Source organism: Rhinolophus sinicus, linkage group LG02, assembly GCF_036562045.2.
Source record: "Rhinolophus sinicus isolate RSC01 linkage group LG02, ASM3656204v1, whole genome shotgun sequence".
Classification (NCBI taxonomy): Eukaryota; Metazoa; Chordata; class Mammalia; order Chiroptera; family Rhinolophidae; genus Rhinolophus; species Rhinolophus sinicus.
In genome coordinates, this window is record NC_133752.1 from 199993893 (window position 1) to 200115788 (window position 121896).

General features: G+C 53.9%; 2 protein-coding genes and 1 long non-coding RNA gene across 9 annotated transcripts; 2 read left to right on the plus strand and 1 right to left on the minus strand.

Moving 5' to 3' along the window:
• Nucleotides 1–33114: 33114 nt before the first annotated feature.
• BRD1 (bromodomain containing 1) lies at nucleotides 33115–81734 on the minus strand. 4 transcript variants are annotated; one of them, XR_012494203.1, is made up of 14 exons: nucleotides 81594–81734; nucleotides 77336–78716; nucleotides 64637–64793; nucleotides 57012–57143; nucleotides 56565–56693; nucleotides 56077–56389; nucleotides 54260–54520; nucleotides 45842–46149; nucleotides 45655–45759; nucleotides 36872–37007; nucleotides 36410–36537; nucleotides 35406–35515; nucleotides 35042–35196; nucleotides 33115–34238 (listed from the first exon to the last, which is right to left on the minus strand). XR_012494203.1 is itself a non-coding variant. In XM_074326604.1 (13 exons), the coding sequence occupies exons 2-13, from the start codon at nucleotides 78700–78702 to the stop codon at nucleotides 34055–34057; spliced, it is 3177 nt and encodes a 1058-aa protein (XP_074182705.1). In that variant the 5' UTR covers nucleotides 78703–78716; nucleotides 81594–81734; the 3' UTR covers nucleotides 33115–34054. The 4 variants fall into 4 exon arrangements, 3 of the variants coding, with proteins under 3 accessions (XP_074182705.1, XP_074182704.1, XP_074182706.1); XM_074326604.1 differs by lacking the exon at nucleotides 45842–46149; XM_074326603.1 differs by having other exon boundaries at nucleotides 45655–46149.
• Nucleotides 81735–81998: 264 nt separating this feature from the next.
• LOC141570211 (uncharacterized) lies at nucleotides 81999–86479 on the plus strand. The gene is made up of 2 exons (XR_012494204.1): nucleotides 81999–82094; nucleotides 83187–86479. It is a non-coding gene; the product is annotated as an uncharacterized LOC141570211 (long non-coding RNA).
• Nucleotides 86480–95625: 9146 nt separating this feature from the next.
• Nucleotides 95626–119646, plus strand: ZBED4 (zinc finger BED-type containing 4). Of its 4 annotated transcripts, none has more exons than XM_019712327.2 (4): nucleotides 95626–95785; nucleotides 98467–98542; nucleotides 112042–112182; nucleotides 114529–119646. In XM_019712327.2, exon 4 carries the CDS (start codon nucleotides 114860–114862, stop codon nucleotides 118385–118387), a length of 3528 nt encoding a protein of 1175 aa, XP_019567886.2. In that variant the 5' UTR covers nucleotides 95626–95785; nucleotides 98467–98542; nucleotides 112042–112182; nucleotides 114529–114859; the 3' UTR covers nucleotides 118388–119646. The 4 variants fall into 4 exon arrangements, with proteins under 4 accessions (XP_019567886.2, XP_019567885.2, XP_074182709.1 ...); XM_074326608.1 differs by lacking the exon at nucleotides 95626–95785 and adding an exon at nucleotides 97276–97954; XM_019712326.2 differs by lacking the exon at nucleotides 112042–112182.
• Nucleotides 119647–121896: the final 2250 nt, after the last annotated feature.

Sequence of the window (121896 nt, forward strand, 5' to 3'; positions counted from 1 at the left end):
CAGCCTGGTTCAGGAGGAAGAAGCGCCTGGGGCCACACTCTCAGGGCTGGGCTGTCTGCCCCCCACAGCCAGCCCATCTTGCTGGGAGCCAGGTGCCATCTCCTTTCCCAGTGACCCCAGAAAAGCATTCGCGACCTCTGCCCTCATCCCACCAAAGCCAGTTTCTGAGGACCCTTCCTCAGCTATCCTCTCTCGGGGACCCTCCCTCCCGCAGGACCCCCCGAGCCCGGCCTGAGGGTGGAGGGAGCCTACACACAGGTGCGATCTAGTCTCGTTTGTTCACCCTCTCGCTCCCAAGAAAGAAAATCTGAATACCTTGGCAGCAATAGGCTGGTCTCTAGGTAACTTTCAGGAGGACATCTCGCCAACAAGCACAACTAAAGGAGAAACTGGTTTCCGGGCCCATAGCGCTAACAGAATGACCAGCACTCACAGAGGAAAGCAGGCACTGTTGAGAAGCCAGAGGGACGGCGGCTTGAACTGCAGGGGGAGGCCGAGGAGGGCGGAGGTGGGAGGGCACTCGGCCTGTCCAGCCACTCAGGGCTGTGTCACTATGGCCGTGGCCTCCACTCCTGGCCCTCTCTACTTGGCTCGGGGAGGACCCAGGCAGGCTGCCTGCTCACTGCAAGTCCTCATCTCAAAAGACACAGGCTTTCCTTCGCCCCAGCTGAGACCTCAGGCCATGGTCAGGTCAAGGCCAGCACAGCAGAGACCTCACTCTGGGCAACGGTGTCAGGAATCAGGGGTCACAACCCCAGCCCCACAGAGCAGGTTGGCCCCTCTGACCACTGGGGTTGGAGCAACCACTCTGGTCCCGCCCTTTTCTAGCCAGCCCTGAGCTCTGGACAGAGGTGCCCCCAGGGGACTGACGCCAACGTCCTCAGGGTCCAGTGACACCCTATGAACTGCCCAGAGGGATGGGACCTCCCAGGCCACCCAGAGCCCGGTCGGCCATCTGGGCTTGTAGTCTGTGCCCTGGGGCACTGGGGAGCCCACAACTGAATTTGAAGGAGAACACGCGTGACCCAGACACTTAGCGTCTGCCAGCCGGTCTGGCACTGCCCATGTCCACTCAGGATGTTCACGGTGTGACCAGGGCCTCCATGCCGGCTGGGGGCCTGGCCTGGTCCCCTGCTGTCCCTGGGCCTCAGGAGGACCCGCCCAGCCCAAGGCTCCGGCTCACCCCACACCGCCCACACTGTCCACAGCGGCCCGAGGCACCTGACGGCTGCCCTCTATTTTGTCGTCATAGGTAAACTGTCGTCAGATAAATCACCACCACCGGTAAGTCAAGAAATGCAGCCCTCTTATGAGTCATTGCGTCAGCACTGACGTGACAACCACGGCACCACGTTACCCGCTGGCTCACTATGTTGCTACGTGGCGATGTCGTGACTCCGGGCGCCGCACGGCCAGCCCCTCCCTCATGTGATTTTTCCTGCTTATGCACCAGGATAATTTCCTGCTAAATAACCACGATTTTTCCTGCTTATGCACTGCGGAGAACTGGATGTCTATTTCGTGTATAACTAGACACAATTTGTAACACACATAATAACTACTTACAGAAATACCGAATGTTTCAAAGGACTCCCCCGGAGACAAGGCTGGGAGCCGTGAGGCGCCGGAGCCTTTACTTACTTGTTTAAACCAGCGACACCTGGTAAGGAGTCATGGGCGCCTTGGAGAGCAGGTGGCCAGTGGATGCAGGTGTGAGGATGCAACGTGCTACCTGGGGCCGCCAGGAAAGGGTGAGCCAGAGGACAGGCTCCCACCTGGTCTTCCAGTGATGATGGAAGGGGGCCACGCAGGCCAATGCCTGCCGTCTGCCCGACGTCCTCCGTCCTGCTCCTCTCTGTCCAGAGCTCCCAGAGCTGCTGTCCCAACTCCAGGCCATCCTGGAAGGGCAGAGGAGGAGCCCCCACCCGCTCGGGGAAGGTGGCATCTGGTCATCCTTCACCGTGTCCCTTGCGCTGGAGAGGAGAGCTTGGCCTGCTGGGGGCAGAACAGATGCTCAATAAATGGGGGACTCTGTCCAGTGACCCCACACTAATGGGCCTCCTTTCACCCTCAACACTGTCCCGCTGGCCAATAAGTTACAAGCTCATCCTATCGGTGAATCGTAAATGCTGTTGGATCTGACTGAGTGGCCATTCCTACCACTAAGGAAAAGGCATCTGTGGGCTGAAGTGACTTGTGGCACCCCCGCCACCAGCACCGCCTCCTGGGCCCACGACAAGGCAGCATGTGGCACAGGAGACAAGCAGCAGCGTTTACACCAACAGCTGTGTTTCCACAGGAGGCTGTGGGCGGCCCTGCCATGGGGACCACACATCCTCATCAGTTCACTCTAGTTATGTCACTTGTCACATATGCTACTTTTCTATCTCCACGCAACTCTACACAAACAGCCAAACGGATGTGAGACTGCTCACCGCGGGGACCCAGCTGAACCCCTCTGCACCATCGCGGTCGGCCGAGGGGAGGGGGTCTGGGCTCCCAAGGGCCCTGGGTGGGGGCGGGCACTCTGACAGCTATCCAGGGTGACCTGTGATGCACCCTCACCACCCACTGCACTAGGCCCTGGTCTCAGGCCTCTTCCTCCTCCTGGCCCCCCAAGTAGCCCACACTGTGGCCAGACGGCCCCTCTCCTGCACCCGCCCACGTGAGCTGCTCTTGGTGTTCTTTTTTTTTTAATTAAAATTTATTGGGGTGTGTCGTGCCAGGAGTCCGGCGGGGGTCTCTGCTCCCGCTCCCCACACAAGAACGCAGGATATGGTGAGGCCAAAAAGGAACACCCACGGAGCCATAGGTAGGGGAGTCATACCACTATATTCTCTATGGCGGCACTATACTCTCACTGGAGGCTGGATCCACACTGTCCGCAAACCGCCATCCATGCTTGCCAGCCCAGCCGCCATCTTCTTGCTAGCCCCCATTCTTTGTCCCTTTTTCCTCTCTCCTAGCGTAGCCACAGCAGTTATATTAGTGGCCAGTGGCTCACTGGTTACAGCTGACGGCCAACTAGCCACAGCTGATGGCCATGCAATCACAGTTGATGGCCATTTACTACCTGAGCCAGGCACCTGTCTATGTGAGGCCGAGAGCCTGGAAACTACTTTCTGGGGCTCTGCCCCCACAGGGTGACAGTTGTTAGCAAAGTTACATAAATTTCAGGTGTACAATTCTGTAATACATCCTCTATAAATCACATTGTGTGTTCACCACACAGAGTCAATTCTCCCTCCATGACTATATATTTGATCCCCTTTACCCTCATCTACCACCTCCCCCGCTTACCTGCTGGTAACCACTAAACTATTGTCTGTGTCTGTGAGTTTTTTGTTTCTCATTTGCTTGTCTTATTCTTTTGTTGTTTTCAGTTATATATACCACATATCAGTGAAATTATATGGTTCTCTACTTTTTCTGTCTGATTTCGCTTAGCATTATAATCTCAAGATCCATCCATGTTGTCACGAATGGTCCTATTTCATCTTTTCTTACAGCCGAATAGTACTCCATTGTGTATATATACCACAACTTGTTTATTCATCTAGTGAAGGACATTTTGGTTGTTTCCAAGTCTCGGCCACCGTAAATAAAGCTGCAGTGACCATTGGAGCACACTTGTCTTTATGGATAAATGTTTTCAGATTTTTGGGGTAGATACCCAGGACAGGGATTGCTGGGTCATATGGTAATTGTATTGGTAATTTTTTGAGGAACCTCCACACTGCCTTCCACAGCGACTGCACCAGTCTGCATTCCCACTCTTAGTGTTCTTTTGTCAGAGGTAGGACAGGTACTACAGGCCGGCACGCCCACCCCCGCACTCCCATGTGTGCCCCACACTGCCAGTGGGGAGGTGGCCTGACCCTGTGGGCACTGCCCGGCACAGATGGCCCGGCTCACTCACAGCCAGGCCCCAGCACCAGCAGGGACTTGTCACACAGCCTCTCCCGTCCCGAGGGGCAGCTGGCAGGCCACCGTGCTCTGTGGGGCCCACACATGGCCCAGAACAGGCTACTAACATATCCTGCTAAGAGCCCAGCCTGGAGGGCACCTGTTCTGCCAAACCAAGTGCCCAGGAACCCGTCAGCCTGGGAGAGAGACTGACCACTGGCCTCGCGCCCCTGGCCCTCCACCCCGGGAGGCATTGTGGCCGATACAGTGCCCGCCTTGGCCCGGCCCTCCCTGCACAGCAGCCAGGACACCCTCTGGACGGCATGACGCCCGGAGATGTAGCCCAGGCCTGAGTGTGGCCACGTCCTCAGCTCCCCCCACTCACTCGCCTCGATTTTCTCTCCCCGGCCGTGCACAGCACCCCTGCCTGTTCCTAGTGGGCTCTCAGGAAAATAATCAGCAAGAACAGTAGCTCCCTGCCCAGCCGGGCCCTCCACACCGTGTCCGAGCCCCAGCTGAAGGGGGTGCAGGAAAGACCAGCAGGCCCTCACCCATGGTGGAGACAGGACAGAGAGGAGGTGCGGCCATGGGGGCAGCAGGTGGCCTGGAGTCATCCTGACACAGCTCCTGACCCTGGGGCTTGCCCAGGCCCGGAGAGCAGGAGGACTCCCCGAGAACCCTGACTACGGATCTGCTAACACCCCATCCACGGCCTCCCTCCCGGGGGTACAGCACTTACGTCTCCCTGGGCTGCGTGATTCTCTCTGTGGTCAGGTTGGCCTGAGCTTTCACCTCCAACACCAGCCTGGGGCTGGGGTTGCTAAGGGCAACCAGAGGGGCAGCCCTTCCTGGGCCTCTGTCCTGGGTGCAGGTGCAGACCCTTAGCTCAGCGTGAGGGTGGGATGCTGGGGCCAGAGCCCTGGGGCGTGGGTGGAGCCGGGAGGCCTTGGGGCAGAGGAGGGGGAGGACACGCTCCTTTCCCTAAGGGCCGCTGCAGCCCAGGCACCTACGGCGACAGCACAGATACAGGCACATCAAGGGTGTCTGGGCTTCATGGCTTCATTCCCTTCTGAGGATTTCCACCCTCAGTTTCTTGTCTCTGTTGTGCTTTCTTTGGGGTATGTCCAGAATTTTTTAAGTCAATCAGTCTAAGAACACCTCTATCTTAATTTTAAGCAGCATGCAGATTCCAACCTGCTAATTTGACCCCGAGGACATTTGGGAAGGTCAGAATGTTCAGGCAGGCGGTCCAGCGGGCAGTGACCCCATGTCTGCTCCTGCCCTCTAGCTGAGGGCGGCCTGGAAGCAGGGGGCTGGATGGATGGCGGCCGCAGGGCAGTTCTACCCACTGTGTCATCTCAAGGCTCTCATGGACAAGTGACTCGAGAACGATAAAGCTGGAGTTGGAGTGGGGGGAAATACCCCAGATAAACATTGGACCTCGAGGAGGGAAGTTGTTCTCAGCTTAGAAACAGCAAAAGAAAGACCCAGAGCGACAGAAAAGAGAAACCCATCAACCAAACGTGGTGCAACAGTCGCCCTCCCACCACACAAGGCTGGGTGGTGACGCCACACCCGGCCACTCCCGGCAGCTTCCTGGACATGCTGCTGGGGTGGACCCGGTGGGATGCCCCCCCACCTGCCAAGAGTCGGAGGGGCTCCTGGGCACCGTTCCTGGGAATGTAGTTTGACAACATAAATCAAACGCGTTTATAGGCCCATTAATCCACTTTTTAAATAAATAATTCAAACTACAGGGGGCAACCCTTGGGCTCAAAGGTACAAACTGCAGTATTATTTGTGAAATGAAAATTCAGAAACGACTTCAGCGCTCCGCACCGAGGAAATACGTAAATTACTGCATATACATGGACTGGACGCTATTAGCGTGGACGTGCTCATGACCGAATGTTCAACTTAAAATTACAGAATGTCTTTAGAATACAATCAAGTCTGTGTTGTTAAAAATGTTCACCAAGGAAAATATCAGCATGAAAGAGACCAAATTATAACAGAAGTCATGTTTGGTTGATGGCACTAAGCGTGACTTTAAAACTCCTTTCCAATTTTAAGTATTTTCCTAACTCTAAAATAAGCACACATCACTCATATACTATAATAATGTATTACACATATTTTTAACTGAGGCCCGAAAAATCATGTAGATTGATAAGCATAAGAATGAGGGCTTTTCCTTATTCGGGCAGTTTTGAAACGTCACACAGAGATGCCACCTGCTCTTCCAACCTGTGCTCTGGGCACTAGTGTCCTCCAATCTTCAACCCATGAAATCAAATTCCCTCGCAGCGAGTATAAATTACGGGACGTGACAGTCCCCCACTGGCCTGGGGGCAGAATTTTCCGTTGCATCTGTAAAGGTCCGGGCTCCCTGTGGCTGTCGCCAAGACACTCTGGGAGGAGCAAGAGCTTCGATGACGTTTGCACCCCCAGCGAATGGATCTCTGCCTGCTCAGAATGGGAGGTACCCCGGGCCGGCAATCTGTGACACCCTCATGTCAGAAGTAGGTGTCAGCTCTCATTACTCGGAGGATAAATCCCACTTATGGGGCCCTGCATAGCCCGCGACCCTGACACCCCATTTCAGACTCAGCCGGCCTTGCTGCCTCAGCCTCCAGGCTCTGAGACGTCCCCCAGCGATGCTGTCAGGTTCACGTTGGGTAGGAGGACACGGACACATACAGCGGCCAGAGATGTGGGGCCTTGGGGGACAGAATGCCCTTTGCTGGGAAAAGTCGTGGAAGCCACAGCTGAGGACTCACGCACCATGAGCATCTGCGTTCATGCCTAGAAGTGGTTCGTTTTCAGAGGATTCTGGTGGCACACAGTGTGACCACAGGGCCATAAAATAAGGACCACACACAGGCAGGGGCGGGTGCACACCGGTCGCTGTGTTGGGATTCGGACTTTGTGGGCAGAACAAAGTCAAAGAGGCGGCTGTGTGCGCGCGAAGGTCAGGGCCGGCCTACGGGTGAGGCCGCTGCCCCTGTGCCCTGCGACTTCAGCGAGGGGGCCTGTTGGGCACTTCCTGCCGTAGTCACACAACCCTCCCCCACATTTCCCAGCGATTCAGTCCAACCAGAGCCCACTGCCCCCAGCACCCAGGGAGGGACTCGAAAACAGTACCAAAATCCAACCACCAGCCTCGTAGCCATCCACCCGGTCAGGGAGGCGGGGCCTGAGCGGTCCCTGGTGCTCCCTACACTGGGGACCCAGGGCCCTGGGAACCCGGCCTCCCCGTCCTGCCTCACCAGCACTTCTGCTGTCCCCTCCAAGCGGCTCTGAAGCCACCCATCCGAGTCTGGCGACAGGCGATTGTTCGAATGATGCTCGCACGCCCTGGAGGAGCCTCAAGGCGGGAAGGGACGTTGGTACTGGGAGCAGGGCGTCTAGGCAGGCGGCTCGGGCACCGGAGACCAGGACCCACGGGCGGGGAGGGGCTCTGGCAGAGGCTGCGTGGGTGCTGGCTGGTCTCCCCTTCCCCAGGAGGCGGAGTCAGGGAGCAGGCGGCGTGACACCGTGGAGGGTGGACCCAAAGCTTGGCCCTGCTGTGGGGCAAACGACTTCATGGCCTGAGACTCAGCATCTGCCGCCACGAAACAGGAACAGGGACGCCTTCGTCCCGACGTGGTCTTTTGTTTAGCCAACGACTCCTCTTAATTTCACGAGTAGGAATCACGTACAGATGAAGAAACAAGCTCAGATCGTTGAAGGAACACCTAGGCCTTTCCCACGTGTCTTTAATCAAATAAGTGACGGATTTGGAGCAGAAGGTTTCCGTCTCAGCCCAGGGCTCCCTCGGTCCCCGAAGCACCAGCGCGCTCTCGGGCACGCGCTCGTGGGCTGAGCCGGTCGGTTAATCAATGGCTGTTTCAAATATGACTCACACACATCCCCACACACTTTCCTTTGTGGCCCTAACGCATCTGGAAACGTCATTACCACTGGACGCGACCACACGTGTGGATGACCTGCGAGTCTGGCCATTTGCCGTCCGGTGCCAGATCCACGTCCCCGAGGAGCGGCCCAGCCCCAGGCAGACTTGGGTGTTGAGGGCTGAAGAGGTTCCTGTTCCCATGAGACCCTTAGGCTTCCGGCTGGAGGACCTGGAAGTGAGGGGCCCTGGTTTCAGATGGTCTGTGTGTCCAGCGCCCTTGTGACTGGGGGTGAGTCCTGCCCCTCTGAATGTCCCGTGCTTCGTGTACAGATGGTAACGAAGGCAGAAAGTGTTTTCAATGAATGAAAGTGAAAATACAACACATCGAAATTCAGGAATGCAGCTAGAGCTCTCCTTTAGAGGAGCGTGCATAGCACTGAACACTGACATTAGAAAGCATAAAACCCTTCGAAATCATGACCTCAGCTTTCACCCTAAGGAAGGAGAAAAAAAGACAAGCATGTTGAATTAAAAGTACACCGTGGGAAAGGATGAAGATCAGAGAGGAAATCGATGAAACAGAAAAAGGAAAAATAGAGGAAATCAATAAAATCCAGAGTTGGTTTTGCATTTGGCAGTGATTTCTCAGATATGACATCAAAAACATCCCCCTCTGTCCTCAGAGAACCTTCCGAGAAAAATACAGATCAGGAGATTCCCGTGGGCAACGCGCTCAGGGCCCTGCAGGCTGAGTTGCAGCCGGAGAGGACGAGCTGGGTCCCAGGAGGGGGCGGGGCTTCAGGGCACCTGCTGCGGACATCGCTCGCTCGGTGCTCCGCGAAGGGTGACCCACGCTGCTCCGTCAGCGGCTGCCCTCCCTCCCCGCTTGCTGGTGCTCACAGCCCTGGGCTGTGGACACAGAGACTGAGCACCCACAGAGGTCCCAGGGTGGTCAAGGACGAGGCAGGCTGGATCCACGTCACTTTACATTCCCAGGCGGTTCAGTAGTCCTCCATTTCAGATTTCTGGCCTTACCAAAGAATTCTATGTAAAGGGAAGGATTTACCAAGAGACATCAGCACACAGAACCCCAGAATGCCCAACACACTCTCCATCCGAGGGGCCGGGAGCAGAGGATGGATTTAACTGTGCCCGCCACGCCCATATAGTGTCCTCCAGCTGCGTGCCTCACCACGCTCCCAGTGTCAGGCCCCAGCTCTGCGCAGTGACAGGTCTGAACCTGCAGACAGGTCCCTGAGCTCTGTCACGTCTCGGGGACGAATCCCTGGGTCACCCTTGGCCCCTGGAAGATGTGTTTCACCCACTGCCCTTGTTTCTCTGCACTTCTCTTATTTTGAACTGCACGTGCCTCTGGTTAGAGAGACAGCAGAGAGAGGCCTGTGCTCCCAGCTGGGCATCCGGTGACACCTCCAGGTGCAATCCCTGCACTGCCCTCTGGCACCCTTTGTCCAGCGCCCGGGAGCCTGGCTTCAAGGGGGTGGGCCCTCATTCTGTGGACGGTCCCCAGGGGCATCCAGGCCCAGGGAAGAGGTGGCCACATGGAGCTTGGAGGCTGAAGGGGCCTTGCAGCCACATGTGACCAGAGCCAGGAAGATGGTGGGGCCTGGGAGGAGAAGAGACCCCACTTCTAGAGGGAGGGGCCCCATGTTGGCCACCTGCATGGACTCATGACCAGCCCCAGACAGACCAGGGCTCCTGGTGGACACCAGGGTGGGTGGCACATAATGTCACTGATGCCCAGATGCACGCACTGACATGGTCACATATACACATGTGCATTACACACAGGCACACGTATACACATGTTACACATACAGATACACACATGCGCATGCTGCCACATAAACATGCATACACACATACTGGAATTCACACACTGAGACACGTGTAAACAGATATACCAACATACAACACACATATGTGTAATATGATATGCACATATACACACATGCACCCACAAAGACACCAGTACACACATGAACATGACACATGTGCACATGTGTGTCCACACACGAGTTGGCAGCCCCCAGGACAGAGTCCCACACTCGCTGGCACCCCTGTACCCACAGAGCTGCTGCCCTCTGGCCATCAGACACCACCCACATCTTTTGCTTTTCTTAGCACTGCCAGGCACAGGAGGAATCCGAGCCCTCACAGAGCTGGGAGCTGGGAGCACCCCCACCCAGGCCCAGGCAGACCCGCCCTCACGTCCAGCTGTGTTTACATCCCGATTGCGCTCTGGGCACTGGGACTGCCAGCCTCTGTGTATCTCTTATGCCAAAGCATGTGCCTGCCCCTGGGAGCGGCCACCTCCTCCCGGTCAGGCCTGCTGGCCTGGACCCGCCAGCCTGGCAATTTGATTAGAAGATGGAATAGGGCTGCGGTGACTGAGTGTGTAATTTATTTAAATGGAACAAAATGTGACACGCTGTCGCTGGGACCCAAGCCTATACCTGGAGGACCTCATTTGACACAAATTGAGATTTCAAGGTTTACAGATATTGCAAATGAAAACTCCCCGTAGGGTGTCAATAAGACTTCACCGGTTCCTTTCATTTGATTTGAATTAATCACAAGATAGGAAAAAAATGGGTTCTGTATTTTGAGGACTTTTTAAATAAAATCATTCTAAAGAGCATACAATTTTTCCAGAGATATAATTAAATTTCCAAACTACAGTTTCCGGCCCCCGGCCCTCACAGTCAGCCTATGAAGGGACTCTTGCTGGTCCCCAGGCACCAGAGTTCCCACTCAGCTCTCAGCCTGTCAGGTCTGCACCCACCAGCCGAGCGCCCCTGGGGACCCCCAGCCCAGCAGTGAGCGTAAGCCAGGAGCCCAGCGCTGTGACACCCCACAAACAGAAGCCCCTTCCCTTTCCTCTCGTTCCTCCTTCCGGAACTGTAAACATATTCTGGTATTGGTGGGATCTGTTTCCTCTCCTTCCCACTAGCTGTGACTACATAACTACTGTCCCAAACTCAGTGTCTTGAAACGATAAACATGCATAACTTCTCACAAGTGTCTGGGTCAGCAGAGTTCGCTCAGTGTCTGAAGTCACGTGGGAGTTGGGGGCCCCAGTTCAGCTGACCTTAGCTGGGCTGACTCCCATGTTTGGGAGCCGGCTGGTTGAAGGCTGGTGTAGGATGGCCGACTAAGACAACTGGACTGTCCCCTGCTTGCTCTTTCACCCTCCAGCAGGCACAGCAGGGGTCGGGGACAGAAGTGTGCATGGCCACTGGAGGCCTGGCCTCAGAACTGGCGCCTTGCCACCGCACTGCCATCTGCTGGCCAAAGCAGGTCACAGGTCTGGCACAGACTAAAGAGGGGGAAATAGACCATGGCTTCAGGGGCAGCTGCAAAGTGAGGGCACACAGAGTGTGGGTCTTGGGAGCCCTTTCCTCGGGGTCATCGATGCACCCTGTCCCCATGGCGTGCGGCTTGGTTCCTGCAATATCAGAACTGCCCCCCACCCCTCGTCCCTGCCTGCACGCCCCCTCACCCCCAGACCACACGTGTGACTCGAGCTGCTGTGTACAGGCATCCATCTGCCCAGCCCTCCATCCCTGAGGCCAGCTGTCACCTGCAGCCACACGGAATGGCTGGTCAAGGTGCCCACGCCTGGGGAAGCTGGCTGTTGGAAGTGTTTCAAGGCAGAATTCATGGATAGAAAGAGCCTGCTGGAGAACCAACCCTGAGTCTACTCCCATCTGCCCTCTAAATATTCCATTTGCATAAAGTGAGGGCTAATGCTCTTAGCCACTGGACCTGACACCTGTCCCCATGGAGGATGGCTGATGCTCCACAGGGACGTCCATTGAGACCCCGCCAGGAAACCTGGTCTCGGTACAGCAGAGGACAGACAAGTGGTGCTCAGTGACCCACTGAGATGGGCGGGCCTCGGTCTCCTTTCCTGAGCATTTTGGTCCTTCGGTGTCTTACATCTTATGAGTCATTACTACAGACACGTTTCTCCCAAGGACCCATGTGCTAAGTAACCCATAATGTTTATTTCGGCTTCACAGCCGATGGCTTTTACACTAAATGCCAGCAAAGACTTTTAATGTGTGTGTTTAACACTGAGCTTGAAAACAGAAGCAAGAAGAAAACATTTTAGTGAGAGCCACACATGGAGAGGCTCTCAGTCAGGTATTTCCCAGGAAAGAGGCGTGAAGTGCCTGCAGTTTTTCCTGTTTGAACAATAGGACTGAGGTAGGAAGCCTCGTGGGTGAATTATGGGAACACCTTTGCATATGGTGACAAGAGTACGTCAACGCTTCACTGGTGATCATGTGACTTCCAGGGGGTCACACACAGCTGAGCACCGAGCCACAGGCTCCCAGGTACAGGGAACGTCCACCTCTGACTCTCGCTGGGGGTGTGAGTGTTCTAGGGACTCAGCCTCAGGTGGCCCCTGCTGCCACCAAGGGCAGATCAGGTGGCAAGTCTTCCCTGGTGCCCTAAGCAAGATGCGAAACCCTGGCTTGGCACGGGCAGGCGGGACAGGAGCCCCAGGCACAAGTTCTCCCCTTGGGCAGATGTGAGTGTCCCTACCGGCCCCCTTGACCCACTCATCCAGACCCGCACTTACCGGGTAGGAAGCAAGCACATGCCATGAAGAGAGGTGGCCATGCAGACACCGCGGGGACGGTCCCTCTGGAGGGCTCCAAAAGACGGACTGTGGTGTGAACGGGAGGAGAGGACAAAGAGACAGACACGGCACAGCTAAAAATGTTGTTTAAATGGTCAGTCTGGCTCGCGTGGTTACAGAGGCAGAGACGTCCTGAGATCTGCCATCTGCAACCTGCAGACCCAACAGAGCCAATGGGTCCAAGTCCAAAGCCAGGAGAGGACCATGTCCGAGCTCAGAGACAGCCAGGCAGAGAGATGGTGAATCCCCTACTCAGCCTTTCTGTGCTGTTCAGGCCTCACAGGATGGGATGAGCCCCCCACACTGAGGAAGCCTCTGCCTCACTCAGCCTTCTGATTCAAATGTTAGTCTCACTCAGAAATATGGCTTCACCAGGTAGCTGGGTGCCCGAGGCCCAGTCAAGCTGACGTAAAATCAACGATCATACTGACAAATGCATAGCCCCCAGGGGGTGAGTGGGGCCTGGGCCTTCAGGATCGCATCTACTAGACACACCTGCCTGCCAGATGCCCAAAGCCAGGCCTGGGTCACCCCTTCTCCTCTGTCTTGCTCCAGACAGCAGGGGATGGACTGAGGGCTGAGCACGCCACGTTTAGCTGGGATGTGAGGATACCAGAGGTTGCACCCAGCAGGGTCAGCACGAGCAGATCCAGCCCCGGACAGGTGGCAGGACACTGACTCCGTTGTCACACCTTTCGCACGTCTGCAGATTATTCCCCTTCGACCAGCAGTTTTCAGTGTGGCCACTGATGCTCAGTGGCCCAACCCCTGGGGTCAAAACCATTTCCATAATAATATCAAGATGTGTTTTGCTTTTTACACAACAGCCATGGGACTGCCTGTCCTGAGGGCAGATGGAGACAGCGGCACCGACGCCGCCAGACGTCACCGTGTTCTTCACCACCCCACATCCAGGTTAGAAAAGATGCCACATTCACTTAGGAATATTTCTGATGAGCATAAAAATGATGACTGCCCTTGGGCGTGCCTCTGTGTGGCGAGTGGGAGGCAGCCAGCAGGCCCCTGCCGCCCACAGAAGACCCACGGCCATCCCAGGAAAAGCATTTGTCTGTTGAGTTGCCAACCAAACTAGCCGCTTCTGTGTCAGATGCCGTTGTACCCGAAACATGATGGACAAGCCCGACTATTCAGATCTGGGTATTTGGCAGACATTTTCTCAGAAATGATAAAGTGAGCCTGTCACTCCAAGGTCAACTGCTGACACATTTGCTGTCAGTGATAAAACCTGAGCTTTGAAGCAAAAGTTAGAATTCTGGAAAACGTGCCTCCTCCACTGGGAGCCTGACAGCTTCTCAGTATTCAGACCTTTCTGATGAAGTAGGTGGATGTAAATGAATGTGGCTTTTCCAGACTGTTTGACGAAACGTATCAGCATTTGGAAGGCCAAGGTGACTCAGGGGACAAATGTATTTCAAACAGCCAATACCCGATGCTCCCTCCAGGTGGCGCTAGGTGAGCGAACCCCCGCTGCACAGGGGGGTCTCCATGTGGTTTCAGCTTCAAATACAACTGACCTTCAAGAGACCACCAAACTATCTGTAATTATCTCAAAAGGGCATTTCATTGTCCTGTTCTCCTACTATGCATTCTGAGTGAGGTCCGCTTTTCTTCATACGCTTCGATCCAAACAGCGTGTCCTGGGAAACTGATGTTAGACGCAGACATGAGACTCCAGCTGCAAAAAAGAGGTTTGCAAACATGTGAAATAACACCACTTTTCTCACTCATTATTTATTTTTTTTTGGAAAATAGAGTTATTTTCATAAAAATATGTCATCTGTGTTAAAATGCAATGGATTTACAATTATTTTGGAATGAATTTATAAATATTTTTTGAACTTCTCAGTTTTAATTTCTAATGTGGTAAATATCGATAGACATAAGCCACATACACAAAAGCTCTTTAGGGTCCTCAATAATTTTTAAGAGTGTGAAAGGGCCTCAAGTCCAAAAACAAATAAACAAAGAAAACGGCTGCTTAGCGTGGATGGGCCACCCCTCCCACCTGGGCCAGGGCTGGGACCCAACATAAATTTTCTACTGCTGGACCAGATAACCTCTATTACTGGATGTCAGTGCCAGTGTCACTTTTATTATAGAAATGGCCTTACCAGCCAGAGCAAACACTTGTCAGAGCCCTTTGAGGCTTCACTCTCCTGCACATGGGCTGGAAGGGCTCCTGTGCTTGGGGTCACTGGCTAGAAAGAAGGTTCCAGAAGGGCGAGAACACGCAGCAGCCACTTCTTCCTATTGTCCATCACCTTCTTGAGCCGGCAGCCCAGATATCATGCTGGAGAACGTGCCTGCCAAGTAGTGGCTCCGGTGCTTCTCAACCTGACCTTCATGTTGTGCAATTCACTGTGATGTTAGGAAATTAAATCTGAGCATCAGCGTCAACCTGTGGACACCGGTCACATCACTGTTTTAGGGGCGAAGGGGCAAGCATGGCGAGAGGCAGTCCCTGCCTCCCAGGGCAGCTGGGAGTGAGCCCGCCCACAGCGAGGGGTCTGTGAATGGGAGCAATCTAGGTTGGATTTTAGCAATCTGGGCATGGATACAGCAGAAGGAGCGTGCTCTAAGGACCAGGTGCTCTGGAAGCTTCTGAAAAGGACAGACTGGGCTGGGTGAAATGCCTAGGCGGGCGGGGGGGTTGTGTGCAGAGCTGGGGACCCTGGGGGAGCAGAGCCAGGGGAGCAGAGGCTGTCAGGAGGCCACAAATGGCGGGCACAGAGGCACCGTGCTGGAAGTGGCCGGAGAGGAACGTCAAGGGCACATTTGTTCTGAGGTCAGCTGGGTGGTGGGCACACGTGTACGTCCAGGAGGTTTTCTGCTGACTCCGTGGGACTTCAGGTCATGCTGGTTCTGCTTCTGTTCCTTACGGTGTGCTGGTTGGGGCCAGGGTCCCAAGGCCAGATCGCCTAGGTTGGAAAGAAGTGACAGTGACCTCAGTTCACAGGTTGTGGTGACAATGAAGTGAGAAAAGGTGTGGGAAGCACTTAGCCCAGCGTCTGCACAAAGTTGGTGCTCAGTAAGTCTGCACGAGAGGCGCTGCTTGGAGAGTGGGGGGACAGCTTCCCATCCGCTCTCCTGGCCAGTGCAGTCCCGCTGACGAGACATGTTTGCTGCATACACCCTCTGTCGAATTAAAGAAACGTCTTCTGTGCTTATCATGCAAATTGATTGTCATCAGGGATGGAACTTAAACTTTTATTGAATCATTTATAAACCTCTGCTTCTATGTTTTTGTGTAATGTGCTATATAAATATTGATTTCCTAGTATTAAATAACACCCTGTAGATTGGATTTACCCTCCACCCTCTGGGCCAGGGTCACCCTCACCCTGTCACTGGTGGGGAGCTCTACTTTCCTGCAGGCCACCATGAGGAGAGGACTCGACCCTGCCCTCCCCGGCTGATGATGTCATTGCAAATGCCAAGTCTGAGTGATTCGTTGAGGGACCCACAGAAGGAGGCGCCAGCCCTGAGGGGCTTCAGGGAGCAGAGTAAGCAGGAGACCCCACACGTGATGGCCAGGAACCACTCCAACGTGGAACTGGGATTCCCCGAGCGAGAGGGGCGCTGGCCGAGGTGCTGACCGGCTCCACGCAGGCTGCAAATCAGGGCAGCGTCACAGAGGCGCTGGCTGACCTGTTCATGAGCAGATGACGGATGCTGGGAAGAACATTCAGCGATGGATTTGGGGATGCACGAGGGTGTTGCCAGGGATGAAAACAGGTAGTTCTGTAAAGGCAGAGATGGGGACCATGGGACTGCCGCCTCCCACACAGTCCCCGGTTCTCAGGGGCCAGAGGGGCCAGGACAGGGTTGGGACCAGGCCCCGTGAACAGACTGAAGGGACTTGGCTCTGTCCACCCACTGCCACTAAATTACCAACAAACTTCCCCACTCAGGTGAGGCGCCCACGGAGGCTTGAGCCAGCCCAGCCCTGCAGGTCCGACAGGGGCAAAGCCAGACTGGACAGAGGGGCTGGCTGTGGTGGACGGGCTGGAGGTTCCAACCTCATTAGAGAAAGACCACGGACAGATGGGCAAGGAACATCCTTCAGAAGAGATGGCAGCAAGGGACAAGGACGGTGAGCTCAGGTCTGGCAAAAGAAGGAGCCCGCTGTGCTGGGTAGCCTTGCTGGTTTCAGCCCAAAGGAAGGAAACACTTCCTGGAACAGAGGTGCCCAGAGATAGAGCAGGTACCCACGTGGAGGAATGAGCGCCCCGTCAGCTCTGGAACTTCCCGAGCTGGCAGACCCATCCACGTTAGACCACAAAGAAGCATGGGTTCTGCCTGCAGAGGCCCGCAGACCTCCCTGGGCCCTGCTGGGTGACCCGGGGTCCCTCTCCAGGCACTATGTCCTCACCGGAAGCCACACTACTGATCTCTACAGCCAGTCCTGATGCTGGGGGCCAAGTTCCTGCCACTGTCACCAGGAATAGTTTGCAGCTGTGTGTCTGTATCGGCGAACAGCTTTGACAGAACCTAGTTATTTATATCCCCTTCCCAAATGGAAATGTAAGGAAATGTGTTAGCAATTTTGACTTTCTTTCATAAAACACAGGATGGGGCCAAATGAGAGCCAGTCTCCAAATGATCGCAGATTACAGATCTGAAAAATGGAGTTCACTTTGAGCTGCAAATACCATTCAGAGGAAATCTCTTGTTTTGTCAAAAGAAGCTGCGTGTTGACAAATTTCTTCACCTCAAATTCCAGAGGGATTTTAAAGCTCCCAGACCCAGTGTTCTACCTGGGGTCTCCCCACACCCTTGCAGGACTGATGCAGGGGGGCCACGAGGTTCCAACTCTGCACTGACAGGCAGCTCCCCATGCCCAATGCTGAGGCAGCAGAGCATAGTGGCCCTGGGGCCCCCATATCGGAAAGTAGACCTGACCTCCCCCTGAGTCACCTGGAAAACTAGCCCCTCCATCATTAGCTGACAGGAAAGCCTGCTCAAGTCACATTTGTCGTCATATGGCTAAGAGGGAGACCCATGCACAGGTGACAACTCCCAATGTCAGGTAACACACATGATGCCCCTCACCAGGAGCCCACTCCTTCCAACGCCCTGAGTTGGCGCCTATAGCCTGAAACCTGCCTGGTGCCACACCACCCTGCCACAGCCTCACGGGACCCCAATGGCCCTGGCCACCTGTGGGCTCCTGCATTTGCCCCGAACAAGAACCTCCATCCCTCACGTCCTCACTTCTTGGTGGTCTCTCCTCAAACGTTACCTCCTAGAAGCCTTTCTTGGCTGTCCTTGGCTGTCTGCTCACACCCTATCACCCCCGAGCCCCCAGCCTTGCATGTTTCCTGCCTCAGGAATTACATCCACATGTGTCTCTCTCTATCACCAGATGTCGGCTACATGAGAGCAGAGGTGTCCCCTCCTGGTGCCTGCAGCAGCCCCCACACCTAGGACAGAGCCAGGGGAGCCCCCAAGGAAGGCACCAGCCTAGGAAGGCTTCCTGGAGGTGACAATCTTACAGCCAACCTAGGAAGTATGATTTAGGCTCCCAGTGGTACACAGGGGTCATGACTCAGTGCCATGCTGGGCTTGTGGGCACTCAGGTGGACCATCCTCCCTCATGGACAGAACACTCCCTGAGGCTCAGGTGGGCAAAGGGATTTGCCCAGGGCTATCGGGTGGTCAACAGGTAGCCAGGGTCAGCGGCTAGGCCAGAAGAGAACTTCAGGCTGCAGAAGGGGAGGGGTTGCCCACATCCTGTCTCCCAGCCACCGAGTCAGACCCACCCTTGCAGGACCCAGGACCCCCGGATACCCCACCCCATTTATATTCCCGGTGACAAACTAGACCTGGCCCGGACATCAGGGCTTCATCCTCAGAACACATCAGTGTGTGCCCCGAATCCAAATGCACTTTGAGCTTCTCCACAGGGATCAGGGCTCAGTCAACACTTTCCTGGATGGATGACGGGTGGATGGACAGAGGGTGAACCAAAGAAAGAATATTTTACTCCAAAGACTGCTAAGGAATGAGCCTTCTCAGTTTGGGGAGTGGGCGCTGGGGTCTGACCGTGGTTCCGACTCCCATCTTCCCGGTAACTAATGACGCTGAGCATCGGTCATGTGCCTATTGGCCACTCGGGTAACTTCTTTGGAGAAACGTCTATTCAGACCCTTTGCTTACTTTAATTAGTTTATCATTTTATTATTGAGTTGTAATAGTACCACGTGTAATTCTTACGTATTCTAAAGAGATCATTGTCAGAGATACGATTCGCAAGTATTTTCTTCCATTCTCAGAGTTGTCTTTCCGTTTTCTTGATAGCGCTCTTCAGTGTACAACAGTGTTTGATTTCGATGAAGTCCAGTTCACCCGTTTTGCCTTTGTTCCTTCTGATTTTGGTGTCATATTTAGGAAACTATTACCTAATCCAAGGTCATGAACATTTATACCTGTTTCCTTCTAAGAGTTTTATAATTTCAGCTCCTACGATTTGGTCTTTGGTCCATTTTGACTTAATTTTTGTAACTGGTATGAGGTAAGGATCCAACCTGATTCTTTTGCATGTGGGTACCCAGTTGTTCCAACACTATTAACTGGAAACTCTAGTCTGTTCTTCCCCCCACCACATGGATGGTCTTGACAACCTTTGTCAAAAATCTGTTGACTACAAATGGGAGGGTTATTTCCGGGCTCTCTGTTCTCTCCTATTGCTCTGTCTGTCTGTCCCATGCCAGCAGCACATGCTCTCATTCCTGCAGCTCTGTAGAAAGTTTTCAAATCAGGAAATATGAGGCCTCCAACCTTGTTCTCCTTTTCAAGATTGTTTTGGCTATTTAGGGTCCCTTGAGATTCTACATGCATTTTAGTATGGGTTTTTCTATTTCTACAAAAGTCAGCTTGGATTTTGAGGGGGATTGCACTGAATCTGTAGATCAATATGAGGGACACTGCCATCCTAAAAATATTAAATCTTCTGACCCATGGATATGGCATGTCTTTTCATTTATTTAAATATAATTTATTTTGACATGAATGTTTGCACTTTTTTGTTAAATTCATTCCTAAGTATTCTATTCTTTCTGATGCTATTGTAAATGGAATTGTTCTCCTAATTTCATTTTCGGTTTTTTCTCATTGCTGCTGTACAGAAATTCAATTTATTTTTGTATATTGATCATGTAACCAGCAGCCTGGCTGAACTTGTTTCTGAGCTCCAATAGATTTTAGTGGATTCCTTGCGTTTTATACACACAGGATCATGCAATCAGCAAGTAGAGATGGTTTGACTTCACTGATGGGGGAAGGGAGCTTGCCCCTGCCCCTCCCCCCTAGAACTCACCGCAGTGCTTCCCAGACGTCCTGGGCTCTCATCCACCAGGCTGTCACCTGCAGACACACTGGCCCTGACCCCATCTCTGACACACCCTGCTGCTGCCAGGGCAGGGGGGACTCGGGGTGGCCTGGGTTTGGTGTCTGGCTGGTAGGTGTCTTCCAAGGTCTGCAGCAAGAATGGCCCTTTATTGGAGACTAGCAGGTACCCAGCTCCATGCAGCAGGAAACCAGGCAGACGACGTCCAGCCCTCCTGGAGCTCAAAGGCCATAGACAAGGAAACAAGAAGAAAGAACCCTCTCTGCACAGGAAGAAATTACAAAGCAGTGCAAGAAAGTGATGGCTGAAACTGGAGCACAGGCCTGAGCGCTGAGAAGGGGCCAGCCGTGCAAAGTGACCAGATGCCATTCCAGGAGCCGGGGATGTGGGCAAACTGGACCCACAAATGATGCTGACTGCGCCCATTTGAAGGCCAGCGACGCAGGGCAGCAGGCGAGGGGACAGAGATGGAGTGGGCGGGGTCAGGGGCCAGCCACGGGGCTTGTAGGTCGGCCACAGGTGAGGACGGTGCAGAGTGCAGTCATGGAGGACTTAAGCCATGGGGGGGCCTACATGTCCCTAAGGAGGCCCGCAGGACAGGAGGGACACAGGGAGGGGTGTCCAGGGGAGGGGTGCCGAGTAGGGAGGTGGCTGAGGAGACCAGGGAGGCACCGTTCCTGGATAGTTTGAAGGCAGCCCTGGCAAGCTGTGTGGTGGCCAGTCTGAGCATTGGGGTGGGGTCAGCCCGGTCCCCCCCAGAGAAGGGTTCAGTGGAAGCAGGGGCAGCTTCTGACCTGGCTCCCTGCAGACAGCCAGGGTGGGAGAGGGCCCCCCATAAACAGTGAAGCGTCTGTCCCCACACAGGGTGGGCCTGGGAGCCTGTGTTCCTGGGGGGACACCGAGGGTCCCACCCGCACGCATGGCTCTCCCACATTCCAGCACATGGTTTTGGGAGCGCTACCCAGACTCGGTTTGCTCAGAAGGAGCTTAGAGTCTGTCTGCATGCAGTTCCTGGGGTGGCCGTGACAGCACCTCAAGCGAAGGCTTGGGGCAACAGAACCGGATTCTCCCACAGTCCTAGGGGCCACAGGTCCAAAATCAGGTGTGGGCCATGTTGGATAGGGTTCTTCCTGCCTCCCCCAGCCTCTGGTGACCCAGGGCTGTCACAAAGGGTGCCAGGGCCCCCACAGAGCTTGTCCTGGGTCCGCCCACCCCAGTTCCAGGGTGGCCTGCTTCTCCTTGGTCCCGCCAGCCCCCAGAGGCCCTGGTGACCTCAGAACAACCTCAGAGGGACACGGACGGAGAGCTGGGCCTCTGCCCTGCCCGCAGCACCCTCCAGCCTCCAGCTCCAGTGGCCTCACAGCGTGACAGCCTTTTTCCATCCACTTCCAATGAAGCCCCTTTACTTTCCTAGGAAGAAAGTGATGCAGGGTCTCAGCACACTCAGACACCACCAGCCCCTTCCACCCCTCCCTGGAGGCTAAGCCCTGCCCACTGGCCCAGTGTGCGGAGTCTTCTGGTCCCACAGTGTCCCCTCCCGCCCAGGGGCAGGGGCCAGATCAGAAATCAAACTCAGAACACCCCCAGCCTTGGTGTGAAGACCCCACAGAGCCCGTGAGGCAGGAAAGAGGTGTCTCCACACCCTCACCTGCAGCCCAGCCGAGTGTCAGCCCCCTAGGTCCCTGCTGTCCTGCTCTTTACCAAGCTATTAATTAACAACCGGCACCATTTCAGAATCCAAGGACACGTCTACATCCTGCCCAAAGTTATGATTTAAACTTCTCCTGTTGAATATTTTATGCTTCGCTCCCAAACTTTGGATTCACAGAAATCAGTCCTGGTCCAAGGGTGGAACCAGGCAGGAGCCACGGCAGGAGCCGAGCGGCGAAGAGTGCGCCTGCCATCTGGTGGCCGCTCGGGGACAGTGCCGGCGGGAGGGAGAGGACAGGGGATGCCGGAGTAAGGGGGAGGCAGAGGCAGAGGCAGAGGCCCTCCGCCAGCTGGGCCAGCGGAAACAATCAGCACCTTAGATGCTACAGCAAAAACCCACCACCCGACACGCTCTCCCGAGGGCCCTGGGTCCCCAGTCTGCAGCCCCCCACCCTCAGCCTCCTTCCGCTGACCCCTTGGGAAAGGGACCCCAGATCTGACACAGAATCTGTAAGAAAGGGCCCTGGGAGCCTGGGGAGAGGTCCAGGCTGGGCTGCCTTCAAGAACCCCCCAGGCACAGGGGCTGGAAGAAAGAGGGTCTTGGATCTACCCCCTCACCCCTACCTCTTACTGAACCTCAGCCCCCCAAGCCTGCTCTGAATGCCCCAGGTCCCAGGGAGGCCCGAACACAGGACAACAGCAGAGCCCAGGCCTGGGAGACCGGGCTGACCTCTAAGGGGACCTGCAGGAAAGCAGATGGATCACGTGATAACGGGCCAGGTGACATCCGGTCAGACGTGGGGGGGAGGGGCAGGGGGGTCGAGGGTCTGCTCCAGCCAGCTCAGGTGCATGACCCAGGCACAGAAAACCGCCTGCCCAGAAAAGCCCCTCCACCCTGTGGAATTCACCCTGACTTTTCTCTCGTTTTTTTTTCAGATCTGCTACTTCACATAAACTCAAGATTCTGAGTATCTTTTGATATCTTTTCTTGCTTTTAAACAAAATTTGTTTATATTAATAAAAACTGTTGCATATGCATTGCAGTTAAGAAAATCCTCTTAAAATCAACCCGAAGCAATGTTACAGTTTGTTCTGGTGAGATCCACACGGATGGTGGTGGCCCCACAGATGACGTTCTCAGATCACCAGGGGACCCCTGTTCACAGGCCACCCACAGCATGTCCTACACACGGTAGATGGTTAATGCGTGTCTCCCGGCAGGAGGGACCTCAGGGGGCTGAGCTCAGAAAGTCCTGGGCTGTCCTGGTGCCCTCGGAGCAGCAGGGGCCCAGAGCGGGGGCCCTGACTGGGCCAGACCATTGGAGACTGGACAGCGAGTTCCCAGGCAATGGCTTGTGAAGGCCACACAGACCCTGGAGTCCCCAAGGGACCAGGGGAAGAGAGGGTGGAGGGAGCCCCTGCCAGCCACCACCACCACCCCCCAGTGGGGACAGACTCCCACAAGCCCTGAGCTTCCACCATAGAGGACACCCCACCTCCACAGTCCCAACCGCTCCAGAGGACGTCTGTGATGTCACAGTGCCCCTGGCAGGATCTGAGGAGCCACACACACACACACACACAAGCCTCGCTAAGCAGTGAACACAGATGCTGGGCCACTTCTGCTCCCCATGGACCTTGCCATCAAGACCCGCTAATGTGGAAGTAATAGTATATTGAAGGCGGCTGTATACGTTTTCACAGACAAGGAAAGTCGTTATTTTCCTGTGATCACTTACGGTTGAGAAACTGAAATAACTATTGCAAAGTTGGAAGTGGACTGCTAATTGGGTTTTATTTACAATTGAGCCAAACATATTTTTAAAAATCCTTTCAAAGCATTTTCTTAGGGACAAGCCAGCTGCGAATGAGAAGTAGGCAGGATGCAGGGCAGGTGTCCTATGTCATCTGAGAGGCACCTCCCAGGCCACCCACCGAGGCCACACCTGGTGACGAGTCAGGGCTGACAGGTGTGAACTTGAAGAGAAGCAAATTGCCCCACGTCCTCAGAGATGAAGATGGGAAAATTAAATGCAGATCTGGAAAGAGCGGGGAGCCGGTCTCATTAGACTTTCTAAATGTGAACATCGCATACGGTGGCATTTAGCCTGACAGGTAGCATTTGCTTCTGAGGAGTAACGCTGGGGACCAGGGAGCCACAGGAAATGGTCCAAATAGCTGCTGCTCAGGGGGCTATGCCAGACATCCCCCTATGTCCCCACACGGGCCAACAGTGCCCCACGCCTGCCCGGTACAAGCAAACCCCTGTGGCTGACTGGCCAGAACCCCTTGGAGTAGCAGACAGGACTCAAGCACTCAGTCACCCCTCCACAAGCTCCAAAGCTCACTTGAGTGGGGTCCCCCATAACAGAATCAAGACTCCCACCCTTAGATGAAGCTGCAGCCTCTGAGTCTGAAAGGGCCACCACGGGGACAAGGACAGGGATGGGGACAGCTTGGCAGGGTGCCACGTCCCTGGAGGTGGCTGAGCAGCTTCTACCCCAGACTCCCCACGACCTGGGAGGCGTGGAGCTGGGCATGGCACACACAAGGGCTGCTCAGAGGCTGGAACCCTCAGAGGTTGGAACAGGATTAGACTCAACGGCTATCTGGATTCCCGGTGGTGGACAGGCAACGAGCGGGTGGGCTGGACACCACCCAGACGCAGCAGCAAGCCTGGTGGCCCCGACGAGAAGAGGCCGGCCCAGACAGTCGGCACTACAGGACCCTTCAGCGTCTGATCCTCCCTGCCCACCCTGACTCCCCAAGAAGGGGCCCAATTTCTGACGAGCCAGGCTCTGTGCTGGCCGGAGGAGGGTCTGTGACTCGGGAGGCAGCCTCAGGCCACCCGAGAACCTGCATTGGAGATTTTCTCTTTCGCATTAGTTTTAAGCAGTGTTCCTTGGTGTGGTTTTCTTCATGTGCTTAGAGCTTACTGAGCTTCTTATATATCTGGGTTTGTACTTTTCATTAAACTTGGGAAATATGGGGCTATTATTTCTTCAAAAAGAAAATCTCAAGTGTTGACATGGAGGTGATGCTGCTAAAAGCCTTTCCCATGGCTGGTGGGGACGGACGCATTTCTCATGAAGTCAGACACACACTGACCACATCATCCGTCACTCCCATCCTGAGTATTGACCCAAGAAAAATGAAAACACAAGTCCTCTGCAGGGGTCTGTATGTGGACACAGCCAAAACTGGAGACAACCCCAAACTAGTGAACGGACAAACAAAATGATACCATATCCACACAACACTGCTCAGCAATAAAAGAGAACGCGTTTTCTGCACGTGCAGATACGATGGTTATGTATGTCATATCTGATATGTAACATTACCATATGTTATCTGCTTTTTCTTCTTTAGTCTGTTGATGTGATGGATTACAAGTACTGATTCTTGGAGGTTGAACCAGCCTTGCATGCCTGGGACAAATCCCACTTGGTCGTGCTGCATAATTCTTCTCATACAGGGTTGGGTTTGAGTTGCTAATATTTTGTTGAGGATTTTTGCATCTCTGTTCATGAGAAATGCTGGTCTGTAATTTTCTTTTCCAGTAATGTCTTCATCTTGGTGTGAGTAGAATGGGGCCCTCATAGAATGAGTTACGAGATGCTCCCTCTGCTGCTATTTTCTGGAATGGATTTGTACACAATTGGTACAAGTTCTTCCTTAAGTGTTTGGTAGAATTCACCAGTGAAGTCATCTGAGCCTGGTCTCTCTGTTTGGGGAGGTTATTGATTATCAGTTCAATTTCTATGATAGACATACGCCTGTTCAGATAGCCTCTTTCTCCTTGTGTGACTTTAGTAGGTTGTCCCTCTCAAGAAATTGGTCCACTTCATCTAAGTTTTCAAATCTGTGGCACAGAGTGGTTTATAATATTGCTTTATTATCCTTTTAATGCCCATGGGATCTGTAGTGATGGTCGATCTTTCTAGTATTTATAATTTGTGTCTTCTCTTTCTTTTTCTTAGTTAGCCTGGCTAGAGTTTAATCAATTTTATCAATCTTTTCAAAGATCAATAGCTTTTAGTTTCATTGATTTTCTCTACTGTTTTCCTGTGTCCAATTCATGAACTTCAGCCCTACTTTTTATTATTTTTCTTCTGCTTACTTTGGATTAATTTGCTCTTCTTTTTTCCAGTTTCCTAAGGTGAGAGCTTAACTATCAATCCCAATCTTTCTTCTTTTCTAACATATGCATTCTTCTGTAAATTCCCTGTAAGCACAGCTTTGGCTGCATTCCACCAGTGTTGATAACTTGTATTTCCATTTTCACTTAGTTCAAAACATTTTTAAATTTCTTGTGAGACTTTTCTTTGACCTATGTGTTATTTATTCTCCAAACATTTGGGGATTTTCCAGCCATCTTTCTCTTGTGGATTTCTAGTTTAGTTCCACTTTGTTCTGAGAACACACACTGCGTGGTTTCTATTCTTTTCAATGCGTTAGGAGTGTTTATGGCCCAGAATGTGGTCTGTCTGGATGAATGTCCCATGTGACCTTGAGAAGAATGTGGGTTCCGCTGTGGCTGGGTGAAGCTGTCTACACATGTCCATTCTATCCAGTTGCTTGATGGTGCTATTCGGTTCAACTCTTTATCACTTTTTCCTACTGGCTCTGTCATTACTAACAGGGGGTGCTGCCGCCTCAAACTGTCAGAGGATTGTACACTTCTCCTCGCAGCCCATCAGGTTTTCCCTCACACATTTTGACACTCTGTTGTTAGACACACACACAACTATATTTTCACAAGGGAGGGGTGGGTGCGGAGGGGAGGGCATTCTAGGGAGAGGCAACAGGAGGAGCCAAGGCCCAGAAGGTTCAGCGGGCAGGGAGCAGGGGCTGGACAGGGATGGGGGGGCGAGGTTCGGGCCGGCTTGGAAATCCAGCAGGGATGCCTGGGCCTTCCCGTCCCCAGGGTGCACACAGTGGGGCTCAGACTATGGGTGGTGAGACGCACTTGAAGGGCTTGGCAGACACATGCTAGGGTGACCCTGCGACCCCCATCCTGGCGCCCATGCCTTTGTGTGGCCCCCTCCCCAGGGGTGTGGGCAGGACCTGCAACTAGCTTCTAACCAAGAGCAACAGGTGTGCGTGGCTGTGTGTACGTGACTGTATCACTAGGACTGTGCCCTCACCTTGCTGGATCGCTGAGGAGCAAAGCACTCACACTGGGCAGTGGGAGCTCTGACAAGAAACTGCAGCCGCAGTCCTACAACCAAAGGGACCAGTGCTCCCCGAACCAAGCTGCCACCTTGACTGCGGGCACATGCGACCTGAGCAGAGGGCCCCGCCAGCGCCCTGGGCCCCTGCCCACAGACACGGAGAGGTGGCAAACATGCATGGGATGAGCCGCCTGTGTGGGGTTTTGTTTCCAGCAAAAAGACAACTGACAGCAGTCTGTGCAGCTGGTCTCAGGCCCAGGGCTCCGAGGGCACGGCCTTTGGGACGCTGTGCAGCCGAGTCTGGAGGACAAGCTGGGCACATCACCAGCCGCTTGACACCCACAGCACCAAGAGCCACTGCCCACTGGGCTCATTCCTGAGACCTGGGCTGGTGGGGGGAGCGGGGTGGAGAGGGGGTCTCCCCCACTGAGAGCGAGTGATGGGCATGTGGGGCCCACGAGGCTGTGGTACATGGCTCCCTAGCCCCAGGTGCTGGGGACAGTCAGTGTGAGTGTGACAGCAAATACCGTCCATGCCGTGACTTAATTAAGTGATAATGACAAACGGAGAATTGTGTTGAGATGGGCGATGGTTCTGATCGCCCACTGAGCCGGCAGCCACTCGGCCAGCACATCAATGCACATAGCGCACGTGGTCTGGGCAAGACGGCCGGCTTTTTCAAACGCGTTCAAACTTTTATTGTCTGTCCTCAGTCTCCAAGTTTCTGTGGGCCTGGGGCTGATTAGTTCCAGCTAAAGCTGCCTTTTCTCATCAAACGAAAGATCGTGCATTTTATTTCAATTAACTTGCAGGAATCCATCAGGAGTAACCCGGCTGAAGCTCCTCACTCACAATCCAATTTCTCAAGCTGCCAGGAGAGGGGTGGCATGGTGTGGGGGCACCAGAGGGATGACAGGCACCCCCGTTCACCTGGGTCAGGGCTCCTGTGTGCCCCCCAGAGAGCAGGAGGGTAGGGGTGCTCCCCACTTCCAGCCCAGAGGCCCCCTGCCCTGCCTGCCAGTCCCATCCCTCCCCAAGTCACAGCGCGGAGCTGGCTGGCAGGACACGGGGCCTGGCCACCCACCCAGAGGGCCGTCTTCCCCAGCGCGTGCAGCTCCCATGCAGGGGCCCAGCCTCTATACCCCCAGCAAGACTGGGACAGGTCTGAAGGGCCAGCAGTGGTCTCCTAGTTCTTGGCCCCATGTCCCGCGGGCTGTTGACACACGTGGCCTGTCCTGTGCCTCTGAATGGGACTCCCCACACCCCAAAGTCCCGCCCATCATCTCCAAGATCCCCTCAGCACTTCGCTCCCAGCCTCCCAGTGCAGGGCACTTGGGGGCAGAGGTGACAGGCCTGAAGGCGGTTCATCATATGGAGGACGTGTGGGGCACTGCAGGACTCAGGCCTGTCCTACGCCAGGCTGACCCGAATCGCAGCCCGGGCCTCGGCCGCAGAGACCCTGCCGTGAGCTCTGGGCATCAGATACCTGCACACAGACCCGCTTCCTCCTGGGCCACAGGGCGTGGCCAGCGTGGTTCCCTCCCCCGACAGGTGGGTGGGAACAAGGTGAGGGGTCTTGCGCGTGGGGCGGCATCTGGGGGCGGGGCGCCGAGTCAAGAGTCAGTGGTGGAGCCCAGTTCCCAGTGGGGCAGCGTCTGTCTGACCACCCCATCACCACCACCGGCCTCTCTTTCCTGCGACCACCAGGCCCCACCAGCCCACACAGAGTGGCCGCCACCCTTTCCCAAGGAAAGATTTCCTGAGACACAGCAGAGCCCACCCTGCTCGAGGGGCTCTTCCAACTCAGCCCCAGACCCTGGGGCTGGCCCTCTTCCTGACCCCTCCCTGCCACCCACCCAGGAGCTGCCCCTCTGGGCAGCTGGAAGGCCCCTTCCCCAGGCAGCCTGCCCCGCGCACTTGCAACTCCTGCATCACTGAACTTGGTTGTTGCCCAGCTCCTGCCTGGGCGGGGACAGCAGCTTCTCATCTCGTCCTCCCCGCCTCGTGTCCCGACACAGAGCCTGGCATGCTGTAGGTCCCAGGAATGACCCACGGCACCAGGTGGGTGTGTGAAGGAATGAACGAGGGAACAGATGGGCTAAGGAAGGAGTGTCAGGATACAGGAGCCTCGAGAAGAGCAGAGCTGGAGGCTGAAGGGAGCAGACGACAGGCAGAGCTAGGGGGCCTGGGGCGATGAGGCCGGGCCGGGCTGCTCCAGGGCATGGTCCTGGCACACGGTTCTCTGGCAAAGCTCAGGAGAGGACAGTGTGGGGTCTGGGCAGAGACCTGGGGTGGGGGTGGCCCGTGGGCAGAAGCAGAGAGGGAGCCGGGGTGGGTGACCATCAGGGTTGCTGATGGCCCAGCTGCCCCGACCCAAAATGTGCAATGAGGGCTCTCTTTGGGGAGGGGAGACAGTATCTCAACCCGCAGGGGAAGGATGGAGAAAAGCTGGGGTGTGGTGGGCAGGTCTGGGGAACAATAATGGGTGCCCCTAGCACCCCCAAGCCAGACAAATCTGCCTAGCGGGTGTTCAGCGGCTCCCAGGAGTGCTCCTCCCAGCACTGGCCACCCTGGTTGGACCCTGCTGACCCCTCCTGACCATGAGGTCCCTGAGTGTATGGGTTGGGCCTCCCCATGTCAAAAGCTCAGAGTCGGAGCTCAGCCAATGGGAGCTGCTGTTGCGGAGGGCAGTCCCGGCTCAGGAGGAGGCGTCCTCAGACTGACCAGGCCTCTCGGCTTTGAGCACAGAGGTTCAGGGCAGGGCCATGGCTCCGGGGGAACCAGCCAATGCTGGAGGACAACAAAGAAGCAAACAGTGCAAATTCGGAAGGAAAAGTGCGTCTGCCCCTCCTGCAGCTCAGTGGCAACGTACATAGAAAACCGAAAGGACCAATCAATTGTCAGAACAAACAAAAGTTCAGGCGGCTCCTACATCAGTACCAATTTAGGAAAATCAAGGTTTTTCCACACGTACATGCATACTAATCACGGAAGCTGTGAAGCCTCTGTCATGCTGGGTCTCTGCTCCTGCTCCCCGCAGGACATGGTGAGGCCAAAAAGGAACACCCACGGAGCCATAGGTAGGGGAGTCATACCATTATATTCTCGCTGGCAGCTGGTCGAGACACCAAAGCAAACATCCTCCAGTACCCCAATAGGGGGACTTCCCGCACCCGTCTCGCTGGCGGCCGGGCAAGACACAGGAAGTAGGATCCGCCATCCACTTCTCTGCCAACCAACCAACCAACCCCTAGCATAGCCACGTCCGTTATATCAGTGGCCAATGGCTAACTGGTAACAGCTGATGGCCAACTAGTCACAGCTGATGGCCATCTACTACCCGAGCCGACACCCCTCCATGTGAGGCCGAGAACCTGGAAACTGCTCTCTGGAACTCTGTCCCCACAGCCTCTAGGACTTAAATATTCTAAACCTGTCAGAAGAGTTTCAAACTCAGTTTTAGAAGATGAGTTAACATATGTGTGGCAGCAGATTCTGGGGTGGCCCCACAGTTCCAGGTCCTCGGTGACCCGCCCCTGAGCAGAAACCAGACCTAGTGTCTCACTTTCAACACTCAGAATATGGCCAGGTGACGCGGTCACTTCTGAGACGAGGTCACAAACGATGACTCGGATTTGCTCCTGCTCTCATCACCCCTGAGCAGGTAACGTCAACCCTTCAAGCCCCAATTTCTCCTTTGGAAAATGGGGACAATACTACTGCTATCTCAACACCTGACTCCTTTACGAGTATGTGACAGGAAGTGACAGATGCGAGGTCTGCCTGCAGGTGAGCATACCCGGGCCCTGAGGCTGGCCACGTGCAGGAGCCCACAGCCCACAGCGCCAAGCCCCACGGGCCTGCCCGGGTCTCCACACCAGCCCCCAGCCCCAAGGAGCCCAGCTGCGCGCCTGCACCCCAGCTGCCTGGCAGACAGGCCCCCGAAACGCCCATGTTCCAGGAGTGACTCAATTGGGTGGCAGCAAAGTTGAAGCATCTGCTTCGTATAAATTACAACAAATTAGCCATTTCTCTGAGGAGATGGAGCTGTCACAGGCGCGGCCACAGGTTGCACAGCGGTGTGTGCGCACGAAGCTCATGGGCATAGTGAGTGCAGTCACTACAAATGCGGGAGGGCACCGCTGTAGCGGCTGGGATGCCAGGGGTCTGTCCTGGGGGTGGACAGGGCGGGGCCCAGCAGCTGCAGCCCCGCCCACTGCCAGCAAGCCCCACCCACTGACACCAGGCTTGCGGTCACTCATTAACGTGCATCCTCACCAGTCATTGCAGTTAAAAACTGTGTGGGTTAAAAACGTAAACATAGGCATGAATATCTATTTTTATGGCTGTTGTTTACTCATCAAACGCAAATTCAACCCTTGGATTGACATGAAACCCCAAATTCTGCTGCATCAAGGGACGGCTTAAAGGTCCAGCCTGGTCCCAGACATTGTCACCAGAGGCCCCACACCCACCGCAGGGACAGGCCCAGGATGGGGGTCACAGGGTGAGCTTGCAGGCAGGGGCGGGGGAGGGGACCCAGCCACCACTTCTGAACCTGGGCTCTCATTAATAACAGCAAGAAGGGCTGGGCCTCCCACCGCTCTGGCCCGTGCACCGTCCCCCACCAACCTGGACATGGCTGCAGCGGCTGTTGTCCAGCATCCTGGGCGGCCCCCGCGGCCCCCACAGCCCCAGCCCTCAGACCTCCTTCTCCCAGAGGATCCCCATCTGGACGGGCAGATGGAAGTTGGGGGCTTCAGGGTGGGAGCGCCCTCTGCTGGGCTGACATCCAAACTCGGGCTAGTTTCACCAGACGCATTTCTTTGACAACAAATATAGTAGAAAAGAGGTCACAGAACCCCAGAAGGGGCAGACATGACTCAAGCCCATGTCTGTCCACACGGCCGGTCTACTCCAGCCGCCCAGCCGCTGGAAGCGGGAGCCCAGCAGTCCACGCGCCCACCCCACCCGCGGATTTCCCTGGGAGCCAAAGCCACAGAAGAGAAACAAGGCCAGTCCCCGACGCTGACAAATCACCGTTGTCTCATGGGCCAGGCACGGAGCCTGAGTACCGATGCATTTTTAATTTTCACTCTTAGTGTGTATCATTTTTTAAAACCAAATAAAATACCCCTTCAGGACACCAAAGCATTTACTTTTAAATACACGTCACATGTGTAAACCACAAAATTGTGCCTACGCTGAGCCTCGTAACTCAGCGGTAACTGGAGTGTCGTGACCACGCTCCATATAGTTTGCTTTTATTGAAATGATGTATTTTTAAAGTGAGCTTCTGGGTTATAAACAGCTGGGGTGGGCACTCTGCTCCTCTCCTGTGGCCTGGGGAGGGGGAGGGGGAGCGAGGACAATGCAACATGCCCACAGGGGTCGCACTGCGGCAAGTGACTACTGGAGTTAACTACTGGAGTTACGGGGGGAAGTGGCACCCTACCAAGAGAATGCTTAGGCTCCGGCCCCCTGAGGGGTCCCAACACCTCTGCTGAGCCCCCCAGGACCCCCCTGCAGCCCACCCACCCAGAGGACTTCCAGGACCAGCCCCTCCCCCAAGCAGCAGTCTACAGACAACCCAACTCACCCCCTGGCCAGCCCCACCCAGAGCCCGGGACCCAGGGGAGAGCTGGGTGCCCCGACACCCCCATGCCTCAGAGCCAAAGGACACCCCAAATGCAGGTAGCCCCGCCACAGGCCTCAGGCCTGAGTGCTGCCTGGGTGGGTGACAGAGGACACGCCAGGGCTGACATTCTGTGCTGACGCCAAGTCCTGGGTCAACAAGCAGACCCACCCTTCCAGTCAGTGGGCACAGCATGGGCTGCTCCCGGAAGATGACCTGGCAGTGCCCGGGTAGGGAGTGAGCAGCACGTGCCAACTCGTGGGGTGGGCAGAAGCCTCCCAGAAGCCCCAAGCACCTCCCCTGCTCTGGGGAGGCCCAGGCCCTCCCCTGCAGCCTGTCACAGGCTCCCAGCTGAAGCCACCAGCAAAAAGCTCCTTCCAGACCGTGATGTCACCTTCCTGTTGCCCACAGGACCCCAGCAGGGCTCGCCAGCAGCCGGCCAGGCCCATGGGGACCACAGCCGGGGTTTGCCCGCCTGCAGAGAGGGTCAGTGGTCCCGGGAGACCAAAGCAGAGAGAAAGCGTCCGTCAGACACAGGACAAAACTATCAAAGGAAGACATTTTATTTTCAAGTTTCTGTGGAGATGTTACAATGGAGACTGAAAAGAAAAAACAATTAAAAATTTCAAACTACCACTTTAAAATAAAAATATGATTAGGTAAAATAATAAATAATGCCATCCCATGACAATTTTCAGATGAAGGTGTGTCATGTGACTCAAGCTGGCGAATCGAGCCGGCGGGGACCCTGGCCCTCACCAGCCCCCAGGCTGCCCACCCGACCAGCGTTCTAGTGATGCAGGAATGAAATGGCCACACCGTCCAAATCTTGACTTTATTTTTTAATATAAAAAATGCAATTTTGGAAACCCGCCCTACCTTTTCCCCTAACATAATGCTTTACCTCTTAAAAATAAAAATAAAGTACTAATTCTATATACATCACATGTACCATACAAAAACGTATCCAAAGTTTCTATTGCTACCAAAGTTCTAAATTAAAACAAGTTACAGAAAAGCCCCTGTTGTAAACAAAAGATGACAAGTTACAAAATCAAAGAACACACAGCCAGAGTCATTTACACAACCAACATACCCCGCTCCCAAAGCAAGTGGAACTTTTATGTGCCTGTATAAAAATGCATATCAATATACTTTTTCAAATTTATTTTTCATTATAAAGCAAGTGGATACACTTTCTACAATAAATAACCCGCTGACAGGCACCCCGTAGGCAGCCGGTGGCCGGGACAGGACAGCAACACCCGAGGGCACGCCCACCGGCTTCCGGGGGGCGGAGTGTTTTTGGTGATTTGCAGGCGATGCAAACGGCATAAATTTATTCTCCACCTCTTTCCACAAAGTACCATTCAAAATAATGTCATTTTCTTTCTTAAAATACACATTTGTCATTGTAAATTTACATCCCGTCTTATTAAATAAGTGGTACTCTGTGTAAAGAGTCTGATTTACAAAATTATTAAACATTCAAAAGTCTTTTAAAAAAAAGCTACGGATCAAAGAAAGTGACGCAAGCAGCACCCTCGGGTGTGACCTGTGAGGGACACAGTCGTGTCTGGAGGACGCACCGCCATCCAGAGCGCCCCGGCGGGGAGGGTTTCGTAGAAACTTGGAAACAAAACCTCCCCAACCTGGGGCAAAGAATTAAGAGAACCGCGCCTGAAACCAGAATAAGTTAGGTGCTGAAAATACAGACATGTACAGCGTAGCCACACGCACAGGCCGCCTGCGGGGCTCAGTCGATGTCACTAAGGTCGCTGGCCGGCTCGCCATGCACGCGGCTCAGGTGGCTCATGGCGCGGTCGAAGGCGACCCTGACGGCCTTGCGGATGCTCGAGTTCCGTCCCTCCATCATCTTCAGCTTGTCTATCGTCTCGTCAACGCCAAGGGGAACCATCTTGGACTTAGGGAGCCACTGCCTATTGGGAGGAGAAAGGTGGGGACGGTGAGACGTGCCTGCTCAGGGACTCCCACATGCTTCACACGCGAGCTAAGACGCCTCAGAACCCACTGAGTGACTAGGGGTCCAGGGTGGAACCGGGGCGCCTTGGGAGACCCCCAGGCAGCTAAGGCGGCCCTGGTCATCCTGGGGGCCGCGGGGCGGGGAGCGCAGCCCAGCTCTCCTGCCCACATTCGGGGGCCGGGGGCTCAGGGAGGCATGAAAACCAGGCTGTCACCTCCTCTCCTCCACAACGACTCTCAAGGGGCCACTGCGTCCTGGAGGCCCCACCAGCCTCCCACGCGTTTCTTATGTGGCCGCCAAGGGCCACACAGTGCAATGCACAAACCCAACCCAGCTGCACGTGCCCGTGCTGGCGGGTGCCCATGCGGCCGCCCCACATGGCTGGCTCCACAAGCACCCAACGGGCGCGTGGGCCCCGCACACCACACACCTCGGGCACAGACGGGCTGCAGTTCTGAGGTGCAGGACTTGTGCTGGGACCGCCTGCAGCCCTGAGCTCCAGCGCTCGGCACTGGCAAGTGCTGGGGGGCGGGCTCCCCAACTCCAGCAGGGCCTGGGGCCATCGGAGGCCAGTGAGGACCACGGGGCCCCACACACCTAAGAGACGCGACCCGGGGCCTGGCTGGCACAGCTCAGCGCTCGTCCCGTCCCGCGGGCCTGGCTGTGCGCACATCCCCAGAACTCCAGGCCGCATTCCTGCTCCCGACGGCAGGTGCAGGCACCGGTGACAGGCCAGGGGACCGCGCGGCCGACACTCACCAGCTCCTCTTGTTGTCGAAGAACAAGACGAGGAACAGCTTCTCGTCGGCCTTGGTCTGCATGTGCTCGCCCACCTTCAGCACGTCCAGTGGCGGCGCTGGGATGGTGACCCCATTGTGGTGGCCAGGCACACGTGGCATCTTCGGGTCGATAATCTGCCAGGAGACGACGCGTGGGTCACACACCTGAATGCTCGCACTGCGCCCCCGAGGGAGTCCTGGGCCCCAGCGTGAGGTGGCCTTGAAGGAGCCCCACCCACCCCAACACCCCGCACGCAGGCCTTGGGCAGGTGCCCACAGCTCTGGACCTGGGGGCACACGGCCTGGCCCCTCCCATTCGGCGGGGGAGCAGCACCCGGGCTCACCAAGGCTGGGTACGAAGGGTAGCCGCTGCACTTGGCCCAGACCACTCTCAGGGGCTCCAGGACAGAGGCCGCAGCATCAGCCGAAATCCACATGCTGTTCTGACCCACTTCTGCGGGGAGAGGAACGGACACACGAGAGTCATCAGCAGGACGGCACAGCGCCCACCACGGCGACGCTCAAGGCCACCCCAGCTGGCGGGAGTCGTCCCCACACAAAGCCCCATGGCATCAGGACCCCGTGGCATCAGGAGGGTCACTAGTGCGCCTGTGCCTGCCCCTGGCCCGAGTGCATCTGAGGGCCGGGTACCCTCTCGCCCCTCCCAGCTCAAGAACCTCTGACTGCCAGGTCCCCAACATCTCTCCCCTGCTCAGCCCCCCCATGCCAACCTCCAAGGAGGGGCCCCCAGTGCATCTCTGCAACCGACACCCCAAATTCAAAACCGCTGCCATGGCTCACTCCAAAGTGCCAGCTGTTCTGCCCCCACCCCCGCCCCACACCCACCCCCCAGGGGGCCTTTCCCAACTCTACTTTTAGCCCACCAAGTCCTGGTGACCGAGCGCCCACCAGTCCCCAGGCCACTCTGCACGTAGCCAAGGGTATCACCCACTCCGAGCCCTCCATGGCTGCCTCTCTCCTGGCCTCGGCCCCCACCTGACCCCCAGCCTCCTATGGATGCCAGCAGCCCTGCTGTCCGGTTTGCCTGCAAATCACAGCTGAGCCTAAACAAACGTCGGGCAGCCTCCTGTGTCTGGCACCCAGAAACTACGTGGAACAGACTGTCCCCCAAGACACGACAGCTGCAGACAGAACCATCACTCCCCCACGGACCCAGCAGTGGCTGCAAGGACCCCGCCTGCAGGCTTGTCTGCCCCGACACCCGCCTCGCTCCTGAGGGAGAAGAGGCAGCTGCAGCCTCCACCATGGGCACCCAGGGAACGGCATGACGCCTTCTAGATGTCTGGGCCGGGGCAGGGCCGGAGGCAGTGGCCTGAGCGGGACTCACCAGCCGCGATCCGGGCCGCCTTGGCGTAGTTCCCGCTCTCGATGCAGGAGATGAGCTCGCTGCGGTCCTCCAGCGTGTGCCTGCGCACCAGGGCAGGCTTGCCGCGGCCGCACTTGGGAGCACTAAAGCTTCAGGGGGAAAAGCGCAGTGGTCAGAAGTAGCCCGTCCCCACCGCTCCACCTGCGGGAGCAGCCGTGCCCCACAAGCCCGTGGATGCGGGGCCCTGGGCACAGAGTGGCCTGCCCTCTGCTCGCCACCATGCCAGTGAAGGCAAGACTTTGGGGGGAAAGTGTAAACCAACTACACATTCAAAAGCTGTTATTCGTTTTCATGTAGTTGTTTCCCATTTCCAGTTAAATTCTACAAAACCGATCAACATGGGCCATGGAAAGTACCCCAAGGTCAGAGTGCACCCTGGCCCGGGGGTGCCGAAGGCCAGTGGGGGGACGGGCGGGCGCCCACCTGGTGTCACAGAGAGGGCTGCTGATGGAGCAGATACTGGACTCGGAGACACAGCGACGCCGGGGGGTGGCCTTCCGGCCTGGGGCGCCATCCAGCTCCTGCTCGCTGCTTACACCCCCAAAGCCATTGGTGAGACCTGCAAAAGACACACAAGCTCCTGAGGTCGCTGGCCATAGTGACGGTCCTCTCTGCACCAGGTGTGCGCGCTGGGGCCCGTGGGCACAGTCAGAGGGCACCTCGGTTTCTATACCCCAACCTCAGCACCCAGCACAGGGCCGATGACATAGGGGCCACACAAACACGTGCGGAACAGAATTACAGAAAGTTCAAATCAAGCGAGTTCAGGGAACACCAGGGTAAAGACAACGCTCGTCTGAAAAAGGACAAAATGTTCAGGAGGCTCCACAAGGGCAAACAAAGGGTACCAGTCAGAGTCCCCGGTGGGTGGGTTCCACACAGCTGTCCCTCCGGGCCACGCCAGGGACGAGCCACGTCAGCAGGAGGCCCGCCCAGGGCGGGTGGAGCCACCTCGCTAAGGACAGGCACCACCAAGAGTGACTGCATGCAGTGGGGACTCAAGTGGGCACAGAAAGTCTGTGTCAGAAAAACCTTTCAAAAGCAAAGTATTGACGACAACCTCAAAGACACCGTGAAACGCTTTCAAACAGAAGCACCGAGACACCGACACACCGCGTCCCGCGGCGTGTGGGCCCCTCGGCACGAAGCCCGTGGGGAGGAGCCGTGGGCTCGGCCCACTGCACTCAGAGCGGCCAGCAGCCCAGCGAAACGCCACCACGTCATCTGTCTGACGAGTGCCTTAGTCAAGGCAAATCTCCTCCACAAGAGCCTGACTTCGTGCCCATCAACAGAGAAGGCACGCTCTCCAGAGTCCCTCCCACCAACATCAGGACTGCAGGAAACAGGGTGCAGACACCCCACTCGCAGCGGTGAGCGCAGCCCGTGTCCACTGCCATGGGCCCAGCCTGGCTCCTGCCAGTACGACAGCTGGAGCTGTGTACGTATATTTTTGCCCCAAAACGAATCCCATTCCAAATGTTTAAAAATTAAAACCCTTCTTTCCCATTTTTTTGAAGTGGGTGACCAGACTGCGGGGCTCTTTCATCTGCTTTCCAGGCACACCGTGTGCCACTCCACAGAAACTGCATTTTTCCCAAACTGAAGGTTTGTAAGGTTTGTGGCAACCCTGCGTCCACCTACTGCACCCTTCCCCCAGCAGCCTGTGATCATTCTGTGTCTGTGTCGCATTCTGGTAATTCTCACAATATTTCAAACCTTTTCATTATTGTATCGTTAAGTGTCAGTGATTCTGGGTGTTACTACTGTAATTGCTCGAGGTGCCACACACCGGCCCATGTAAGACGGTGAACTTAATGGATAAGTGTTGTGTGTTCTGACTGCCCCACCGACCAGCCGTTCCCCCGTCTCCCTCATCCTCCCTGTTCCCTGAGACACAACAATATGGGAAGGAGACCAGTGAATAACCCTACAATGGTCTCTGCGTGTTCACATGAAGTTGTAAGACTCTCACTTTAAGTCAAAAGCTGGAAATGACTAAACTCGGTGAGGAAGGCACGCAGAAAGCCGAAAGCCGAGATAGGTGAATGCTAGGCCAAAGAGCCAAGCTGAGAACACAAAGTTCTTGAAGGAAATTAACAACTACCCTAGTGAACACATGAGTGCTAAGAAAGCGAGACAGCCTATTGCTGACATGGAGAAGGTTTTAGGAGTCTGGGTAGAAGTTCAAACCAGCCACCACGTTCCCTTAGCCAAAGCCTCATCCAGAGCAAGGCCCGAATTCGCTTCAGTTCTGTGAAGGCTGACAGGTGAGGAGGCTGCAGAAGAAAAGTTTGTAGCTGGCAGAGGTTCGTTCATTAAGATTTAAGGCGAGAAGCCGTCTCCATAACATCAACCATGTGAGATGAAGTACCAAGCTATCCAGAAGGTCAAGTAAGAGAATTCATGAAGGTGGTTGCACTAAACAACAGGTTTTCAATGCAGGTCAACAGCCCAATATCGGAAGAAGGTGCCACCTGGGACTTTCATAGCTGGGGAGGCGAGTCCGTGCCTGGGTTCCAAGCTTCAGAGGACAGGCCGACTCTCCTGCTAGGGGCTCACGCAGCGGGTGACGTTAAGTTGAAGCCAGTGCTCACTTCCTGTTCTGAAAGTCCCAGGGCCCTTAGGAATTATCTAAATGGACTCTGCCTGTGCCCTGTAAATGGAACCACAAAGCCCGGATAGCAGCACATCTGTTTACAGCACAGGTCACCGAGTATGTTTAGTGTACAGTTGAGACCTACTGCTCAGAAGGAAAGGTTCCTTTCAAACTATGGCTGCTCAGTGACGATGCACCTGGTTACCCATGAGCCCTGGGGCGGCGGACATGAGGTGAGTGCTGCCAGGCCCGCTAACACGGCATCCACGCTGCAGCCCATGGATCCGGGAGCAGTTGTGATTTTCAGGTCCTATTATTTAAGACAGACATTCCATAAAGCCACAGCTGCCATGGACATGATTCCTCACGGATCTAAGCAAAGTTAACTGAAAATCTCCTGGAAAGGAGTCACCATTCTGGGTGCCATTACGAACACTCGCGACTCATGGGAAGAGGTCAAAACATGAGCAGGAGCTTGAAGAAGTGGATTCCGACCCCCATGGTGACTCTGAGGGGTTCACGACTCCAGTGGAGGTAGTCACTGCAGACACGGTGGAAACGGCAGAGAACCAGAACTGGGCGGCGGCCTGAAAGGGACTGAACTGCTGCCATCTCATGAGCGAACCTGGACAGAGGAGCTGCTTCTTACGGATGGGCAGAGCGATTCCATTCTGAGATGGACCCTACTCCTGGTGAAGCTGCTGGGAAGGTTGCTGACATGGCAACCAAGGACTCAGAACACGACATCACTTAGCTGAGACAGCAGTGCAGGGTGGCAGGGTCTGAGAGGAAGGACCGACTCGTGTCTATACAAGCTGTGCTGTGGGTAAAACGCTGTCACCCACTGGTGGCGAAAGGAAGGCTCCGTCGATGCGGCAGACTTCACAGGTGTCTTAGTTTAAGCAACCACCATGACCCCCCAGCCTTCAGCAGCCACCCCGACCAGCCAGCAGCCTCCCGCACCGAGGCCAACCCTCCCCTAACAAGACGACGGAGCCTCAACTCGCGGAGGCTCACATCACGGTTCTCATATTTTTAGCAGCAGAGTCTCTCTTCATTAAGGTGTGTAGCGTTTCTTTAGACACAATGCTACTACGCGCTTCACAGACGACAGCGGAGTGTCACCGTAACACTTGTATGCACTGGGAAACCGAAACATGCGGGACTTGCTTTACTGCGGTGGTCTGGAACTGAGCCCACGATACCCGAGGCATATCCCTATTACCTTTCTGTATTTTCTCAGCGAGTATAACTTACTTTTAAATGAGGGAGATGAATAAACCTTGATGGCAGCTAAGAAGTAAAAATGCAGAAACTAAACGGGGTTTTGCTGCTCCCTGAACAGACCAAAGCCACATGTTTTCCGCAAGTAAATTCATGAGACGTCTCGCTCCACTTCTGTTGGACTCAACACCACTGGCTTTAAGAAAAGTTGGTGTTTTTAATCTTAGAACTCATATTTATAAGCAACAACCCCAGACAGCGGGGGTGTTACACTCATTTCATGACCTGGACCTCTGTAAACATCTACCAAACCATGGTGAAAACGCTGGTGTCCCATTGTCCCCTGGACTAAAGAACCAACTCCAGCCCCACTCTCCAGCAGCTGGGGAAGCAGAAGGAGCAAAGGGACAGGCCAACACCCAGGGTCCCCAGGGCAACAGTTCTCAGGAGGGCGCAGGAGGCTTTGTCCTTGCAAACTGGGATCCCCAAGAGCAGAACGACACCCAACTCTGAGTCAGGCAAGTCAGAGACAGCTCGCCCAACCCAGACAGACGGGCAGATGGATGGACGGAGCCCATGATACAGGATCAGGGTCTGAGAGAAGGGGCCACAGTCACGCAGGCGCACACCCGGGCACAGCACCAGCGAGGCCACGAGGCTACCACCTGTGTCCTCAGGGGAAGCCCCGGACATAAGCCAGCCAGGTGGACACACCCTGTGGCAAGAGTGTGGGTGACAAGGACATGCAGTCACGAAGCCACTCCATACAGACTCGACACGGAGTTGAGGCGCAGCGGTTCGCGACGGCCTCGCCACACACCTCCGGGTCCTGTCTTTGCTCCTCCTTGCAAAGGAGCTGCCTGTACGCCTTTCCAGGCACAGCAGGAGCCGGCTGGGCCTCGGTGACGAGGCTCTGAAAAGCGGTAGGTGAGTCCCGCCACCTGGGACAGGTACACAGAAGCACCTGGGCAGAGCTGGAGCGAGGGACGGAGCGGGGTCAGCGTCTACAACTGGACCCTCCGGCAGGTGGTACCCGCTGAGGATACTGAGAGGAAGGGCAAGCGGCACCCACCAGAGCCACCTGGTGACGGGTGACTGAGGGAGGTGCCTGAGCAGAGTGGCGTCTGGGACAAAGGAGACCCGGCACCAGAACACAGGATACGGCCACACTCATGACACCCACTAGGCGACAATGCGCTTGGGGACACCACCAACCAGGTGACACTAAGGAGAAAAGATCAGATGTGGGGAAGCCTCAATCTGAGAAATGACAGAATGATCACATCTCCTTTCCATCTACGGACCAAGTTAGAAAACACACACAGCCAGAGTGACAGATATGCACTTACACAGTTTCTCATGTGTTACCCGTGAAATGTCGCTGAGCACCTGCTAAGTGGCACCGCAGACACGCCCTGTTGCCGAGGCTGCTGTGGCCAAAATAGGGCCCCACCACAGCAGAGCTGAGGGGCCACCCAGCCCTCAGGCGTGACCCTCCTCAGTGCTGGCAGGCGGGGGGGCACCTGTGCAAACCCTTCCTGCCAGTTGCAGCGCAGGGAGCCCACCAAGCCACCTTGGAGACCCTGCAAGGACATGAAATGACACTCGGTGGGGCAGGTTCTGGAGGTTGGCAGAGATGGGCCTGTGGGCCACCACAAACAGCAGGCGACCGCCAGCACCAGAGCCCTGTACCCCGCAAAGCGTCCTTTCCGCAACTATTCCATCACGAGGTGCTGTACAGACGCCGAGAGTAGCCGATGCGCTAGGAAGAGGCGGCGGCTCTCAGGAAAAGGGCGCAGCTCTCCGACACAGAAGCTGCGTCCCCCAGGCGCTCTGTCATGGCGTGCCAACACTTCTCAGGAGCCACATGCACACCCCCCCTCTGCTGAGACGTGACCCAGCCCAGCCCCCCTCCAGGTCACACCTGGGCCTCGTGCAGATGACACGGCCCATCAGCAGGGGCTCGCCCAGGCTGGCCTTTCAGTCTCAACAGCCCGCACTGCCTGGCGGAGAGAAGCCCCCGGTGCTCCCACAGGTGTGGCAGCCAAGGTCTGCACCCGCCATGCCCTCCCAGGGACTTGAAGAACCTTCTGGATGGCAGCCCAGCAAGAGGCTGCGCTCACTGCCATCCACGTGGGGCCACGCAGTGTGCACATAAGTGCTCGCCCTGAACAGGGTGTGATGGAACCAGCTTCAGGGACAGGCGGGCACGGCGACCCACCACCATACTGCACTCTGCCTCTGGGAGTGGTGGGTGTACCTGTTACTCTGTTTACACATTTTTATTTTTACTATTGGCAACAGAATTGCATTTTGTTTTTCAACGTTTCAATAAAAACACAACAAATAAGACCCCAACCACGCTGCTTGAGCCGCAGTCGAGACCAGCTCCAGGAAGACAAGCTGCAAGGAGGCAGACGGAGGCCGCACTGCCCACGGGCAAGGCTTCCGCTCCTGGCTGCAGGCGCTGGCGCCGTGACCACGGACAGGGCTGCCCTGCCCCATGACCCACAGGGACGACCAGGAGATGAAGGGGAGAAGTGAAGGAAGGGAGGCCAGGCAGAGGCCAGGATGCAGATGTGAAAAGCGGAGGGAGAGCTCAGTGTTTGCACCAGTTGTCCAGGCCGGCGCGGGGAGTGAGCCGAGTTCCTTCCAGAACCCCCATCACTTCAGGCCCAATTCTGTGCCTGGCAGCGGTGGGGTCAGAACCTGTCCCTATGAGTAGTCCATGGACACAGGAGGCTGTCTGTCCATCCACCAGGAGGGCAGAGGCGGGTCCCATGGTTCCTTCTGGGACGTCTAGCTCTGACTACTGGGGTAAAGGTCTCCTCCACACACTGCTGTTTAGAAAATGGCTGAGCTAATGCTCTGTCCTCGGAAGGAACTATGTAAAAAGCAGGGGCAGTGGTCCCTGAGCCCCCAAAAAATGCCGTTCAGCAGAGCTCCCACCCAAGCTGAGAGAAAAAGATCAGGGTCCAAGAGTGACTACCGATGTGTTAGTTACAAGGAGAGCCTGGAAAACAGCGAAAAGGTGGCTTAGTGTGACTGAGGCGGCCACAGACCAGCAAGGACACAGGGCTCCCTCTGTCCACCACTCAGGCCCCGCAGGTGGACAGGGACCACGCGGCAGGGTGGCCAGAGGGGAGACAAAAGTGCAGAAGCTCCGGCCTGACTGTTCATCGCTGAAAACAGATTAGCGGTCACAGGAGAAGGTTCCAGGGGACAGTGCGGCTCCGCGAGACCTTACAGCCGGAGGAGCAGGGCCGCGCAGCAGCGCCCGCCTGGCCCGGGGGCAGGCCTCAGAGGCCGCATGCCTGGACACGTGGCGGGGTGCCAGGCAGCCCCTGCGAAGCAACAGCACGGCCGGAGCGTCCGGGGCGCCCGGGAGCTCAGAGTACTTCCCGTCCTCAGACCGCGGAGGCTGCAGCTGGGAGCGAGAGGTCCCGGCGCGCACAGCCGCAGGCTCGGGGCGAAGCCAGAAACGGGCGCGGGGGCAACGTCGGCCGCCTGGCGCTCTGCCCAAGCGCTACTAAGGCTGCGGGCAGCGCAGCAGTGCGAGGCCCCAGGGCCACCCGCTGACTCTACTGCCACTCAGGAATAAGAAAGCCAGGACCTGCGTTGCAGTCCGGGTCACGGCGCATGCGTGGCTCCAGGTGCGTCCGCGCCCCAGGCCTGCGCAGCTCGCCTCCAAGACGCGCCACCGCAGCCTGCAAACCCTGTGCACCGACGCCAAGAGCGGGAGGACAGCCGCATCACTTTCTACAAGGGACGTCTGGTGAGTGCAAGGGGCCCCTGAAAGCCACGACCGCCAGGTAGGTGGAACCTCACCGATGGCTGGAGGCCCACAGGTAGGTGACACGTGCTGCAGACAGGGCGGTCGGAGGCTCTGGCATGGGTGGGCGCCCCAGACCAGGGAGCAGAACCGCCCTGGTGCCCACAACACAGTGCACTGGGACCTTCCGCCCACTGCTAACCGTGAGGACGCGTTACAACACGCAGAAAACAAGTCCCACTGAATCGGGCTCAGAAAGGCCGCAGTGCAGGGAAGGGAGTGCCGAAGCCCTGAACTAAGCCCACCTCCATCTTCACCTGAACCCCCGACACTGAGGAAGCTCTGCATTACAAAGACACAAAACTGGCTTTAGCAAATTATTAAAGAACTCCAACTTGACATCAGTCGATCGAAACAAAAGGACAGAGGTGGAAAATTTCTGTAAAATTAATCACGTGCAAAAGTTTCGCACAGGTTAAAATGAAATTACAAGGAATCACTGGCAGCAAAGAAAATGCACTTGAACTGCTTGGTGAAGTGGAGGAATGGGCTGAGTGTAGACCCTGGAACCACCTCCACACGGACACCAGCCCCCCGATGGACGGGGCGGGCAGCAGAGGCCCTACACCGGCCACCTGACCCTGCCCTGGCAGGGTCCCAGGACTGGGACCGGCTTGCTGCCACCCAGCCGCACGTCCTCATGGCTGAGATGAGAACCGCCCCGACAACCAGGGCAGCTAGAAGAGGCCAGCACACTTCTCCTTGTGCAGACAGAACAGAGGCACCAGTAAGAAACACAAGCCAAAGAAACACAAGACAGGCTTTGGCCCAAGACAAGAACCGGCAGGACAGACACGTTCAAACATAACTCCGGGGGAGTCGGAGACGGAACCCAGCATCCCAGAGGTATAGCCAGTGCTGAGCCACACGCAATGACAAACAGCCCTGCTAGTGTCACCAACACAAACAGTCCTGGGCTTTGGTCGGCACGGTGAAAACCAGGCGCAGTGGGAGCCCATGAACGCGGATGGCGGAAGGTACTTCAGGAACTTCTCAGCCAAGGACATTAACTGCAGCCATAAAAGCTTACTGGTAAAAGCGACATGTTCGAGTGTTTCTTTAGCGGGAAACGGTAATCCACCGTGTATGTAACAGCCGCACAAAACAGTGAGAAAACACCAGAAAGGTCTTCAGTCGACTGGGCAGTGTGGCCCGCGCCCCAAGCACAGGACCGTTTCCCAGGGCCCAGCGCCCACACACTTCTCGGAAAGGGATGCCCCGCACGCCCCACAGTGTCACCCGACGCTCCTGCCTCTCACATGCCCTGTTTACCTGCACGCACAGCACGCGCAAAATGACCATCATACTCTGAAGCCCCTGTTGGTGTGAAAACTCAGAGGGAAGGACGAGCAGGACCACCCGGCCAGGCCACCCGCAATGGCGCCCCTCAGACCTACAATTTCGGGCTTTGCAAAGAGGAACTGCACTGCCCGCCTTCTCATCTGGAAAGTAAGAGAACGGCCGACAATGCGCTGCCAAAAGACAACGGGTGGCGGCCCAGCGACCGCGCCAGCCCCTGCAGGCGAAGAGAAGGCGCGCAAGCGTAGCATTTACCTGTGTCCAGGCGCTTTCCGGGGGACCCCTCCTCCACCTCGGAGTCTCCGCAGGTGCTCCGCGACCTTTTTCTTGGCTGCAGAAGAGTCTCCAACCTCGGAAGGACTACAGACAAAAAGGTTTTGGTCCCTAGCTGAGGAGAAGTTGGCTGGGTTTCAGTGTTCTTGGCAGACTTTGGGGGGCTTACACTTTTCGATTTGCAGAAGAGAACAGAGGTGCGTCTGTTTACATCGCTCGAAGGCTCCGCCCCCGCGGAGGCCGCCGCCGGCGCGTCGCCCGTGCGGGCGCGGGTGGGCTGTGCAGGGTGTCCGATTACCAGTGCGCTCTGAGCGCGAGCGCTATGTGACTCATTACCAAATGTGACTCTTTTGAATAGTTTACTCTGCTCTGGGTTGAGTTCTACTGGTCTGAGGGTTGGTGGTTCTGAATTAGGCTCCGAGTTTGAAGGAAGAGGTAATGCATCTGATGGTTCAAGTTTAGGGGGAGATTTATCTCCTGAAAAAATTATAAATAAAGTGATTTTTGAAAACTGATAATTATAAAATCTATTATAAAACTTACTATAAATGTGAAGTCCACCAAAATACTAATTCAATTAAGGAAACAAAGCATCACAATAACTGTCTGCTTGCAGTGGGGGCCGCAGCGGCTGGGGCTTGGGGCCCACAGGTCACACTGTGTGTGTGTCCCTAACCCCAGACTGAGGTGCCCTGGTGCTCTGGGTCCAGGTGCCCAGCGGTATACCGCTCCTCTCTGCAAATAACTGTGAAACATTATTTCACATATGCCAACATTAAATACATCATTCGAGTTCATGACAATTTCTCAATCAACAGTTCACTTACCTTGAGGAAGAAAAAAATATTGCACATAACTAAGCGTCTAGCCCTGCGTCCCCACACAGTGCTGACCTGGGCCAGAGGTCAGCACACAAAGGCAAACACACTCACACCTCATTTCTGACCAGGGTCTCCCAAGGCGATGCCAGAGAGGGCAGGCCGCAGGAAGGGCTGTGACCACTGTCGGGGAAGTAAACTGACTTCCACACTTCATTCTGAAATGCTACAATGTAAGCTCTTTTTTTAACCTGACTTTAAAAATAAGAACAATCTTTGGAAGAATATTTTAACCTCTTAAAAAAAGGCTTTCAAAAATTTGCTTAAAAACGAGTAGTCTGAAAACCACACGGTGTGGGGCCTCAGCCTGAGCGCTGGAGGCCGGTCTGGAGGGACAGCGCCTGGCCTGACCGAGCGAGGTCACCCGCCAGTGAGCACGCGGTATCTTTCTGGGCAAGACTACTTGCCTGAGACTACAGGACCGAGAGCTACAGCCGAGAGGACCATTAAATGAGCCTAACTAGCATTTACTATCACTAGGTAGTTTTCATCTTATTAAACCACTTGAAAGATGTGAGGTTAACACTTGGACCCAATTCACTCTGAAAATGAAAAGCTACACAACTAGCGGGCCCACATCCGCCCAGAGCCAGAGCTGGGACGGTGAGGTGGGCTCTGCTCATCTCTGGAGACAGCCAGGCCCGGGCCTCAGCCGGCTGTGGCAGCGGCTGTGCCTGAAAGGTGACTTGGTCTTTAAATGCTCCCGAAACTTGTCAGAGCACCTCACAGATGGCTCAGATACCAAGGGAGAGTGCTTCCCAACACAAAGCTGTCATAAAGCCGTTTTTAGACGGACACTCGCCCACCCAGTGCACGCAGCAGCTGCCAGACACAGGAGTCGTATCCGGTGGGGACACTGTGACGTCCTTCACGTAGAAGTGCTGGATCACCAGCCATGCTGCCCGACACGTGGGCTGCCGATGAAATCCTTCCCACCCATCGTTAAGGGGCACCAACCGATTTCGGGACACAGCATGTACAAAACAGGCGGAACACAGACCAGAGGGAGGCTGGGACCGCAGTGCCCACGGAGCTTCCTGCTAACAACTGAGGCGCACGTGTGCACACATGCACGCCCACCCTGGCTCACTCCCTGCCTCCTATCCGCCCTGGGCCTCACCCTGGGCCCCCACAGCACGGCCCGTCCTAGCCATCACACCGGAAGTGCAGCCGGCACTCCCTGCAGACATCAGCCTCGGTCCTGGCAGGGGGCCTGGCAGCATGGGCACTGCCCACTGGAGCCTGAGGGGCCTCCGCCTGCCCCCTCCTCACGTGCCATCCCTAGCCCCCCACTCGCATTCTGACTCCACTCCGCTCAGCCACCCCTGAGGACAGCAGCCCACCAGGTGCCCCAATCACCACGGTCCACAGGCTCTCCTCTCCCGCCTGTCACTTGGCCCACATACGGGCTCCTCCCTCATGAGCCCCACACCAGACGCAACGGTCCAAGGTCGCACGTGGCCCCACCAGAGGGCCCCGTCCCCACACCCCTCCTCCTAGCCAAAGGTGGCCTGAGTTTGCTCACCCAGCGCCCTGCTCTGCAGTCACTGCGCGCCCGCCGACAGGGCAGCTCGCAGCCAGGCTCCCAAGGCGTTCAGGGGGCAGGCGCGCCAACGGCACGGCCAAGAGCAGAGACGCTCAGGTGACCGGGTGGGAGGCCCACGCAGCCTGTTTCTTCATCCAGAGGGAACGCCTGTCCTGTGAGCCTGGCAGCTGCACCGCAGCCCCCGAGCGGGGGCCTCACTGGAAGTCAACATAAACATGTGGAGGTTCTTTTAGAAAGTCACTGCCCACCGACAACTACGTGCAACGTAATTCCGTGAGAAATTCACACTCACTCAACTTCTAGGACAGACTACGCGACTTGAACAGGGGTCTCAGCGTCTGTGAATACAGGACGTGGCATCCAACAGTCCACGCACTGAATGTGTCACTAAACGTGTCACGTCTACGCGACGGCCACAAGGCTTCACCCTCGGGACGCCTGACTAAAACCAACTATTCCGGGGGACCGAGACGCCCTGAACTGTGCAACGACAGTTCTCCAACACTGCACACCTGATCGCCAACTACATCCAACAAACATTTCCACAGCAGAGTCACAAAAAGCTTGGCGAAACCAGTCATGCATCGGCCATTTCCGCCCAGTATAGACTGTCCTGCCACTGCCAAAATCCGAAAGGGGAAGCTGCATGTTTGTACAATTCACATTGCATGCAAAGTCCTCTGGCAACACGACAGGGTCCTTGCACGCTGCAGCAGGGCGTGCACAGAGGGGGACCCAGCACCCGGCAACCCCGCGGTAAAGCAGGACAGCTCAGCGCTGACACAGCGAGACCCAGCTCAACACACGGCCACGCCCAACAACCAGAAGCAGAAACCGGCCAGCCCACAGCTCGGTTCTCCCAAAGCCGCCCTCCTCACTGCGCTGCGCCCCGTGCACTGACAACAAACTCTGGGGCCAAAAGGCACTGCTATGTGACTCCACCTCCAGCTGAGAGCCTCACCCAGCTCCACAGTCACCAACAATAATCCCAGCCTGCGGGGAGTGTGGTGTTGGACAGACTGGCCTGCTGCTGAGCCCACACCCAGGTCTCCTCAACTCCAGGGGCTCAATCAGGAACGCCCTGGGGGACCCAGGCCGGAAGGCCTCCCCTCCTCAGACCAGGGTGTTTCAGTGGGCCTGACACCTGCCCTAACGTTCCTTTCCTGTTCAAGTTTCTTCAAATGGAAACCACATAAATGTTAAACTAAGATGGACTGTGTTCTTCATATTAAGGAATTACTACTATTCAGGTGTGATATCGTAGCTATGGGTCCTTTACTTTTAGAAAATTCTTAGTTTCTGCCCCATTCTAAAGCTCCTGAGTTCACATTTCTATAGAGACACAGATGTCTTGATTTTGGCTGTCCTCACCAACATTTAGGTAATTAGATACAAACCCCCAGGTCTATCTGGAGGCTCCTCCCTTCCTGACCCCCCCCATGGACTTTAAGGCCGTTTGCCCCTCCCACCCCCTTCCCATCAGCCCTTTCTGTAACTTGATCACTTTTAACAAGGACGTAACAGTCTACAAGCGATCCCAGCCCATCTTTTCTCAGATCTCACTTTGTTGCTGCCTTTAAAATGACCCGTGTGACAGAGCAACAAAGGTGGCCTTCAGAGAGACCGGGCCTAACTGGGGTGCTCCCGCCTGGCAAGTGAGGCTGCCAGGTGCTCCTCCCATGGGAACCCGACGCCGGGGAGGGAATCCTTGCCAAAGGACCACGAAAAGTCACACATGGCTCTGCAGTGAGACCAGGACTGGGAGAAAGTGAGTATTCAAAGAAGCTCTTCTAATGATGGTGAATCAGCTTGTTGACAAGCCTTCTCCCCAACTCACTCTTTTCAGGGCAAATAACGCACAAAAAGTGGTTTTCCAAGAGAAAAGATCAGCCTGGACAGAGCGAGAGCAAGAGCTCGGGCAGCGGGAAGGGGACTGGCTGGGAGGATGGTGGGGGGCCCACACTGACACCCCCCCTCGACAGGCCCTGCAATGTCGTAGGGCCCTCCCCCCCAGGGGTGCAACAGGCCTGACAACCTGTGGCCGCCCTGGACTCCTAGGACCCACTACATACAAAAGGGGGGCAGCCAGATATGTTGGCTGCCAGAGGTCCCTGGGAGAAAACGCTCCTGAGAAGCGAACCCCCCAGTCAGGGAAGGGCCCAGGGAAATGAAGCTTTTACTGTGTTCTGGGTCCGAACGTATGTGCAGCACCCAAAGGACAGTTTCTAGAGCTGCACCTCACGCGGGGGTGACATGAACTAACGAGTCACCAGGAGAGTGGGGCAGAGGCTCCAACGACTCAGCTGCACACAGGAGGTCATGTTTCTGGGAGAAAGAACCTCCAGGGCTCTAGTCCTCAAGCAGCAGGACATGGGAGCTGTGACCCACGGAAGCCGTGTGACACTCAGGGACTTGCCGCTCACAGCCAATGCTTACTTGCGGGGCTGGCAGACTGCAGTGCACAAGAAAACACCGCGTGGTCATGACCAAGACACCACAGACCCCGCCAGCTGATACACATGCCCAGGCAGGCGAAAGGCTTTCTCAGTAAGCCAACTGAGTGTGTCTAGTTTTAAAACACTTGGAAAGATTGTAAACCCAACTGCTATCGGCTGGGAAGGAGGGAGTCTTCTGGCACTTTCTTTTTGTGTAACTGAAATGTGCCAACTTTAAAATGAGAAAAGCAGGGGCCAGCCCGGTGGCTCAAGCGGTTAGAGCTCCATGCTCCTAACTCTGAAGGCTGCCGGTTCGATTCCCACATGGGCCAGTGGGCTCTCAACCCCAAGGTTGCTGGTTCAACTCCTCCACTCCCACAAGGGATGGTGGGCTGCGCCCCCTGCAACTAGAAACGGCAACTGGACCTGGAGTTGAGCTGCGCCCTCCACAACTAAGACTGAAAGGACAACAACTTGAAGCTGAACGGCACCCTCCACAACTAAGATTGAAAGGGCAACACTTGACTTGGAAAAAAGGCCTGGAAGTACACACTGTTCCCCAATAAAGTCCTTCCCCAATAAAATCTTTTAAAAAAAATAAAATGAGAAAAGCAGAGGGGGAAAAAGAGGGGGCAAGGCTCATACCAAGTTGTACCTGCTCCCACAGTTTAAGTTTCCAGCTGAGCACCTCCCAGAGCAAGGCCCACCTGTAACCACCCACCCAGGACCCTACCGTATTTCACCGAAAATAAGACCAGGTCTTACATTAATTTGTGCTCCAAAAGACGCATTAAGGGCTTATTTTCGGGGGACGTCTTATTTTTTTCATGTACAACAATCTACACAAAAATCTGCATTTATTCAAACACAGTCATGTCATCTTCTTCCGGAACATCGTCATAACTCGCCAAATCCCGAATTCCGGCTTGAATTTCTTGCAACTCCATTTCCTGTAGAACATTGGCCCCAATCTCTCACTCATGTCCAGCAACAGAGCTCTCCTTAAATGAGCACTTCTTGTCCATGTAGCCTGCTCGTAGTGCACTGGCAACACAGCTGTCCGTGATTTTATGCCATGAATTCTTCACCCAAGTCACGACCTCTTGCAGGCTAGGCTTCAAAGTTTCCCACGCTGATTTCTTTCCATTCTATTTTCAATGTAGTCATTCATTTCCATGCTCAAATGGTGCTTGAATGGCTTGTTTATTGCAATATCAAGAGTCTGGGCCGGCCCGGTGGCTCAGGCGGTTAGAGCTCCATGCTCCTAACTCCGAAGGCTGCCGGTTCGATTCTCACGTGGGCCAGTGGGCTCTCAACCACAAGGTTGCCAGTTCAATTCCTCGAGTCCCGCAAGGGATGGTGGGCTCTGCCCACTGCAACTAAGATTGAACACGGCACCTTGATCTGAGCTGCCTCCCAAATGGCTGTTGGTTGGAGCGCATCCTCTCAACCACAAGGTTTGCCAGTTCGACTCCCAAAGGGGATGGTGGGCTGCGCCCCCTGCAACTAGCAATGGCAACTGGACCTGGAGCTGAGCTGTGCCCTCCACAACTAAGATTGAAAGGACAACAACTTGACTTGGAAAAGTCCTGGAAGTACACACTGTTCCCCAATAAAGTCCTGTTCCCCTTCCCCAATAAAATCTTTAAAAAAAAAGAATCTGGAGATAGGCAGTCATTCCTGCGGCAATCATTTGATCTGTTCTTCTCTCCGCAATGAAGTTCTTCGTGTCTTTAGCGCGGTAAGTGCTGGCTGAATCCCAGATTAGCAGACCTCTTTGGCCACCGTGCAAAACAAGTGGCAGCACTAAATCAACCCACTTCCTTATAACTGCTTGTGTGCACCAGGCTTTTTTGGTTTTAAGATCATGAATGCCTGAAACACGTTCAACCTTATCTTTCCTGCCCTTAGTGATGAATGGAGGTGGGGCTTTCTTTCCATCCAGAAGAATTGCCAAAGTACAGGTAACACGTGCACGTGCGTAACCCGTGGAGGGAATGTAGATTGACGAGGCACCCCTCTGATCAATTGTCATTTGAGATCCTTGGCCCATAAACACTGCAGTTTCATCCATAGCAATCATGTTGGAGAGTTGGCATTCAGAAAAGTCGATGCCATCAACAAAGGACTTGAATGCAAGTGCATGTTTAATAACTTCAATATCTTCCAGCTTGAACAGTGCTGTCGATCTCAGAGACAGTTCACATCGCTGAAGGAAGCCATCCAGCCAGTGTTGTGATGCTTTGAATTCTTCTGGGGGTATTTCTAACTGTGGTGCCATTGCGAGGGCAAATGCTTGCATATCAGCCCTGCGCACAACCAAAGCCTCTGCTCTCCTGTCAGCAATCCATTCACAGATGATGTCTTCCAGCTCAGGAAATAATGGTTTTCGACCTGATCCACACTTGTGCTTCTTAGCGTTTCCCTCGTCCACCTGTTGACTGAGGTTATCGTACTCTGCTCGCCATTTTCGGACCATTCAGAGATCCAACTTCTTCTCTTTGCAAAAAGCTTTAAGATTCTTGCCCCGGGAGTCCTCCACGATTCCTTTCCTGTATTCGATGGAATAGCTCTTCCTTTTGCACTCATCTTGTCTGGGCGTCAAAATATCATTCCCTTTAAATCTACCATTAAATCAAGTGTTAACTGAAGACTTATGAGACAGGAGTGACAAAAAAATGATGACAGTTAAGAATGATGGTCCACAGAAAAGTGACGAAAAACTGCAGGCACCAAAATTCAGAAAACGTCTCTTTATTTCACACGAGTGCATTAAGTACGTCCGACACAACACTCGACGTATTGAATTATGAAGATTCATATTAGACACAATCACATCTGTTCATTATCAAGTGCACATGTTATTCGTGCATTGTGTCTACTCCGATTGGTCACTCGGCAGTAAGTCTCGAGTTTGTCTGTTTACGTAGGTGCTTACCTCTCATCCAAAGACGCCCACTTGGGTATTTACATATAATTATAACTTATATTATCATTTAAGTACTAATGTCAATGACATTATTTATAGTTAACTGTATGTTAACATTATTTTAATTCAACACATCCGTCATGTGCTGCAACGGACATACTAAAACCGTCCATCTGGCTGACGATCTTAACTGGGGCTTATTTTTGGGGTAGGGCTTATGTTACAAGCATCCTGAAAAATCATGCTAGGTCTTATTTTCGGGGAAATATGGTATGATCGTTTTTGCTGGGTGGATGGGTTTCTTCCCCTCTGTGTATTTCCTGTCCATAAAAACACCCCTGCTGCCTCGCTGTGCAGCAGGAGGGCGAGAATGCTGCCCAGTCGGGGCTGTCTCTGGGGGGCTGCACTAGTTTGTTCCACAGGGACAGATGCCCAGATCCCCACCCACCCTTCAAAGAATCAGGGAGGGGAGTGGGCGTGGTGCCCAAGGCCCTTTCACCAAGCTGCACCTGATAATCCAGCGCACAATTAAACCGGTCTCCTCCACCGACGGAACAACAAAGGTAGTCACTCCTGTCATCACACAGCCACCACCACTCCCCAGCCACTCTGCAGGGCGGCCTAGAACTGAAACCATCCTGTACAAGTAGTTTTGCAGGACCCGGCTGAGAAAACCATCTTAATCTGTGCCTTAAGCTTATAACTGGCTATTGAAGTGCCAGTGGCAGCACAGATAGCACCGAGTGGGACAGGCGTGGTGGGAGCACGTGAGCGTGAGTCCGGGCAGGCGCGTGCTTACCTTCGTCCCCCGTCTCCGGCCCCAGCTGAGCACCTTCCTCTTGCAAGCCTCCAATACCTGAGTCCGCGGCCGGGGCCGGGCTGTGCCGCTGGCTCAGCTTGCTCCGCACGAGTGCGATCTCCTTCTTCAGCAGCTTGGCCCGCTTGCTCCTCGACCCGCTGGACTTCATGGCGCATGTGAGGTCCAGCTTGTCCAGCAGCTCCCGCAGCTGCTCCTCCAGCCCCATGTGGGCCCTGCTGGCCGGGTCCAGCAACCTGTCCACTGAAGGCCAAGAACACACGCACATCAGCCAAGCGTTAAGCTGTCTTCTGAGACAGGAAAACCCACGGGGCCCTCCACCCCTGAGTCACCAGGGGATGAGGGGCACAGGCCCTCCAGCTGTGCCAGAACCCATGACAGGCCACTGCCACCGGGGAGCGTGCTTTTCACCCGTGGGTGTCAGCAAGCACAACCAGCTGGGTGCACGGGCACAGCAAGCCCTGTCGTCACCAAGCCTCTGACACCAGCGCTGATGCATTAGTCGCACCGCGAGTGTCCAGATGCACGTCGCTGACTAGAAGCGGGCAGCAGGATTCACAGGTCATTCTGAATTTCAGGCATATTTACTACAAAAACCCCTAGTACTTTCAATTTCAGCAACACCACCCTTTATGAAGCGTGGACCACCGTAAGTTAGCGAGAGGCAGCTAAGACAGAACCTGATCTTACAGCTCCCTGAAGACAAAAGTGGGAACAACAGACGCTGTGAGAGGCCAGTGACACCACCTCCTCCAGAAACAGACGGGATATTAAAAGCATCTATCTTTTCTATGAAGTAAACAAGACATCAGCACAGGGAAATAAATGAGAATGCCTGACAGGTAACAGCCTGGCTTCAATCCAGCTCATCATTCTAACAAAACTTCACAGACAACACAAGCTCAAAAACACTCACGAAAACAAAGCTCATGCCACCTGCAGCCCCCAAAGGGAAACGCCTCGGCTCCCTCACGGACCCTGAACAGAGCGCGAGGGCTCAGTGGGAGGGAAGGAAGGGCACCGATGACCACGACACCCGGTCCAGCAACTCAGCCACGTCCCTGCCCGAATACCAAGGCAGAAATAAATCACTTAGTACTTCTCATCCTTACTTCTGTCCTAAGTAAAAACCTCAGGGCAGAAATTCACCTCATCGACCTGCATGGTCATTTTCTGCAAAGCCCAACATGGAGAGGCCGTGACCCCCAAACCCCTTCCCACTGCAGGGAGTCCTAAGGTGGCTGGAGCACAGTGTAGGGAGAGCAGCCCGTCTGCAAGCGCCGGGACAAGCAGGCAAGCAGCTGTGATGTGTGCAGCTGTGACGTGTGTGAGAAGCATGGGCCCTCACTCAGCAGGAGGCGGGCAGAGTGCAAACAGAAGTAGGGGGTGGGAGGGAGGCCCATCTGAGAGCCTGGGCTGTGTCTGTCCTCAAACACAGCTGACAGCCTTCCCCGAAGTCACCACGACCCACGCTGGAGACAAGTCCCCAACAACACTGCTTTCTGGGCTCTAGCGGGTAGGCCTGCAGACCCACAAGGGGCACATGAAACGTGGCTGGTCTACAGAGGTGCTGTGCGCATAACGCATACACCAGGCAGCGGAGAAAAGCGAATGGAAAGGACCCTCGGTGACTTTTACGTTGACAGCGTATTAGAGTCACAGTACGCAGACGTACTGGATTGCAGGTACGTCACGAAAACAAATTTCGCCTTTCTTGTCCTTCGCTTCACAAGGCTATGAGACACCTCGGTCACCCGTCATCGCACCGCCGCCTACTGGGCGGGGCCGGCCGTGCTTACCGTCCTCCCAGGAGAAAGGCCGCCGCGGGGCGGCAGCGGGCCGCTCGGGCAGGTGCAGGCCGGACGCCTCCTCGAAGCCGATGCTGTCCGCCTGGCGCCGGGCCTGCCTTAGGACGACGCCGCCTTGGTCCCGCAGCCGCACGGCCGCCCGGTAGAACACCGTGTCCTTGGCGTTGTACCTCAGGCAGTTGTCCACGATGAGGTCGAAGTCCTCCTCAAACTCGGGGAGGCTCCTGTAGCCCTGAGCTTCCAGCCGCTTCCTCATGGTGGCGAAGTCCATAGGCTGCTTGATGTGGTCCAGGTAGTCCGGCACCTGTGTCACGGAGGGGACAGGCCGGGACAGGTCCTCAGCGACAGGACAGGGCTCTTCCTCACGGTGGAGGCAGCACACCCCTCACACCCCTGCGCCCACACAAACACGCACACACATTTCACAAAGAACCAGGGCACATAAAGGGAGCTGCTGGAGCAGCGGAGTGCACACCCACCTCCGTCAGGCTCACCGGCTGGGCGAATATGCGGGCCGGGTCCTTGTCCTGCAGCTGGTCGAGGACGGAGCGCAGCAGCACCGTGAGCGGGGTCAGCCGCAGCTCCAGTGCCATCTGCTCCACCTTTACCTGGGGGACAGCGCACCTGAGTCTCAGGAACCTTCTGCTCTGCTTCCCGGGCGCTCAGCACCACCACACGTGCCATGGCCAACGAAAGCTCCTCCTTACCCCTCACACTGCACCTTGGCACGGCACCCCAAACTCCCACCGGGTGCCAGCCCGGCCCCCACTTCCCAACCCAGGACCCTCTAGGGACACCACACTCCACTGCACCCCACCCGGCCTCCTCCAAGAGGTCAGTCGCCCCTCTGCAAGGCTGCAATCCAGGCAGACGGCCACCCAGCGGCCCCACCCGCGAGCACAGCTGCAGGCGCCGCGGGGACACACCTGCTCCCGCTTGAGCTTCTCGCGCTTGCGCAGCAGCTCGATCAGCAGCCGCGCCCTCTCCAGGTCGTGCCGCAACCGCTGCCAGTACTTCAGCTTCTCCTTGGCGGCTCGAAGCTCCTCGTCGTTCTCTCTCTGAGAAGGTGAATCGAGAGCCTCACGGTGAGCCAGCCCTCCCCACGGCCGCTGCACATGCAGCTGCAGGGCACAGACTCTGCCGTGCAGAGCACCGGGGCCCAGGCCAGGGCGAGGGGCCCCGCGACCAGAGCAGCCACACACCTTGCCCACAAAACGGGGACAGGCCTCCCACCTCCCAGACACAGAACGTGGGCACAGCCCAGCCCCATGCACTTCCTCACACTTCCCTTCCTGGCCCCCAAGCTCTGCCCCGGCCCTGCGGTCCTCACGCACGCCTGAGGTGCTCACCGTCCACTCTCGCCGCTCTGCTCCCAGGCCCACCTTCTACCACTGGCTACCAACACAGCACCACTCATCCACATGCCAGGGCTAAGCCCTCCGCCCGAGCACAGCGGGCAGTGCAGGAAGACCTCAGGGACAACCCCTCACCTCCTCCAGGACGCCACAATCCTAGTCCAACTTTCCGTGCACGACTGCCTGGACCGAGGGAAGGTCCCACCTCAGACAGCTTTCCTTCCCCACTCCTGGGACACAGTCCTCTGGCCTCGGCCAGTCACACAGCATCACTTCCCAGCACACACTCACACTTGTCAGACCCTCTTTTCTCTGCATGGACCACTAGGCCCCACACCACCCACGCTGCAGAGCTGGAACCTGGTGCCCAGGAGGCTGGCCCCCACACTGCCTCACTCCCTGTCTGAACACAAGCTGGGGTGGGGGGAAGGACCACCTGGATTCAAGCTGGAGGCCTCACGCAGACAATGCACACATGGCACAGCAGAGACTGAGACCAGGTGAGTGCGCTCCAGCCCAGGGGACCAGGGACAGCGTGGGGGGATGGGGACACATGCTGCTCCCGTCCTCACTGGGAGGCAGCCTCAGCACCCGCGAGGTGCAGACAACTAGGCTTACTTCATGTTATTTTAAAACTCTAGGCATCAAACAGGAGTTAACAGCAGTGTCAGTTGTAACGCACAGAAAGATAGGTTTACAAAAGCAAATTCCCCAAGAGCATCTGAAAACCATCTTGTCCATTTGTTCGCAATCAAGCACCAACCACCAGGATGTTGGCCTGGTGACTGGGTGACTGTACGTAGTGCCGTGTGACCGGTGTGCTCACTGTCCCAGCTGGAGGAAGACCAAGACGTACCAGGTGGCCTCACGTCTTCCAAAGGCCTGAGTTTTCTGAACTTGCCCTTGAGCAGTCTTTATTTCCTTCTTTATTTCCTGCGTGAAAACTAATCCTGAAGACGCCATGAAGTGGGATACAGCCGAACTTATTTCTAGTACCACAATCTATCTCAAGAGAATTCTAGAAAACCACGTTTGAAATCGACCCAACTTCCACTCAACGAACGCGAAGCGTATGCCCACCTGGAAAGAAAGGACGGGGTGCTGGGGTCGGGGAGACGACGAGAGCCCCCCACGGTGAGGACCAAGACCCCTGTGCTAGGGGACAGGGAAGGCCAGCTCCAGGGGTGGGGGAGGGAACGGCACATCTACCCAAGTCCCAGGACACTACCTGGCGAGAGATCCCAAGGGGCAATGGGGTCCCCGCCCCTGGAGTGGGTGCAGGAGGGGCCAATGCCAACAGCAGCAGGACGGAGGGGAAAGGCCCCCCCAGGAAGGGGCCTGCACTTCCCAGCCAGCCAGGGACCCTGTGCTCGCAGCTAGACAAGGTGTGGGGACAGAGCCCCAGAAAGTAGTTTACAGGCTCTCGGCCTCACGTGGAGGAGTGCTGGCTCGGGTAGTAGATGGCCGTCAGCTGTAGCCAGTTAGCCAATTAGCCGCCAATATAACTGCTGCGGCTACGGAGGAGAGAGGAGAGAGAAAGAATGGGGGCTAGCAAGAAGATGGCGGCTGGGCTGGCCAGCGCGGATTGCAGTTAGAATGGCTGGTTGCGGACAGTGTGGATCCAGCCTCCAGTGAGAGTATAGTGCCGCCAGAGAGAATATAGTGGTATGACTCCCCTACCTATGGCTCCGTGGGTGTTCCTTTTTGGCCTCACCATATCCTGCGTTCTTGTGTGGGGAGTGGGAGCAGAGACCCCGCAGGCTCCCCCTGCATGACACAAGGCCTCGGGGGGCTCTGATCAGAGCACCGAGAATGGGGCACCATCCTGTACCGTGTTTCCCCGAAAATAAGACCCAGCTGGACAATCAGCTCTAAAGCGTCTTTTGGAGCAAAAATTAAGACCGGGCCTTATACGATATTATACAAGACCAGGTCGTATAAGACAATAAGACTGGCTCTTATATTAATTTTTGATCCAAAGACGCATCAGAGCTGGTTTTCGGGGAAGCATGGTAGCAGAGGCCCCAGGAGGTGCCTCACGTGCCCTCGGGCCAGCTGGTCCCATCTGTCTGTCTGTCCCAACAAAAGACCAGGCGTGGGGAGGGAAAGGCTGCGCCTAGCCCCTTTCAGGGCCTGTGTGGGGACAGAGCCAGGAGTGCAGTTTCCAGGCTCTCGGCCTCACATGGGAAGGTGCTGGCTCAGGTAGTAAATGGCCATCAGCTGTGGCTACTTGGCCGTCAGCTGTAACCAGTGAGCCGCTGGCCACCAATATAACTGCCGTGGCTACATTAGCAGGTGCAGATTGCAGCTAACAAGTGCGGTGAGCAGGCGGATCATGAATTGCAGATCGTGTGGATCCTACTTCCTGTGTCTCGCCCAGCCACCAGCAAGACTAGGGTGCAGGAAGACCCCTCGTTGGGGTGCTGGCGGATGTTTGCGTTTGTGTCTCGACCAGCCGCCATCAAGACCATAGTGGTATGGCTCCCCTATCCACGGCTCCGTGGCTGTTCCTTTTTGGCCTCGCCGTGTCCTGCGTTTCTGTGCGGGAAGCAGGAGCTGAGTCCCCACATGACAGCCTGGTTCAGGGCAAGCGCCCAGAAACGTGGACAAATGAGGCAAATTAAACTGTAACATCAAGAATTTCTTAAGTTTCAAAAGACATTAAAATCACACCAAGCTTTAAACATTCTGTGTGGAACATGACTGTTCTGGAACTGTCCCCCTACCCCCAAAAAGCCAACCTGTAATGCAGGGTTTTCTGCTCCGGCTCTTGGCAGGTGACCACAGGAGACGTCGAGGCCAAAGAGGAACAGCAGCAGAGCCATGGATAGGGGGTTCATACTACTATACTCTCGCTGGCGGCCGGGCGAGACACAGGAAGCAGGATCCACACATTCCACACCACCAGCAATCCGTGCTTCCTAATGTAGCCATGGCGGTTATATACAAAACCATAGCGGCTAATGGCCAACTGGTTCCAGCTGACGGCCATCTAACACCCAAGCCAGAACCTTTCCACGCGAGGCCAAGAGCCTGGAAACTGCACTCCTGGCCCTCCCTACACAACCCTTACAGGATAAAGTGGGCAAGCATGGCGTGGGCACAGCCCCTCCACCTTCCATCCTGCCCACCCAGGGCCGCCCTGCGCCTGTGGCTGGGACCCAGGCCAGGCCCCTGAGTGAGCGTCCTGCACCCATGTCGGCACGTCCCCACGGGAGCCAGGCAGGCCTGGGGCACTTCAGGGTCACCAATACCCGCTGGTTCAAGCTGCACACGCTCAGATCCGCCGCTCCTCCCAACCCTCATAGCCGACACCTGTGTTTCTCGTCTTCCTGTTCTCACAAAGGGTCTGGTGTGATGGGAGGTGAGCTCTCAAATAACTGCCTCACACCAATGTGCCCGTGTGCCCCACCCCCAGCCTGCCTCCTCCCGCCGCCTCACCCCCAGCCACACAAGCCCAAGCTGGGTGCGTCTTGCCCGCCCACTTCTCCTAGGAGGTCCATGTATGCAGCGGGCGGCAAGCGCCACTGACCATGGGCTTAACCCACAGCGTTTGGGCACGTAAGCAGGCCGGGTCTGCGTCCTCCCACTTCTCTCTCGGGGTGTAACACCTCAGTGTCCCAATCCCCCCACAACCCCCGTTTCACTGTACCCCACCCAACCGCAAAGGCCCAGGCCCCCCTCTCACATTGGAGGCCTTACAGGCTCGGTCCCAACCTCCTGCCCCACCGTTCGGGCAGCACATCCCGACAACACGCCAGCTGTAGCCGGTAGTCCCGTGGCTTCAAGTCCTGGCACAGCCCTGGCAGGGACACAAGCTCCATCCCCAAGGGAAGGAGGGACGGACATGCAGCACAGCAGCTAAGCAGGTGTCACTAACAAAGATCCCAGGTTCGATGTGAAAGCTGAGGATGAACTCCAGACATCCAGACCCAACCCAGTGAGTGTAAGACACCCATGCGCACAGTCCCTGGGGTCAGCAGCAGGCCCGACAAGAAATAAGAAATGCGCCCAAAGCAGTCCACGGTCCCAACGCCAGATGAAGCGGGCAGCTGACCACTAGGCAGGTCTGCAGCACTTCAGGACGCTTGCACAGCCCGGTCTCACCTACGCGGGCGTCCAGAGCACCGACACCTCAGATTAAGGGAGCCACCTCCCACGTGCTGGACACGCGTCCCGCTGTCCCCACCCCACCACCCCAGCACTCGCCATCCTAACACCAGGCAGGCCCTGCCAGGCTGCACAGGGGCTGACCCCGCCACACGCTCCCTGCCTCCACTGCCTGAGGCCGCATGTCCTTGCACGTTTCATGATATGCGACTCAGATGGCACTGCGGGCACCAGGACACTGAGGGGAGGGACAGCCCAACCATCACACCGTCCCATGGGCAGCGGGCCCGATAAGCACAGCCCTCGGGCCTTGACATGGAGAAGGGTAGGGGCACAGCCCATCTCACAGAGGCCCAGAATCTTCAGTTTCTCTGGTTTTCAGAAAATATTTAAAAAAGACATTAAAATCAAACTTAAAAAAACTGCACATTTAAACGTGTCAATACTTTGACTGTCACCACCGATTCAGGAAAAGTTAAAACGAGGGGTCCCTAAGAATGACGTCAACATCCACGCCAGGAGCAATGAGGTGAAGAGGGACATACTCAGCCCAGGACTCTCAGTGTGACTAAGAAGGGACAGCAGAGACACGAAAGCGACATCTCAAGACACAATGGGATGACAAAGGTGTCGATTCGCTCCACGACGAAAAACACTCCTCTAGGCCTCTATCTACTCTGTGCTGGGGCCGTGGAGGGAGGTGATGCCAGGAACAGGCCCCAACTTCACAGCAGAGTCATCCAGCAGGAGTCGTGCCCAACCCCCAGCACAGCAGAGTAAGCGCTGGGCTGCGAGGGCCCGAGACCCTGCACACCAGAGAACCCCTGTGGGGACAGAGCCCCAGAAAGTAGTTTACAGGCTCTCGGCCTCACGTGGAAGGGTGCTGGCTCGGGTGCTGATTGGCCGTCGGCTGTGGCCGGTTAGCCGATTGGCCGCTGGTATAACTGCTGCGGCTGCCGAGGATTGCGGAGGAGCCGAGCCGAGCCGAGCCGAGCAGAGCAGAGCAGAGCAGAGGAGAGGAGAGCCGAGGAGAGCCGAGGAGAGCGGAAGAGGAGAGCCGAGAGAGAGGAACAGAGGAGAGAGTGGAGAAGAGTCGTCGGTCGGTCGGTTGGCGGAAAGGCGGACGGCAGGTCGGCGTCCGGTGGGCCCAGCCTCCAGTGAGACCGTGGTGGTATGACTCCCCTACCTATAGCTCCGTGGGTGTTCCTTTTGGGCCTCACCATATCCTGCGTTCTTGTGTGGGGAGCGGGAGCAGAGACCCCGCAGGCCGCCCCGCCTGAAAGATGGCGCGACGAGAAGGCCTCCGCGCACGACAAATGGCGCAGCAAGCAGGGTCTCCCGCACGACAACCCCACAAGTCAGGAACCCACCCCACCCCACTCGGGGGCCACCACGTCCTGCTGGGTCTGACAGTGTCCCCTCGGACTTGGCTCAGCCAGCTGGCAACAGCATCAAAAGGAACAGAGCAGCACGCTTTCCACAATGGTACTGTGGCAGCCGCACTGCGATCCAACACGAACTCGTTCCCATTGCGTGCCGAGGAGAGCAGAGCAAGGGCACCTCCCAGCCTCTTGGACCGGAATGTGGCCAGGTCTTTCCTGCAATGCCAGCCAGGAATTCGGGGCGATGTGCCGATGAACCATTTCTGATTGCAACTTCTTAGAGCTAATTTCTTACTCCCTAACCCCATTGTTTCAGAACTACTTTACAATAACACCAGAGGGTTTTGTGAAGCCAAATTCAGTACTAACACATAAGCGCCTGTTTGGTTCGGTTCTTTAAAAGGCCAGTTCTTGTCCCTCTCACTCACATCTGCTCTCACCTCATTTCCTCCGCACTGCAGTCAATGGAAAAACCAGCCTTCAGAGCAAGGCCCTTAAAATGAATCACTCCTGTGCTACCTCTCAATACAGGAGCACCCAGCACAGACCCCGCCCAGGGGTCCAGCTCAGACCCCGCCCACGGGCCCAGCACAGACCCCGCCCAGGGGTCCAGCTCAGACCCCGCCCACGGGCCCAGCAAGACCCCGCCCACGGGCCCAGCTCAGACCCCGCCCACAGGCCCAGCTCAGACCCCGCCCACGGGCCCAGCACAGACCCCGCCCACGGGCCCAGCACAGACCCCGCCCAGGGGTCCAGCTCAGCCCCCGCCCACGGGCCCAGCACAGACCCCGCCCACGGGCCCAGCACAGACCCCGCCCATGGGCCCAGCTCAGACCCCGCCCACGGGCCCAGCACAGACCCCGCCCACGGGCCCAGCACAGACCCCGCACACGGGCCCAGCACAGACCCCGCACACGGGCCCAGCACAGACCCCGCCCAGGGGTCCAGCTCAGACCCCGCCCATGGGCCCAACTCAGACCCCGCCCACGGGCCCAGCACAGACCCCGCCCAGGGGCCCAGCTCAGACCCCGCCCACGGGCCCAGCACAGACCCCGCCCAGGGGCCCAGCTCAGACCCCGCCCACGGGCCAGCACAGACCCCGCCCACGGGCCAGCACAGACCCCGCCCAGGGGCCCAGCTCAGACCCCGCCCACGGGCCCAGCACAGACCCCGCCCACGGGCCCAGCACAGACCCCGCCCAGGGGCCCAGCACAGACCCCGCCCAGGGGTCCAGCTCAGACCCCGCCCACGGGCCCAGCACAGACCCCGCCCAGGGGCCCAGCACAGACCCCGCCCAGGGGTCCAGCTCAGACCCCGCCCACGGGCCCAGCACAGACCCCGCCCAGGGGCCCAGCACAGACCCCGCCCAGGGGCCCAGCTCAGACCCCGCCCACGGGCCCTGCCTCACCACCTGTTGCTGCCCCGACCCTGGAACTCCACCCCATGTGCTCAGCAAGGTCAAGGCTGCACCTCCACATGTGCAGGGACACCAGGCAACATGGATGGATGAGTACATGCAGAACCCACAGCCTAGCAGCCCAGGACACACACAGGTCCTCTATCGCTTATGGGGTTGGGCCACACCGGGGCTGCAGACGAGGGGCTACACCACGTCCAGCCAGAAGCCGGCGCTGGCCCCCAGGAGCCGCTGCGCCTGCTCGGTGTGTCAGGTGAGGCAGTGGGAGGTGTGCAGAGGGCACGTACCTGCTGCGAGCTTCTCTGGGACTGCAGGCTGGACTGCAGTCGCCTCAGCAGGGGAGCACCATTTCTGGACAGCCTTTTGAGCAGCCAGTAGCTGTGGGCTCTCTCAACGAACTGCTTCTTCCGCGGCACGGCCACCTGGTTCGCAATCCTATTCAATCTAAAACACAGAAAACTCAGAGTTTAGCTTTTGAGCAGTGCATCAGCACGTTTCATCGTGCAAACTGAAGTGTCACTCAGTGAGCCATGGTCCGTGCATGCCACCTCCTGCCATCCAGGCTCTGCAGGACCGACTCTACCATCCCAAGCTAGCACAGGTTTCACCCACTTTTCATTCACCCGGTATCTATCAAACACCCAAAAAAGAACAGCATGTTAATTCCTCTCACGTGATACGGTCCCCACGCACACGGGCTGTCACCAGCGTCTAGCAGAAGCCCCACTGGCTGCAGTGTACGCATGAATGATCCCTCAGGGACAGTCTGCTCCCACAAAGGCTGGGCGGGTGCAGGGCAGTAGTCCCACTCAGTCATGTCAAAGGGACAGTAGCAGCTGACGGGCCAGGGCTGGACACAGACAGGGGCTACTACTCACTGAAATGACAGTGGGGTCTCAAGTCTCTCAAGACCTCACCCTTTGTGAACCATGAAACGCAAAGGCTTTGTAAAGACACTCACATGGGGGCGAGGGTTATTTACCACAGGCCCAGGCGCCTCACCTACCACCACAGGCCTGAGGCTTCCAGAAAGTACCCATGACCCTTGCCCTTCCGCTAAAACAGGTCAGTGCATCAATCTGCCTCACCAGGATGCTGAAAGATAATGTAAGCTCAACCAAAAACAGAACAAAAATACAAAGATGCAACAAGAAGGCATTCCTCATGGAGCAAAACCAAAATTTCAGACAGAAATCAAGGAATTTCAAGACCAAACTTCTTCAAGAATACAAAACTTTTGATTTGTATAAAACCACCAGTGAACAAAACCATCAGAACACCCCAGTGCCGCCATGTCCACACATGGTCCTTCCCTGAAAACAGCAGCTCCAGCTCGTCTCCAAGACGGCTCCCTACCACGCTGCTGGGTCAGCCTCCGTGCTTGGCTCTGGAGGACGTGCGCCGCACATAGCTGCCCAACTCCTGTGGTCACCGAGACCCGCTCGCCATGGGGACCCAGCCCAAGTCCTTCAGATGGACCCGGCCTGAGGAACCCACCCAGGGGGGCAGCTCCATGCCGGACACAGGCCAGGGCTCTGGAAAAGTGAACCTGTTAGATCCAGCCCCCAGACGGAGGCACTTAGAGCTTCCACAGGCGGGTATGAACCACAATCTCAAGGGTAACCACAGCCTGCCCTTGAGGGAGGGGTCACAGGTCCGTAGCTCCAGTACACCTGGTCACACGGCCTCAGCAGGTGGCGGGGACAGGACGCCCGCCAGCAGTACCCAGCCTGACTCCAACATCCCCGAGGGCTGCAGCTGAAGGCGTGCTGGGCACCAGGCCTGCACACAGCCCTACGCACGAGGCCAGTCCTGGGCAGCTCACAGGCGCCATGTTTGCTGGGCCCATTTTTGCCATATTTGACTGAGGCATCACGTAGGGACAGTCCATGCACAACCTTAGTGCTCCATGGGCCTACACAGACAGACAGACAGACACAGACACACACACACATGCTGTTATTTCAACGGCAAAGGAAGCAACATCAAAAAAAGGATTTTTTTTTTTTAACAATTTCAAGGTACAAAGAAATGCTATTTGGCAACATGCCTGTAAATAAAGGTTCTGAACCTCATGAAGCCAGCCGCCATCGCGCCCCATCAGCATGTGTGAGCCAACAAGAGCCCACAGGTGTGAACAACAGGCTGTGATGAGAATGTACCTAAAGCCGTCCTCAGGTATTTACTGAAAAGCCACATTCTGAGCAGGATTCTACCTCCCGAGCGGCAGGGAGTCCCAGCAGCAGATGGGAGCCAAGCACCCAGGCAGCATGGGCACCACACCCGTGTCTCCCAGAAGGACGTGCAGCCGTGCCGATACGGACACACACCCGCACATCCCGCTGCGCTCACCCCGCCAAGCCAACCACCTTTCATAACACGTGGAGAGCAGAGGAACGCACCAAACCACCAAGGAAATGTCCAGCCAAGGGACAGATGGGGACCCGAGACAGGATGGGGGAACCCGAGGCAGGACGCGGGGGGACCCAACATAGGATGGGGCGGCCCACGACAGGACTGGGGGTGATCCGGCTCCCTCGACAAACTCCAAAGGGAAAGAGACCAAGGGAGACTTCAAGGAATCATGAATTCTGAAGGCCCAGTGAACCTGTGTTCAGAAAAGGGTGGGCAGGCCAAGTCCCACACAGGAGGGGACAGCAGTGGCCCTAAGGGCAGGAAAGGGTCACCGATGGGCTCGGGGCCTGGCCAGGTCCTGTCTTCCCAGGTAGACGGTGCTTACGAGCATGGCTGCCCTATATAACTCATTGAGCTAGGTAGGAACTTATTCCATGCAACCTTCTGTCTTTGCATTCTACTCGCAACCAGTTCTGACTACGGTTTTGGCAGGAGGACATTGAAAGGATCGGAAGCTTGATCGTCTCAAGCCTTTGTGTCTACCTGATAAGCCAGGTGTCTCCCTTCAAACGGAAGAGAAACCGGCATCACTGAGAGATGCCCGTAAGTGCTGCTGGGAAAGCCCTGGGAGGGGCACGGGAGGCACTGGGTGGCTGCAGGCTGCAACTGCCACTCGCAGCTTCTGGAGACACCGAAGGAGGACCCAGGGAGGGTCAGTTCATGAAACAGCTCGGACTTCAGTACACAACTTGGAAGGGAGTTTTAACAGTTGAGTCCGAGGCTCCAACCCACTTATACATGTGGCCAAGGCTTCCAGTACTCGTGTCTATAGTAACAGAAACCGGAACGGACTGAGGAAGACCTGTGCCATCACAGCAGGAAGTACATCCGACACGGAAACTGTTGGTTACATTTAAGAATCTTCAACTTGTCCATCTGTTTTGCTCAAGTGTGTGTGCGAACAATTGTAACAACAACCTGAGTAGGAAGAAATTGTTAGCACTCAAAGTCCAGTGAGAGTGACGTGAAATAACATAGAGACAGCAGCTGGGCAACTGTCGGCCCTGAGTGGAGACCAGGGCAAAATGCCAGAAGCAATGAGCCTTTCAACACGTGCACTTTCAATATTCCAGAAACTACGCCTTTCTGCCGTATGACCACAGGGTGCAAAATACTGGATTTCAACTCAAAAATGTGGAAGGCGCAGCACTGCTTCTCAAAATTACTTTGAAGGGTTACATCCGAAACACCTCTTAGAAAGGAGGAGGGCGGACGCAACATGCTAAACATCCAACTGAGGAAGTCAGAAAAACACACAAAGTAAAAGGCGACAAAGGGGGACCCACAGGCCCGGTCCCAGCATGGTGGCTAGTTAACAGTGACGGACGGCGCACTCACAGCTGCTGAGAGCTTTTAATGTTCTCACCACCTCCCAACCACGACAACCACGTAAGGTGAAGGTGTGTGAACTCACGTTGTGCTCAACACTTCACAATATACACGTGTATGAAATCATCACACTGGACCCCTTCAACTCAGAGTCAATTACATCTCAGTAAAGCTGGGGGGGAGACAAAAAACTAAAAACATAATGAGGCAACAAGCAACACACGAGAAAATCTCAACAAAACCAAAACTCTGTTCTTTGAAGACTAGTACACAAACTTTGATAAGCACTAATCAAAAAAAGAGAGGAATTAAAAGTAACCATGAATTTTTAAAAAAGACAAAAACAATGTCACCCATGGAAAAGGGAAAAGAGAACAGAAATCCAATTAAAAATGAGTATCGTGAAAACTGAGATGTAACACAAATCTGTAGAAAATGGGGCCGGCCTGCTGGCTCAGGCAGTTAGAGCTCCGTGCCCCTAAGTCCAAAGGCTGCCGGTTCGATTCCCACATGGGCCAGTGGGCTCTCAACCACAAGGTTGCCAGTTCAATTCCTCGAGTCCCGCAAGGGACAGTGGGCTGCGCCCCCTGCAACTAAGACTGAACAAGGCACCTTGAGCTGAGCTGCCTCCCGGATGGCTCAGCCAGTTGGAGCGCATCCTCTCAACCACAAGGTTGCCGGTTTGACTCCTGCAAGGGATGGTGGGCAGTGCCCCCCGCAACTAGCCATGGCAACTGGACCTGGAGCTGAGCTGCACCCTCCACAACTAAGATTGAAAGGACAACAACTTGACTTGGAAAAAAGTCCTGGAAGTACACACTGTTCCCCCAATAAAGTCCTGTTCCCCTTCCCTAATTAAAAAAAAAGAAAAAAAAAAAATCTGAAGAAAATGTAAGTTACCAAAACCAGCTTGTGAAGAAATCAGGAAAACCTGAATACATGCATAGAATAATTTTAGAAACTGCAACAACATGTAGTCTACATTTCTCCTCCCACCCCCAAAGAAAAGGAAAAGAGAAAGGTGATTTTTCAGAGCAGGTTTGCCACTGGAAGACTGGTGGTTGCGAGCTGGCACCACCAGGCTGGCACCTCCGACTCGGAAGAAAGGCGGTGTGTCCAGCCGCTGGGTGAGGTCTCGTGCTGGGTGAGGTCTCGTGCACACTCGTTTGTGAACACAGATGCACGCTAAAATAAAAGGCACTGACCAAATCCACTCAAGTACAAAAAAACTCTGCCCACCCTGACCAAGGGGGTTCGTCCCAGTAAGGCAAGGGTGGTCTTGAGTTGAAGTTCTAGAAACAGAACCCCACATCAACAGATAAGAGAGCAGAATGGGACCACCTCAAAAAATGTGGAAAAGCAGGTCAACCATGACGTGCAACGCACAAGGAGGGGTGAGGGTCCTGCCAGCAGGGCCACCGGGAACTGCCCTCAAAACCGGGACCGAGATGCTCTGTGAGAGCTGGAGGGGACATTCCCACAGTGAGGAAAGCTGATGCTGAAGGACCCGCCACGCGCTCGTAGTGCTTGTAAAACAGCACCGAGAGGCAGCGAAGGTCTGAACAGGTGGTGACACTCAACGAACAATGTCAGCAAGAGAAAGACAGTATCACACACACAGACAACCTCACCTGGTCCGTGGAGTCCATGGAATTTCCAAATTCATGAGGAAACCTGACTGGGTGACTCCAGGACACACATGAAGGAACCATGCGTCAGGAGGAACCCCACTGCCTGGGCCAATATGGGCGATAGAGGGTGCCTCCTAGCAGGGAAACCGGCCAGGGGCTGGAAGTGGGTTTCTAGGGAGTGAGGCGGTGAAAACGAAGATCGTCCTCAAGTGACCGAAGGCCTGAATGTGAGGGACACCGAAGGGACAGATGCACTGGGAACAAAGACCCCCCCCTCCGGAGGGGCTGACACGCTCCAGGGAGGTGACAGCAGTAAATCAGGGTGTTTGGAAGAAACAGGTCAGTGTTAAGGCCAGAGTAGGGCAGGAGGGCCAGGGCAGGGAGGGCCATTCGAAAGCTTCTAGAAAATGGAGAGGCTCTCAAGGAAATGAAGGGTTATTTAAACAAGATGTGACAACACTAGCCATAAAATAAATAAAAACATTTAAGAAAATAAAAGGCGATCCCTTATAAAGCGCCAGGGTCCCTGTCAGCTCAGCCCTAGGCTGGCAGTCCTGGGCTGAGCTGTTTGGATAAAAACAAGAAAAACTGAAGGCTGGAACAGCTCAGCCAAACTGTCTCTTTCACAGATGGTGTGCACAAATATAATCTAAGAGAATCCACAATGTATCAAAAACCTGGACCTATACAAATAGCAAAAAGCCTAGTTTTGAAAACACTATCACACCCAATTATTACGGAGCAAACCATGAACTCTCTCGAAGACACTACAGAAACCCTAGTGAGCAGCAAGGTGGGCCACGTCCATGTTCCTGCTCAAGTAACGTCAGTCGTGTGGAGTCCGACTGCCCGAGGGAACGCAGACTTCAGGGGGACTCAACCAAAGGCACAGGGGCAATGGCTGAGCGCAGCCCGGGCGACGGAAGAACAAGGTGGGCGGGCCCGACACACATCTGGCTCAGGGAGGCCGTCGAGAGGCGGCCACAAGTGCAGGGACAGGGCCGCAAGTGCAGGAAGTCGATGGGAGTGCAAAGCACGCCCGTCTGGATGCACCCAGCCATCGGCTGCAGGACTCGACTCCTGAGGACACAGGAGGCAGAGCTGGAGGGCTCGGGGGAGGGACAGGGTCCTCAGACCGGACCCAGAACACACACTGTACTGGGAAAACACTGAAATTCATAAACTGGAGTTCAATACGACACAGCAGAACTACGGCTGCTGAAGGACCCTAGTTATCCTGGACACGGACGCGTGCACGATGAAATGACGTGACCGGGGTCAGCCTCACAGCGACCACAGGCAGGACAGGCGAGGGAGACCAGACAGTGCGTGACTGCTGAAGCTGGGTCATAGGACAGCTGGGCTCTGCTCTTCCTGCTTTATGCATTTCCAAATTTGAGGAGCTTTTAAAGACACTGAAAGTGAGAAGCCCAGGGGAAGAGACACCATGAACACAACCCAACCAACTTGCCACATGCGCTCCAGGCAGAACCTCCCGCCCTGGGGACATGCACAGGCCCCCAACCCCAGGCCAGCGAAAAGGGAGACACACCAAGCGGTACTGGGGGCAATGTGCCAACACCCAAAATCAAGGCTCCCAAGAGCGCCTGCACTAGCAGCATGGACGCCCCCAATGTCACCCGCCCACCACCAGGGGGCACTTCAGCGAGAATGAACCAGAAACTGCATTCAAGGTCAATGGGCAAAGCGTAGCGGACCCCGCGTGTACCAGCGCAGAGAAACAGTGCAGCACGGGTTAGAACCCCCCCAACTTACAATGAGTGGTTGCTGTGAGCAGGGGGGCAACTGGGAACGGAGAGCCCCAGAAGTGACCAGAGTCGTCATTCCATATTTGATATATGAGTTTGTTAGTCTCTCTCTAGTTTTTCATTTCTAAGCTTTTTAAACAAAAATCATGAAAAATAACAAAAAAGCAATTAAAAATTATTCCCACCTCCACATGTGAGAAGAACGCTCTCATGACATCCCCAGCCGCCATCTCTGATGGCGGGACTAGAGCGCACCCTCCCTTTCCGGCACTTTTTGAATTGTCTGAATCTTCATGATGGGCACGAACAGCTCAGAGGTCAGACGCAGGTCAGGGTGGCACCAGTGAAATCCAACCCTCCAAACCTAAAAAGCCCCAACTCTGCCTCCGATAGTGGTTCTACGCCACCCCGGCTCAGCAGGGCTCAGGTCAGGACTATCCACACCCCGTCCAGACACACAGGCGACTGTCACAGAGCCCCAAGATCACTGGGGTGCACGTGTCCACACCTCCCAGCTGGACCTCATCATCACCCAGTCAGTAGGGTGGCTGCCTGCGGCAGGGGTCACCCCTCGGCTACCTAACCAAGAGCTGAGATTCCCGAGGTCCAGGTGACAGGGGACAGCCAGCTGTCATGCCAGATGCTCGCCTGCCTGGAGTGGCCCCGACCTCGCCCCCACACCCGGGAGCCCAGCTGTGGGTCCTGCCGGTGGACCTCTCTGAAACCAGCACCTGCCAGCCCCACGTCAGGAGAATGGAAGGATCCCGCTGATGGGAAAACAGAGGGAGGGCTGAGCTGGGGAAGATGACCCAGGCAAGAGCAGACGGACCTGACATCTGGGCCGTGCACAGGAACAGGGCGGCCACATGGCCTCCAAAGGTTTCCCAGACCTCGGATCAACACCAGAAATCATCCGTGGAGATGCCGACGACAGCTTTGTCACCAAGAAGCAGGGGCGATCTCTGCCTCCAGACGGTGGATGCATGGCCCCGCCATGGTACCTGGCACACCTCCGTCAGCCATGAGGACCCCAGACAAACCTCAAACGAGGCAGGCTCTACTGAAGGGAAGGGCTGTCTTCTTTGAAAACAGGACGTCTTAGAAGACACTGAGGAAATAGCTGCGGAAAAGTCCAGACCAAAGGAGACTGACCAGCACAGGTCCTGACTGGGGATGGCGGGGCGCCTCGCTCCTTCCTGCTGGCTGCTAATGGACGATGCAGAAACCATCACTGTGCCTGCCCCGAGTCAGAGCACAGGGGCGCAGGGAGTCCCCTCAGGGGGCGTGGCCACGTGTGCATGCTACCTGTGTGTGTGCAGGGCACGTAGGACACGTGGTCAGCAAGAGATGACTGTGGGTACAGAGGATCTGGGCGTTCTTTACTCTTCTTACCCCTGCAGTGTTTGACACACGTGGCGTGTTCCCAAACAGAACAGTGAGGTGAGGATGACACCCCGCCGCCCCGTCCGGTGTGCCTGGCAGGGCTCTCCCCGTCCGCCTGCCCCACTGCTGACGACTGTTGGGTACTGACTCAGCAGACATCACAAGCGACGTTTTGCACGTTAGCCAGGGCCGCACCTAGGCTGGCGTGGTGCTGAGGGTGTGTGTGGCGACTGCCTCTTCTGGTACTGAAGCGCTCCTTCTGCCGAAGGTCCGCACGCGGGGGTCGTGAACAGGACGGCAAAAGTGCGCGGGCCAGTCCTCCCCACCGTGTGCCGCAATGCGTGTTCTGCCCACGGCGATGCCTGAGGAGGGACCGGGTCTGCTGGCGGGGCCATCGCAGCACACATGCAGGGCAGCGGAGACACCAGGGCAGAGCCCCCGGGACGAGGAGGCCGCGCGCTGTTGGGGCCGAGGGGTGTAAAGGCTCGATGACCACGGAGCGTGGGCCACGGCACTGCACTCGGAAACAGGAATCGTAGTTCAGTGTACACAGGCAGCTCTGAGGACTCAAACACTTGGAAGCTACCCTGACAGTGCGGACACAGCTTGAAGCACCCAGTTTTCCCGGCACTATTTTATGTTTCCTCATTTTGGCTCTTTGATCAAAACAAATCTGCTCACCACATGTACCGTAGCCCGCTCACCGGAGGAATGGCCTGCATGCAGGCTGGATGGGGGCTGACTCGCACAGGAGACACCGGGCCTCTCCCCCCAAATTCAAACCACGGAAAGCCTGAAGCCCCCGGGGGTGGAGAACTGGAGCACCCACGACAGCACCGGGCAGACATGGAGCACAGGATCCCTGGCCTCCACCAGAGCACGCCCCCCCTCCCCCCCCCGTGACTTCTCAGCCTGGCTTTTAGTGCTTCCTTCCCGAGCAGCCTTTGCATTAGCCCTTCCACTGGGGGCCCTGGGGACAGCTGCCACCCACAGCCGGCGGGGGCTCCGGGATCCCCCCAGCAGGCATGCACAGGGGCCAACATACGCCCCACTGCTGTGGGGCCTCCAGAGCAGGCGTCCCCCCGGCAGGGCTCAGCAGCACTTCCCTCGTGTCCAGTCCGCAACACATCGGGACTCCCAGAAAACATAACAAAACTAACAGCCACATGAAAGACAGACACACTCGAATCCTGACTTGTTCCTGTCAGTCACAAGCAAAACCCTCCATCCAGAGGCTACGAGGCGCTCACTCTGCCATTTCCGTTCTCTGATGTCTGGACAGCGAGGGCGCCCGGCAGTAGTGGCCGGGAGGTGACAGAGCTGGGGACCCGACCCACACCCTTACCCTGAACTCAAGTGACAACTAGATTTCAGTGCCCGTGAAAACAGTCCAGGCGGCTGAGAGGACCCGGCCGGAGTCCACACCAAGACGCTCTCTCCTCCACAGAGAAAGAGCGACATCAGCAGATCTGGTGCTCTGGGAACTCTGGGGAACCCGGTGCGTGGCCTCCCGACCTGTCCCCTTTCCCATGAAGCAGCATAAGATGGGGAAGGAACCAGAGAAGGACACGACCCGAAGGCCAGTACGTGAGGAAAAGACAGGACTCCTAGCAGACGTAACAGCACGCGCCAAAACTGGGAAGGCAAAGGAGGGAGCAAAGGAGTCTTCTCTCCTTCAGACTTGACTTTTCCTCTCTTCCCCAGTTTTACATACATTTCTGTGCTGGAAAAGTTTTTATTGTAATGGAAGTGGATGAGGGAGGGCAGACGGACACGGCTCCGGACAGCTACTCAGGACTAACGTAAAAAAACCTGTGTGGTGCCAGCCACACTGGAGGCTGCTGTGTCCGCCAGACTCAATGCGCCCCAACTGGGCAGAGCAGCGTGCCTCCAGGCCCCCAGTTGCCTCTGGCGACTCAGAGTTCTCAAATGAGTAAGCAAAGCCTCAGAATACCCCCCATCTTTATCCCAGAGTCTATTATAATCAAAAAATCAAAAATAATCTGTGACTTCAAAATGAAACATCTCTCTCTCCTCTCAGTAAGAATAGATTGTAACTTTCAATCCCTTTGTCTGTTATTTTCTTTACTTGAAAACTTAACTTTTAAACCACTCAAATTACGAAAGCACTAACAGTCCCTGCTAGCCCACCACCCCCTCCCCCAGCCTTGTCCAGACAAACGTCCTCTGCAGGGAATAAGAGAGACAGATCCCTCCTCTTCTGGTCCCAAATCCCTCCTGGGATCTTGCCTCAGAACATATGTGGTCCTGAACCCCTCCCTGCACACAGCCTGCCTGCCCAGCCTTCCCCCAATCTATACTCCACCAGGGCCGCCTGCACACACCCAAGGTTAACACCTGGGTCCTAAGAAGGGGCCACCAGACCAGCCTCACCTCCCACTGACCCCCCATCCCAGCACCTGCCCTAAGAACCCACGGATTATCGAACACCAGTCACTGACAAGCAAAGGGCAGCTGGGAGATCTCGCTCAGGTGGTAAGGTGACCAGAAATGACAGCATCTCCTAAAGACTCCAGGCAACTGAGACGGCAAAGCCTGGGGCCACAGACACTTGTCCAGGTGCGTCCTTCATCTCTATTCCAAACCAAAGTAACAGTTCACTCCTAAATCAGGAAAAGGAAAAAAACGGAATACAGGCAGACTACACGTTTAGAACAAGATCTAGCTACACCGCCTGCTTTGAGATACTTAGGTCCAAAGCAGGCACATTCTTCTCATCCGGGCCCACTCATCTAAGACCCTCCAGTGCCCACATTTTCCGACCTGCTGACGGCCTGCACCCCACACCCTCCTAGAACAGGTGCGGACACGCGGGCTGGGCACAAAGGCAGTACCCTGGACTTCTGGTTGTCCAATTTGTTAGATCACATTTGTTGTCCTGTCTGCTTCAATTTCATTAAAGCTGAAGTTTTTAGGGCCCTTAAAACAGAAGCTCCAGATACAAACTCGACACTTTCTGACTCAGAAGTAGAAAGCCACGTGAAACTGTCTTTTGAAAGTCAGGTTGGCAGATTTGCAAGAGACACCGTGGTTCTGACAGTGGTTTGCCTGGATGAGAAGGAACGTGAAGACTTTTTATTCACTGTTTGAATTTACTAATTCTGTAATGAGTGTGTACTACTCTGTAAGAAGAACTAAGATTTCATTTCGGGAAAAAAAGCCACACTTCTGATCCTTCATTCAAAAGGCTGGCTCCACTCGGGACAAAACCAGGCTTCTACGTGCGGGTTCCACTACGCTCTTACCACCTAATTAGTGGGTTGACCAAATTCATGACACACTGAAACCAAACTGCATCATTTAATCACAACGTGTTGCTAAGCACGAATTGTCTTACGCGACAGATATACAGGAAAACGATATAAAAAGCTAATATTCAATATATTGAAGACACTTTACTTTTTAACAAAAATATCCTGGAAGTCTGTCATCCACTCTGTGTGTAAGATAAACATAATTTTACCTATTTGGGACGCACTTTCGAATAACAAGATAGTCAAGGTACCAACAAGTCTCGCGAGCCAACGTCACTTCCATCTTGACCTCATCAGCGCGACGCTTGACTTCCCTAACCAAGCTGTTCAAAGCCCCAAGCCCTGTCATAAGAGCTACTTCCTCAAAGCTCAAGGAAGCGTTGGAGTGGGGCGTCTGCCCTGCTACACTCACACGGCACTCCCCGGCCCCAGTGTGGAACCCAGCAGTCACTTACCTCACATTCTGAACAAGGGCATTTTTTAAAATAATGGAGTTAAAACAGCGGGTCCGCAATGAGGGAACAGGCCAAGAGGACGACGAGGACACTGAGGCACAGAAGCAGACACAGCAGGAGGGGACTGGCCCTGGGACACACGCAAGAGCGAGGCGGGCCTACCCACAGCAGGGGCAGCAGAGCCAGGACCCCACCCTTCTAGGTCGGAGAGCCCCACACTGATGAGGCAACATCTGCGCTACGAACCACAACAGTTAGAAAAACCAGCAAGATTGTCACACAACAGGAAGGCAGCCAGCGCCCCCTGCACGCGGCTGCTGTGGGCCCCACCCTGATCTCCACCTGTATCTTCTTACTCAGCCAAGCTGCTTCACTTTCCAACAAAACGTGTTAAAAATCCTACCAGGTTCACAAACTTTGGTGAGGGAGCAGGTTGAGGAAGGGCACTTCATTGTGTCAAAGGCAACCACACTAGGGCTGTACGGGGCCCCAGACCCCCGGTCACCCCAACACTACCTAGCCTACCCCGGGCACCGGTGTGGCCCCTAAGGAAACCATACATCCTTCCAGGTCTGACAGACTCGAGTCCTCAGCGACATCCATGCTCCCACAAAGTGAATGAACGAGGCCATGTTTCAGGGGACCGTGGATGCGGCACCATGGCCTCCCGGGCGCCTCCCTGACATCCCCACTCCAGGCTCCCCTGGTCCCACACCTGCACGCGCTTACCTCTGAGGGGGAATATACGGAGCGCACACGGGTGGCAGGGCCGCACAGGGCTCGCTCAGCGTCTTCTTAGCCTTTTTGGCTTTCTTCCTGACCTTGGACGTGGATCTGACCGTTTTGACTGAGCTCTCTTTCCGACACACACCGTTTTTCATCTCAACATCCCCGTAAATGTTCAGAGGCCGCCGGGTACATCCCGGGGGCGTATGTACATCACAGTAAGCGGTCTTTCTGACGGAGAAGGTGGTGGCGCCGCCAGCCAGCTCCTTCACGGGCTCCATCTTCATGTAGAGGCCGGCCTTCTGGGCGCACGTGACGTGGAAGGCCGTGTAGCAGTTCGCCTTGTGGCACTGAATGCAGGCGCCCACGCCCTTCTGCTTGCAGAGGTAGCACGTCAGTCTCCAGCGGGCGGGGGGGATGTTCCGCACGCCGTCGATGGGCTCGATGAACACCGTGTTGGCAAAGCCCACCTCCGGGATCCACAGGGCGCACACCACGTGGCCCCAGCGGTCGTCGTCGGTCTTTTTGAAGGCACCGCCCTTGTTGGGGCACAGCACACAGTCGGCGGGCCGCGCGCGGGACTGCAGGCAGTGGCGGCACAGCCACTGGCCCTCGGGGATGTAGGGCACCCCGTAGCACTCCTGGTGCACGGCCAGGTTGCACATGTCGCAGAAGAGGATGGCGTTGCTGTTCTGGCACTCGCCGTCCATGCAGATGCAGCACACGGCGTCCTCGTCGATCAGGGACTGCTGCTCCCCCTGCTTCTGGTTCTCACAGTGCGACTCCTTCTCGAAGCGGTCCATCAGGAACTCGAACACGGCCTGCGACACGGCCGGCACGCACTCGGCCCTGCGCTTCTCGTTGACCAGCTCCAGCCAGGCGTAGTCCTCCTCGTCCATGTCGTACTCCACCTCGCCGTCCAGCTCCTCCGCCGACTTCTCCACGAACTTGTAGTAGGCGGGGGGCCGGCGGGGGGCGGCCGGGGGGCTGTACTCCAGCACACGCACCCTGGGCTCGGGGAGCACGCTGGCTGAGGCTGGGGCGCCGTGGGCGCTGGGGGCGGCCTCGCTCTTCTTCCTCACTCGGTTGTTCTTGTGGCGCTTTGCCCTCAGGCACACGGGCGGCCGCTCACTGTTCTCCTTGTTGCTGTTGCACTCGCTCATCTCCTGGGCAGTGAGGTCGTCCTCCAGGATGACCTCCAGGGGGTCGAAGATGCTGATCCTGTGCAGGCGCCCCTCGATCTCGATCTCCACCATCCTCTGCGCCTGTGCGTACGTCAGGGTCTCGCGCGTCGGGGAGTGCTTAGTGCTGCACGGGGAGGAGGGGAGCCTCGCTGCAGCGCCTCGATGGCATCGTCCTTTCCTCCTCATTTGGTACTGACTCCCTAAGGCACAGGCAGAAGGCACATTAGTTCACTGGACCGGGCAAGCACATACACACTAAGTGCAATCCCCTAGCTGACCTGGCTCAGAGGCTCCAGAACCATCCATCCCAACCCCGCCAGGGACTCCCAGGACCAGAGGGGAGGACAGGCCGCGAGCAGTGGCCCTCAAAAGGCATGTGCAGTGACAAGTCCTTCCGAGACCGATTCCCACGGCTTGCCAGCTACCTTCCTAGACCAAGCCAACAGATCACCGACATTACGGCAACATCCCTCTGGACCGAGGGTCCCAGGCCTGAGCCCAGGGCTAGACTCCAGCAGGCAGAGAGGTTGTGACAGTGAGGCAAGGGTGCTCAGAGGCTCCCCGCTCCCAACCCATGTTCCCAGGACGCCCTCTCCCCCACACTGCTGCCACCCCTGGGGCCAGGGCACTGGTTCTGGCAGCACTGTGCAGAGGGGCCAGAGGCCTCAGTGGTCTGACCATAGCCTGTCCTTCCCCTCCGTGAACACGTCCTCCACAGCAGGACCCAAAAGGTGAACCCCATACTTGTCTGGGGGACAGTCTTCACCCGGGGGAGACGCCATCCCAGCTTCTGCAGGGCTTCAAGGGCCAGTCAGCCTGCCCCTTTCCCTCGGGCACTTCTGAGCTGTTGGCTAGACTGCAGGGCTAGGCCAGGCCCTCCCCCTTCTCAAGCACACCCAGACACATTCAACGTGCCACGCTTTACGGCGAGGGCCACCCCGAGGCCCCGCACTGTCTGCAGAGCCACCCTGGGGCTCCACACTGCCCACAGAACCACCAACATCGTTCTGCCAGCACAGGCTCAGGTGCCTGAAACCTTGGCCAGAGATTTACAATCTGCTCTTTTCAGATCTCCACCGTCGGACTATTTTCAAATAAGGCTCCAACTGTGGACCACCACCAACCAAACAGGTGTCACCTTAGGAACTGACAGGGACCTGTCACAGACCTCTCAGACTCCTCCCACCAAACATCTTACTGACAGGAAGCAAAGGGATTTTTCAGAGACTGGCTTATAAACAAACATGCCGAGTTGGAGTCCAAGGCCCGCTGCTTCACGTGGCCCACCAGGCGGGGTGGGGAGCCCGGCCTCGGGCGCCCACAGGAGCCTGAATGACAGCCCCTTGCCCACCTGGCTGGTCTGTGCAAAAGCCTTAGCGAGCAGGCTTCACTCTACATCCCGAAAGGAAATCCCAGCGGACCCTGATGCACTGTTTAAGGCTGACTTGTCAGACTGCAGCTTTCTTGTGTCAAATGGAAACGGCTTAAAATGTGATGAATTCCCTGCCAAGAGGAACATGGCAATCCCTTGGTCAGCCAAATCCCAGTTCAGAGTTCCTGGGGAGCAGTCAGCAAAGCCACCAGCCAGCTGGCAATGACCTACAATCCCTCCTGAGGGAAGCTGGGTGTGTCCCCCAGGTGTCAGCACAGAGGGGACCCTAATGCACTCAGGACAGCTTTGCATGTCCTTACTGGAGGGAGAAGCCAAGCGTTGTTATTCACATTAACAGCAAATGTGAAATTTTCTCTCCTCCAGCCACGTACCCAGTAGCTGTAACTACATCCAGCCCTTCAAAACCCACTGTCTCAATGGGCAATAAGCTCTAAGTGACCACCTGCTACAGGAACGGCCTCACACTTAATGGTCACAGCAGGTCTGCAACTTGAAAGTGTACTTGTGACAGGGAAAGAGGGCATTTAGCAGCAGTGCTGGGCACAGAGTGACCCACCGCCTCATCATTCCCCGATACCCTCAGGCGCTCTCTGTGGCCCTCTGGCTCCAGACACCCTGGGCACTTTTGTACAGGTACAAGCATTTCCACGGGAGGGAATCGGCAAGGACAATAAGCAAGCGTCTCCGGGAACAATTCTGTGAAGTACATACTGAAGAGGATTAGCCGTCACAGTAATGACCGGCCACAGTAATGACCAGCTCTCGCTGTCCACGCAGCTCATTTCCTGCCTGGTCTGGACATGTCACTTAATTCTCCGAGCCTCGCCCCCTGCACTACATAAGTGTGAGCCGGGCCAGAACACACCTCACGGGCTGTGCGCAGCCTGGGTGAACACAAGCTGCTCACAGCAGTGCCTGGCAGAGCAGGTGCCAGGCCACGTAAGTAAATACACCCTAACTCTACAAACGCTGCTTTCCGTGATGACCGGGGCAGGGTGAGGTGCGTGGGGTGACGGGACGTCGTCGACGGGGTGGTGGTTTCCTGGGCGTGTAGACGCCTCCTGCACTCCCCGGGCGCTAACCGGAGCTGCACTTTCTGTAAACTGCACCTCGGTAAAGCTACTTCTTCAAAAAAAAGGCCCAGGACAGCCGGGGCACAAGTCCATCTCGGCGTGTTTACTGCCAACACTGCCCGGAAACGGGAGGGACGCCTCCCTGCGCCGCCGGCCGCCCGCCGCCCTGTGCCCCCCGACTCCCGGGGCCCGTAGGAAGCCTTCAGAGTCGGCCCTGCGACCGGCCTCCCGTCCCAGCGAAGCCAACGAGCGTATCTGTTACATAATGCGACCCGCGGGGCGACGGGGGCGCCCGCCCTGCCGGCCGGGTTACGGCCCGGCTCTCGCGCCGGTACCGCCCCGCCGCGCCCGCGGCGCTCGCCCCTCCACCGCCCGAGCCCGGGGCGGCCCGCGGGGCGGGCCGGGGACCAACTGGGCGCCGACTGCACGGCCTCCGGGCCCCGGCTCCGCGGTCCCGACTCTCCGGCCTCCCTTCGGCCCCCGCCCGCCCGCCTCCCGCTCGCCCGCGGACAATGCGCCGCCGCGGCCTCAAACATGGCGGCGGCGCAGCACCGGGGCCGGCGGCCCTCGCGGCGGCGGCGGCGTCCCCGGCCCGGCCCCCGCCCACTCACCTTCGGGGCCGCGGGAGCCCGGCGGGCGGGCGCTGGGGCCGGCGCGGCCGAGGCGGCGCTAATGGCGCCCGCGGCTCCTCCGCCAACGGCCGCGCAGGCCCGGCCGCCGCCGCTCTGGGCGCGGGCTCCTGTCGGCGGGCGGCCCTGCGGACGGCGGGCGGGGCCGGGAGGCCGGCGCGGGGCCCGGCCGGCGGCGGGGCGCGGGGCGCGGGCGCAGGCGCGGGCGCGGGGCTGCTCGGACGCCCGGGCCGGCTGCTCGCTCGCTCCCCAGCGAAGCAAACAATGCGGCGAGCGCTCCGCCCGGCGCGCTGCGTGCAGACGCGCCCCGCCCGCCGCCGCCGTGACGCGGGCCGGGGGCGGGGCCGGGGGCGGGGGGCCGGGCGCCCGGACGCGGCCGGGCGGAGGGACGCGCGCGGGAAGCGGACCTGGGGGCTGGGCGTGGGGGCCAGACCGGAAGTGGAGGGACGCTGGACGGCTCCGGGGAGAAAGGGAGCCCCGACGGTGGGGTGCGGGGGAGCTGGGGGCGCGCGGAAGGGGCGCTGGTAGGGAGCGGGGAGGCAGCGGGGAGACGGGAGGGGCGCTTGCTGGGGCGCGGGCGAGGCGGGGCCTGGGCAGCCCGGCCTGAGGGGTCGCCCCAGCTCGGCCCTCCTTTAGGCGTTTGGGACAAGTAGGCGGGTAACTAGGATGTTGAACACCCTCCCCGGTATCCTGGTGAAACAGAGGGCGACCTGCGCTTACTCTCCCACTGGCTGCTTCCACTTTCGCCTTTGTGGAAACTTAAAATTGGGGGTTTTGTGACAGTTTTCATCCGGAGATTAAATCCCAAAATGTCTTGAGGGGACAGAGAGGCCTAGATGTCTCCTTGGTTTCCTTGGAGGGTTTGTTACTGCAGTGGCCATGAGGGAGCCCCTGGCCGTGTGGGCAGCCCAGCCCCAGGGGAAAGGAGCAGGCAGGTGGTCCCCAGCCGGGGCATCAAGGCAGGCTCCTCGGGAAGAGAATGGACAGCCGCGCAGGCAAGAGGCTGGGTCCTCCTGAGCGCGTCAGGTCTCCCCCACATGGACAGGCAGGGCACAGTCCACTGCTTAGGATTCCCCACCCAACGCCTTATTGGGAATGGGCTGCCCCTCTGCACCCAAATGTCCTTGGGGGGGGATGGAGCCCCACAGGCCTTTTGGTGACCAGTACTTGTACCCCACTGCATCCAATGTACGGCTTGGAGAGTGAAGTAGGACTGCAGCCAAGGTCACCCAGTGGTCAACCCTGAGCAAGGTCCCGCCTCGAAGCTGGTGTCCCCTCCAGACACTTCCTTGGGCCAAGGTGGGGCTGGCTGTGCACTGGGGCCCTGACCACATCTGCACCAGACCCAGAAGCTGCAGGTGTCTCCCCACTTTTCAGATGTCTGCTTGTCTGGATCCAAACATGCCGGGGCAGCCAGTAGCTGAGGGCAAGCAAGTGGGGCCTGCACCCTTCTCTCCTCCACCATGGGCAAGCCAGATGCAAATCAACAAACTGGAAGGGCTCACCACACAGAGCAAAAGTAAGGAACAGTCTGGTGAAAGAGAAGATGAAAGCTAACAAAACCCTTCTCCACAGGACAGACAAGAGAATGACTTCTCAGACAATGGAAGTAAGTGATGTCTAGGAGAAGTTAAAAAAGACCTACAAGCGTGTCAGTAGCTCAAAACAACAATCACTCCTTTTGCTCACAGACCTACTATGTGGAATACAAGGATAAAGAGACTAGCTCAAAAACTTTCAGAGAGAAAGGATCTTCTTCAATCAGACTGAACCCGATTGGCCATTGTTTTGAAAGGAGGGAGAAGCTGAGATGGTTCCTTGGCAAAGAACGGATTGACTAAATTCTAAGAGAATTGAACTTGGAATTCCATACACGATGAAACAAGCCTTCAATGAAACAGCAGAATAAAGGTGTCTTCACAGCCTGTAAACATCCAAGTTTACCACACGTGGTCTCTAAAATATTACTGAAAGGTACACCCTACCAAAATGAAAAGTGAATCTGAGAGTAAGACATGCATGCCAGCAAAGAAACCAGTTTGGACTGTTAAAATCAAATACCAACTTGGGAGAAAGTCCCAGATGAACTGAATAGAGCATCCAGCAAGAGGAGAGGGGAGCAGGAAGTGAAAGTTCACTGAAGTTCTTGTGTTGTTAGAGGAGTTTAGAATGGATAGAAAAAGGTTTAAAATGTTAAAATAGCCAAGTTTCCACTAGAAAAATGGAAATAGGATCTACAGATTCTAAGACAGATGGGGGAAAACTGAAATGAAGAAAAATTGAGAGTGCCAACCAAAGGCAGAAAAGAGAAAAGATGAGTACACAATAAATAAGGACCATAATATGAGATGACAGGAATGAATTCAAATGTTTGAGTAACTGGAGACATGATTGGATTAAAGTCATCTATCAAAAGACTGAGACTCTCAACTGGAATACAAATGCCATTAAATAGTGTTTACAAGAAATACACCTAAAAATGTCACAGAGGATTGAAAATAAATGGAAAGTATGTATCATCCAACTCTTGCTACTCAAAGTAGCAAAAGAGAAGGAAGAACAAAAAACTAAAAGAAGGTATTTGCAACAGGTGTACCTTGCAAATGATTCATATCCAGAATATATAAAGAACGCTTTCCAATCCATTAGAAAAAGACGAGCGAATAGAATGATGGGCAAAACCCATAATCAGCCTCCTTACAGAGAAGAATGTGGAAAGGGCCAATAACCTCAGTAGTAATTCTGGAAATGCAAACTGAAACCACACCAAGTGAGCACAGGTGATGGCGAGAAGGTGGATCGACGGAAACATGGTCGCAATGTCAGATGGTGCAATTATCTTGGTGAATAATACGGCATTACCCAATGAAGCTGGACGTGTGTGTCAGTTATCACTGCATAGCAAACCAGCCCGAAAACTTCGTAGCTCAAAACAACACTCATGCCCTTTGCTCATGGATCTGCTTTGTGGGCAGGATTCACCGCTGGTCCACTCTGTGCTCACCAGCTGGGGCATCTCCACTAGGCGCTGGAGGGGCCATGTCCAAGATGGCGCACACATATGGCTGGTAGGCTGGTTCGGGCTATAGGCTGAGGGCCGAGGGACAGTGGCAAGGTTCCAAGAACAAGAGTCCCAAGAGAAATGGAGGGGCATGTGTCACTTTTTATATTGTCACCTCAGAAATCACTGAGCACCATTTCTGCACAAGCCTGTCCAGATTCAAGACATGGGGGGATGTCGTACTTCCTGTGGAGAGAAGTGTCAGAGTCACATTTTAAGAGGAGCACAAGTGTGGGAGAAGTTTCTATGGCCAGTTTGGGAATGTGCCAGCTGCCATAATGTGCGCACCCGTTCCCAGCTGCAGGGTTAAGCGGGTATGTGCTTCTGGGTACATTCCATGCCTAGATTGGGCCAGAGAGGTCTGGACTTGTTCATCAGAAGACATGCGTCCATATTCAAAGCAGCACTGTTTTGAACACCAAAAATGCTGGCAAAAACCGTCCATGTCCGTAGATGAGACCATAAATAAAGTGGGTGTGTCTGTATGCTGGAATAGTGCACGTGGCTACAATGAATGAACTGCAGCACTTGGAGCCACGTGCAGAATCTTAGACAATAATGCTGAATGGGAGAGACAGCTGACAGGAGACTGCAAAGTGTGATTCCATTTACACTCGGCAGAGAGCGATAAGAAAGGTGTGTCAGCTTGCACACGCACCTCTATCTTCTACAATATCTATTAACAAAACGAGTTAATGCTGGGGGCTCGTTCCAATCCAGCAGGGTTCATCCTACCCTCCCCCTTCCAGATGACTGTCAACAGTCACCCAGTGGCTCAGTCCCCTGTGTGTGGGGATTGTGCCAGCCAGAGATTTGGCCCCAGACACATTGACCACTGCCCCCACTTACAGGCACCAACCAAAAGCTCAGTTCTGGGGACTCCACACCCCCAACCCAGCCCCACACCATTGGACCTGCCGCTGAAAGCTTGGGCCCAGAAAAGGCGGGTTAAGGGCACGGTGTGAGTGTATAATGTGCTATTTTCTGGCAGAAGTAAGATAAAATCCTTTATTCTTGACCCACTTCAAACATTGCATTTGGTGGGTTGTGTTTTCACAAACCAGTGACACATTCTTTAGATGGTGTTTTCTCACTTCAGAACTCAGGAAAAGTAGTTTTTACTGACTCTTCAGTCTTAGTAGGAATCTAGTTTGCATAGTTTCAATAGAAATCAGTCCTCCTTTTTACCAGGATATCATTAGACAAGTCAATTGTGCAACCAAGGCCTTACGCTGTTGTCACATTTGAGAATATGTGTCCTGGTTCCATCGGACCCACCCAGCTTAGGAGGAAGGGTTGTATGTGGTGAGCCAATGCCCGCGCAGCCCTCAGACCCACACTGGCCAGTCCCTGAACTACGGGCGCCAGGTCTGCGGCTTACAAGTGGTAGGAAGACGGGCTCTGTGGCAGACACCAACGTCCTCAAAAAGACAGGGATGTACCTGCATGCACAGGTACGGCAGGCAAAGCTGCGGGCCACTGGCTTGGTTTCGTAACCTGGGAAGAGCAGAGAAGACGAGAAATTAAAATCTTAGGCATAGCAGAGGCCCAGTCCTATATTCCTTACGATGTCATCACCAAACAGAGGTTGAATTTCCGGCCTTGGTCGTTGGGTAATGCCATGTAGTGTAGATGTGCTGGCCCAGCCAGGAGGCTCATACATGTCAATTAAGCATTTTTTACAGCACCTGTGTGGATGAATCAGCTCCAAATGCAGCAAGACTAGCATTCTGTGGTCAACAATCACCTCTGGAGATTATCGTCATGGGAAGGGGCCTAATAAAACTTTTCCAAAACTTATGAAAAAGTCGGATGGTGGTGGGTCCTTTGGGTGGGAGGCTGAGTGTTGTCTAGCAGACCTGCCAAGAGGGTTATCTGATTCTTGGGGGTGAGGTGTTTAACTCGGTATTTACTATTGATCATGATTTTTTTATAACTCGGGAGGGCAGCCTTGTAGAAAACGATGGCTGGGTACAATGATCCTTGTCTGACAGCAGTGCAAATGAATTTTGCTCAGTTGGTAAATGATAGAAGTTATTTCTGTCCAATGGAGAAGACGCCAGTTTTACGGCCCCTGTAGAATGTTAGCCTGTTTTTACTCTAATTTACAAGCTTACCCAAGCAAGCTTTTCTTTAGCCACTACACATACTTCCTTCTCTGCCCAAGCTTTTGAACAAGCCTCGCCATCATGCTGGTTTCCTCATGAATGATTTAAAGAAATTTTTGACACATTCTTACTTGAGAGCTGTAGACTCATATTTGTAACTTTTTGAAAATTACGCTCCTCGACTTAGCCGCCTCCCCAGCATCTCCTCTGGGACGTCTAACAGGCATGTCAAACTCCGCGTGTGGACACTGAGAGCCCTCAGCCCCAAACTTCTCTCTCGTCTTCTCCATTTGTTATGGATTGAATTGTGTCCCCAAAAATATACGTAGATGTCCTCACTCCCAGAGCCTGTGCACATGACCTCACTGGGAAATAGGGTCTCTACAGAGGGTCAAGCTGAGATGAGGTCGTTGGGGTGGCCCTAAGCCCATGGCTGTGTCCTTGTAAGAAGAGGGGATTTGGACACAGACGCAGGGAGCAGGACAGATGACAACAGAGACTGGAGTGATGCCGCTGCAAGTGCAGGACAGCCAAGGATGGCAGCCACCAGGAAGGACGCTGGCCTCCAGGACTCCTGGGCCCAGACGCTCAGCCCCCAGGACGGTGCGACAAAAAAATTCTGTTGTTTTAAACACCCAGTATGTGGTACTTTGATGTGGCAGCTACACCTTCTCAGTAAATGGTAACTCCATGCTTCGTGAGTGAGAGGCAGTGCCTTACTGCTCACACCTGACCCATTAGCAAATCCTGTTGGTTCCCCTTTCACAATGTGCGCAGAACCAGCCCTGTGTTCCCACCTCCGCTGTTACCTCCCGAAGGCAAATCAGCATCCTCTCACCTATAGCATCTCAGTATCCCGACTAGTATGGCTGCTTCACCTTGACTCCTCTGTATGTTTTCTCTACACAGCAGCTCAAGTGATCCCGCTACTCTTGTGCTTAGAGCCTTCCAGTGGCGCCTACATCTCAGTCCTCAACTCAACAACCGAAATAGACAACCAGATTAGAAAATAGGTACAGGATGCGAAAGACGTTTCTCCAAAGAAGTTACCCGAGTGGCCAATAAGCACATGACCGATGCTCAGCGTCATTAGTTACCAGGGAGATGGGATTCGGAACCACGGTCAGACCCCAGCGCCCACCGACTAGGACGGCTAGAACCTAACGGGTGATAACAAGTGTCGGCGAGGACATAGGGCCGTTGGAACTCTCTTGCATGGCTGGTGAGAATGCAAAATGGTGCAGGTCCTTTAAAAATAGTCTGACAATTCTTCAAATGATTAAAAACAGTTACCGTGTGACCCAGCAATTCCAATCCTAGGCACAGACCCCAGACACATGAAAACACCTGCCCACACAGAAACTTGTACATGAAGATTCATAGCAGTTATTATTCATCAAAGCCAAAAAGTGAAAACAACCCAGATGTCCACCAACTGATGAATGGACAAAACAGATGTGGTCTGTTCATAAATGGAATATATCTGGCAATAAAAAGAAATGAAGCACTGACACACTACACCATAGCTGAACTGTGAAAACATTATGCTCAGTGAATGAAGCCAGAGGCTTGTATGATTTCACTGATATGAAATGTCCATAATCGGCAAATCTATAGAGAAAGAGGAGAGGTTAGTTGTCGCCAGGGGCGGAGGTGGGGATGGGGGGTGACTGCTGATGGGTACGGCTCTCTCTGGGCATGATGAAAATGCTCTGGACTTGACTGGTAAGGGTGCGCAACCCTGTGCATATACTAGAAACTACTCACTTGTGCATTTTGAATGGGTGAATGGTATGGTATGTGAGTTATAGCTCAATAAAGCTGTTTTTAAAATACATCGAATAATTACATAAATAAAAATTAAAAATAACACCAGAGACTTCTAATTCAGGAGTAGATGATGTGAACACATCTCTCCTTGCTCCTCCAACTAAATGCAAATTTAAAAACTAGGAAACAATACAGCAGACAATTTTAGGACTCTGGTGAGAAAAGGAAGGTAGGCCCTCCAGGGACCAGGACTGAGGAAAACCACAGCAGCTGGCCTCTCCCATCCCCCACCCAGTAGTCAAACCAGGCTGCCCAGGTTCAGTATGTCCTGACCAACCAGTGGCAGAAGGCAGCCTGGGCCCTGTGTCTCCCTGCCCTTCCACCAGCAGTTACAGGGAGCCGGACTCTCCTCTCACAGGGGAACTGACAGAGATTCCCAGGAACCCTGCTGACACGGGGTCTCAGGAAGCACTCTGCATCCCCTGGTGTGTCCTTCCCCAGGGCCCCCTACCCACTCTGGGCAGCCTGCACACTCCCCTCTGTCCCTACGGACAGCATCAGCAGAATGAGGTGGAAGCTCCAGTGGCATCAGATGAAAAAGAAAGACCAGCGTGGCAAGGCCAAGGCCCTGAAAACTAAATTATCATTGGAGCCATAAGACACACACGTGGGCCATGATGTGCTGAAACCTCAACGGGACGACTGTCTGCTAAAATCAAAGGTTTAAGTAGCATGCAGCTTCTCCTAACTGTTTAGATTACAATTTTAAAAGTTCTGTCATACCAACAACCAGGAAATTCATAACCTGAATAAGAAAAACAATCAACAGATACCAACTCTGAGATGAATCAGATTTGGAATTATCTGACAGGGATGCTAAGGCAGCCATCACTAAAATGTTTCAACAGGCAGTTACAACTTACCTTGAAACAAATGAAAAAACAGACAACTAGCAACGGCAACTAGCAACGGCAACTGGACCTGGAGCTGAGCTGCGCCCTCCACAACTAAGACTGAAAGAACAACAATTTGAAGATGAACAGCGCCCTCCACAACTAAGATTGAAAGGACAACAACTTGACTTGGGAAAAAAAAAAAGTCCTGGAAGTACACAGTGTTCCCCAATAAAGCCCTGTTCCCCTTCCCCAATAAAATCTTTAAAAAAAAAAAAAAAAAAGACATTCACATTTGTATCATTGGATCCCAGAAGGAGAGGAGAAAAGTGTGAGATTGAACAAAATATTTGAAGAACTAATGGCAGAAACTTTCCAAATTCGACAAAAGACATAAACATATATATATTCAAGAAATGGAGTGATTCCCAAAAAGAAAAACCCAAAGAAACCCATGCCATACACATGCTAATTAAACTTCTGAAACGTAATAACAAAGAGAAATATCTTGAAAACAGAGAGAAGCAACACATGCCTATAAGGGAGGAACCGTCGGAATAACAGTGGATTTTTCATCCGAAACCACAGAGGCCAGAAGGAAGTGACACATTTTTCAAGTGCTGAAAGGAAAGAACTGTCAACCATGAATTCTATATCTAGTGAAAATGTGAATGAAAAGGAAATAAAAACATTCTCAGACAAAGAAAACTAAAATAATTTGTCACTAGCAGAACTATCCTTAAAGAGTAGCTAGAGGAAGTTCTCCAAACAGAAAAGAAATTGCAACAGAAGGCTTAGGGCTTCAGAAAGAAAAGAAAAACACTGGAACGGTTAAAATAGGGGTAAATGTAATAGATCATCTTTTTTTTTACCATGAGTTTCTTAAATCCTATTAGATGGTTGAAGCAAAACGTGTAAATATCTGATATGGCACTAAATGTATATGTAGAAAATACTTTGGAAATCATATTTTTAAAATGGGAATGGTAAAGGGAACTAACTGGATAGAAGGTTTCTACACTGTGCTCAAAGTGCTAAAACAGCATCAACAGACTTTGATAACTTATATACACATACTGTGATACCCAGAGAACCACTGAGAAAACTACACAAAATGTTATACTCAAAAGCAGCATAAAAAATCAAAATGGAATTCTAAATGATGTTCAAGTATCCCACAGGAAGGCAAGAAAAGAGAAAGGAATGAGAAGACAGGGAATAAACAAAACAAATAATAAAATGGCAGACTTAAGCCCTAAGGTATCAAAAAATTTCATGTAAATGATCTAAATACATTGATTAAAACACACAGATTGTCAGAGTGAATTAAAAAAAAAAACACGACCCAACTACATGCTGTCTACAGGAAACTCACTTCAAATATAATGACATGGTGGGTTAAAAAAAAAGAATAAAGATATCATAAATGGAAATATTAGTAAAAAATGTAAGAGTGGCCATAGAATATTATTTCTTAAATATTATAACACAGAGGGTGCCAAAACAATGTGTACACATTTTAAGAAAGGAAAAAAGTGTATTACAATCTTAATAATATATACTGATAGCAAGAGATGAATACAAGTCATGTGTATACATTGTTTTGGCAACCCGGTATACATTATGTATTACGACGTTATTAATTCTCTATTAAAATCAGATCAAGTAAACTTCAGAGCAAAGAAAATTACTGGGAACAAGAGGAACATTACATAATGATAAAAGGATCGGTCCGTCGACATCGAACAACAGTTTAAAGATACATAAAGCAAAAATGATACAGCTGAAAGGAGAAATAGACTAATCTACAGTTATAGACGGGGACTGCCACAGCCCCCTTTAGCAACTGACAGAACTACTACTGAAGTCAACAAAGATATGGAAGAACTCAACGCCACCATCATCCACCAAGATTGAAACAACATGTATAGAACACCCAACCCAACCACAGCAAAATACACATCCTTTTCAAGCACCCATGGAACATTAATCAAGGTAGACCATGTCCCGGGTCACAAAACAAACCTCACAAAATTTAAAAGAATTTAAGTCATACAGAGTACGTTCTCTGATTATAATGGAATCAAACTGGAAATCAATACCAGAAAGATCACTGGAAAACCTTGGATACTAAACAACAAACTCCTAAGTAATTCATGGGTCATAAAGGAAGGCTCAGGGAACTTTTAAAATATTGAACTGAATAAAATGAAAATACAATGTGTCAAAATTTCTGGGCCACAACTAAGGTGGTGCTTAGAGGGAACACTATAGCACTAAATACTCATCTGAGAAAAGAGAAAAAGTCTCAAATCAATAAGCTCCCACCTTAAGAACCTAGGAAAAAAAAGACCAAAATAAGCCCAAAGTGAGCAGAAAGAAGCAAATAACTTAAATAAGCAGAAACCAATGAAATTGAAAACAGAAATGCAAGAGAAAAATCAATGAAACAAAGAGCTGCTTCTTGGAAAAGATCAATGAAAATGACAAACTTCAGGAAAGACTGACAAGAAAAACGAGAGAAGACAAATTACCAACATAAAGAATGAAATGGGAGATGTCACTCCAGACCCCACAGACACCCAAACAGTAATAAGAGGGTCATGACGGTTAATTTTACATGTCAACTTGGCTGGGCCACAGTGCCCAGCTATTTGATCAAACATTATTCCAGATGTCTCTGTGAGGGTGTTTTTGGGTGCGATTTACAGTAAAATCAGTGAACTCTGAGTACACAGATTGTTCCCCATTGCGTTGGTGGCCCTTGTCCAACCAGTTGGATACAAAGATGACTGACATCATTAGCCACTAGGGAAATGCAAACTAAAAGCATGACGAGCTGTCACACCTATAATAGTGACGAAAATTAAAAAAATGCTGGTGAAAATGTGGAGAAATGGGACTGCTCAGATTTTGCCAGTGGGAACCGAGACGGTACGGTCACTCTGGAAACCAGCTTGGCAGTTTCTCTAACAACTAAGCACTCCTGTGGTGTGTGACCCACAAGTTGCACCCTGGTCACTTATCCCAGAGCCATGAAGACTCCTGTTCACACCAAAGACTGTACACAAACGTTCACAGCATCTTTGTTCGTGGCAGGCCGAGACTGGAATCAACCCAGATGGGCTCCCATAGATGAGCGGTTAAACAAATGGGCCCACCCACGCCGTGGATGACCACTCACTGCAAAGGAATGGACAACTGATGCGTGCAGAAACTTGGATGCATCTCCAGGAAGCCATGCTGGGCAAAATTAGTCACTCCCAAAGGTTAGTTACTATGAGCCAAGTGTGGAGCACTAAAATGACAAATTTTGGGAACAGAGGACAGATTAGTGGGTGCCAGGGGTTGGTGACAGGTGGGGGGCAGGACGGAGGTGGGTGTGGTTATAAAAAGGCAACAGGAGCCATCCTCTTGTGTGTGTGTGGGGGAGGGGGGTGTCGTCCATATCTTGACTGTGGACTCAGGAACCAACTTGTGGGATGAAATTGTATAGAATTTAATACACACACGAATACAGGTAGAACCAGAAATTGTAACATCAGTGGATTGTATGAGTGTTGGTGTCCTGGTTGTAACCTTCTACTGTGTTTTATAAAATGTTAGTTACTTTTGGGGAAACTAGCTAACACACACCAGGGCTCCTGCTAGTTTAGGATTGCTTGTGAGTCTCTAATAACCCGGTACATTTTTCAATTAAAAAAATAACCAGAAGGGTCTGCAAAGGTAAGAGCAGTCATGCCTCTCTGAGAATTGTCTATGATAGAGAGGTGGACACAGCTGGCAGCCCTCCCCAGAGCTGTGTGCTCTCACCTGTGCTGGGCAGTGTCAGGCAGCCGTGAAAACAGTGCTGTGCAGTGGTGATCAGCCATAGGGGCGCATGTAAGTCAGTATTTTATTAAGTGAAAACAGTCGATCTGGTAACACCTTTTCTTTTTAATCTACAGGCTTGTATATAAAATCTGGGCAAGATGTACATCTAATTGTTTTCTAAGTTATCCTTGCCCATGGGGCAAGCTTTCCAGAAGTTGTTCTGTGCAGGCACTGTAGCTGTGTACCCCAAAGCAGGAGGGCCACAGAGAAACAGCTGGACACCATACACACCATACACGTCTTGGGCAGGAGCCTGGAGGGAGTTCTGCCTCTCACAGCACGCAGTAGCAATGAAAACAGTTGAAAAGGGCCAGCCCCAAGGGCACTTCCTCTTTGTGAGTCCTGTGGGCGCTGGCGCGTCCACTCTAGACCCCACCCACCGAAGGAAGCTGGAGGTGTCCTGGGCGGGCAAGGATGGAGATGCCCGGGGGTGTGGTACCCGAGTAGGGGGATACCCAAGTATAGTGTTTGGGTTTATCTGGTGCCAGTGCCCAACTCCACCGGGGCAGCGGTGTCTGCCCTACACCCACCCTGCCTGCCTCGAGCTCCCACCTGGAGCCCATGAGCCTACGGGCACCCGTGGGTGTTTATGTGGACCAGGTGTTGTTGAGAGAACCTGGCGCCCAGATCTTTTGAATTTCATATCGTTTTCACAGATCACGAAACATTATTAGTTTGATTTTTCCCAGCCACTTAAAAATGAGGAACCATTCTTCGTTGGTGGGGGTGGGGAATGGTACAAAAACAGGTGGTGGGCGGGGTTGAGACTGCAGTACAGTTTGCGGCCTTGGAGCTGTACAACCAATACCCGCCACTGCTGTGTGTTGAGGCAGCATTCTAGGAGGTGGGAGCCATGGGTGGGAACAAAAAAAGAACAAAACTCTGCTGCTACTGAGCTACGATAAGAAATAAGTCAATTACTGAGGGTGTGAGAAGATGCTAAGTTTCTGCATGTGTGACTCAGTCTTGGAAGTCAGGCCCCCGGGGCTGGAGCAGGAGTGGGCTAAGGGGCGCAGCGACAGAGGAGGGGGCCATGGAGGCTGGGGGCGGCTGGGGGAGGAAGCCACCCCTCCCCCTGAGGGCAGAGGGGGCACGTGGACTCACCTTATGAAACTAGGCCAGTAATTGTTGAGTGCACGACCTCCTAGTCATTACACTGAGACCTATAAAGTGAACATATTTCTCTTTTTGATATAAGCTGTAGTCCAAAACAGTGACAGACGAGGGGCCTCTGGGCTAAATTCAGTCTGAAGAATTTACTTGGCCTGCACAGGAATCTGTATTAGGAAACCGTACGTCCAGATTTGTTCCAGCTACTCAGAGGGCCTGCGTCTCCCCGTGGCCAGCACCCGCCGGCCTGGGCCTCTACCCGAGGGGCTGCCGGGAAGCCACACCAGCGCCCGAGGCCTCGTCGCTCCGGCCACTGCCGTGCGAGGCTCTCCTTTCCTGGCCCCAACAGGGGTTGCGTTGTAATCCCTGTTCTACAGTGAATGAGGCCGCGCATGGAAGCACCTGACCGCCTTAGGCTTAAAGGCTTAACCGCACGCACATTGCTGCACAGCCTTCCGAGCACCTTTGCGAGCAGGACACCCGGCGCCGTTTCCGGGTAAGGCGGCCTCAGGGCGCTCCGCGCCTGCGGGCACGCGAGGCAGGTGGCCCGCAGGTGGACTCCCCGCCTGGGCGGCTCTGGTGCTCCGCTGTCGGGCGAGCTGGGCGCCGGGCCCGGGGCCGGGAGCGCACGACAGGGCCGCGCCAGCACACCTGCCAGCGAAGCCTAGCGTCCGCCTAGGCCACCAACACCTCGGGACCCTTCCGCGACCGCCGGCGAGAAAGCGAAGGCGAGGCCGGCGCATGGAGACTGCGCCTGCGTGTTCGGCCCGTGCCGGGCCAAGGCGGGACCAGCGCGAGAATCGGCACCTGAGTAGTCGGACCGGACGAGCGCGGGGGCGGGGCCAGCGTGCGGGGTCTGCGCCTGCGTGTTCAGCGCTACCCGGCCATGGGGCGGGGTCGGCATGCGAATCTGCACCTGAGCTGTCGGTCCGGACCGGCGCAGGGGCGGGGCCGGAACCCGGGACTGCGCCTGCGTGGCTCGCACGGACCAGCGCGGGGGCGGGGCCGGCACCCGGAATTGCGCCTGCGTAGTCTGCCCTGGGCCCCCTCGGTCAGTAGTGCCTCGGTCCCTGGAGCCGCTCTCCTGGTCGGCCCCCGGGCGGGGCGGGCCTGCAGGCACTGCGCCTGCGCGCGCCGGCCCCGCCCCGCCCCGGCCCCGCCCCGCGCCGCGCGGGGCCCTGGGAGGGGCGCAGCGTCCGGCGGCGTCGCGGGCAGGCGGGCTGCGGGCGGCGGAGGCTGCGGCGGGAGGGGCTGGCGGGGGCAGACAAAGCCGCGGCTAATGAATGGGAGCGCGTCCGCCTGCGCTGTCGGTCGTCGGCACCCGGGCTGGATCCGCGCTGCCCGAGCCCGGAGCCCGCGGTGAGTGCAAGGCCAGAGCCGGCTCTGTCTCAGACGCGAGCTCGCGCCGGGGCCCGGAGGTCCTTGCGCGCCGTCGGGGCCGGCCGGGGGCCGGGGGCCGGGTTCGGGGGCCCGCGGGCCCGGGCCAGGCTACGGTCGGGGTAGGGGTCTAGTGGTCGGGCCCGGGACCGGAGCTGGACCCCCCACGATATTGTCTGCGCCCGCAGGGGCAAAGGGCTGGGGTTGGGGGCCGCGGCCGGCGCGGCCTCCAGGGGCCTCGACCCCGCCCGGGCCGCCCGACTGGGCCGCGGTGCCTGCAGCGCCGGCGCTTGAGCACGGCCCGGAACCCCCGATCCCGACCTGGACTCCGCTGACAGCTGGCGAGCGGCGGCCCGGGAGACCCGGCCCGGCCAGTCGATCGCCCCCGAAGCGCTTTTTCCGGGCAGCAGGATTTTGTTGACGAAACACCTAAAGTGGTAAAAAGTTGGTGCGGTCCCGTCGCCGCCACCTCGGGGAGCAGACGACGAGGGGGCGGGGGGTTCGTGCGGGCGGAGGGGCTCCGTCCGAGAGGTGCCTTCGCAGAAGTTCCCCTGTTGGTGCCCGTGTAAAGGCTGACCACGCGTGGGGTCGGCGCGTGAAGCGAGTCGTGGTCTGGAGGGGCCAACCAGGACCGTGGCTGCAGCGCCAGAGGGGACGGAAAGCATCCGAGAAGAGTGGTTCTCGGGTGGGGGTTCACTGGCCAGGCGGCCGGGGCAGCTCCTCCAGCAGGAGGCAGGTGCTAATTGGGTGTCTTTCTCGAGGCACTTTGCCCTCTGCCACCACAGCGAATTGCCTTGCAAATTATGTTTTTAGGATATTTTCTCTAGATACATTTCATTTTCAGTGGCATTTCCAGGAAGAAACCACCAGGGGCCCCATTTAAATATGTCTTAGGAAGCAAATGAGACGAGTTCATTATTAGTGCATGCGTTTGAAGCCTTCAGTTACTGTATGCATGTCTCAGTATGAACATTCAACTTTAATTAATAAAAATATGTATCAAATTGCAAAGCATGATTTCAGTTGTTTTTCCAATTGTAGTCTTTTTTAGGCCCAGGTAAACGTAGAGTCATTTGTGCATCTTTTGTCCTTTTTCTGTGACCCACACCTAAGAGCGATGCCAGCTCCGGTGTCCCCCTTGTGCTGTCTCCGTATTGTCGGTGACTTTCCGTAGACACATACGTTTCTCTGGAAACGAGCGCCGGCCAAGCTGAGCCAACAGGCGAGTTCTATTGGCATTCTGGTGTTTGTAAAAAGGGAAGTTATTTGTTTTGAAGTTAACTGGAATCAGATCAAGTGCACAGTTTTTAAAAATTCACTTCAGACTTTATGGAGCCAGTTTGCTAAAGCACGGGTATCCTTGTGATTTTATATGTAGAAGTAATTAATTTTTGATGTTTTCTCTGTAGCACAGTGATTAAAATGAGACTAGGAAGGATTTAGTTGGGGTTTTTAAGTGCTATGAATAAGCCAGATTTCAATTGTGAATTTCAGTTACTAAACAAAGTTATCTTGTGAGAGGAAACTGCTTACAGGAGTTTGTGAGGAATCCACCTTCCTGTAACCCTTAAACAGATTCTGTCTGGGTGTCATGATTTACATTTTCTCAGGAATGGATCTAGCACAAGTTAAGAGAGAGTCTGTGAATCTTCAAAGTTTCACAGGACACACTCTTCTCTATTGGAAGAAAGCTCAGACTTTTAGTCCACTTGACAGTTGAGTATTTGGCAGTGCCCCCTCCCGGCCCGGTTAATTCCTGATGTCTTGGGATGGGAACACTCTCCTGTTAGTTAATGTAACACACACACACACACACACACACACACACACACACACACACACACACACGAGGAGGTCCCTAAGTAACTCCAGCTGTGCAAAGAATGTCCCTAACACCTTGGAGAAAGATTAGGCAAATTATAAGGGTTGTTGACTGAATTCTGTGTGCTGGAGAAGCTGCTCTGAGGTATTCATTTAGTGAAGGAGATGCGTCGGGTATCTGTCCCTGCCTCTGCATAGGTCCTCTGTCGCTGCCTGGGCTGGCTCTGCGTCTGCTGGCAGATGGAAATATTTGGGGGAAAAAAATTACGTTGTTGCTGGTGTCTGCTTTGTCGTTGGCTATGATGTTGCATGTCGGGCTGCACTGAACAGGTACAGACTTTTCTTGTCATTGTTCCTAAACAATACAATATAACTACTAGTCATGTTGCATTTACATTGTATGAAGCATAAGTAATCTGGAGATGATGTAAAGTTTATGGAGGTTATGTGTAGGTTATATGTTAATGCAGTTGACCCTTGAATAACATGGGTTTGAACTGTGAGGGTCCACTTATATGCGGAGTTTTTTCAATAAATAATGTAAATGTACTTTCTTTACGCTTTTCTTTATTATAAGAAGACAGTGTATAGCACATATACAAAATATGTGTTGCTGGACTGTCTACATTACTGGTAAGGCTTCCAGAACAATAGGCTATTAGTATTAATTTGGGGGAGTCAAAAGTTGTGTGCGATTTTTGATTGCACGGGCGTGGGGTAGGGATCGGCGCCCTGACCCCGCCTTGTGCTGTTTACATAAGGGACGTGGGTGTCCTTGGATTCGGGGACCTGAGGTGGGTCCTGGACACTGAGGGACAACTGTATGTGTGTCTGTGTTTCAGATCCTTATGCCACATAACGTTTGGAGAGTGACCAGACGGGAATGGAGCTGCTGGAGCGACAAGAGCAGTGATCACGGTCAGTGTTTTGTATTTGCCGTGTGTTCTTTGCCTGGCTTCAGCCCCTCGGGGCTGATGTCCTCCTCCTTCAGTGTGATGATCCCCTGGTGAGGGGACAGGTCAGGTGAGTGACCGTTGGGCACAGTGGTGACCATGGAGCCTGCAATGGGGTTAGAGGCCCAGGCAACTCCCCGTCGCCAGCGTTGTTTCCAGAGCGTCTCTGCACAAAATGTGCAGTTTCTGAGAGTCAGCGACTCGTTCTTCTAATTCCTCTCAGATTTTGAAGGCACTGCTTAAATCTCAGAACTTGAGGACAGAAGCTGTAGGGATCCGTTGTTCTTAAATTTACGTTTTTGTTTTGCTGAATCTAGCTGCATGAAAATGTATCACAGAGCCTCTGGCTCCTAACTGCCCATAGCCTCTCAGGTCCCGCCTCCCCCCAGTGTCTGGGTTACGCTGGTTTCCGGCCCTTCTGCATCCCCATCTTTCTCTCACCCCACTTTTCATTGCCTGCATTTGTCATCATTCTGGAATATTGCAGATCACTTCCTTGCTAATTTGATATGTGCTTTTGGTAGTTGAAATTCCGGAAGGCACTGCTAGGAATAAAGTAAAGTCTTTCCTCCTCATGTCCCCTATTTCTGAGGCAGAGGGAATGGAAGAGACACAGGTGCCTGACCTGCCTCTACCCTGCACCTCGCATTGTACCATCTGCTGGGCAGCGGCTCTGTTCACCGGAAGGCCCGCCACAGGAGAGCCGAGGAGTGATGGGTAGACGTGGGCCAGAGCAGGGCCAGTGAGTGCTCCGAGGACAAGTATGGGTGGGCGAGGGCATGGGTGGAGGGCACTGCGAGAAGGGCTCCGGCAGACCTCGCCTCTTGGAGCAAGAGGACCTTGAGTCCATCCCCAAGGGCCTGGGGGCGACAGGGTGGAGGCCACATGGGTGGTGGAGTCTGGCCCCTCTGCTTGAGCCTGTCCTGTCGGTCGCCCTCCCAAGCTCCTCATGCTCCTGAAATGGAGCTCCGTCAGGAGAGGCCTGTTGGCAGCCAGGCCCCAACTCTGTCCCAGAAACGTCTGTGCCATACGCACAGCTGATACCGGTACCGGCTGGGCTGGGGTGACCCCGCCGGCCCACCGCAGGGTGATGGCTGCTTGCTCTGTCCTGCTTCACCACCCCTGCTGATACAAATGGAAGGGCTGAGTTTTGGTCCAAGGCCATGGCTCACTGAGCCTTACCTTGTGGTCAGCTCGCCTGCTTGCTGCAGAGGGAGTGGTGTCAGGAGGAGCTGGATACAGTTCCCAACGGAGCGCTCTGTTACCCTGTCGCAGGAGCCATATTCCACATCCTGGAAGAAAAGGACACTTTAAATACTCTTCCAGCAGCTTCCTGCCACAGCAGCAATTTCAGACCTGTCAGTGGTGGACTGCCCTGTACCCCAGAGAAAGGTGGGCGACAAGCGTGCTGGTGTCAGGTACAGGGGACCCAGAAACGCAATAGGACAACCACCCACAGAGCCCTGGCCTGTGACCCAGGACGTATCGGGAGGAACAGGGACCAGCTGACCTTAACGGCCTGTTTGCTGGCCTGGCGTGTGCCTTGTTTCCAGGGAGCCTTCTCACAGCTTCCGACCGCATCTCACGGAGAGGGCTCTGGCTCTGGGTTTCTGAGGCCTCAGCCTTAGCAGCTTCTCTGCTGTGGCCTGGGTTCTCCATCTGGGTTTAGCCAGTGCACGACTGTAGTCTCCTTTGCGTGAGCACAGTAGTTCCTGCCGGCATTTGGCTTTGAGATAGTTGGTGCTGTCACCACCCCTGCAATATGTTAGCTGTGGCCACACACGCTCAGCATATGCTAACGTGGCTGGCGGATGTGGACCCCAGCTCGCTGCCTGCCCCTGGTGGGAACACTGTGCCCTCAGGTGTGACGCCGGCAGGACTGTCACCGCTCACCTAGGATGTCTTCCGTGTCCCTGACAGCTCCTGAGGGCACGTGTACTTTGACTGGGAAGCAAACACGCGTCAGTGTTTCAAGGTTACGTTATGAAGTCCCCACCTTACAGAAGGTTGAAGGCATGGTCCCACCACAGGATGGAGCCCTGTGACAGTGTCGCCATGACTGCCCCTCCTGCCCGTCGGGTGGCTGCCGAGCTTTTTCAAAGGCAATTGCAGATAGCACATCATGTCACCACTGATGTCCTTTCCTCCGAAGAAAAGGCAGGATATTCTTCTCTACAACCAACAGCACTGTCCTCGCTGACATCTAAGAAACGTGACTAATCCAGTGGCCCTTCCAGTCAGATTCCCCAGCTGTCATTAGCTGTTTCTTTCCAAACCAGTATCTATCTGGTGTAGTCATCGCTTGTTGTATCTCTTTAGTTCTGGAGCAACACCCCTCCCCTGCTCGCCCCCATTTTTTCTTTGACACTGACTTTTTGAAGAGACTAGGCCAGTGTCCTGTGAATGTGCCGTGTCATGGAATTACTTGCTGTCTCCACGCTGTGTCATTTAACTTGCCCGTCTGCCCCGTGTCCGCCCTGTGATCTGGCAGGAAGGCCGTGCCCTATGCACGTCCTCGGAAGGGGTCCGCTGGGCCTTGGCCCACTTTCATTCATGTTTCCCTCATCCATTACATCCCAAGGAGACAAGAAAATGCTGAATTCTCCCTTTCTTGCCACTTTTCAGGGGAAGGAGTTAGTTGTAATACTCACCCCATGTTTTTTATTTTTCCTTCTTCTTCGACTGTCAGTGCAGGCTAATGGGTTTCTATTCATTCATTATTTTACAGTCTACTAAAGCCTTCTGTTTTTGTTTTTGGATGTTCAGATGGTTGTAACCTCTCACCCAGCATCGTCTGGGAGCACTTCCTTTCTGGCATGTTTCCCTTCCCTTTCCAGACCTGCAATGAGCCATTTCTCCAAAGCGCTTTGGTTCCTCTCCGTGCAGAAAGGTTATTTAGAAACCAGGCTCTGGGGATCACGTGCTCACTGTCCATCGGTGCCGCTGCTGTAAGCACCTCTTTGCTGTCGAGTCAAGGAAATACACTTAAAACATCACGAGTTCGCACCTATACTTTCAATACACGTTTTAAGTTAATACGGTCCTACTTAATTTCTTTGATTTTTAAAATTTGCATTGTTTTCTTATCCTGAAAATCTTGATTCTTAATTCCGTTGGCATAATTACTTATTTGTTTTATGCTAAAGTATAAAATAGATTGCTAAGTTACAATATTTTGTTCCTGCTAATGAAACTGCTTAGAGAAGTTTAAGGTGTTTTGTGTTTAAGTTCTTTTTGTGTTTAGTATATAACAGTTGACCCTTGAACAACACAGGGGTTACCTGACCCCCATGTAGCTGAAAATCTACATATAAATTGACTCTCCAAAAACTTAGTTGGCCCTTTGTACCTGTGGGGGATTGGTTCCAGGAGCCCCGCAGACACTCAAGTCTTCTATATAAAAAGACAGATCAAAGCATACAGTGGCCCCCTGCATCCATGGACTCCCAACCACAGATCAAAAACAGTACTGCGGGTGTTTATTGGAAAAAAATCCACATGTAGTGGCCCCATGCGGTTCAAACCCGTGTTGTTCAAGGGTCAGCTGTGCCCTTTGGGTATGTCGTAAAGCCCCTTGATAGATAGTCTTCTGTCTGTGCTGTGTTGTCCATTTGATGTACAATTAGGTTTATTTGTTTTGAAGGTTTTTTTTCTATTTTTAAATTTTAATTGGGGACAGTGTGTTTCTCCAGGGCCCATCAACTCCAAGCCGTTGTCCTTCAGTCTAGTTGTGGAGGGCGCAGCTCAGCTCCAAGTCCAGTTGCCGTTTTCAATCTTTAGTTGCAGGGGCGCAGCCCACCATCCCATGTGGGAATTGAACCGGCAACCTTGTTGGTGAGAGCTCGCGCTCTAACCAACTGAGCCATCCGGCTGCCCCCTAGATTTGGAGTTTTTAACTTTTTATTTTTATGTACAAAATAATTACGTGGCTCAAAGTCAAAATTATATAAGGGTTACGATCAGAGATCTCACTTCCATCCCTGTGTCCTCCACAATGTAGGCAGCCATTTTTATTTATGCTTTATCCTGCAAAAATACACACACACACCTCACCTTGTCTTCCCTCCTGTCGTTCATAAAAGGTACCTTTACCCTGTGTGTGTCTTGCTGTTTCAGTCAGCCCACATGAGTGTGTCAGCCCTCACTAAGATGGTGTCTGAGTGGCTTTCCGGCCTCTGGCTGTGGAATGCTGCAGGACTAACCTTGGGCGGATGTTGTTCTGTACTTGGTGAGGTTCGTGGTCAGGGACTGTTCCCAGCCCTGGGATTGCTGAGTCCATGGGTAAGTCCCCTCGGGGGTGTGGCCCCAGCTTGCATGCCATGGGCACTCACAGCCTCACCGACAGACTGCCACCACGCTTTGCGGCTTTGCCAGCCTCCGCCAGTGAGACCGGTATCTTGGCCTAGTATTTACTTAGTATGCTTTAACTTGAATGAAAAATGGAAAAACAGACTTGACCGCATTGGATATATGGAGTAAAGCACTTGAGATCATGCAATGAAAGTTGATCATTACATTAGTAAGTCAGGGAGTCTGACCAACCTAGTGCACTGAGAACTGGGAACACCATCCGTGGGAATTCCCACTCCCGTACTTACTTCTGCATCATAGTAGTTCGGAAAGTAGTTTCTTTAATTCTTTAAATAGAAAATAACAATAGATTGTCCAAAAATTCAGAACACGTGTCTGAGGTTGAGAATATTCTATACATTTTATTTTTTCTAGCCATGGGAAGGATCCCCCAATTAGCTACCATCACTTTCAGGTGTTTTCGTCTTTGAAACTAAAAATGTCAAATAATTCCAGAAAGCGCTGGTTTTGCTTCCTGTCTACCTGTCAGCCTCCTTCACTCTCTGCTCATATCAGGGTGGCCGCGCTCACTGTGCACGTGTGACAGTAGTTTCTTCATTGCTGTGGTGTCGTCATCACCGTGGCCTCTAGCTGGGAAGAGATGGTTCCCTTCTGTGCTGGGGGACGGGCTGCGAGCAGCAGTGACAGCATTTGTTCTGGAAGGATTCTGGTTGTCAGTGATTACCCTGTTTTATATTCATGCTGACTGGTTTTATTTTAAGCTGATTGTCGCTCACTGGAGAGTAGAACCAGAACCATGGCTAACTGGTTCCAGATGCACTGTCAGCAGGTAGCCCTCATCTTGAAAAGGCCAGAATGTCACCTGCAAAATTTTATCGTAGGTCGCAAACAGCAAATTGTTCTTCACACATATGTAAAATTATCAAAAAGCTGGGAGGAACATAGTCCATTTGTGATTTGAAAACCAAAGCTAGCATGCTTTTCATTTTCAATTGGTGCTGAAATAGTGGAAGAAAAGATTTTCTTTAGTAGTAAACTACTAGAGCAAGTGACAGCATTTTTCCTAAAACAGAAACACATGCTATTTATGATTGTAAGATGATACGTGCAAAACTAGTCAAGAAAAAGAGAAATACATAGACTAGAAAGTGAAAGTCTTTCATATCTACACCCTTTTCTGTCCCTCCCCACACGTTCACCTGTGTGGCTGCTTGTTTACACCGACTGGCTGACCCTCATCTGCAGCGAAGGCAGCAGTGGTGGGACCCCCCCCCTCCTGCTGGGGTGACCCCCCTCCCAAGCCTCAGCACACACAGGAATGCACATGGTTCAGGGAGTTGTCGCCAGCTGAGGCAGGTCCATCGGGCAGGTCAGGACGTGGGATGTCACCCATGACCTCCCTGCCCTCCCCCTTTTCACATTAACCTTCCCAACCTCTACCGCGGAGTCCACGTGAGATCGCACAGTGTGTGTTCTTTTGTCTGCACCTTGTGCTCACTGTTGTGTTTGGTGAGTATGATGATACTTCGTTGTCAGTGCTGTGTGACGTTCCACGCATCCATGTCCATGGTCAGTAGCCGGTGTGAGCACTGCACGCTGCTGTGCACGTTTCTGTATCAGCCTTTCACTGCACACAGACAGGCGTTTCTGTCGGGCCTGTTCCTGTGCTGGGAGCTGTGGCTGATCCCAGGTGTGATGGTGAGTATCCCCAGGTGGTGGCAGATGCTTCTGTGCCACAGGTCTTCAGCAGCACGGCCTTGCCAGCCCATGCGCATGTGTGCGCGCATGCACGTCAGCCCAGTGGTTTTACAGTGTGTGTATTACTGTGGCTTTAATTTGTACTTCCTTGCTTTGCAATAAGGCCGAGCACCTTTGCATCCATTTAGGGGCCTCTTTTATGAAAGGCTTGTTGAGGATTTGCCTTTTTTTTTTTTTTTTTAAGATTTTATTGGGGAAGGGGAACAGGACTTTATTGGGGAACAGTGTGTACTTCCGGGACTTTTCCAAGTCAAGTTATTGTCATTTCAATCTTAGTTGTGGAGAACAACGTTCAGCTCCAGGTCCAGTTGCCTTTGTTAGTTGCAGGGGGCGCTGCCCACCATCCATCCCTTGCGGGACTCCAGGAGTTGAACTGGCAACCTTGTGGTTGAGAGGACACTGGCCCATGTGGGAATCGAACCGGCAGCCTTCGGCGTTAGGAACACGGAGCTCCAACCGCCTGAGCCATCGGGCTGGCCCCAGGACTTGGCCATTTTGGCTAAATCCTCTCCTATCCTGAGACTTCATTCTTTTTGTTTGTTTTTTACTTACTTAGTGGACCAGCTACCTGGAGTTGATTTGGGGGATGGCATGAGCTAGGGGCCAACAAGTGTCCTTTTTTCCATGGAGAGATAGAATCGTCTACTTCGGAGGTCTTCCTCACTCTCTGCAGCACTCTGGCATAAAAATCCAGTGTGTGCAGACATGGTGTTTGGATGTCTCTGGCCTGTGGGGCAGGCAGTCTGTTAGCCCCTGGCACCAACACCATAATGGTTAGCCCCCGGCACCAACGCCTGCCTCACTGCAGATTCATAAGGGTTATTTTTTAAGCTTTTAAAGTATAGCACAGATACAGAAGCTGCATAAAATATTATATAAACGTACGGCTTGATGAGTTGTTATAAGGTGGACACTTCTGTAACCATCGCTTGGGGCAAGACATAAAATCTTGCTTCCCACGTGTCCTATCCGTCACGTCTCCCTCCCCAACAAAGGTAACCACTGACCTTACTTTTATGGAAGTTGTTTCCTTTTCTTCAGTTTTATGAAGTTTGCACCTCTAAATAGTAGTGAAGTGTCACCTATTTTCTCATCTGTCATTTCAGTCTGTTACCCACAGGTCACCCCACTCACCTCCGTGGACGTCATTTGTGGAGGAAGCGCTGTGGGGGGACTCATGGCCTGCAGTTAGATTTGGCTGGTGGCCGGCCTCTGGTGTGGTGTGATGTGTCCGTGTCGTTCTCCCCTGTGAGTCGGTAGTTGGCTGTAGAGGCGCCATCAGGTTCAGGGTTGACCTCTGAGGTCCTTCCCAGGGGCGGGTGTTGTTCCATCAGGAGGCACCAAACGTGCGCCGTCTCGCTGTGACGGCGGCGCTGACCCAGCACATCCCGACGTGTATTAGTGCAGGAGCAGCTAGGAAACAGCGATGCTGTTGCTCGGTTCCCGCTGCTCTGTGTGTGAGCTGGACTCACAGGAGAGAAACCTGTCCTTATGCACTGGTTAGCCAGTGCGATAGTTCCCGTGGGACACTGAAGGTAAATGCTGCGCTCTTTATCGGTTTTCAGGATAATCACGCCTTTTCCTGTGGTCTTCCAAAGGTGACCAGTTGGTTGTGTTTTGGTTTTATGAACTCCTAGATTTAAACATATTTGATGAGTTTTAATGTATTGTTGTTATGGTCCTTACTTATGCTCCAGTTGTCTCACTTCTGCACAGTGGGAACCTTTACAAGTTGGCTCCTAGACACTGACCCAGCCCCTTGCTTCTGGTCCACCAGCGTGTTCTCGGCCCCCAGTGTCCGTCCTACCCCTGGCCTGGACTGAGCTGTTCCTCCAAGAAGCCCTGGTCTTTCCCGTGGGCAGGGGTGTTTCAGAGCCACAACATGGGGTTAGGTGTGCTCACTGTTTGTAGGTTTGTGCAGTGAAATTAGGGTTTCTGTTCCGCTCACTGACTACAGGACGTTTCTTTGACCATTTTTGTCTCTTTTCTACCTGGCTCCCAAGGACGGAGGAGAAGAGAGTATTAGACTCCCTGAGCGCTCATTTGTCTTACCCCTTGCTACACTCCAGCCTCACAGACACAGAGGCAGCACTGCCGTCGAGGTCCTGGCTGACAACGGCCGCCATCTTCTGTACGACTCCCACTGTCCCCCTCCTTTGTAGGCACATGGGCCCCACACTGCAGCGCACACCGCCACCACCAGCACACTGTCCCATGCGGACACCAAAGCTCACCCCAGTCCTGAGGTCAGTGTTTCTCCAGACTCTGGTTGATGTCTGTTCTCCAGTAGATTTCTCAGGAAGGACTCATGGAAAAATTGTTCCTGAATTCCTGCATTTCGTACAAGTTTCTGCATCCTTTATACTTGAAAGATTGACTGGATATAAAATCCTTGGCTCACATTTTCTTTCTTTGCAGATCTTAAATATGTTATTCTCTTTTCTAGCGCAAAACGTTGCTGTCAAACTCATGACACTTTTATTTTCTTTCCCTTGAAAGTGACTTTGTTTTTTGACTGAATGGCTTTTTTTTTTTCTTTAGGTCCAGTAAGAGAATACTATGCAGCGTATTCTCTCTCTGGTACCCGCTCCCAGTGGGTACTTTCACAGTTTTCAGTATTCTGCTCTTCTGCCTCACCCCTCCTTTTGGTGAGGGGTGCTCTGATCACCCCTGTGTTGGGTCTGTTGACCTGTCTCTAAACTGCTCAGTTTCTCTGCAGTTCTTTTTCTCTTCATTTCTTTCATTAAAAATCCTCCTCTTCTATCCTGATTTCTGTTGTTCGTGTTATTTTTTAACAGTGCTGGCTTCTTTTGAAATAAGTTATAGTTTTCATTTAATTTGAGGCTGTTGTTTTCTTGTGTGCTTTCATTATCTATCTATGGAGATTTTTTTCTGCTCTTTATTATTTTTTTCTCTTATCTTTTTCTGGGATTTGACCTTAATCCTTTTGTTTCTTATTATTTAGTTTTCTATTGGTGCTTTAACAAAGTACCACAAACAACATAAATTTGGAGGTCAGAACCTGAGATGGGTCTCAGTGGACTAAAGTTGAGATGTCGGCTGGCTGCTCCTCTTGCAGGGGCTCTAGGTGCATCTGTTTCCTTGCCTCTCATGCTTTTCAGAGGCCTCTTGCGCTCCTTGGCTGTGGGACCCCTTCTCCCGTCTTCAGAGCCAGCACCAATCGCCACATCTTTCTGATCATTCTGAAGGCATTTTTCCCTGTCTCTTTTCTGCCCCTTTCTTACACTTTTAAGGACCCTTGTGATAACATTGGGTCCACCCAGCTAATCCAGGATAGTTTTCCTGTTATCCGGGGTTACTAACCTTAACTCTGTCTGCAATCTTATGACTCCCCTTTGCATGTCATGTCCACAGGTCCAAGGAGTAGGACACGGACTTCTCTGAAGGCCCATTATTCTGTCTGCCACTTTTATTTTCATATAATGCTAGGTTTCTGGAATTTAGTCTTTGTGCTGCCGAAGCGAGCACAGGTTTCTGGAATTTAAAAAGACCTGACTCAACTAACTTCCTTGCGCCTCCTCTCCTGCAGTCTTCATGTCCTGTTAAAAATATGGTGGTTTCCTTCATGTAGCTAGGAATAGCAGTGTGTATTTCTCTTTTCTTGCTGTCTTTGTCTGGCTTTGGTGTCCAGGTGATACTGGCCCCTTAGAATAAGCTGAAAAGTATTCCATCCTCCTCTGTTTTCAAAGAGTTTGTGGAATGCTGCTATTATTTCTTCTGTAAACGTTTGATAAAATTCACCAGGGAAGTCAGCTGGAGCTACATTTTTCTCTGTGGGAAACATTTAAGTCACTAATTCAATTTCTTGTGATAGGTCTATTCTGATTTTCTATTTCTTCTTGAGTCACTTTTGGTAATTTATTATTTTCTAGGATTTTTTTCCGTATCACTCAAGTTGTGGAATTTGTTGATAGAAAGTTGTTGTATAGTATTCTCTTATATTCCATTTAGTTTTTGTAGAATCTGGTGATGTCTGCACATTTTTACATTCTTTGTTTCCTATTTTTCTTGGAATCTAGCTAAGGATTTGTCAATTTTGTTGATCTTTTCAAAGAAACAACTTTTGGTTTCATTGATGTTCTGTATCACTTTTCTGTTTTCTAGTTCATTAATATCCACTCTAATCTTTATTATTTCCCTCTTCTCTGCCTTGGTTTGGTTCTTATTTTTTCTAGGTCTTTTTTTTTAAGGTGAATATTTACATTACTGGTTTGAGCTCTTTCTTTTCTAATATAGGCATTTAAAGCTACAAGTTTTTCTCTGAGCACAATACTAGCTGTATCTCATACATTTTGATGTGGTTTTTGTTGTTGTTCTTCTGCTCACTGACTATAGGACGTTTCTTTGACCTTTTTTATCTCTTTTCTACCCTGAGAATCCTGGGTCTCAAGGACGTAGGCAAAGAGACTCACTAAGTTCAAGTTTTTGAACACCTGTTTGTGTGTTGTCTTAGGTCGCTTGGAAATTAGGGAAGATGTGGTCCAGGCTCAGGAGCAAACATCTGAAAGCCTTTCTGTGACAGAACTGTGCCCAGCAGTGGGGAGAAACACACGCATCTGTGTGTGCTGTGGCAGGGACGTATGGGATGCAAGGTGTGGACATAAGAAATGTGAATTTTTATAAAAGTTTGTTTGAGCCAAACTGACGGCATATGCCGGAGAGCAAGATCTCAAATGCTTCCTATAATTTCTTTTTGACCCATGAATTATTTAGAAATGTGTTTTTATTTCCAGATATTTACTGATTTCTCAAATTTCCTATCATTTTATAATCTCTCTTGTGCCTAAAGGACAGACGTGCATAGTTTCAGTCCTCTTAAATGTATTAATATTTGTTTTATGGCCTAGCATATGGTCTGTACTGTGGAATGTGTTGTTCACTTGAAAAGAATATGTATTGTGCTGCTGTTGGATGGAGTATTCTGTAGATATGTTAGTTCATGTTGGTTGATGGTCTTTGTGCTTGCAGATTTTGTTTAGTTTTTCTAGTTGACATGTGTTCAGGTTTGCTGATTCTTTTTTCTGCCAGCTATTGAGCCCCTCTAGTGAATTTTTCATTTTAGTTATATATTTCAGCTCCATAATTTCTATTTGGTTCTCTTTTATAATTTTTGTCTCTTTATTGATATTTATTTGGTGAGACATTTGGCATACTTTCCTTTCATTTCCTTATACATGGTTTCCTTTAGTTCTTCCAACATATTTGTAATAGCTGGTGTAAAGTCTTTGTCTAGTAAGTCCAACACATGGGCCCCTCAGGGACAGTTTCTTTTGACTTTCCTGTGGGGGGGCCATATTTTCCTGCTTTTGTGTGTGTCTTGTAATGTTTTTGTTTTTGTTGAAAGCTAAACATAAGATCCCCTCCCTCTGGAGTTTGTTGTTATTGCTAGGGTTTGTTTTGTTTTGTTTCTGCCTGTTTATTTCTTTAGTAACTTTACTGCACTAATTCTGAAAAGTCTGTATTCCTTGTAGTGTTTGGCCACTTAAGTCTCTGCTTGCTTAGCTTGGTGGTCAATTACTGATGAGTCAGAGATTTCCTTAAATGCATCGCACAGATATGCAGGCACCCTTGCCGGGGGCTCTATGTGTGTATGTGCTGGGACAGGCATTTGTCCTCAAGCAGTTGGCCTTGCCTTCACCTTCTGCTTCCATAGGGCTTCAGGGTCAGCCAGCGGGGGCGCCTCATGTCTTTCCTGGCTTGTGCACAGCTCTGCACATGCGTACGCCCTTCGACATCACTAGGGCGCTTTTCAAAGCTCCCTGCAGACATCTGGTTCCCAGGCTCTCGCTTGCCCCACCTGGTGTTGCAGCTTTAGGCAGCTGTGATGTTAAAAAAAGGTGCAGCTGTTTGTTTTCAACTAACGCCCACAAAGCAAGCTCCAAGTCAGGCCAAATAGTAGCTGTGCTCTGTGAATGGGGCTGTCCTAGGGACCTGTGACAGAGGTCAGACAGTGACAGTGCTGCAGAGAGCAGAGCTTTTCGAGGGGCTGCGGACCTGATGTGCCTCCTCTGGTAGCTGCAAGGCTGTGGATTTGCACACCTGCTGTGGTTGTGGGGCTGCTGGCTTCATGGCAGCTCATGGGGAAGGAAAGGTGGGCCGTCCAATGCACAGCCTGCGGCCTCATAGATCCCGTAGTTCTTCCTGAATTAACACTCCTCAGGTTGTTGCAGGCCCTGGGTTAATTCCGAGTTCTGCACTTTCTTTGCTTCTCTGGCGCAGTTGATGCACAGAGGACCTCACACTGCCACTCAGGACAGTGGCTGGCTCTGTGGTCTCGTGGGGTGTCCCCTCTCCTTTCTCTACCTTTTCCTTCCGTTGTCCTTGAGTCTCTCCCCAGCAGATTCTCTTTGCTGTGGGTCTTTGCCTGGAAGGAAGCTCAGCTCCAGCCACTTTGGGCCTTACCTGGGGCCCCGACGCCCCCTGCTTGACTGCCTAGAACACGCCTCCCGATTCCAGCAGCTTGGCCTGGCACTGCCAGAGTACCTGTGGGCTTCTTGGGGATTATCTGTGTGTCACATGACCAGGGCTTCCTTCACTTTCCTCCTGTACAGATCCAACACTGTACAGGCCTTGTATGTGTACTTGGTTTGTCCTCGGCTTATACTTTGGAGGTAAGGAAATATTCCATCAGTTTTGTCTTGTTGTTGAGATTGTGGTGTGGCTATTCTAGTTCTGTGCTGTGTTACCAAAAGAAACTATTACATTTCAAATGAATAAAATAACCACCCTTAAGAGGGAAAACTGACCCAAGAAACTCTTGGACACAATGCTTGCTTATGTACGCTCAAGCCCAAAGACAAACATTTATAAACTAGTATCTCTAGTTAGAAAGCTTGTTCTTCCTTGGTGGTATGGGTTAGCATTCTGAAACGACTTTCTGGATATTGTAGAACCGAGTCAGTGAGTGAATCTTTTAAGGTGGTGGGAGCCAGATTTCTCACTGCTGGAGAAAGAAGTTACAAGTATGGAAAAAGGGAGGCTAGAATGATCCTGTGCTGTTGGGTTGACATTAGAGGTGTCAGCATGAAATCAAGGTGTTTATTTACATGCATGTCTTTCACTGTGTGTGTGTGATTTTTAGTTAATTCATCGGAAGGACCTAGAAGCAAAGGCCCCCAGTAGCAGTGAGCACACCACACGCCTCGCTCTCCACCCACATCGTTGTTGCTTCCATTACTCTGTCTCTTCTGCATCACTGAACTTCTGTATGCAGTTATATTCTTCTGCCCGAAGAACACTTGCATTTCCTGAAGTATAGGTCACCAGGTGACACATTCTGTGTTTGATCTGGCGGACAGTGTTTTATCTCATGTTCACTCCTGTGGGAATATTTGTGCTGGGTATTGAATCCTGGTTTGGCTTTTATTTTCTCAGAACTTTGAAGACATCACTCCTCTGTCTCCCTGTTTACACTGCTTCTCTTGAAAGTCGAAAACAATTCCTCAGGATGTTTTCTCATGTCCGTTAGGAAGACCAGCATAATGAGCCCCGTGACGCGTCATCCTGCTTCAACAGGTAGCAACCAACTCATGGCCGTTTCCGTTTGATCTGTACCCCACATTCAGTTATTCTGAAGCAAAGACCAGCAGTCATAGCTCATCTGGAGGTGGCATCTGTTCCACAGGTTGAGGGCTCAGTCTCACAAGACTGCTCCTGCTTCCGCCACCAACTCCACATGTCCCCTGGGCTTCTGACCAACCGTCTACAAATTGGGGTTCCCACAACCCCTTCCTCAGGTTTGGTAATTTGCTGGAGCAGCTCACAGAACCCAGGGAAATACTTACATAATAACACTTACAGTTGTTAAAGGAGATGATGAAGGAGCCAAGTGAACAGCCAGGTGAAGAGGTCCAGAGGGGGAGATCTGGAGGGTCCTGAGCAAAGGAGCATCCGTCTCCATGGAGATGGGGCACGGATGTGTTCACCAGCCTAGAAGTCCCCGAACCCTGTACTTGTGGGATTGTTAGGGAGCTTCATCATGCAGGCACGGTCAGCTGTGAGTCTAGTTTCCAGCCCAGCTCCCCTTCTCTGGAGGATGGGGGCGGGGCAGGCCTGAAAGTTCCACGTTCTAACCATGGCTTGGTCTTTGTGGTACCAAGTCCCGTCCACGAGCCACCGAGCCGAGCCTCGTTAGAACAAGAGATCCTTCCATCACCAAGGAAATCCCAAGGGATTCAAGAGCTGTGTTAACGCCCCCATTACTCAGGAAATTACAAGGGTTTGAGGAACCAGGGTTAAAGACAAAATATTAGCAGGAACTGAGGACAGAGACCAATATGTATATAGTTCGTATTATTTCACACTGGATATAATTGACATACAATAAATGATACAGTCTGTTCAACATACATACACGACACATTTATGTCACGTTTGTATACATGAACGGCTGCTATCGACATTTGGGACAGGCTGGCGTCCCCAGGGGCTGTGCTGGTGGATGGAGCTGGGCAGTGTCCCCACCACATGCTCGGGCACAGGCCCTGTTGGCTGGCCCAGCTTCTGGCATCAGGTGATCATCCCTGGGCACCCAGTGCCCTTCAGTGGCCTCCTCTGAGCTGTCTGCATGGCTGCTGGCGGCACCGTGGCGACGCCGTGCCCATCCTCTCCGTGGGCAGCCTGAACACATGGGCAGAGCCTGTGTCTGACCCCAGCCCAGCCACCATCTGCTCCCACAGGGGAGGAGCAGGCCCTGCCCTTGGCCTGGCTCAGCCTCCCAGCTGGCAGGGTGCTGGTGCCCCTGGGGAAGCTCAGGGTCGGCTGAGCTGGGAAGAACCTGGCCATCCCCCTCCCAGCCCAGGCTTGGCCCTGGCCCCCGGGTTCTGTGGCCATTCTCTCCTCCCATTGTCTTCATTTGTTCTCGCTTTGGTTTTTATTTCGGGGCTGGCTAACACAAAGGGTCAGAAATGTGCCTTTTGTCCCCACCATTTGGCATTCTGGTTTTGGTTTATGTGTAGTTTTGAGTTTTTCTGTGCTGGTTATTTATACTAAACCCCTGATTGGTGTCCAAAAAAAAGGTACGTTTCTCGTAGGTTATCTAGGGTCTAATTTCAGTGTCGTAAGCGTGTTCTTCCTACTATTCATGCAGCCATGTAGCCAGGACTGGGTTTTGGTTGCTTTCTTTATACTGTCATCAGCGCTCCACTCCTGCCACCTGCGCACCGTCCTTCACATCTCAGCTGGATCGCCAGGTGCCGCCTGCTCCTGCTCCCATCACTCATGTGCCTTCAGAGCAGCACGCACCCTGCTTCTGGCCTCTGTCATGGTCAAGGTCTTACAGTCCTTGAGAACTGGTGTGTCCCTGCAGGCCAGCTGTCCTAGCGGCCGCCCAGGCTGGATGCCAGTGTGCTGTCGCAGGCCTTCCCTCCACCCCTGCATGCGGGCAGTCCTCGTTTTCTTTAGGATGCTCAGTGTTCAGTCTGAGTAGGCTGTCATGTACGTTAGCTGTCGGGTTCTCAGTTCCTGTGACAGTCCTTGCTGCAGGTGGAGTGAGACTGATTTGGGGGTTTGGCTCTGCTGATGACAGCAGCTACTCAACTGTCTGATGATTGAGGGTATCGGTTCTAGACCAAACCAACCTTTTTGTACCGTTGTAGGTTTTTTCTGTGTCCCCCCAACCCGATCCTTTATTAACAGGCCATTTGAATTTAAATATGTGTCTTTACTTTTCATTTGTTTTACAATTTTGGGGTATTTTCATTGTGTAAGTGGATTGTAAAAAAGTTAAGGAACAAGATTTTCTATTTTAATTTACCATCGTGGGATTTTTTTTTCCCCTGTGCATGTTGAGGCTGGTCTACCTCTGGCAGTATCAGTTTTAAATGTGTGATTTCGTGCTTGACTTGATTTCATCTCTTACAGGAAATGCAGAGGGGCTATCAAGATGGCAGCCATCCTGTTTCCAAGACGACAGGCAGGGCTGCACCGCATGAATGTATGTCTGCAGCGTGAAAGACTTACCGGACTTCTGGAAAGCAGTGGTCTGCGCCCGAAAATGATGTGCTCATGAGTTACACATTCTGGTTTTCAGGGAGATGTATGATTGGCCATATTCGTAAACATCCCGAAAGATAGAACTGTTGAAATCACTGAAGAAAATGTGCATTTGGGCCACAAGTGTGCGTTTGGATCATTTTTTTTACCAACCTAAGATATCAGCATGGTGAAGCAGCCAGAATAGTTATGGTCAGCCATGGAGATAAACCAGGAAACTCATCCCAAAGCGGGTGGTGATTTTGTTTCCGATAAAGTAAATTTTAAAATAGAAGAGGAAGATGATGGTCAAATTCCGAACCACAGTCTGGAAAGAATGGACTTTAAAATTGAGCAAGAGGACAGGAAACCAGATGACAGTGGGGATGGACAGGCAGAGACCAGAGAGACGAGCTGTGGCTGTGAGCCGCCGGGGAGGTGTGTCCCCGCGGATGGCGAGGACGAGTACGGGTCCCTGTTCTCACAGTACAGCAGCACGCTGTACGACGTGGCGATGGAGGCCGTGACGCAGAGTCTGCTGTCCAGCCGGAACATAAGCTCCAGGAAGAAGTCTCCGGCGTGGAAGCATTTCTTCATCTCTCCTCGGGACAGCACGAAAGCGATATGTATGTACTGCATGAAGGAGTTCAGCAGGGGCAAGAACGAGAAGGACCTGAGCACCAGCTGCCTCATGCGACATGTGAGGAGAGCGCACCCCACGGTGCTCGTCCAGGAACACGGCACTGCCTCAGCCCTGGCCTCGCTCTCGCCCCCGTCGCTGCTGCTCCCGCCACAGCCCGCTGAGGTCGGAGACCTGGGCACGGTGCTGTCACCCATCAAACTGGTCCAGAGGATGGCATCTAAGATCCCATCTCCCGATCGAGTGACGGAAGAATCTGTGTCTGTCATGTCTTCTGAAGACATCTCCTCCGACTTGTCCACCTCCGAGAAGTACGGCCGGGAAGAGGCCGCAGTGGGTCCTCACTCACAGCTCCCCACGCCCCACTACGATGAGGCTGCTGAGAGCGGGGCAGAGAGGAGCCTGGCGCTTCCCAAGGGCACATCTGGGTCTCGCAGGCGGTCGGCCGTCTGGAGGCACTTCTACCTGTCACCTCTCGACAGCTCCAAGGCCGTCTGCATCCACTGCATGAATGAGTTTAGCAGAGGCAAGAACGGGAAGGACCTGGGCACGAGCTGCCTGATCCGGCACATGTGGAGGGCACACCGCTCCATCGTGCTGCAGGAGAACGGCGGGGGCGCGGCCATCCCGCCCCTCTATTCTGCGCCCCCCACGTTGCTGCCTGCCCCACCGCCCCCAGACGGAGAGCCAGGCTCCGTGTCATCATCGCCGGGGAAGCTGGCCCAGGCGTCCCCCTTGGCGGCCTCCTCCCCCGATCGGCCCACAGAGGATCTACAGTCACATCTGCTTCCCGGAGACACGCTGATGGAAGACGTGTCGGTGTCGTCGCCCTCTGATGCTGCCGGCGAGGCCTCATTGGTGTCCTCTCCCCAGAAGCGGCCAGGTGACAGGTTGAGCCCTCGCTTGTTTGGACCTGGGGCTGCGTTCCAACAGAACAAAAAGGCGGTGAAGAGGCTGAAGTCCGAAGTGTGGCATCACTTTTCGCTGGCCCCCACGGACAGCCTGAAGGCGGTGTGCAGACACTGCGGGTGTGTCATCAGTCGGGGGAAGAAGGGAGACGTGGGCACGAGCTGTTTGATGAGACATCTCTACCGACGCCACCCGGAAGTGGTTGGGAACCAAAAGGGCCTTCTGGGGGCCAGTTTGGCAAATTCTCCGTATGCTACCTTGGCTTCTGCAGAAAGTTCCTCCTCCAAATTAACTGACTTGCCAACAGTGGTGACAAAAAGCAGTCCAGCTCTGTTTCCCGTTCACAGCAAGAAGACCTCAAAGCTGTGGAATCATTTTTCCGTGTGCCCTGCAGACCCCACGAAAGTCGTGTGCCTGCACTGTGGCCGGACAATAAGCAGGGGGAAAAAGCCAACCAACCTGGGCACCAGCTGTCTGCTGAGGCATCTGCAGAGGTTCCACGGCAGCGTGCTAAAGGCTGATGTCCCCAAGACCGCACTGCCCTCTGCTCCAAGCGGCCATGAGCCCCTGAGCACAGAATTGTCACGAGCCTCCTCCTTTGATGACACCGATGAGAAACTCTATGACTCTCATCCAGTTGCCAAAAAAATAACAAGTCTCATAGCTGAAATGATTGCACTTGACCTTCAGCCATATTCTTTTGTAGACAATGTTGGCTTTAATAGGCTGCTCGAATACTTGAAACCTCAGTACTCTTTGCCCTCACCTTCCTACTTCTCCAGGACAGCTATCCCAGGGATGTACGATAATGTGAAGCAGATAATTATGTCACATCTGAAGGAAGCTGAGAGTGGCGTGATCCACTTCACGTCCGGAATATGGATGAGTAACCAGACCCGGGAGTACCTGACCCTCACTGCTCACTGGGTCACTTTCGAGTCGTCGGTCCGGCCGCACTGTGAGGACCACCACTGCTCAGCACTTTTAGATGTGTCACAGATTGACTGCGACTACAGTGGCAACAGCATTCAGAAGCAGCTGGAATGTTGGTGGGAGGCCTGGGTGACATCCACCGGCCTCCAGGTCGGCATCACAGTGACCGACAACCCGAGCATAGGCAAGACGCTGAACGAAGGGGACCACTCGAGCGTGCAGTGCTTCAGCCACACGGTGAACCTTATTGTCAGTGAGGCTATGAAGAGCCAGAGGATGGTCCAGAACTTACTCAGCATTGCGCGGAAGGTATGCGAGCGGGTACACCGGTCACACAGGGCCAAGGAGAGACTGGCTGAGCTGCAGAAGGAGTATGAGCTGCCGCAGCACCATCTCATCCAGGACGTCCCGTCCAAGTGGAACACGTCGTTCCACATGCTTGAACGACTCGTCGAACAGAAGAGGGCGATTAACGAGATGTCCATCGAGTGTAATTTCCGAGAACTGATCAGCTGTGACCAGTGGGAGGTCATGCAGTCCGTGTGTCACGCGCTGAAGCCCTTCGATGCCGCGAGCCGGGAGATGAGCACCCATGTGTCCACGCTCAGCCAGGTCATCCCCATGATCCATATCCTGACCAGGAAGGTCGAGATGCTGTTCGAGGAGACGATGGGCATCGACACCATGCTCAAGTCCCTGAAGGAGGCCATGGTGAGCCGGCTGTCCGCCACCCTGCACGACCCCAGGTACGTGTTTGCCACACTGCTGGACCCGCGTTACAAGGCCTCGCTGTTCTCCGAGGAGGAGGCCGAGCAGTACAAACAGGATTTAATCAGGGAGCTCGAGATGCTGCATTCTACCTCAGAGGACACACCTGTCGCCAACGGGTGTGGTCCAGGCTCTCCATCGAAAGACTCCGGTGGGGAAGACAACCTGTGGTCACTCATGGCCGAGATAAAGCAGCAGGACCCGCGAGGAAAGACAAAGGTCCCCGAGGACATGGTGCTTGCGTATCTAGAGGAGGAGGTGCTTGAACACAGCTGTGACCCGCTCACCTACTGGAACCTGAAGAAGGCGGCCTGGCCGGGCCTCTCTGCTCTGGCTGTCAGGTTTCTGGGCTGCCCCCCGAGCATCGTCCCTTCCGAGAGGCTGTTTAGCACACACCCCGAGAATGGAAGCTTCAGCCAGTCCAGGCTCATGATGGAACATTTTGAAAAACTGATCTTTTTAAAAGTGAATCTTCCCTTAATATACTTTCAGTATTGAGACTCACAGTGGAGCCACTGGCGGAAGACCTGTTGCCTGTTAGGCGCCGGCTGTTTGTCCCGGGCTGGTGGCTGCCCCGGTCGGGGCCATGTAGGACATCAGACCCGGCACTCTCAGGTCCACGCTGAGTTCCTGCGCTCACCGGAATGTCCACATGTGCCTTACTCCCAGTCCTTCGGCCAGGTATTACGGCGTGGTTTTTAAGAAGTCCGCTAGAAATAGCCTGTCTAGTCAATTATGAAATACGATGATTAGGTTTGAATCCATAACTGTAAAGTTTTTTAAAAGTTGGGGGTTAGTCATTTGTTTCACTAGAATGGCAGAGAAGATGTCAACAGTTTTATTCTGTAGGCTTTTTATTCAATTATGTAAAAACCACAAATCAGGTACTGTATTTTAGTTAAAAATTGCTTTAATTGCAACAAAACAGCTTTTGTGGCTGTCGAATAAAATCTGTACATAGGAGGTGGAGTTGAAGCCATCCTGACTGAGCGGTTTTTAAGTGCAGGTTCTAAAGTATGTGAGGAGCACAGAGAATACTCTGGAAGATAGCTGTTTACTACAAGAAAGACATGGCATTTGAAGAGAAAACTACACCGAGCTGTATCACGGAGTGTCAGTGATACAGTGAGTGGTGAGGAGAGCGCCCCACTTCCTGCCCTGCATTCAGGTCTCACGCGGCTGGGTAGCCCTGACCCCCGCCTGGCGCTAATGGGCATCCGGCCAGGGCACAACACGACTCGTTTACAGCAGTCCTGCTGAATAAACCTCCAAGCCCCTGACGTAGTCTCTACACTTTGAAACTGTCTTTTGAAATTTGTGTAGTGACCGCCAGTTTGATCAAATTATGTGTAAAATTCTTTTTAGAAGAGATGGCTTATCAACAGGGAAGATTTATATTATGGTTGTGAGAATAGCCTTAGGTGTTTAGATTTATAATGGGGAACATTCAGCCATCACTGGGGTGTTTTGGGACCCCAAGGACGTCAGAATGAAGTGTCAGCTGTCAGGTTCTTCTAACAGTAATACGTCTTCAAAGTTTTTGCTTCAACAGGTTGAAAAGGGTTCATTTTCTTATTTCAGACCAATTAAATATTCTGGGTGAAGCAAGTCCCTCCTCTGCCTCTTACCTTTAGAAAAGTTGTTTTGTTAAAATACTGTACCTATTATTCATCTGACTTTGCATTGACCATGTTTTAGTGTATTTATAAATGATGAACTCAGTTTTTGAAATTAAACTTTTTATTTGCGATTTTCTACTGCTGGAGGACAGTGGCTTTTTATTGTTAGGATAATAGAAGTCATCCCCTGGGGGCCAGTAGACACAGAAACCACACGCGTGCAGCCTTAGCCCTGGGTAGGACACAGGAGGTGGTGACGCAGCTCTCAGCATTGATGATGGTGCTGACAGTGCCGAGAACTTTCTGTGTGGGGCCCGAACAGAAGAGCCTGGCAGGCAGCCTGGCGGTCGCCTTGGCTATGTAGCCTCTCGCCTGGGTGGCAGTGCACATGTTCCTGAGACCAGCCTTGTTCTGGATGCCCAGGGAGCAGCGACCAGGGTCACACAAGTGACCATTGCTGACCTGCGAGTGTCCCTCCCGAGCGCTCAAGGTGGCGCCACGTGGATGTCTCACCAGCTTGGGTTCGGCCTTCAGCTGTGTCCAGGCTCTACCCACGTCCAGGCAGTGAGTCCAGAATCCAGAACAGGTGCTGTCAAGTTGCCATGTCGGGGCTCATGGCTTTTCTGAAGGCAGAGTCCCCCGGCTCTTTTATCTGGGTCCGGTGGTGCGCGGCCTCACGAGAACCGGCGGGGTGAGGCGGTGGCCGGCCTCCTGGCTGGGGGCCTGGTGCGCTCACCTGAGTGTCTGGCTGGACTCACACAGAGGACCTTTCTCGAATGCTCCGTGCACCTGTGCGCCTGGTGCTGGCCCAAGACTGAATCGTTCGGGTCTGTAAACAGCTCCCTTCCGCCTCCAGTTCACCGGTCATGAGCTGGGGCAGCCAGTGAGGACGGGTCAGGAGCCAGGGCCACACAGCTCTGCTCACCCGTATGTAGCTGTCACCTGGCTCACGCTGGGGATGTCAACACTTTCCTGCTTCTTTCTCTGTGTTCATGCTTCAAACAGTCGACTTAGACAGGTTTCCACAGTGGGGGGGGAGGGGTGGTTGTCACAACGACAATGAGCTGGGGGACAACAGTGTGGCCCCTTCCCTCCCAGAGCTCTGCTGCTGTCCCTGTTACCTGCACTCACCAGCTTGGTGCCGCCCCCGCCAGAGCAGGGCTGTGCCGGACCCCAACAGTGCAGTCCCCAGAGGTGCCGTGGCAGCCCTAGTCCAGCCAGCTGTGGGCTGCAGAGGACGTGGGGGCGCCCTCATCCAGCAGTGCTGGCTTTCGGGTGCAGCTGCAGACGGGACAGGAGGGGTGAGCACTGGGCTCTGGAGATGTCCCATGATCCCAACAAGGACTCCAGGAAGAGGGCGCCTCAAGGGGGCAGGGTGAGTGGCTGAGAAGCTCAGCGGGCACCCTGGGCAGGGGCAACACGGACTTCAGTGCCTGCCGGTGAGAGGACCTGAGCTCTCTGGGGAGATCCATGAAGGGCAAACGAGATAGACCAGCCGTGACAAAGCGCAGCCTCAAGCGCTTCGAGGTGGCCTGCCCTCTTGCACCTTTCTGCCCAGAGGAAAATTTTCTTTCTGTGGAAAGGTCCTGAGCTTCTCTAATTTTACTTATATACAGTTTGACTTTTCATAAGAAAAATAGGACCAAAGACTGCAAGGGGAGAGTGGACAACAGAGACAGATACAGGTGACCCAGTCATTGTTCAGACACGGACGCTGACTAGCACACTCCAGGAAATGGTAAGAAGGTGGAGAATGTCAGCAGACACGAAAGCCACAAACAGGAACATTCTAAAACTGAAAAGTAAAATGACAAACTAATTCAGGAGGTGGACCTAATACTAAGTTAGCAGAGAGGACTGCTGGATTGGAGCTGGGTCAGGAGAAAACCTCGGACTGGAGCACAGAGAGAAGAGAGGATGAGACACGGGGCAGTGGGGGTCTGACGGGTCCCAGGAGAGCTGGAGGAGGGGAATGCGCAGGCAGTGCCCAAAGGAGCCTGGGTGTCGGGGGCTTTCCCAAACTGACAGCAGCCGTTGCCACGGCTGTCACAAAGTCAGGATAAACAAAAATGACACACAAATCTACACCTTGGCAAATCACAGCAGAGGGCTGAAAACCAAAGACAAAATCTGGAAAGCAGAGAAAGGAAGACACTTTTACCTCCAGAGGAACAACTCACTGGCAGCTGCCCTTCAGCAGAAGCAATGCAGGTTGTAAAAGAAAAAACGGAACGGCCTGTGAGGTGCAGAGAGGAAGTGACCACCAAGCCAGATGCACATGGCCAGTGGACACCCTGCAAAAATGACGGTGAAGGGAAGCTTCCATACAAGACAACACTGAGGACTTGTCACCAGCGGACCTGCCCTGAAGTGCCTTCTGAAGGGCAT

Excerpts from the sequence above, each read along its gene's own strand:
- BRD1 (XM_074326603.1), bottom strand. The coding sequence starts at position 78,702 with ATGAGGAGGAAAGGACGATGCCATCGAGGCGCTGCAGCGAGGCTCCCC. Across the intron at positions 37,008-45,654 it reads CGGAAAGCGCCTGGACACAG|GTCTCACCAATGGCTTTGGG; the intron begins GTAAATGCTACG and ends TGTCTTTTGCAG. Across the intron at positions 34,239-35,041 it reads TTCGACAACAAGAGGAGCTG|GCAGTGGCTCCCTAAGTCCA; the intron begins GTGAGTGTCGGC and ends TCCTCCCAATAG.
- ZBED4 (XM_019712327.2), top strand. The coding sequence starts at position 114,860 with ATGGAGATAAACCAGGAAACTCATCCCAAAGCGGGTGGTGATTTTGTT.